Source organism: Staurois parvus, unplaced genomic scaffold, assembly GCF_062004578.1.
Source record: "Staurois parvus isolate SC_StPar_1 unplaced genomic scaffold, SC_StPar_1.0 ptg000686l, whole genome shotgun sequence".
Classification (NCBI taxonomy): domain Eukaryota; kingdom Metazoa; phylum Chordata; class Amphibia; order Anura; family Ranidae; genus Staurois; species Staurois parvus.
This window is the reverse complement of record NW_028318482.1, coordinates 274215-418393: the sequence shown is the minus strand read 5'-3', so window position 1 is coordinate 418393 and position 144179 is coordinate 274215. Positions and strand designations below refer to the sequence as shown.

General features: G+C 42.9%; 2 protein-coding genes across 2 annotated transcripts; both read right to left on the bottom strand.

The window, feature by feature from the left end:
• Positions 1-64155: 64155 nt before the first annotated feature.
• LOC149447427 (taste receptor type 1 member 3-like) lies at positions 64156-104479 on the bottom strand (the record flags this gene model as incomplete). The annotated part of the gene is made up of 6 exons (XM_089652532.1): positions 64156-65130; positions 70774-70894; positions 89329-89517; positions 92604-93410; positions 95262-95562; positions 104229-104479. Coding segments are annotated over 6 exons (2586 nt in total), but the record flags the coding sequence as incomplete, so codon positions are not given.
• A 3459-nt stretch (positions 104480-107938) lies between these two features.
• Positions 107939-137365, bottom strand: LOC149447426 (taste receptor type 1 member 3-like). Its single transcript, XM_089652531.1, has 6 exons — positions 137181-137365; positions 125647-125947; positions 118878-119645; positions 116616-116813; positions 109184-109304; positions 107939-108993 (listed from the first exon to the last, which is right to left on the bottom strand). The coding sequence occupies exons 1-6, from the start codon at positions 137363-137365 to the stop codon at positions 108095-108097; spliced, it is 2472 nt and encodes an 823-aa protein (XP_089508657.1). The 3' UTR covers positions 107939-108094.
• Between the last annotated feature and the right edge of the window lie 6814 nt (positions 137366-144179).

Genomic DNA, 144179 nt, shown 5'->3' with positions numbered 1-144179 from the left:
TACTGAGAGCTTGATCCAGCTGCTCCCTCACAGTCCAGCGCTCCAGTGAGTACATGGGGGCAGGGCAGACAGTGGTGACTGACAGTCACCGCTCTCTGCTCACAGCGGCAGTGAAAACTCAGCGATCAGTGGTCATGTGATCGCTGAGGTCTCACACTTAGCAGGGGACAGATGCAGCATTCACCTAGGTAAGTATAATTTGGGAAAAAAAAAACAAAAACTCTCTTTTAAGGATGGCAGCTCCAGAGAAAGCTCCTTCAAGACCAAGTTGGCAACAGCAGTTCATATAGTCTGTTCTGACAGATAAAGGATGGAGAAGGGGAGGAGGGTTTCTGGCAAAAAATAGAATCGGAAGAGAAGAAGAAACCCCCCATTAGGTATGAGTGAAGTTGAATTTCTTTTATTTTACTGAATTTGTTATATAAAGGTAACATTAAATTTCACTCAGGGAGCTCATTAAAGCGTAAGGTTAGGTAAAATTTTGTTTAAAAAAAAAGAGATGTTGTACATGTATTTGAATTGTCCTATGCTTGTTTCTTGGCTTTGGAAATTCAATAAAATGTTTGAACAAGAAAAATGAGATGTTACTTACATTTATTATAAAGTGTTCCTTGTTGGCTGATGCTGGCTGAAATCCAAAGTTCTCCACTCCCCCTACTCCATACGCTGCCGCGGTAATCTACAGGTGCTACGGCGGTTAATATGAGGACTGGACTGTCACAAGCACTCAATAGTGCCGACTGTGCCTGCATTTCTGACCCCCTCCTCCATTCATACAAGCTGTGCTATAGCTTTCATCAACAAAAAGCAATATACGAATTTAGGAGGTGGACCTTTCAGTCATCTGCCCATCCTTCATTTCTAAAGTGCTTTTCATTCATGGAAGCTATAGTACAGTTTCTATGAATGGAGGAGAGCGGCTGAAAGGAGGGCATAGTAAGCACTCTTGATGAGTGCCTGTCAAAGGTCCAGAGCTGATATTAACCCCTGCAGCACCAGAAGATGGGGGTGTTGGAGGACTACAGATTTCAAATATGACATCCAGCAGCTGCGCAAGGGACACTTCACATTAAACATCCCTTGTGCTGATTAAAACAAAATACCTAAACTTAAGCATTAAGTGGAATTTGCTAAAAAAATCCATTATTTACATACACTGCTCAAAAAAATAAAGAAACATTTTGAAAATACATCAGATCTCAATGGGGAGCGTGGGGGCCATTCAATGGTATCAACTCCTTCATCCTCCAGGAACTGCCTGCATACTCTCGCCACATGAGGCTGGGCATTGTCGTGCACCTAGAGGAACCCAGGACCCACTGCACCAGCCTGGGGGTCTGACAATGGGTCCAAGAATTTCATCCCGATACTTAATGGCAGTCAGGGTGCCATTATCCATTCTCTATGCTTGCTATACAACCATACATGCAAACCTATCAAATATAATAAAGAAGGGCCAGATAAAGGCAAGCAAAGGGCCACATCCGACCCCCAGGCTGCCGTTTGGAGACCACTGTTCTATATTTTAAAAGTATATGGGTAAATTCTGCATCCAAATGGTGCATGATGATGGACTGATATGTTACTGCCTACAATAAAATAATACAAAGAAAAAAGAATTGCCCACCTACGTATAACCATAAGCTCAAGGTAGTAGAGAGCCAAGTGAAGTTTATATCAGTTTAAAGTGGAACTAATGTCAAAACATTTTTTTTAAATAGAGTAAGGAAGGATTCTACCTGTGTCAGGTTTTTTTGCCATCTGTGTCCCATTGGGGAGATTTCAATTCCCTTCCTACCCCATAGCCATGACAAGAAGTGAGAGGAAACCTCTCCAAAGTGGGGGAAATCACTGATAGTCACAATAAAAATGATATTTCATCTTTTTGTAGCACCCTCTAGTCAGGTGCTAGGATTTGTATAGTTAGAATAGTATAGCTGTGTTCCTCTGCTTACTGGAGAGGCTGTCAGGTAAATTCAGTGTGGTATTCTGCCTAACAGAGTGATGTGATTGTTTAGTCAGGTCTGCTCATGATGCTTTGGTGTTGTTTGAGTTTGTCTGAGTTCCACCTGCTTTCAGGAAGCTATGAGAGCCTTCCAGAACATAGGTAGGGGCTAGGCAAATGAACAGCATGAATATGGATACAGCCCCAGCCAATTGCAGGGGAGGGTGACCCCAATGCATGCTGGGAGTGGTATTTATGTTCTGGGAGTACATGGACTCTGGGTCTTTCCCTGGAGTGGATTGTACTAGGCCAGGATGGAGGCAGGCTGCCTCGCCTGACACTTGCTGCCATGCGGCCTCAGGTGGATCGACCTGAAGGCCTGAAGTTAGAGAGAGTGACCCTGGTCCTACAGTACGCTGACTGAGGAGAGCTGTCTGCCAAATATCTGTCTATTATCACCAGAGAGAGAGTCACTTGGAAGATTGGAAGGAGACAACCATTCTGTCCTTGGACTTGTGAGTACAGACACAGAGATCTTGGGGACTCTGTGTGCTTTGCTACCCCTCTGGTGCTTGATAGTCAGTGTGGGTCTGAGAAGAGGGAACACTGGCTAGTGTTCTGAAGAGCTTGTCCAACAGGTGCTACTGCAAAGGACTTTGCTCATTTCTATCACTCCTAGACTGCTGCAGTCTATGGTAATAGGCCTGTACCTGAGGATCTTAGTCCTGCAACTACTACTACTGCAAAACGGACTTAGCTCACTCCTGAAACTATTTGTTGCTACACTTTAAAGAGAAGTCTGCTATCTGCTTTTAGTCAGGACTTCAGTAGTGCTCAACTAAGAGATCAGCTAGATGTCCTCAGTGTGAATAGTTCTAAGTTTGGAGTATCCTACTGTGTCCCCTATCCCCAGTTCTACAATAAAACAAAAAAAAACAAGCATCCCCTAGACTGGTCATTGAAGACATCGAGCGAAAGTGTGTGTATTTGGCTGAAGAAATACATTGTGCTTGGTTGCGGGGCGAAGTAAGGGGAAACCGGAGGAAAAAGTGGCCCTTATGAGGGTAGCGCTACTTTTTATTTCTGCTCCAACAAATATTTAAACCAACAAATTCCTGGCTCTTTTACTATCAGAATCTAAATTAAGTTAGAAGAGCTTTAGATTGCAAGGTTATATGCACATGGAATTTCCTGTTTATTGTGAGTGGTTGAAGTCAGTCTAGAGACTGTAATCAGCTACATGTATGAATGTGGAAATGCTTTACGGAAGTACATTGTGTGTTGTGCCTGATAAGTTATGTCTATAACACAGTCACAGCGCATACTGTGTTGCCACTCAAAAGCAATAAACACAAATACATTTAAATACTATTTGCATGATAGAACTATTATTTTGTTTTTTGTCTGAAGCTGTTTCAAAAGCCTTAAAAAGTAACTCCGACGACTTTAAACATAATCAAGATTGATTATCTCTGAAAACTGGCCTCTCATCAATAGAGATCTCAAGAGATAAAAGACAGATTCAGGCGGTATAACTGAGACAGAAATGATAGGAAATCCAAAATTTTACAATTGTCAACAAAACAAGTGGTGGGGTCACCTGTTCCAGTGACAACTGTTTAGGAGGCGAATTCCCCACACTTTGTAGAGATTTCCTCTCACTTCCTGTTGCATCTTTGAGATAGGATGTGAAATGAAATCTCCCCAATGGAATACGGAGAGCAAAAATTAAAAAGTCAAGGATTTTAACCTTGTGACTAGATGCTCACCTCTCCACTGTCTTTCAAAAACTGAATAATTGGTTTTCCTCCCTGCCTACTGAGCCCACTTTTAGCACAATGTCACCACTGGAGCAGAACTGTTGGAATACAATATTTTTGTATTTTGTGCAACAACTAACTCAGTATTCAGTAGAGATATATTCCTCAACCAGTAGATAGTAGTGTTTATAAGTTTGCAGCTCCATCTATGATATACTCAATCTCTTTTCTCTAAATAAAGTTTCCCATTTTCCTTGTTGCAGTGAAGCAGTAAAGCACAAGTGGACTGTGCTCTGTTTGTTCTGTAGAATTATATACGGAATTTCTAACAGGTTATGGGACTAGTCATAGCAGGCTACAGAAAATAAGTGCAAGATACAGAAACAGAAGTAAGACTGCAACAGAAAAAATAAATGGTAAGTAAAACAGCTGCAGAAAGTCTTTCATTTGCAAATCTGACAAACCAAAACTACCAGTCCTGGAAATTCAAGATAAAAATGCTGCTAATAAGAGAAGGTATGTGGAAATGTATAAATGAAGTCAGGCCAGAACACTTCAGATGAGTGGATAGAGAAAGATCAGAAAGTTCAGAGCTAAATCTCTCTTAGCATAGAAGATGATGACATCATACATATATGTAAGTGTGAAACTGCTAAAGAAATGTAGGAAGGATTACCAAAAATGCATGAAAGAGTTATTCTCAACAATCAACTGTATTTGACTAGAAGGCTAAATCAAACCAAGCTAATTAAAGGCCAAGATATGCAGGATTACACAATGCGCACCTTGAAAATGGTTGGAAGTCTGAGAGGTATAGGAGAAGAAACAAAAGATTTTCATGTAGCAGAACTATTACTTAGTGATTTACCGGAAAGCTATGAAATGCTTGTCACAGCACTTGATGCACATCCAGATGATGAACTGACATTGGAAAATGTTGAGGTCAGCTTGTCAAGCTTGTGGATGAATATAAGCTTAAAAGAGAAAGCATTAACAGTGACGGTGCTTCTGTCTCACTATTGTATGTATCAGTACATGTATCAGTATATGTGACAAATGACAGAAATTTCTTTATTCACCTTGACCAGAATACAACAGAAAAAATCATCACAAGTAATGGGCAAATAATGGAATCAGAAGGAATAGGAGACAGTTTTCTTTACTGTCCTATTTCCCAGGGTGTCATCAGGAAGATACCTGTGAGAAATGTCCTGTATGTTCCTGCTCTTGAAACTAATCTTTCGTCAGTGAAGAAGCTCACAAAACAAGGCAATGCAGTGACCTTCCAAGGTGACAGTTGTGCCATCACAAAAGGGGATATCTAACTTGCAACGGCTAAAATTACAGATGCACTGTATCAGCTGAACTGCAATGAGGTGGTTAATATTGCCAATGAAATGTGCTGGCGTGGACCCTTTGGTTCTTGAGTAATTTTTACAATAAAGCATTGTTTCCAAAATACCAGGGGCATGAGATATTCTGCTGAGAGCAAGATAAAAACTTGTTTATGGAAATTGAACGTGTTTATGACATCTAGTATGTCACATTAGAAGCTAACAACCTTTTTAACCACTCGCCTACAGGGCACTTTTACCCCCTTCCTGTCCAGGCCAATTTTCAGCTTTCAGCGCTGTCACACTTTGAATGACAATTGTGCGGTCATACAACATGACATTTTTATAATTTTTTTGAGACAGATAGGGCTTTCTTTTGGTGGTATTTAACCACCTCTGGGTTTTTTATTTTTTGCTAAACAAACCAAAAACCACTGAAAAGTTAGGAAAAAAAAAGTTTTTTTTTTAGTTTTTGTTACAAAATTTTGTAAATAAGTGATTTTTCTTCTTCACTGATGTGCGCTAATGAGGCTGCAGTGATGGGCACTGATAGGCTGCACTGATGGACACTGATAGGTGGCACTGCTGGGCACTGATGAGGAGGCACTGGTAGGTGGCACTGATGGGCATTGACAGGCATCACTGATGGGCACTGAAAGGCAGCACTCATATATGGCACTGATAGGTGGCACTGATAGGCAGCACTGATTGGCAGCACTGATAGGTGGCACTGATTGGCATTGATAGGTGGCAATGACTGCCACTGATAGGTGACACTGAAAGGCAGCTCAGATGGGCACTGATATGTGGCATTGATGGGCACTGGTAGGCACTGATATGTGGCATTAATGTGGCACTGATGGGCACTGGCAAATGGCACTGATGGACACTGACAAGTGGCACTTCTGGGGCTACACTGATCATCAGTGCCCTGATGATCAGTGTAGATGCCCCCTCTGAGGAATGCCGATTACCGGCTCTCCTCTCCTCTCGAGCTGTCAGCATGACAGCTCGTGAGGAGAGAAATGCCAATAACCGGCATTTCCCTATTTACATGCGATCAGCTGTGATTGGACACAGCTGATCACATGACTGAGCCGACATCTTCGGCTCTTTCCATTGATCAGTGATCCGCTGTGTCTGAGGGACACAGCGCACCGCCGATCACTGTGCTGTGCACTCCCGGAGCCGCGTATGCACGGTTAGAATGAGAGGACGTCATATGACATCCAGAACGAGAGAACTGCCTTGCGCCCTTCATTACCTTGTATGGCGGGTGGGAGGCGGTTAAAGATGTCTACTTGCTTGAGAAATTAGAAATCCTTAAGTTTGGGGTAGATGAGTAGAAGTTTAGTGTAGACAAGAAGCAAAAGTGTGACTTTTCAGATAACGAATACGGTGGTTGAACGTAACTCTGTTATCCTCGCGGAACCTTTCTGCTAGCTCCTCGCTCACTATTGGACAGCTTCCAGAAAGTTGGTTTAAAAGGCGGAGGTCCAGGCAAGAGCAGGAGGAAAAGCCCCACGTAGTGGCCAGAGGACACTCTCACGCTGGAATTTTTGCCAAGGCTATATGGGCTCATCAACTGGTCATGCCTACGGCTTCCCCCTGACCTCCTGGGCAGTATGGTTCCGATGGGATTCCTTCCAGCTTCTAACATAGCTTTGGCAATATATTAATTCTATGCTGTGACGCTGTAAAATGGTGTGTCTATTTCATGCTGTAATGCTCACATTATTATTGGTGTGTGTTATTATGCAGATTGTGGTGACTAAAAGATATATCCTCCTGTGTGTCGTGTGATAATAAAAGTGGAGGTTTTAACAGTGCAAAAATATTGCAGCAGGATTCTGTTATTTCTTGGAGTGCCGGGTGAATGCTATGATGTGCCAGGACAGGTATTCATTTGGTAGATGGTTTTTCACATGCGTAGAATATGTAATGGTTCAAATGCTGGTTAAAAGGTACCTGCATGACTACATGTTGATTGTGTGCGTGTATATGACTTGCTTTTAGTTATTGCACCCAGCATTTTTATTACAACACATGACACAGATGACTTGGGCAGAAATGACCTGACATAATAAAGATATCAACTAAGAATAACTATGCAAGTGGAATAAAAAGTAGTCCATGGATCAAAAAATGAAATGCACCAGCTGTATAAAAGTTAAAATGACCAGAAAAGTCTTTCCAAAGCAGAGTAACAACATCGCTGAAAAAACATCTGGACTTAATTCATTTAGATCTTTGCAGCCCAATGGAAAAAATAACTCCAGGAAAGAAGAGGCATTTTCTCACTTTTATAGATGATTACTCCAGGTATACCACACTATATGTTATACAACAAAAGTGAAGTACCAGAGAAACTTGAACAGTATTTGGCTCAAGTAAGAAACACATTTAGCAAAATGTCAAGCGTATTCTGCACAGACAATGGAACTGAATATGCAGATGATAATAAACAGGCAATTCTCAGAAAGCATTGCATAATATTTCAATCTACTGTGCCATACAACCCAAAATGGGGCTGCCAAAAGAATGAACTGTACTCTATGTGAGAGAGGAAGAACCATGTTGTTTGATGCAGATATGCCAACCACATACAAGGGAGAGGCAATTATGATAGCATGCTATCTCCAAAATCGACTACCAGGAAAATCAACTGAGAAAACTCCATACAAACTGTGGAATAGAAAAGCTCTGAATCTGAACCATCTTAACATTTTTAGAAGTAAAGTCTATGTGCACATCCCAAAAGAAAAACATACAAAATTGGATGCTCTTGCAGAGGAAGGTGTACTTTTGGGGTACAGTGAATCTTAAAAGGGATACAGAACTCTACACCAAGACATAAATAAGGTAAACATCAGTATATGAGTAATTGTTGATCAAACTCCAGTGTGTTCAAAATGTCATGAACTAACACAAATGCTTCAAAATGAGGGAAATTCCACATCGATGTCACATGAAGATAAGCAACAAAGTGACACAGAAATAGAAATTAATGCAGAATATAGAAATGCCGTAAAAAAAGAAACCAGACCACAAGAGGCTTCAATCAGGAAATCTACCAGAAGAAATAGAGGCATCCCTGACAAACATCTGTCCTATGTTGCTTGCATAGTATTAAAACCAGAGTCAGATCCATAGGATGAGATGCAAAGACTTCCAATCCATAAGAAACAAAAGTGGGTCAGAGCTTCTAGAAATGGGACTAATATAAGGAGAAGTTGTTGAGAGGGGGTGTTGGAATACAGTGTTCATGTATTTTGTGCGACAACTACATCAGTACATCAGTATTCAGTAGAGATATATTCTTCATGCAGTAGATGGCAGTGTTTATAAAGTTTGTAGCTGCATCTATGGTATACTCAATGTCTTTTCTCTGAATAAAGTTTCCTGCTTCCCTTGTTGCAGTGAAGCAGAAAAGCACATGTGGACTGTGCACTGTTTGTTCTGTAGGGCTACAGTATATATAGAATTCTAACAAAAACTATACACCACCACCACATACAAGGGAAAGAACTGTTCCTACATGTGCACTGGAACCAGAGCCATATTAGACACTACAGGGGTTGATTACTAAAGGCAAACAGGCTGTTTACTTTGCAAGGGAATTTCCTCATAGCTTAGTGAATGTGGTGGAAATTCAATCATGTGCAAGGAAAATAAAAAATATATATTTTAGCTTGCACATGATTGGGTGACGGAAGTCACCAGAGTGTCACCTCATTCTCTAAATGATAACATTCCCTTGCAAAGTGAAAACTCCTTTACAAAGTGAACAGCCTATTTGCCTTTAGTAAATCAACATCCAAGCCTATATACAATAGGATGCTCTAAGAACAAATGAATGATGCCCTTTCACACAGCAGCTCCTGGTATTAAAAAATGTTGGGTCACATAGACAATTTTTGTTACAGTGACCATGCTACTGCCAATGTCATCCATCAATAACTGCTAGCTGCATGTAGTAGTGATCAATTGCAAAAATTTGGAGCATTGTCCAGTCATTAGCATTGAATCCCTACTACATGCTACACTCCATTTTTCCTATGTATCAATCAATAAATGCTAGCAGCTTACCATTGGGTGATTACAGGGGATTAAACCAAATGATCACCTGTGTGCATGCTCCCTCCTTCTAGAAGGCACCATAGGAGGCAGCGGCAGCCTGCTTTATATGTAGAGCTGCTTTTCTTCTGTATTGACCACTAAAGAGAGAAGGGAGAAATGGCGTGACGCTTCCCAAATTATGAAAAGTTTTCAGACTCCTCAACATCCTTGGCATCACCTTCACCCTACAGTTCCCTTGCTGAAATTAGTCACAAATATACATGATTGTGATCTATACATGATGTGATCATATGTATGATGTGATCAGAAGAGGGAAAAAATATAAGGAAAACAATAATGAAAACTTGTCAAAGTTGAATCCTAGGCTAAGTTTAGATGTGCGGCTAAAATGTTGTAGCTTTAAAAATCATTCTGCATTTGGATCACTTATCAGAGGAGTTTACCAAGCAGTGAGGAGGCGATAGGATGCCAATTCACTGGAATGGGTTGCGTTCATATTGCTGAAAGTGTCAGGGGGGAATAATAATTCCTGCAGGTGCAAAGCCTCTCAACCGTGGCACATGAACATCTCTATGTAGCAGAAATATATATCTGTCCCCTGCGCTCAAGAGTGGTGTACAAAGATGCAACTGTGACACATCCTCCATATATCAAATATCAGCACTGGCTGTCAGGAAAGGCCTGACCATAGTGCAGGCGAAGATCCGCGGCGCAAGAATGTGCGCAGAGTTCTTACGAGCCGGGCAGATGTGCAGGTGCTTGGGCATAGGCGCGCACATGTGTGCATGCGCATGCGCACTCGTGCATCCAGGCGCGCCTGTCACTAATGCTAGTGCCAAAAGGGCTATTTAGACTGGCTGCAGTAAATGTCTCATTGCTGTTTGGTCTTATCCCTACTTGTGTTCCCTGATTCCTGTGATTGACTCCTGATACCGAACCAGCTTGTCCCTGATCTCCGCTTGTCTGCTTCCTGCCCTGACCTCTGGCTTGTCTTGGACCCTTCTGTCTCTGCTCCTGTCTGATTGATCTTCCGCTGGTGACCTGGCCTGTGACCCAACTACTCTTCCTCCTGCTGCTTAAGCCTGATCTGCCTGACCAATACCAAACCCGGCTCGTCTGACCCTGCCTCTTCAAAACGCACCTTTCAGTGATCCATCCAGCACGGCTGCATCGGGATCCTGCTCTCTGCCTCCAGCCTGCCCTGCAGCTCACCTGCTTGCCAGCTACTACATGACTGATCACAGGCACTCATATCCCACTATGCCCCTGTGGCCGCTGTCTCACCATCATCGGTCCTTGAGCTGGAGTTGTACAGGACGCCTGCCTCTTCACATCAGGCTCACTATCTAGGTACGTGACAATGGCCTTGCTGCCCTCTAAGGGTTGGAGGAAACCCGCAGAAACCAACTGCAAAAAGAAAGGAAAACAGGGAGTGCACCAGCCTTGTGCATTATCTAGGGTGGTAGCTTTATTGATCCAAAAGAAAATATACTCACAAACATTGTAGAAACAAAAGCGTGTCAAATGCAAAGCGACCAGTACACAGGATCTGCTCCCAGATTCATGAGGACCCTCTTAGAACTGACACGTTTCGAGGAGCGGTCTCCTCTTCCTCAGAGCCGGCTTTGACACGCTATGTTTCTACAATGTGTGTGAGTATATTTTGTTTTGGATCAATAAAGCTATCACCTGGATAATGCACAAGGCTGGTGCACCCCCTGTTTTCCTTTGTTTTTACATAAACACCTCGCTCTGCTGCCTTTGCAGCTTAAAGGGGGTGGTTGGGGAAGGTAAAAATGTGGCTCAGCCAACCTTGTCACTGGCACAACATGACTAATCCACCTTGTTATGACATAAGAATGGTCCAAGCCCATAGGAACTATTGTATTGTCCTGTTTCACCAAAAGGATTCCTACTTCCTCCATTAGTTTTCAGTCCCTCCACAGTGATACCCAATTCTTCCATTAATTCTTAATTTGACTTCAAAAGCAATTAGTTTCCAATCTCCTGTTACCCTATCTCAGGTCATCCACCGCTGTAGGCACATATTTGTTGTGTTTGAGATCATTATGTTTTGATACATGGCTGGATTGAATTTGTATTTGGACTGTGAATCACAGACACTGTTCCATGTAGAAGAATGAAGGGTATAATAAAAAGCATACTTTTTGCAGTGACTGTTCAGCCTGCAATCAGACAATAGAAGGCGTAAAGCTATTACTCATGAATTTGGCTCAATTTGCCTGCATCAGCCATCTGTCTGCATTAAGAGGTTTTTTGCACTTATTTTTGTCAATAGAATGGCATAATGGAACAAATATATTATTTTCATGGTAAATGTAATAGAAGATGATTGCTGTTTTTAGAGATACTTAGCCATTGAAAGCTGGGACATGCTGTAATTATAGGCATAGCCACTAGGTGGTGGTAAAGGAAATGTCTTGCACTCTTCCATGTCAAAATGCTGCAAGTTTTTATCCTGAAAACTGGGGCCATTAATATATGTAGGGCAAAAATATACAAAGCTGCTTGATTTTACTAAATCAAATAGACTGTTGACTCTGCAAGGGAATTTTCACTTTGCATACCCAGAATTCATCTTTTAGAGCTGGTTCATATCAGTGGCTGCGGTAGTTTTCAGCCACTGGTGTGCAGCAGGGTGGAAGCAGTGCGATGCGCCGATTGCGGTGTTTTGTGCTGTTTCCTTTTTTTTAAAGAACTTTATTGAAATAGTGACTTTTTATTATGTTCATTATCTAATTATGTTTTATTGGCCACAGTGTGGTGCAAGGTGGTGGATTGCGTCACAGTGTACTGCACTGAAAAATGTTTTTAGAAAGTGTGTATGTATGTGTGTGTGGGGGTGGGTGGTGGGTGTAGGATTTCTGCCTATCATTAACTAGCCTTAAGAATGCCCCCCTTTTGCTACCTATGCTTACTAACCTGTGCAAAAAAGATGTACTGATATACCTGATGTGTTACTAAACCCACAACAGTAAAATCCATCTGCATATGCAGTAAAGCATGCTTGTTATACTCCCTGTGGAACCTAAGGGGTTAATCCTCTGCATTGTGTAAAAAGGCCATTTGATCCTTTCTTCTCTGTTCCTCCTCTTTTTCAAGTCACCTCCTCTTATTTCCTGATAAGACAGATTGAACTGTGGGCATTTTGCACATGCTCAGTTTGGTGTGTATTACTAGAGACTTTTTTTCCCATGGGAGAGTGCATGTGATTAGCACAGGGCCAATCAGCATTGGTCAGACAGAAGTCAGGGGTTTTGCATCCTCCTAGAGCAGAAATAAAATTCCTCCTACAAGTTTTAGCTAGTGCAGGCTGCACACTAATAGAAGTCACAAGACTGCTCTAACTGCTGATGAGAAAAGGTATTTAGCAGTTTATATTTACTAAAATAATTGCATTTCCATGTTCTGTGTACTGTGGGAGACCAGATATAGTGAATGCAGGGTCCTGGGTTTAGTAACATTTTAACTATTTTCAGCCTACTCCGGTCCAGTCACGTGATCCAGCTCCCCAGTTGGAAGCTGCTGCAGGGGAAAGGAGGGAGCTGCGGACATGGAAGCCTATGGGGGATGTCACCACCCCTGGAATTCCCATCGGTTGATGAGCGGTTTTTCCTCTCTCCTGCAAACGCTGATGACTGACACAGGGGTCGTGTTACCATACCAGAGCGGTCTGAAAATAGGTAAGTATATACATTTTTTACAAAGCTTAGTCAGTATAGGTAGCAAGAGGGGCAGGGGACCAATGCCCGGAGCTATATGCCTGAGCCCCATGCACCTGGGATAAATGCCCAGTGGGCATGGGGCCTAACAGAGGAAGTGGTGTTACCATCCTGACTATGCTGCCAAGCAGAGAAAGATAAATTACACAACTGACTGGACAGAATTACAAATTCTTTGAAAGATAAGAAGGTTCACATACTGTATGTGCATATCAACTGTTTACTTAACTGTTTGCATTGAACAGTTTTGCCCATAGATTTAAAAAGACCAAAAAGTCAACAGATTATTGACTGGATCCTTCTTCTAACCTTCAAACAGACAACCTACATATATTAAAGTGATATTAATCAGCAAGAAGACTCAAGGTGTGCAAGGGTGCACAGAATACCGTGAGCTCAGCATTTCTTTGAAAGAAAATGGAATCTGCTGATTCCAGAGTCACAAGTAATTAATCTTAGGGGACAAGCTGTCTTTACTGAAAACCAAAAATGATGAATCCTCCCTCGCACGATTGCTTTATCTTTCCAGCAAACAAGAAGTCTATAGAAGAAGAGCAAAATGAAAACAATGCTGAAAATATACAATGCAGTATATATATGAAAAGAATTCTCATTAATAAGGATTATTTCAGACTCTTTTTTTCAGCTAATTAAAATAACAAACGAAATACAGTATGTTTATTTAAAGCGCTGTTAACCACTTGCCCTCCAGAGGATTTACCCCCATTCCTGACCAGGCCATTTTTTGCTTTACAGCACTGCGTTACTTTAACTGACAATTGTGCGGTCATGCAATGCTGCACCCAAATGAAATTTATGTCCTTTTTTCCCATGAGTAGGGCTTTCTTTCGATGGTATTTGATCGCCCATGCATTTTAAATTGTTTGCACTATACAAAAAAAAGGCGGACAATTTTACGGAAAAAAAAAATATTTTTGATGTTTTGCTATTACACATGTCTGTGACGGGCGCGGCGTCAGACCCCAGCCCTTCTCACCAAATTCGTGACCGAAGGACTAGCCAATCTAAAACCGCGATGTCACATGCTTAACAATGCCACACCCAGCTGCACCCTACACACCGATGTTCCAGTTAATTGGACAACGATCGACGTACCGGCAGCCTGAATGCGATTGTTACTGGTTCAGGTTAATTACGCAATTAACCCTTCACACTGCCACCACTTCCTTTTTATACAGAGAAAGAGGAAACTCAGCAATACACTAGGATGATTGGCTAACCGTCAGTATCCCACTATCTCTACAGACCGGTTATACAGAGGGTTAAATACTCATAGTAGCGTTCTTCAGCGGCAGGGACTCGTAAGTTACATTCAGGAGCTATAGAAACAGTTCAACACTTTTAGAAAGTAAGATTTATTACTAAAAGGTCAAAAGGGTGCAGTAGAAATATTTACAGAAAAAAGATGTAACCAATATATATATAAATATACAGAGCACAACAGCACAGCAAACAGATAACAGAAAGAAGTTTAGGTAAATAAGTACTTGCCAAATAAATGCCTGGAGTTAAGCAGTGTTGAGTCTGATGAGCTACAAAAGGGATTTCTGGTCTTGCATAGGGTTTTGTTGTTGCCGCGAGATTCTCCTTTGCTTTCTGTCCGATAGATGTTGTATCGAGACGGTCCTCACTTGTCTGACTCCTCACAAAAACTAACTGCTTCTTTTTCCTACACAAAATCTCTTCCCACGATGGACAAGCCAAGCCTTATTTGGCAAAGAATTGTTAGGCAGGGACTCAGCATCATACGCTGGTTGCATTCCTGAGGGAGGGGGAATGAGAAGATACATGAAGCCTTCTTAGGACAGGGAGATCCTGTGCCTGGTTCTTATATGCACGATCCTACACCCCCCCTCCCAAGTGACTGCATATTAGTTTAAGAGAAATACCACAATGCAGAAACCTGGAGCAAAATGGAGAGCTGTGCCTCTCCCTGTGGGCATGATTGTGAAAATGTCCAGTAAAAAAAATTATAAAAAATCAAATTTAGTCCAAAATGTATTCTGCAACATGTCTTTGCTAGAAAAAAAAATCCCAATATGTGTAAATTAATTGGTTTATGTGAAAGTTATAGTGTTTACAAATGGCGGTATATGTACTGGGATTTTTTTATTTTTTATTTTTACTAGTATGGTGGCAATCAGCGACTTATAGCGGGACTGCGAGACTGCGGCTGGCATTCTGACACTGGGGGGAACTGACTTGGTGTCACTGACACAATAATGATCAGTGCTAAAAAAAAGCACTGATACTGTACTAACGGCACCGGGCAGGAAGGGGTTAACATGAGGGGCGATCAAATGGTTAACTGTGTGCTGTTTTACTAAGTGCTGTGTCTGTGTGCTTCACTGTAAGCACACTGCTTTGCATGGCTGTGCTCTGCATGCAAAGCAGTGTGCACAAGCTTACAGGGAGGAGAATTGTTTTGTTTACTAACATTTCTCCTCCTGTCAGAGATGCTTGGCAATCATCGGGCGCCGGCGAGTAATCACCAGCCGCGAATGGCTGGGTAGGGCATGCGCGCGCATCACATGCGCCCCCTACCCGGAGATGCAAAATCACGTATATTTACGGGATTTTGTGCACCAGTGTTGCCCTGTAGCAGTATTTCTGAAGCTGGAAATCATGGAAGTAGACACCGCTACTACAGTGATCTCCACATGTTTCTGGAACCCATGCTGAGCATCTGCTTCGCTACCTACTGAACAGTGGAAAATGCTCACTCTGCATGGGTACCATTCAGAGAACACTTAACATTTTCTCAATGAATGCAAAGGTTTTTCTGAATGGTCAAAGTGTAAAGGTGGGGTTGGTTGGGGATGTCACACTCTCCACCTCGTCCAATCAAAGAATGCTTTGCATCAATTGAAAAAATGCAAAGCGTTCTCTGAATGGCATCCTTGCCGAGGTCAATAAAGCTGCCCTGTCGGGTTGAAGAGGCTGTAGCACCCAAGGTGGAGAGCCAGAGGAATAATATCTTGCTGGAAGAGGATCGGCATTCGCCCTCAGAGGGTCCTGGCGCTCCCTAGGATAGAGTAAAAGTCTGGGTGAGTCTGGAACCCTGTTGCTAATATACCTAAACCTAACCCTCTCTCCCTGTGAGTCGGAGCAATAAATCTGAGAAATGGACTAAAGTGACTGTCGCCCTTCTTTGTTGTATCTATCTTTACTGCAGCCATGGATCAGGCTTGGTGTAATGTTAGACATTTCCCTGCACTGGAGGTAAGTTATCTCCTGCCCTGGCCAAGAGGGGTGCTACACATAACAAACATACAGATACAAATTCGACTGCAAAATTGGAAATACACTTTTTATTTTTACATTTTGGATAGAGTATGGGAGCGTTATAATCAGTGGTGAAGCTAGACATTAGCAAAGACTCAATTCGGCGCTCCCCCACCCCCGGAGAGGATGGTGCTAATAGGGCCAAGGCTTATTTCAGTAGGGCAGTGGACAGTGTCAGTAGTTTTTTATTTTTATTATTTTATTTCATTATATTTTACAATTTTATTTTTTTGGCAATAACCTGTCAGTTTGTTTTTGTCATCTGTGTCTCATTGAGAAGATTTCTCTTTAATTCCTGTCCCATAGCCAAATCCCTCCAAAGTGAGGAAATCCTTGGTTTCCACCAGGGTTATCAGAACTAGTGTCCCCAGTGAAAGATTTTCCCTTTAACCACTTCCCAACCTTCCTATTAGAGATGAGCGAATCGAACTTGGCGAAGTGGAATTCGTTTCGAAGATTAGGAAAAATTCTCCAAAAATGGCGGCGACATGTGTGGCGACGGAGCGGGGATCTCTGGGAAGGCACGCTGACAAGGCGCGCTGACCCATAATGCATTCATTCATGACATGTGATCGCATTAGCCAATCAGCAGCCAGCCAGCACTGTGTAATGGTCGAGCTATAAATTGCGGCCATCTTAGAATTCTCCATTAGCCTCCGGTCATTCAAGAGAGACAGACCTCTCTGTATTAGGGACAGAGTTAGGGCCAAAGAGACTTTAGGGCCATAGAATCATTACTTAGGGACACAGAATTGTTACTCAGGGACACAGAATTGTTACTCAGGGACACAGAACTGTTACTCAGGGACACAGAATTGTTACTCAGGGACACAGAACTGTTACTCAGGGACACAGAATTGTTACTCAGGGACAGACACAGAATTGTTACTGAGGGACACAGAATTGTTACTGAGGGACAGACACAGAATTGTTACTCAGGGACACAGAATTGTTACTCAGGGACACAGAATTGTTACTGAGGGACACAGAATTGTTACTCAGGGACACAGAATTGTTACTCAGGGACAGACACAGAATTGTTACTCAGGGACACAGAATTGTTACTCAGGGACACAGAATTGTTACTCAGGGACAGACACAGAATTGTTACTCAGGGACACAGAATTGTTACTCAGGGACACAGAATTGTTACTGAGGGACACAGAATCGTTACTCAGGGACACAGAATTGTTACTCAGGGACACAGAATTGTTACTGAGGGACACAGAATTGTTACTCAGGGACACAGAATTATTACTCAGGGACACAGAACTGTTACTCAGGGACACAGAATTGTTACTCAGGAACAGACACAGAATTGTTACTGACGGACACAGAATTGTTACTGAGGGACACAGAATTGTTACTGAGGGACACAGAATTGTTACTCAGGGACAGACACAGAATTGTTACTGAGGGACACAGAATTGTTACTGAGGGACACAGAATTGTTACTCAGGGACAGACACAGAATTGTTACTCAGGGACACAGAATTGTTACTCAGGGACACAGAATTGTTACTCAGGGACAGACACAGAATTGTTACTCAGGGACACAGAATTGTTACTGAGGGACACAGAATCGTTACTGAGGGACACAGAATCGTTACTCAGGGACACAGAATCGTTGAATTCTCTTTAGTATGTCAGACAACACGCAGAGGAGTGGCAGAGGAGGCAATGTTTCAGGAGCGAGCAGACGTGGCAGCAGAGGAAGGGGTCGAGGCAGCACTAGTCGCAGCCAGAGGCCAGTGCTCCCAGTGTCATCCAGCGGTCGTGTCTCCACCGACAACCCTGCCGTCATCGATTGGTTGGCTCGGTCGTCTTCCTCTTCCCAGGTCACCTCTGACACCTACAGCCAACGGTCGGTGGGTACGTCAGACACAACCGTTAGTTGGCATGGCCCGGCAGCAAGCCCACTGAAATCACGTGTCCTCTACCTGCCCCTGTCCTTTGGTGTTCCCTCACCAAGCGAAGTATCGCATGCTGTGGGCTCAGCCCCACTGTACAGTGAGGAAGAGCTAACAGAGGGCGGTCAGGAACGGGGGGAGACATCCGCCTCTTCAGCAGCCAGGCGAAGAAGTACTGGCGAGGAGAGTGGCTCGGTAGCCGGTCTAGAGACAGGTCTGTCTCCTGACCCACACGCAGCCGAGGGGGCTAGTAGTGAGGCGGAGACCCTAATTGATGATGATGAGGCTGATCGCACTTGGCAGCCTCGTCGTCATCAGGCTATTGCTTCCGCATCATCAGGAGAAGAGGGTGCCAGCTTGGCAGCGAGCAAAACAGTCGGTGGGTTGCCCAGGAGGCAGCAGGGTCGCAGCAGTGTCAGTGGAGGCAAACAGCCACGGAGTAGAACACCAGCTCCACTGCAGCCTACCACCACGGCCAGTAGTGGTGCCGGTGTGCACGGAGGAAGTAGCAGTCAGCCAGTGAGGAGTAGCGGGGGCAAAGTTTCCTACTCGGCGGTGTGGCAATTTTTCGTCAAGCCGCCCGAGGAAGTAAACGTAGCCGTATGTCGACTATGTGGCCAGAAAGTCAAGCGTGGCCAGGGGGCCCATGTTGGGACTACAGCGTTGCGTCAGCATATGCAGCGTCGCCATTCGGTGGCCTGGGAAAACCGTGATAAAGATACGGCGGTTCTGCCTGCCCCAGCCCCCGCTCCATCACCCGCTCCGTTACTTGCTCCGTCACCCGACGTCAATCGCCCTCTATCAGCCAGTCAAGGCTCCAACACCTCTGCTGAGGGGAGTTGTCGCTCGTTGGCATCTTCCGCTCGTTCAGATGCTCCTTCTCCTGCTACTCCTCTTCACGGATTCCGTCAGCAGTCTTTCTTGGAATCCGTTTCCAAGAGACAACAGTTTGCGAGCACGCACCCGACGGTGCAGAAGCTGAACGTCCTCCTGTCCAAGTTGCTGGTGCTGCAGTCCCTCCCTTTCCAAGTGGTGGACTCAGCACCTTTCCGAGAAATGATGGCTTGTGCCGCGCCGCGGTGGAGAGTGCCAAGCCGGCATTTCTTCGCCAAAAAGGCAGTGCCAGCCCTGCATTCACATGTAGAAGAGATGGTGGGCCAGTCTTTGAGCATGTCGGTCTCTGCCAAAGTGCACGGCAGCGCCGACGTGTGGAGCTGTAACTACGGTCAGGGACAGTACATGTCATTTACGGCCCACTGGGTGAACGTGGTGCCGGCACAGCCGCACCAGCAACTTGGACAGGTCACGCCGCTTTTGCCTCCACGTTTGCACGTCCTTGGTCCAGCAAAGATGTCCGCCTCTACCACCTCTTCTTCCGCCGTGTCCTCAGCCGCCACCCCCGTGCCAAGTCCCATTACCCGACCGGCATATCACATGTGCAGGGCGCAACGGTGTCACGCTGTGCTGCACCTGGTATGCCTTGGCGAACGTAGTCACACAGGGGAGGAACTTCTGAGTGTAATGAACAGAGAAATCGACAGATGGCTGTCTCCGCGCAAACTGAAAATCGGAACCATGTTGACCGACAACGGAAAGAACATGGTGTCTGCTCTGCGTCAAGGAAGGTTGTGCCATGCGCCATGCATGGCTCACATGTTCAGTCTGGTTGTCAAGCGGTTCCTAAAATCCACCATCCCACTGCAAGACATCCTTAAAATGTCACGTAAACTTTGCATGCATTTCAGCCATTCCTACACCGCAAAGCACACCCTCCTTGAGCTGCAGCGGCAGAACGGAATTCCACAGCATCGCCTGATCTGCGACGTTGCAACAAGGTGGAATTCAACCCTACATATGCTAGACCGCCTTTACGAACAGCGAAAGGCCATCACCGATTTCCTGATGTTACAAGCGGATAAAGGTACTCCCCTGTGTAACTTAGATGTCAGCCATTGGCAGCTCATGCGTGACACCTGCCGCTTGCTCAGGCCCTTTGAGGAGGCCACGCTATTCGTGAGTCGGCAGGACTATGGGATGAACGACGTCATTCCTCTGTTGCACGTCCTGGAACAAATGCTGTTAACAATGGCTGGTCAGGGTGCGGTAGACGTGGCGCACAGATCTCAACGCCACATGACCCCTGTGGGGGCAGGACAGGAAGAAGAGGAGGAGGTAGAGGAGGACATTGGTGCTCAGGAATTATTGAGTGAAATGGGTGGTTTTTCCACTCAGCGGACAGGAGTGGAGGAGCAGGAGCATCTGGTAGAGGAGGAGGAGGAGGAGACAGAGGACCCAGACGCACCGTGGCAGTATGCTGTGGAGATGGAGGCAGGGAGTCCCTCGCATTCCTTGGCACAAATGGCCCATAGCATGCTCGGTTGCTTGCGTAGCGACAGCCAAATAATAACCATCAGACAGAGGGATGACTTTTGGCTGTCCACCTTGTTGGACCCTCGCTACCGTTCAAAAATGGTGGCCTTTTTCACACCTGCTGAGAGGGAGGCCAAAATAACGTACTATAAAAACCACCTATGTAGTCAGTTGGTCTCTGCCTTTCTGCGCCAACGTCCATCCTCAGACACTGTGGGCCCTGTGCGCTCGCGTTCCGCTGCCATGGCAGCAGGGGAGGGGTGGGGTGGTAGGAGCAGTGGCAGCTCCACCAGCAGCGGCTGCCTCAGTCTGCAGTCGATGATGAGTAGCTTTCTTCACCAGCGCAGTGAGGAAACTACTAACCAGCCGCAGCAGCAGCATCAGGTGGACCTGGAGCAGGACCTCAAACAACAGGCTTGGGCCTACTTGGACAGCACCCTGCCAACCGAGGTAGACAATCCCCTTGACTACTGGGCAACGAAACTTGACCTTTGGCCCCAACTAGCTGAATTTGCCCTTGAAAGGCTGTCATGCCCGGCCAGTAGCGTGGCATCGGAGCGCGTGTTTAGTGCGGCAGGAGGTATTGTAACTCCGCGGAGGACACGACTGTCCACCCAAAGTGTGGAGAGACTCACGTTTGTGAAAATGAATCAGGCGTGGAGTAGTCTGGATTTCAAACCACCAGTTCCTGACACAACTGACTAAATCCGCCATGAATCATGCCCCAAACATGTTATTATTTTTAACATAGGCCTCTGTATGGCCTTCAATTTAAGCTGCTTACGCTTCGCCACTCTGCCATGGGCCCCTGTACCGCCTCCTCTTGCTGCTGCCAGGTCCAGAGTGTGTCATGGGTCCCTGTACGGCCTCCCATTGCTGCTGTCTCCATCGCCACACTCTGCCATGTGCCACTTTCAGGTCTCCTCACACTGCTGGTGGGTTCCATTTTGTCATAGGGTGCTGGCAGATTACGGGCCTCCCATTGCTGCTGCCAGGCCCGTAATCTGCCATGGGCCCCTGTACCGCCTCCTCATGCTGCTGCCAGGTCCAGAGTGTCTCATGGGTCCCTGTACGGCCTCCCATTGCTGCTGTCTCCATCGCCACACTCTGCCATGTGCCACTTTCAGGTCTCCTCACACTGCTGGTGGGTTCCATTTTGTCATAGGGTGCTGGCAGATTACGGGCCTCCCATTGCTGCTGCCAGGCCCGTAATCTGCCATGGGCCCCCGTACCGACTCCTCATGCTGCTGCCAGGCCCGTAATCTGTCATGGGCCCCTGTACCGCCTCCTCATGCTGCTGCCAGGTCCAGAGTGTCTCATGGGTCCCTGTACGGCCTCCCATTGCTGCTGTCTCCATCGCCACACTCTGCCATGTGCCACTTTCAGGTCTCCTCACACTGCTGGTGGGTTCCATTTTGTCATAGGGTGCTGGCAGATTACGGGCCTCCCATTGCTGCTTCCAGGCCCGTAATCTGCCATGGGCCCCCGTACCGACTCCTCATGCTGCTGCCAGGCCCGTAATCTGTCATGGGCCCCTGTGCCGCCTCCTCATGCTGCTGCCAGGTCCAGAGTGTCTCATGGGTCCCTGTACGGCCTCCCATTGCTGCTGTCTCCATCGCCACACTCTGCCATGTGCCACTTTCAGGTCTCCTCACACTGCTGGTGGGTTCCATTTTGTCATAGGGTGCTGGCAGATTACAGGCCTCCCATTGCTGCTGCCAGGCCCGTAATCTGCCATGGGCCCCTGTACCGCCTCCTCATGCTGCTGCCAGGTCCAGAGTGTGTCATGGGTCCCTGTACGGCCTCCCATTGCTGCTGTCTCCATCGCCACACTCTGCCATGTGCCACTTTCAGGTCTCCTCACACTGCTGGTGGGTTCCATTTTGTCATAGGGTGCTGGCAGATTACGGGCCTCCCATTGCTGCTGCCAGGCCCGTAATCTGCCATGGGCCCCTGTACCGCCTCCTCATGCTGCTGCCAGGCCCATAATCTGTCATGGGCCCCTGTACCGCCTCCTCATGCTGCTGCCAGGTCCAGAGTGTCTCATGGGTCCCTGTACTGCCTCCCATTGCTGCTGTCTCCATCGCCACACTCTGCCATGTGCCACTTTCAGGTCTCCTCACACTGCTGGTGGGTTCCATTTTGTCATAGGGTGCTGGCAGATTACGGGCCTCCCATTGCTGCTGCCAGGCCCGTAATCTGCCATGGGCCCCCGTACCGACTCCTCATGCTGCTGCCAGGTCCAGAGTGTCTCATGGGTCCCTGTACGGCCTCCCATTGCTGCTGTCTCCATCGCCACACTCTGCCATGTGCCACTTTCAGGTCTCCTCACACTGCTGGTGGGTTCCATTTTGTCATAGGGTGCTGGCAGATTACGGGCCTCCCATTGCTGCTGCCAGGCCCGTAATCTGCCATGGGCCCCCGTACCGACTCCTCATGCTGCTGCCAGGCCCGTAATCTGTCATGGGCCCCTGTACCGCCTCCTCATGCTGCTGCCAGGTCCAGAGTGTCTCATGGGTCCCTGTACGGCCTCCCATTGCTGCTGTCTCCATCGCCACACTCTGCTATGTGCCACTTTCAGGTCTCCTCACACTGCTGGTGGGTTCCATTTTGTCATAGGGTGCTGGCAGATTACGGGCCTCCCATTGCTGCTGCCAGGCCCGTAATCTGCCATGGGCCCCTGTACCGCCTCCTCATGCTGCTGCCAGGTCCAGAGTGTCTCATGGGTCCCTGTACGGCCTCCCATTGCTGCTGTCTCCATCGCCACACTCTGCCATGTGCCACTTTCAGGTCTCCTCACACTGCTCGTGGGTTCCATTTTGTCATAGGGTGCTGTATGGCCTCCCATTGCTGCTGCCAGGCCCGTAATCTGCCATGGGCCCCTGTACCGACTCCTCATGCTGCTGCCAGGCCCGTAATCTGTCATGGGCCCCTGTACCGCCTCCTCATGCTGCTGCCAGGTCCAGAGTGTCTCATGGGTCCCTGTACGGCCTCCCATTGCTGCTGTCTCCATCGCCACACTCTGCCATGTGCCACTTTCAGGTCTCCTCACACTGCTGGTGGGTTCCATTTTGTCATAGGGTGCTGTATGGCCTCCCATTGCTGCTGCCTCCACCGCCACACTGTGGCTCCACACTCTGGTTTTGGCCCCGTGACTGCCCAAATGAGTGAAGTGTGCGGTGATTCTAAGATCGACGGCACTCATCTGCATGTCATACTGACTGACAGTATTATTTCTCTTCCCCAGCAGACTCCAAGGGCATTTAAATTAAAGGTACAGTGTTCTGCACTAATATAAAGGCTCTCTGAAGCCTAGAAACACCCTTTTTATACGTTAAATTCGCAGCGAATATATTCGCCTGGAATCGAATTTATTCCTCGAATTCGCCGAATTAGCCAAATCGAATTTTTGAATACTTCGCTCATCTCTACTTCCTATAGCAAAACTACTGCTACAGGGCGGCATGGCTGCATGAAATCACGTATATATATGTGATTTTGCATTTTCTGGTAGGGGGTGTGCACGCACGTAGCCCTACTCATGCTGCCGGTGGCAGCTACAGCTGTCAATCACCAGGTCCCAGCCAGGGATTCCCTGCTGGCACCCAACGATGCCGACCAGGGGCAGACTGACCATTTGAGCACTCGGGCACTGCCCAAGGGCCCGAGGTAAGTAGGGGGCCCCATGAGATGCTCCTGGTACCTTTCATTGGCTTTTTCATAGGCTTTTTTGGGTGTGGACGAGGACATGGGGGCCCCATGATCCCTTATTGCCCGGGGGCCCCATGAATTGTCAGTCCGCTCCTGTGGCCGACTATCAGTGACAAGGGAGAGACCTGTAGGTAAACAACACAGGTCTCTCTCTTGCCAGCAGTAACATACTGCTGTGTATTTCTCTGCACAACAGAGAAATACACAGCAGTACGTTTCCATAGTAAAACACACAGCACACTTAGTAAAACAGCACACAGTTAACCCTTTGATCGCCCCAGATGTTAACCCCTTCCTGACCAGTGTCATTAGTACAATGTCAGTGCTTTTTATTAGCACTGATCACTGTATTAGTGTCACTGGGATGTCAGTGACAGTTAGTCAGTTCCCCTCGCAGTGTCAGAATGCTGCTATAATTTGCTGTTCACCGCCATTACTAGTATGAAAAAAAAATATCAAGTATCTATGATGCCATGTGTAGAAGCTATAACTTTTACGTATACCAATTAATTTACATGTACTGGTTTGTTTTTTTTAGCAAAGACATGTAGCAGAATACATTTTGTTTTAAATTTATGCAGAAATTGGATTTTAATTTTTTTTTACTGGATATGTTTAAAATTAAAAAATATTGGGTTTTTTTTTTCAAAATTGTCGGCCTTTTTTTGTTTATAGTGCAAAAAATAAAAAACAGAGGTGATCAAATACCACTGAAAGAAAGCTCTATTTATGGAAAAAAAAGGAAATAAGTTCAATTTGGTTGCAGCGTTGCATGACCGCGCAATTGTCAGTTAAAGTAACGCAGCATCATAGTGCAAAAAATGGCCTGGTCAGGAAGGGGGGTAAATTCTCTGGAGGGCAAGTAGTTAATCTTGTTTTGTGTACAACCCGAAATTAGAAATGTATTTTTATTTCAAAGATAATGGTAAACAGGACAAACAGAGAAGGTGAATCTCCCTAACAGGGACACAGATGACAATAAAAACCTGTTAGGTGATCCAATCCCTCTCCACTCTATCCAAACCTTAAAAAAAGTTTGCCTTTCATTGTACTTTACAGTCCAGGTATCCTTCCACTTCCTCGCATATAGAGCTGTTGATGGTTCAGTTACAGCTCTCAGCTCTCGACTTTATGCTGAGGGCTGGGTATAGTCTTAGGCTGGCCTTACACTATACAATTTTCTGTCCAATTTCTGCCTAATTTCATTAGATTTATTTTAAACTATGGCTGGCCATACACTATACAATTTTCTTACAATTTTCTGTCCAATTTCTGCCCAATTTCCTTCAGATTTACCCTCAACTATGTAGTACAAGGGCCTGCCTATTTGGATACAACTGAAAGTGTTGTTTGGGTTTGACTTCTTATTAAATGTTGTTTGGCAAATCTCAAGCCAGAACTTGGCAGAAAAAAAGCCTCTAATGTTGCATATTTTGGGTGTTTATGCACGTATTTGTACATGTGATGTTTATGCGCGTATTTTTACATGTGATGTTTATGCGCGTATTTGTACATGTGATGTTTATGCGCGTATTTGTACATGTGCTGTTTATGCGCGTATTTGTACATGTGCTGTTTATGCGCGTATTTGTACATGTGATGTTTACGCGCGTATTTGTACATGTGATGTTTACGCGCGTATTTGTACATGTGCTGTTTACGCGCGTATTTGTACATGTGATGTTTACGCGCGTATTTGTACATGTGCTGTTTACGCGCGTATTTGTACATGTGCTGTTTACGCGCGTATTTGTACATGTGCTGTTTACGCGCGTATTTGTACATGTGCTGTTTATGCGCGTATTTGTACATGTGATGTTTATGCGCGTATTTGTACATGTGATGTTTATGCGTGTATTTAACATTGTGCTGTTTATGCGCGTATTTGTACATGTGCTGTTTATGCGCGTATTTGTACATGTGATGTTTATGCGCGTATTTGTACATGTGCTGTTTATGCGCGTATTTGTACATGTGATGTTTATGCGCGTATTTGTACATGTGATGTTTATGCGTATATAAGTGTAAACTCATTCTAATGGCTAGAATATTAAAGGATAAATTCACCTTTATTAACATGTTACTAAAGTACCTGCCCGCAGCTCGACCCGATCCCCCATTGTGACAGCAGATGGGGGATTCTCTTCCCATATCCCTTTGTCACAATTTAAGCAGATGGCTTATAGCTCTCGATGGTGAGTGCTCTCATAGTTCATTGATTCTTCTGGGGCTTAAGTAACTGTCAGCCCACATCGGAGGTACGGGCAGACAGTATACTGAGAGTCTGAAGGAACCTGACAAGGTGCAATGCTTTGCAGGGTCCTAAGCAAAAAAACAATAGATTCACATTTTTTTAAGCAAAAAAAGTGCATTTATTTATTTATTTATTTTATGAACCAAGCCTATAATTTATTCTAGCCATTAGAACAAATTTACTTGCTTGTGTGCATTTCTGCATGTACACACGTAAATTATGTTTATATGTGCCTCTCCAAATGTACCTTTGGGGCAATTCTTCAAGGCCCCTGAATACTGCGCACAAATACACATATAAACGCCTGCATGTGCATGGCCACATTAAATAACATGCAGCTGCATTAATGGGCATAAAAAATGCCAGACACCCCTAGAAGCGGCATTTTGTTATGTCCATGTGCATGAGGCCTAACTGGTTGCTGAGACAAATGGTGACAGGTATTTTTACAATCTGGAACTGAATGCTGAAAATATTAACTTTAGCATATACTCTAGTGTTGACTCACAGTCACTGCAGTGTGGAGGATCTGATAGACCCCTCAAGCACTACTGCTACCCTTTTTAGATTTTCTGATTTGTAGCATTTTCCCCCAAAAGAGCAGCTGCTTTCTCAAGTCCCCCATTCCCAGAGGGCATGACTCTAAAAGTGTAAGCAGCCTGCCCCTGCACTGTGTCTCATGCACAAACACTGTTCATCTAACCATTTCAATACTCAGCACTTTCACCCCCTTCCTGCCCAGGCCAATTTTCAGCTTTCAGTGCTGACGCACTTTGAATGGGAAATGCGCAGTCATGCAACACTGTACCCATAATAAAATGTTAAAAAAAAATTCACACAAATAGAACTTTTTTTGGTGGTATTTATTAACCCCTGGGGTTTTTTTTTTTGCAAAATAAACAAAAAAAAGACCAAAATTTTGGGGAAAAACACGTTTTCCTTCGTTTTTGTTATACAATTTTGCAAAAAAAAAATCATTTTCTTCATAGATTTAGGTTAAACTGTATTCTGCTACATTTATTTAGTGAAAATAACCCTAATCAGTGGTTATTGTTTAGTCTGTAGGAAAGTTATAGGGACACAAACTATGGTGTATATATATATATATATATACAGTATATATACAGTTGCAAGAAAAAGTATGTGAACCCTCTGGGATTACGTGGAGTTTTGCATGAATTGGGCATAAAATGTGCTCTGAACGTCATCTAAGTCACAACAATAGAAGAACACAGTCTGCTGAACATAATACTACACAAACATTAGATGTTGCCATGGTTTAATTGCACATAACATGTAAACATTCACCGTGCAGGGAGGAAAAAGTATGTGAACCTTTGGACTTAATAACTGATTGACCCTCCTTTGGCAGCAATAACCTCAACCAAACATTTCCTGTAGTTGCAGATCAGACCTGCACAACGATCTGGAGTAATTTTGGACCACTCCTCTTCACAAAACTGTTTCAGTGTAGCAATATTCTTGGAATGTCTGGTGTGAATCGCTCTCTTAAGGTCATGCCACAGCATTTCAATTGGGTTGAGGTCAGGACTCTGACTGGGCCACTCCAGAAGGCTTATTCTGTGCTGTTGCAGCCATTGTTTTGTTGCATTACTTGTATGCTTTGGGTCATTGTCCTGTTGCATCACCCATCCTCTGCGGAGCTTCAGTTGGGGGACAGATGGTCGTACATTTTCCTGCAAAATGTCTTGATAAACTCTGGAATTCATTTTCCCATCAATGACAACAATCCGTCCAGGCCCTGAGGCAACAAAGCAGCCCCAAACCATGATGCTCCCTCCGCCATGTTTTACAGTGGGGATGAGGTTTTGATGTTGGTGTGCTGTGCTGTGTGTTCTTCCCAAACAACTCAATCTTGGTTTCATCTGTCCACAGTATATTTATATAAAAATTTATATTTAACATCCAGGTGCTCTTTTGCAAACTTCAAACGTGCTGCAATATTCTTTTTGGACAGCAATGGCTTCCTCCGTGGTGTCCTCCCATGTACTCCATTCTTGTTTAATGTTTTACTTATTGTAGATGTGTCAACAAAAATGTTAGCATGTGCCAGAGATTTCTGTAGGTCTTTAGCTGACACTCTGGGATTCTTCTTTACCTCATGCAGCATTCTGCACTGTGCTCTTACAGTCATTTTTACAGGACGACCACGCCTAGGGAGAGTAGCAACAGTGCTAAACTTTCTCCATTTGTAGACAGTCTGTCTTACCGTGGACACATGAACATCAAGGCTTTTGGAGATACTTTTGTAACCCTTTCCAGCTTCACGCAAGTCAACAATTCTTGATCGTAGGTCTTCTGAGAGCTCTTTTCTGCGAGGCAGGGTTCACATCAGACAGTGCTTCTTGAAACCAGTAAACCCAAAACAGGTGTGTGTTTTTTAAGGGCAGGACAGCTGTCAGCAACACATCCAATATCATCACAGTGATTGGAGTCAAGGTTGGCTCACTCCTGGCTCCAATTAGCTCTGGAAGAAGTCATTAAGCTAGGGCCTCACATACTTTTTCCTCCCTGCACTGTGAATGTTTACATGTTATGTGCAATTAAACCATGGCAACATCTAATGTTTGTGTAGTATTATGTTCAGCAGACTGTGTTCTTCTATTGTTGTGACTTAGATGACGTTCAGAGCACATTTTATGCCCAATTCATGCAAAACTCCACGTAATCCCAGAGGGTTCACATACTTTTTCTTGCAACTGTATACCATTATACCATTATATAATAGTGTTACCATTATATCAGGATTTTTTTGTTGTTGTTGCTACACATTATGATTACTCATACCAGTGAATTTCACTGTTTTAAGCAACCATTTTTACAGAATGAAATTGACATAATTCAGCATTTACTATTGTGGTTAGCTGTGATTGGCCACAGCTAATCACATGGTACAGATGGGCTGTGATTGGCCCTATCTCCCACAACGTCCTCACCACATTTGCCTTGAGTCCAGGAACAGTCCTTCCTTTTTCTTTCCACAGAGCCCAGGTAATGCTGGGATGTATAGTTCCATTGCCAACTTAATATACAGGCTCAGCTTGTCCAGTGACCACATCTCCCACAAGTCACAGTGTCTCCCAGCAGACTCTTGTTATCCCAGGAAGCACAGCATTCCCTATCCCCTTCCTCTGTGTTTTCTTTCAGCAATACACAAGCAGTCTCTCCCAAAATGGCCACCCTCTGGGTTGAAGACACTCCAAAACCTAGCATTGTTCATGGTTGTCCCCAAAATGGTCACAGCAGTTCAGGAATGCCGGCAATTATAATAAACCTCCTTGTGTCACAAGTAAGGAACAAAGCTTTCACACAGGAAAGAACTCTTGGAACCACTGCACACCTGGCTACAGATTCATTTATTCCTGGGGTTACATCTAGGCACCTAACCCATGGGTCTGTAAAGCTGAAAATACCCCATAGACCACAATACTTACCTCTTGCAAGGCACTGACCCCCAATGCAAATCAAACCATGGTTACCATGTCCCCCCTCCAGGCAAGTGCCCTGAACCTGACCTATATACTATATCTATAGCACAGAAGCAGATAAAGAATTGCAATCATTTTTGCAATATATTTCACACGTACATCATGGACCCAGGAAAGTTTTTTTTTTTTTCAAGAGGTGATTGTAGCCGTATTAGTGCATTTGCAACAGAAACAATTGAGTACAATTTCACACAACCAGACCACACCATGGAAGACCTCAATATCTTAGTAAGAACATTTGCAAACTATCCAGGAAAGGAAAACTTTTGAACTAAGAATATGAAAAAAAAGATAACGGCCTTAATTTGGACATGGGATTCCTCACTCATTATCCAACAGTTTTACGAGAACTGCTTGGACCTTGAAGAAGGGGACATACCCCGAAAGCTTGTCCTGAAAATTGTATGTTAGTGAAATTAAAAAAGTATCACGGACAGTACTCAATTTTTTTTCAAGAAAACAGGACCTTTCAAAGTACCGGAATTTGGCTTGTGATGAGCATGTTCCCATAAGATTTGAAACCAGCTCTCCTGCAGTATTTTCTACCAACGCAGTGGAAACTTCCTGTGAACTGATTATAACTATAAGTCATGTTGACGTGTTTGATCTGACTTTCAAAAAACAGATTAGGAGGCTGTAGAAGTCTCCTGTGACTTATGCTAGCCACTAATAGGACACCATGGGATCTGCTTCAGTCAAACACAGACAAGCAACAAGCAAACTCATTTACAAAAAGCAGAGCAAAACTGGGGCAACGTAGAGCCATTGCCCATAGAAACCCGATTCCCTCTTTGTTTTTGAACTGAGCCTAATTGGTTGCTATGAGTATAGTGAGTTCCTAAAGGAAACTCCTAATTTGTCAATTTTCAGGTTAACTTCGGTTTTGGGTAAACAATAAATATAAGCTTTACTTATCTGTGAAGCATTCAGGCGTCCAGCAGACGCAGTCAAAGTGTTAGATTTTTGTATGAATATATAAAAAAATCATTAATCAGAGCATTCAATCATGCCATCACTCTAATTCTAATTTTTACTAATTTAATTTAACCCTTTTCATCACCACCTGCTGGCTCTTTGAGAGGTTTTAAATGCTGGGAGGAGGCCATTCCAATCATGTGATGCTGTCACAGTGGTCACATAAACAGGAAGCTCCTGATTGAACTGTGAGTGCACAGGGAACACACTCTCAGCACAAGAAAATGTTTACATAGAGACACATATATGCAGCCTCTTAAAGCCGAGGAGGACCATATCAAAAGTTAGAATTTTACGTGTTCAAAAACAAGAAAATTTTTACATCCTTGCCTTGACATTACAATTAAAAACTATCTTTGATTTGTTTCTATCAACCATTAGAAAACTGACCGAATGTTATTAAAACTTACATTTTTTAACACAATTCTATGTATGGCTATGTAGCTCTTGGTTAAATCCACAAGTGCATTTTATATCACTACTATTCCTTTATGCTGGCTTGCAAATTTTATAAATGCAATGATGTGGGTAGCACAGTGTCTAAATGGTTAGCACTTCCACCTGGCAGTACTAGGGTCATTGGTTCAAATCCCAGCCACAGCACCACCTGCCTGGAGTTTGCATTTTCTTCCTGTGCCTGCGTGGGTTTCCTTCCACACACCAAAGACATGCTGGTAGGTGAATTGGCTCCTGTCTAAATTGGCCCTAGTATGTGTATGTATGAATCTGAGTTAGTGACCTTAGATTATATGCCCCTTGAGGGTTGGGGACTGGTGTGAATGTACAATATATATGTAAAGAGCTGCGTAAATTGACAGCGCTATATAAGTACCTGAAATAAATAAATAAAAGCTGAAGAGGTTTAGCATTGTAAAACACTTTTTGATATGCAAATCATATTTATTTTATACAGGTATAAACATCAGACCAAAATGAGGGACAAATGAAGAGGAATAAGGGACAGGAGAACTTTGTTCCAAAAGAGAGTCGGTCCTCCAAATCAGACACAGTTGGGAGCTAAGCTTTTGGTAGTTAAATAGTATATTTTTTAATAGTGTCTATGTAATAGACCAGGGAAAGGGAAAACTGAGGAAGAATAAGGGACAGAGGTATTGGTTCTGAAAAGGGGACAGTTCCTTCAAATGTGGGACAGTTGAGCACTATGCCTTTTATTATCCTACAACTGGAGTGCTTTGATTGATTCACAGGTAATTGCTGCTGTCTGCTGTCTCAACTCTATCTGAAACTGTCTCACTGCTTTGCAATGACTCTCTGCAAAACTTAGGATAATTAGTTTATATCTTTTTTGTCTGATTGTGGTGATTAATTCTCACCTCCTTTTTGCCTCTCTGTGATCAAAGAATCAATCATTTTTATGACTTCTCTCCCCTGTCCTGACCTGACCTGGCCACTTCTGTCTACAACAGTTCGCTTTCATCCCCACTGGACTCACTTGCTCCTCTAACTACACGAAGTATCAGGCACCGACCATTACAACCTTGGCAGACTGACGACACCAGAAAACGTAAAAGACATAGCCGTGTGCTGCAGCGATTGTGGTGTAAAACCAAATACTAGCAAGCATTCACCCTATATAAATCTGCTTTCTTAAAATACAATTCCTCCCTTTATGCTGCCAAACAAGCCTACTTTGTCACTCTTATTAATATCTTGTCATCCAGTCCCCGTTGTCTCTTCTCTAGTTTTAACTCTCTACGTTCTCCACTACCACCTCCACCCAGTAACTCCTTGCTTACGAGATTAACAATAATTTCAAAAAAAAGATTGATGCAATTCATAGGGGCATTGCCAATGCACAGACATCCATCCCACTTAGCATACCTTATACTAAACCTCCCTCAACACTTTCCTCTTTTGACCTTGCTACTACCGAAGAAGTCACTAAAGTTTTCTCAGAAGCCCATATCGTTACTTGCCCCCTGGATCCTGTTCGCTCACAACTACTACGGTCACCCTCTTCTTCCATCCTATGCTCCCTCACTCAAATCTTCAATCTCTCTCTCTCTACTGGCACCTTCCTCTCCCCTCTAAAGCACACACAGATCATTCCCATACTTAAAAAAACCCTCACTGGACCACTCCAACCTGAACAACTTAAGACCCATCTCCCTGCTCCCATTTACCTCTAAACTCTTAGATTGCCTAGTCTACAATCGCCTGATCTCCTATTTCACTGACAACAACCTTCTTGACCCTTTACAGTCTGGCTTTTGCTCACTACACTCCACTGAAACTGCCCTACTAAAACTCACTAATGGTTTACTAACTGCTAAAACCAATGGCCACTACTCTGTACTTTTAATACTTGACCTCTCTGCTGCTTTTGATACTGTTGACCATCCCCTCCTCCTCAAAAAACTCCACTCTCTTGGCATCCGAGAATCTGCTCTCTCCTGGTTCTCCTCCTACCTATCGCAGTGCTCCTTCAGTGTTACCTATAACTCCTATAACTCTCCATCAAGATCAATAACACTACCATCAGTTCCTCCCCTCATGCCAGGGTACTAGGTGTAATCCTAGACTCCCATCTGTCCTTTCAGCCCCAAATCCAATCGCTGTCCAAATCTTGTACACTTCACCTCCGCAACATCTCCAAGATACACCTGTTTTTAACCATCAAAATCACTAAGCAACCTATTCACTGCCTTGGTATCTCTCTCCTTGACTATTATAACTCTCTCATTGGCCTACCGAATTGCAAGCTATCCCCTCTTCAGTCTATCATGAACGCTGCTGCCAGACTCATCCCCCTTATCAATTGTTCCATGTCTGCCATCCCTCTCTGCCAATCCCTCCACTGGCTTCCCATTGCCCAACAAATAAAATTCAAAACATTAACAATAACATATAAAGCCATTTGTAACTCTGCCCCCAATTACATCACCAATCTTGTCTCCAAATATCACTCAAACCGTCCTCTCCGCTCCTCCCACGACCTCCTGCTCTCTAGCTCCCTTGTCTCCTCCTCCAATGCTCGTCTCCAGGACTTCGCAAGAGCCTCCCCATCCTCTAGAACTCTCTACCCCAATCTATCCAACTATTGCTCACTCTGCGCACTTTTAGGCAATCTCTGAAAACCTATCTCTTCAAGCAAGCCTATCCTGCCTTCAGCTAATAACCGAATTTTCTCTTTCTCCTATCAGTTTGTCCCCCACAGTTATTATTTTCTGTACCACCAGCTTCTCCCTCTTAGATTATAAACTCCAAGAAGCAGGGCCCTCCTATCCCTCTTGTATTGAACTGTATCGTTGCTGTATTGTCTCCCTTTATATTGTAAAGTGCTGAGCAAACTGTTGGCGCTATATTAATCCTGTATAATAATAATTTAAAAAAAATAAAGGAAGAATTTTCTTCAAGAAATGTTTTTTATTGCTCTGGTTTTTAGTAAATTGGCCCTACTGGGCATAACTTATCAGGACTGGAGAAAATGTAATTGAAATGTATTGCCCTTAGCAACCAATTAATTGCCAGCTGCCATATGCCTTTTCATTGTACATGGGATATTAGACATACTAGGACATAAAATAGTAAGCAGGATTTTGTAGTCTGCATTTTCTACAACACACTGCATTGCAGCTCAGAGATATTAAAGTAGTATTAAACCCAAAAGCAAGCATTGGATATAATGCAGTTTACCAATTTTTAGATGTGACGGCTGCATCAGTTTTCTTTTTTAGTCTTTATTTGATTTTCTTCTGGGGATCCTGCCTGTAATTCTCTTGCTTTTCAACAGAACAAGCTGTCCTGCAGATGTAGCAGTCAGAGGGTTGAGACAAACCATCTAACCTCCCTAGCGGTCTGATTATGTCTGTATTTCTGTGCTGAAAGCGGTACATTTTTTTGCATGGAAATATGTTTTTTTTTAATTGTAGGCCTGTAATTTTTATGAATAACTCACTGAAACCTGTCCGAACGAGAGTCTAGTAAACATCCCGGGTATGTTAAAATTTGAAACACGAAATCATAAATTATAATTTAATAAATAATCATAAAAAATAATAATATAATAATAATAAATTTAATTCAATAATATAATCAAACCAAAAACACTGAAATTTGAAATATAGCCCCAAGTTTGCACATCACTGAGCAAAGTCGCAAAATCGTTTTCAGTGTCTGATGACGAATTTCCCCACGAATCACTATCACTCAATTCTGCAAGTGGTTCTGATTTGCTATCGCTGTTCTCTAGCCGGTCTAAAACCGCTTTTGACCTAAAGGGACGCTTTTTGGATGCCATGGATGTTTCTCAGTTTCCAGGCAATAAGAACAGTAAAAATGCAGGCAGGGCACAGGACAAAGCAGTAGGGACAAAATGTATGTGAAATGGTTTGATACAGTAATGTTTTACTATGTGATTTTAGTGTATTTAGTGAATGTCACTTTATGTCATTTTCAAATTTCCCGCCAGTTCCTTCCCCGTACATCCCGGCGCTCGCAGGGGACGGAACCCAGATGACAGATGCCGGCATCCGCCGGAGTAAATTACAGGGGACACTGAAAGAGGGACATTGCGGGAGCGCAGGGCAAGGTAAATGAAGAACAGATGCTGGAGCAGCGCCGCATGGTAAGCCCGAGTGTAGCTCGGGGTTACCGCTTTTGGTACTGAAACCTTACCCCGAGCTGCACTCAGGAATACCGTCAGGGAGGCTACCAAGGGTGCTTACAATGACCACCTTTTATTAATTTATGTAAAACCTTTAAATTTGTCAGTGTATCTAAATCTGCTGGTACATCCAACACTACCCTCCCTCAAGACTGACAATGCTGCTGTCCAAGGGTGCCTCTGTCCTTCATCCAGAGTGCAGGCACTCAAATACAGTGGATGTGTTACTGATCAGATCACCAGGTGAAAATAAATCAAAAAAGCTTAAAAAAGAAAAGTTCTAGCCTAGCGGAAGGCCTGAAGGCAGCCCTCTACCTAACTCAACTACACCCCCTGAGCCAGTTAAGGGGAAAAGAGCACTCTGGTGGGAGTGATTAGCTCCTTACCAGGGACTGTTTCATTTTAAAGTGGCAGGCACTAGATCCCCTTGCCCAGGGATTCCTTCAGGCAGCTGCATAGGAAGAGGATTATCAGGGGTCTGGGGTGGTACACCAGAAGAGGCTGGAGAGCTCTCCAAGAATAGTTTCTGCTGTGTAAAGACTTGAACATAGTTGCTAAGGAGTTTGTCTTCAGTTCACTGTTCCTTTCCCATACACCCCTTACACCATCCAAGTTCAATACCCCTAATAAAACTAAAAAACTGTTTACTGTCTCCAGAATGCAAGTCAGCACAAATGTGTGTTGCCTGGCTATGCAAAATTATAGGGGTTCCAAAGCTTCTGCAACTCCTAAGGGGGTAGTGCTACACCAATCTGAAATTTCATTTTAAACTATGGCAATATATCCCAGGTGTGTCAAGTGAGTGCAGCACTACCCCCTTAGGAGTTGCTGAAATTTTGGGTTCCCCTATACTCCTGCACAGCCAGGCAACACACATTTTCACACACTTGCATCCAGGAGTCGGTAATCAGTCCTTGAGCTTGTTTTTTTATGTTTTATTAGTAGATTGTAACTTAGATGGGGTAAAGGGTGCATGGGATTCCCAATGTGATCAAGAAACAGAGGACAATGTCCTGGAACTATTTACAAGTCTTTACAGCAAAACAGTCTCTTTAGGAAAGCTAGCCAGCGTCTCTTGTAGTACCACCCCAGACCCCAGATAACTCCTCTTCTTTACTCAGCTGTCTGGAGGAATCCCTGAACAGGAGATCCAGTGTCCGCCTCAAATTTAGTGAAACAGTCCTGGGTGGCAGGCTAATCCAGCTTACTACTAGAGTGCCTCCTTCTCTATTCTGACCTAGAGGGTGCAGGTCTACTCACTCAGTCCTTCTCCTGTGCAGCTGGTGGCTGCTACCAGGATTTCTAGGTGGTCCTGCTGTGGGGGCTGGTGAAGGTCTGAGCTTTCATCTTTGAAAGCTCCACAGCTTGTAGGTGAGCCCCTCCCCATGGCTAGGATCTCTCAACATTGCAGATCAGCCACTCCTCATATCACACCTAGATAGCCTAGATAGGATGGATAGCCTCAATGAGGGGGATTTTAGTATGTCAAGTTTGTGAGCAGGATGTAAAAAGGGCTTTTCCCTCTTCAGAGAAAGTAAACATAGTCCAGTGAATACAGGTTTTTGAATAGGCCTCATGTCTGTTTTGGCTGATAATATTAGGTCTTCCATCTTGTTCACTTCTTCTACTTTTGAAAGCCAAAGTGTGATAGGAGGGGAGTGTGGATCTCTCTATAGTAAGGCACTGCATGATTTGACAGCATTAAACAAGTAGTGCAAGATCGATTTGCTGTATGTTTTTTTTTAAATATCTGAGATGTTTAGAAAGAAGAGAGCCGGGTCGTCAACAAGGAAATAATCAGTAAACTTCTGAGAGATACCTCTTTCCAGAAGAATTCCAATTTTGGACATGTCCAAAAGATGTGTAGTAAAGGCCCCCTTCTGTCCTGGCATCTCCAGCACTTGTCTGAGATTGCGGGAAGATACTTATGAGGTACCAATGGTGTGCGTAACCATCTAGTAAGGAGTTTGATATTAATTTCCTGAATCCATGTACAGATGGATGATTTTAGAGCAAAACGTATAATCTGTCTTTGTTGGGCTGAAGAGAAGGATCTATTTAACGTCAGTTCCCATTTCCATAGGAAGGGGGAATGTAGCCCTCTGGTGGAATGATCAGCTGAGAGTACATCTGAGAGAGCGAATGAGGCAGGGGACCATCTCCCTAGCAGAGTGGTTCAAAGGAAGTCAAATGATGTTGAAAACTGTCAGGGGGTGGGGAGTGTTCAAGAAGTGTCGTAGCTGCAAGGCACTCCAAAAGTCCAGGCGTAAGTATCCTGTTGGTGAAGTGAGTGTCAAAATAGGGTAAAGGGGGGAGTAAGTAGATGATAGGGGAGTGGTAGAGCATATCCGGGAGCAGATGTTCAATGTGGGTCCCAAAGTTGGATGCTTTTTAAGAGTGGAAGGGAGGTCCTTAAAACTCCAGGCCGTGTAGCGTAAGAGGATGTTACTTTGGGATTGTTCAATCCACAGCCATAGTTTGATTTCAGTATGTCTGCACCAACCTATAAGTCTTCCCAAGTGCGCTGCCTGGTAATATTTCTGTATGTCAGGGACCGCGATATCACCATGGCGTTTAAGCAGCATAAGTAAACGCCCTTGTAGTCTGGGTCTCTTGTGGGCCCATATAAAGTCAATTTGCAGGACATTTGCTTGCTTAAAGAATTCCAAGGGTATGTGGATTGGCAAGGCTTAAAAAAAATGTGAGAATTTGGTTTAAATGGACATTTTGATGATATTACACCTGCCGAGCCAAGAGGAAAGGCCCTGATACAATTTGGAGAGCAAAGTGCGTACTTTGCTAAGCAGGGGCACAAAGTTAAGTGTATAAGTTTGGCTCAATCGTGGTGGGGATATAAGTGCCTAAATATTTAAGGGCTGAAGTGGTCCATTTGAAATTGAAGTTGGTTCTCAGGGTACCTGTTTGGCATAAGGTCTTGGAAACACCCATCGCTTCTGAGTTGGATATTTATTTTCAGGTTGGAAAAGGAGCCGTATATATCAAGTACTTTAAGAAGGTTTGGTATATCCACCGGCAGAGCGATGAGAAAAAAAAAAAGGGAGTGGGGGAGAGGGAGGTGAGAGAAGGGGGGGGGGTAGAAGATAGGGTTAAAGAGAGGGGGTAGTAGAGAAAGTGGGTCCTAGAACTTGGGAAAAGATCCAAGGAGGGGAAAAGAGGAGAGAGATCTCTAATGAGATAGTAGTGGGTGGGGCAGGAACATCCTGCAACTTCCACAAATAGCTGGAGAAGAGTTAAAGAAAGGCACTCACGTACACAACCTACCACCTAGGTGAGCACAGGCCTAAGTGGGGAAGTGGCTTAGTGTGGCTGGAAGGGTACAGCGTCCCTCCCTCCAACAATCTGTAAAACTGTTTGTTGACAACAACCTGTACAAAAAGAAATCATTAGTGAATGGTAATTAATGTATATAAAATAGCAAAGCAAAACCAGGTGCAGATTATCAGAAGGCATTCGGGAGTACTAAGCCAGTCACGTTTTGCATTGACCTGAAAGTGTGCAGTTTTTCCAATGCAGACCCACCACAAGAGGCAGGAAGGAGGGGGAAAACACAGCCGGCATTGCCTTCCAGCTCTCTTCTTGCCATTCCCAGCACTGGGCTGAAAAGTGATAGTGATGTCGCTGTCTTTACTCCTGTCAGCCTTCTAACAGAAGGAAGGTGTCCCCATCCCAACAGTAAACAATTGCGCCCAGGGCAGCAATCCCTCCCGCCCACTCCTTGCTCTGATAGGGAGCATCAACTTTACTGATCACAGAGCTATAATCCTGGTGAGGATGAGTTGGATGATGGCAGAAAGACCACTGTTTCCACTCAAACTGCAGGGATACTTATCTACAGTATGCTGGCAGGTAACATGTTTTTTCTAAAAAAATCAAAAACGAAAAAAAAAAAACTGTAAGATTTTACACATTTTATTGATGCACCTGGAATGTGTTTGGCTGATTTGAACTGAAGGTTCAGTTGGGCTTTAAGGAGCTTATAAAAATCAGAGTAAACCTTTCTGGCCATATTTTATTAGTCTAAGCCAGCCTTAACCACAGTTCTGTGGAACCAGAGGTTGCTAGAGGTTCATTGAGAAAACAGTAAATTCGGATTATCAGATAAGTAACCTAAAACACCAATAATATTTTTATATATCTGTAGGGGAAGGGGGGCATTCTCCCCACTAATCACCAACATTAGTATTTTTGCTGCTGACTACTAGTTTTTGGCCCTGACAACCAATGTAAGAGGCAATTTCTCAATTGAGGAAAAATTACAATTCTCTCTGTCTACAGTTCTTTTCTGGCCATTATTATTGTCATTTCTTGAATTCTTTAATCATTACAGTAAATTATTTTGTTTTCTAGAGTAGGTGTCGAATGCTCTAAGTATATCACATTTTCTATTCTTTCATTTATTGTGTCTCAGCTCACTGTCCAGACTAATGTACGGTGAGGTGTAGATTTCATTAGTTATTGGCAATGGTCCTCGGCGACATCAAAGCCATTTCAAGAGTTCCTGCTTGTTAAAGTGAAAGTCTGGACTAGAACTAACTAAGCTTAAAACTGCTCCCACCCACCTTCTAACACCTACTACAGTCAGGTCCATAAATATTAGGACATCGACACAATTCTAACATTTTTGGCTCTATACACCACCATAATGGATTTGAAATGAAACGAACAAGATGTGCTTTAACTGCAGACTGTCAGCTTTAATTTGAGGGTATGTACATCCAAATCAGATGAACGGTGTAGGAATTACAACAGTTTGCATATGTGCCTCCCACTTGTTAAGGAACCAAAAGTAATGGGACAGAATAATCATAAATCAAACTTTCACTTTTTAATACTTGGGTGCAAATCCTTTGCAGTCAATTACAGCCTGAAGTCTGGAACGCATAGACATCACCAGACGCTGGGTTTCATCCCTGGTGGTGCTCTGCCAGGCCTCTACTGCAACTGTCTTCAGTTCCTGCTTGTTCTTGGGGCATTTTCCCTTCAGTTTTGTCTTCACCGAGTGAAATGCATGATTCAGGTCAGGTGATTGACTTGGCCATTGCATAACATTCCACTTCTTTCCCTTAAAAACTCTTTGGTTGCTTTTGCAGTATGCTTTGGGTCATTGTCCATCTGCACTGTGAAGCGGCGTCCAATGAGTTCTGAAGCATTTGGCTGAATATGAGCAGATAATATTGCCCGAAACACTCCAGAATTCATCCTGCTGCTTTTGTCAGCAGTCACATCATCAATAAATACAAGAGAACCAGTTCCATTGTCAGCCATACATGCCCACGCCGTGACACTACCACCACCATGCTTCACTGATGAGGTGGTATGCTTAGGATCATGAGCAGTTCCTTTCCTTCTCCATACTCTTCTCTTCCCATCACTCTGGTACAAGTTGATCTTGGTCTCATCTGTCCATAGGATGTTGATCCTGAACTGTGAAGGCTTTTTTAGATGTCGTTTGGCAAACTCTAATCTGGCCTTCCTGTTTTTGAGGCGCAACAATGGTTTCCATCTTGTGGTGAACCCTCTGTATTCACTCTGGTGAAGTCTTCTCTTGATTGTTGACTTTGAAACACATACACCTACCTCCTGGAGAGTGCTCTTGATCTGGCCAACTGTTGTGAAGGGTGTTTTCTTCACCAGGGAAAGAATTCTTCGGTCATCCACCACAGTTGTTTTCCGTGGTCTTCTGGGTCTTTTGGTGTTGCTGAGCTCACCGTTGCGTTCCTTCTTTTTAAGAATGTTCCAAACAGTTGTTTTGGCCACGCCTAATGTTTTTGCTATTTCTCTGATGGGTTTGTTTTGTTTTTTCAGCCTAATGATGGCTTGCTTCACTGATAGTGACAGCTCTTTGGATCTCATCTTGAGAGTTGACAGCAACAGATTCCAAATGCAAATAGCACACTTGAAATGAACTCTGGACCTTTTATCTGCTCATTGTAATTGGGATAATGAGGGAATAACACACTCCTGGCTATGGAACAGCTGAGAAGCCAATTGTCCCATTACTTTTGGTCCCTTAACAAGTGGGAGGCACATATGCAAACTGTTGTAATTCCTACACAGTTCACCTGATTTGGATGTAAATACCCTTAAATTAAAGCTGACAGTCTGCAGTTAAAGCACATCTTGTTCGTTTCATTTCAAATTCATGTGGTGGTGTAAAGAGCCAAAAATGTTAGAATTGTGTCGATGTCCCAATATTTATGGACCTGACTGTATATACTAACTACCCTTTAGAAAGAAGAAGATGCTTACTTACCTATTCTTAGAATGGTCCCGTTTGGTCATGTGATCGGCTCCCAGTGGCCAGCTTCAGGGCATAGGATGGACCGTCAACAATGGATTCTCCATAGTAAGCCTATGAGTGACATCACCGCAAAGCATTCCAAATGTTGTAAGTGCACTCTCCTCTCCCTTGAAGCCAGCCTGTGGGGAGATCATGTGAGCGGACTGAAGCCCTTTGAGAAAAGGCAAGTATATGTGTCTTCCTTTTGCAGGGCAGTTAGTATGAGAGCTAAAAGGTGGGTGAAAGCTGTTTTAAGCTTAGTTAGTCCTATCCCTGACTTCCACTTTTGAGAGGTTCAGGAAGGTTTGTTTAAATCCACTTGGCAAGTCTTTCAGGACTAAAAATTAAGACAAATCTGTAACCCTTGCCATGTGGGTTCAGCTACCCTAGCTCAGCAATAAAGTGTCTCTCAAAATGATTGTGTTACAGTATAGAAACTAAGAAATGATCCTGACAAATGTTCTAAATTATTTGTCATTTTCTGTCATCAGAACTCTCCTGAATTCCACATGCATGTGTCAGGAATATAAATGTGATTGATCCCAGGTGTTAGTCCTTAGAAAGAAAAAAGGTTTTGAAATTCTCTATGGTCTTGGGATTAGTCCAGAAGCCAGCTCTCAAGAAATAGTTATCTAGTTGCTAAGCATCCAATGCTCGGGTTAAATGGGCTGCAAATGGGATTTATCAGCACAGTTGTTGCTCCTGTGTAGAAAATGACAAGTCACAAGAGCAGCTTGACAATAGACTCTGATATTGGATATTGGACAAGACCTTTTTATAAAAATCACAGGTATGTTCTCTTCTATGGCCTAGCTTCTCTATGAATATTGCTGCAAAGTATTACATTTTTCAGGCAAGCAAGGTATGCCAGTTTGTTTTAAGCTGTCATTATATTTTTGAAATTTAGTGCTAAAGAGTGTTGAAGAAAATTTTTTTTTTGTTTTGGTTTAATATATTCCTCTTAGCATTGTAGACTGAAAGACCTGACCAACCAAGACTGGTAGATCCTTGCAGGTAGATTTACTCACCAGTTTCTTTCATCTGTTGGAGACCCCAGTTTTGAGAAATCTTTACCCAACCTATGTTCTTCCCTGATCATCGAATTATAATAGAAGCAGGCTTCTTACCTAACACCATAAAAAAAAAAGCAAATGCACTGAAATGACATAAAATGGAAGCAGGTATGGAACACCAGAGTAGAAGAGATCTTGTTATTGAAATCTCTGAACTGTACTTAGCATGTAAGCCTCACATTAAAGTAGATGTAAATCCTAACCGAATTACATTTAGTTTGGCAAAGCACTGTGTATTGTACAAAATTCTGTTTTTATAAATACTTTTTTCCTTTTTTTTTTCATTATTTGCTGCATTTCAGTGCTGTTTGATCTCTTGTCATTTCTTAATGAAGGGGGTTTCTTAATGATGAAAACAGTGGGCCACGCCAGTGTAATGTGTCTTGATTTGGCTCCATGAAAAGCCCATGTGAAAAAGTGACAATTTGGGAAAACCAAGACAGGGCATTCCCACATGGAAGAAAAATATATTTGAAATATATATTTGAAATATTCTTCCCAAATATATTGACATATATTTGAAATACTACAATTTTGGCCATATTCAAAATATTTAAATATATATATATATATATATATATATATATGTAAAATATTTTCAAAATATATTCTTCATTTTTTTTCAACATATAAAAAAGTCATTTTGACATATATTTTTACATATATTTGTAAATGTACTTTTAAAGACATACAGTATATTTGAAAATGTATTTTTAAAAATATTTTTCATATATTTTGTGATATATAAAAAAACATTTTTTAAAATATATTGAATACGGCCAATTGTAGTATTTCAAATATTTGTTAATATATTTGAAAGAATATTTTAAAAATATATTTCAAATATATTTTTCTTCCATGTGGGTTATCACCCCATAACAGAAAGTGACTGAGCAAAGACCTTCATGTTAGGACCACTAAGTATTATTTAAATTAATTCTGTATATTTGAAAATGTTGAAAACATGTTTTTGAATACCATTGACAAGTAGAAGCTTGTATGAGACTTTATTAAGTGAGTTTGATTACACTTTAATTCTAATACAGCTGAAAAATACAGTTGTGACAAATTAGGGTAATAGCACACTTGCGATAATGCCACTGGCGAGTTCTGGAAGGCATGTCATGTAGGATATAAGAATGTGAAACACTTGCGTGCTTGCATGTGTCGCTCCCAGGCTGGCTGGATGAGCAAGGAGCCACTCTCTCACCGGAAACTTTCTGTTTTGAGGCCTTTTTTGGCAGAGTGTGAGATGCCTCACTGCCAAAGCAGGTAAGGGTGTGACATATACAAAGAAGGTGAGTGCTCCCCTGAATATTCTAATGTTCCTAATAATGACAACTTCTTGCCAGCAACAGGATCACAAGTGTGACATTTGCCTTAATCAGCTGGAAAATTATTCATTGGATTTTGTGCATTTTGACTGTAAAATTCCAATCTCTATGGAAGGCAATATAGTACAATCATGCAATTATATTGTGTGTGTGGGGAGGGGGGGTTGTTTTATAAACAATGATCATTAGTTTGTATCATTTTAATGCTATGTTTGGCAGTATCTAACAATCAAAATCTTTATATAATGTATCTATTTTTTTTCTTTATCAGACTACAACCCATATTTAAGTCTATGTTAACTTCCTCCTCTTGGGTTCTTCAGAAAACAGCTAATTGAAATGGACAATATACCAATAGATATCGCTTTTTACCTGGTCTTGGTAGTTTTTGGAATTCTGGGAAACTCATTGGTTCTTCTGACAGTAATAAGCAATGCTGTTGAAAACAAGAATATGCCATCTTCCGATATGATACTTATGAACCTCACTGTCATTCACCTTTTATTATCTGTTTTACGGAATGTCCTGGTTGTTACATTCCAGACGGGAATAGATCTTCTCTTCTCTACTTCTTTGTGCCGTGTCTTCATGTTCATCTGGACCCTCTTGAGGTCCATGAGTGTCTGGAGCACATTCTCCGTGAGTGTCTTCCATTATATCAGCATCAGGAACCATCGTTTGAAACTAAGAGTCACCTCTTTCATCACCCCCATTAAAGCTTTAGCTTCACTTTGGACATTTAACAGCTTGTATTATATACCAGCTTTGATATATACTTCCCGTGCGGAATCTAACACCACATTTTCAATACAGCTGGTAAGCTCCAGTACCAGACCTGTGTTGGGCTGTGTATGGAACTTCCCAAGCCTTAATGCAAGCCTTTTCTTCGTCACGACATCGCTGATTATTCATGAAATCCTACCTGCTATACTTATGGTGGCCACCAATCTAAGTACTCTGCACACTTTGCAGCAGCATTCAAGGGCCATAGCTGCACAAAAAACCATCAATCGCGTTGCTTCTGAGAAGAAAGCAGCCTTGGTGATCACCACTTTAGTTTTTTTATTTGTCATCTGTTGGGGAACCAATGTGGTGGCTGTTAACTTCTACAACTTTACCAAAGGGGCATCTGCTTCTGCCTTCCTGTTGCCCATGGCTAACTTTAGTGCTTACACTTTCATGGGCTTCAGCCCTCTGGTGTTGTTGATTGGACATAGCAAGCTGCGTAGAAAACTGATTAGCCTGATATGTAAACAGTTTAAACATCAAGTTAATCCACTTAGCTCTTCTCTTAAGTTTACTACCAATGTGACTACTGTCAAGTAGTCTTCTAGACAGATTAGTCCAGTGTTTCTCAAACTTTTCAACACAATGGAACCCTTGAAATAACTTTCTGGTCTCAGGGAGCCCCTGCTAACAATTACTATATCTACAACTCATGATACATTAATGTGATGGTCAGTGGGAAGAATGCTTCTTACATTTGTGGCCTTGGAATGAATAACCCCCTTAGAGATAGTTAAAAGATCATTGGTATCAGTGGGAACTTATCTGAGAGGCAGAAATTTCTCATTGCTCAAGGAACCCCTAGCAACCTCTAGAGCAGCGGTTCTCAACCTGGGGGTCGCGACCCCTTTGGGGGTCGAATGACCATTTCCCAAGGGTCGCCTAAGACCATCGGAAAACACATATTTCCGATGGTCTTAGGAACCGAGACACCGCTGCTGTCGCAGGCGATCTGTGGGCGGGATGATATGCTGCCCCTGTAACCTGGCCACACCTCCGGGATCACTCAACAGCTCCGCCTCCTCGCCGCTGATTGGCTACCGGAACTGTAGCTTAGGAGAGGCACACAGGCGGCCAATCACCGGCGAGGAGGTGGAGCTTGGAGAGGAGGAGCCGAGCGGCAAAGCGCGGAGATCAAAGAAGATCGAGGGAGCTGCAGGAGCGAGTGAAGAGAGAGGCCAGAGAAGGAAGACAGCTGACAGGTAAGTGCAAATTTTGCTGCTGCAGCCAGGTATGCAGGCTGTAGATGGGAGAGGGAGAGAGCGAGCCCAGGCTGGAGCAGGAGTCAGCAAGGTAAGTATCATTGGTGTCAGTGGAAGGGATAGTGCCCCATCATTTGTGTCACTAATACCAACGATGGGGCACTATTCCTCCCCCCACTGACACCAACGATGAGGCACTATTCCTCCCCCCACTGACACCAACGATGGGGTACTATTACTCCCCCTACTGACACCAACGATGGGGCACTATTCCTCCCCCCACTGACACCAACGATGGGGCACTATTCCTCCCCCCACTGACACCAACGATGGGGCACTATTCCTCCCCCCACTGACACCAAGAATGGGGCACTATTCCTCCCCCCACCGACACCAACGATGGGACACTATTTCCCCCCCCCACTGACACCAATGATGGGTCACTATTCCCCCCCCCCCCACTGACACCAATGATGGGTCACTATTCCCCCCCTGACCCCAATGATGGGGCACTATTCCCCCTTCCACCACACTGACACCAATGATGGGGCACTATTCCTCCCACTGACACCAATGATGGGGCACTTTTCCTCCCACTGACACCAATGATGGGGCACTATTCCTCCCACTGACACCAATGATGGGGCACTATTCCTCCTACTGATACCAATGATGGGGCACTATTCCTCCCACTGACACCAATGATGGGGCACTATTCCTCCCACTGACACCAATGATGAGGCACTATTCCTCCCAATGACACCCACAATGGGGCACTATTCCTCCCACTGACACCCACAATGGGGCACTATTCCTCCCACTGACACCCACAATGGGGCACTATTCCTCCCACTGATACCAATGATGGGGCACTATTCCTCCCACTGATACCAATGATGGGGCACTATTCCTCCCACTGACACCAATGATGGGGCACTATTCCTCCCACTAATGCCAATGATGGGACACTATTCATCCCACTGACACCAATGATGGGACACTATTCCTCCCACTGATACCAATGATGGGGCCCTATTCCTCCCCCCACCGACACCAACGATGGGACACTATTTCCCCCCCCCCACTGACACCAATGATGGGTCACTATTCCCCCCCCCCACACTGACACCAATGATGGGTCACTATTCCCCCCCCTGACCCCAATGATGGGGCACTATTCCCCCCTCCACCACACTGACACCAATGATGGGGCACTATTCCTCCCACTGACTCCAATGATGGGGCACTATTCCTCCCACTGACTCCAATGATGGGGCACTATTCCTCCCACTGACACCAATGATGGGGCACTATTCCTCCCACTGACACCAATGATGGGGCACTATTCCTTCCACTGACACCAATGATGGGGCACTATTCCTCCCACTGATACCAATGATGGGACACTATTCCTCCCACTGATGCCAATGATGGGGCACTATTCCTCCCACTGACACCAATGATGGGACACTATTCCTCCCACTAATGCCAATGATGGGGCACTATTCCCCCAACTGACACCAATGATGGGGCACTATTCCTCCCACTGACACCAATGATGGGGCACTATTCCTCCCACTGACACCAATGATGGGGCACTATTCCTCCCACTGACACCAATGATGAGGCACTATTCCTCCCAATGACACCCACAATGGGGCACTATTCCTCCCACTGACACCCACAATGGGGCACTATTCCTCCCACTGACACCCACAATGGGGCACTATTCCTGCCACTGATACCAATGATGGGGCACTATTCCTCCCACTGATACCAATGATGGGGCACTATTCCTCCCACTGACACCAATGATGGGGCACTATTCCTCCCACTAATGCCAATGATGGGACACTATTCATCCCACTGACACCAATGATGGAGCACTATTCCTCCCACTGACACCAATGATGGGGCACTATTCCTCCCACTGACACCAATGATGGGGCACTATTCCTCCCAATGACACCCACAATGGGGCACTATTCCTCCCACTGACACCCACAATGGGGCACTATTCCTCCCACTGACACCCACAATGGGGCACTATTCCTCCCACTGACACCCACAATGGGGCACTATTCATCCCACTGACACCAATGATGGGGCACTATTCCTCCCACTGACACCAATGATGGGGCACTATTCCTCCCACTGACACCAATGATGGGGCACTATTCCTCCCACTGACACCAATGATGGGGCACTATTCCTCCCACTGACACCAATGATGGGGCACTATTCCTCCCACTGATACCAATGATGGGGCATTATTCCTCCCACTGACACCAATGATCGGGCACTATTCCTCCCACTGACACCAATGATCGGGCACTATTCCTCCCACTGACACCAATGATGAGGCACTATTCCTCCCAACGACACCCACAATGGGGCACTATTCCTCCCACTGACACCCACAATGGGGCACTATTCCTCCCACTGACACCCACAATGGGGCACTATTCCTCCCACTGACACCCACGATGGGGCACTATTCCTCCCACTGACACCCACGATGGGGCACTATTCCTCCCACTGACACCCACGATGGGGCACTATTCCTCCCACTGACACCCACGATGGGGCACTATTCCTCCCACTGACACCCACGATGGGGCACTATTCCTCCCACTGACACCCACGATGGGGCAGTATTCCTCCCACTGACACCCACGGTGGGGCACTATTCCTCCCACTGACACCAATGATTGGGCACTATTCCTCCCACTGACGCCAATGATTGGGCACTATTCCTCCCACTGACGCCAATGATTGTACATTATTCCTCCCACTGATACCAATGATTGTACACTATTCCTCCCACTGACACCAATGATCGTGCACTATTCCTCCCACTGACACCAATGATGAGGCACTATTCCTCCCAATGACACCCACAATGGGGCACTATTCCTCCCAATGACACCCACAATGGGGCACTATTCCTCCCACTGACACCCACAATGGGGCACTATTCCTCCCACTGACACCCACAATGGGGCACTATTCCTCCCACTGACACCCACGATGGGGCACTATTCCTCCCACTGACACCCACCATGGGGCAGTATTCCTCCCACTGACACCCACGGTGGGGCACTATTCCTCCCACTGACACCAATGATTGGGCACTATTCCTCTCACTGACGCCAATGATTGGGCACTATTCCTCCCACTGACGCCAATGATTGTACACTATTCCTCCCACTGACGCCAATGATTGGGCACTATTCCTCTCACTGATGCCAATGATTGTACACTATTCCTCCCACTGATGTCAATGATGGGGCACTATTCCCCCCACTGACACCAATGATGGGGCACTATTCCTCCCACTGACACCAATGATGGGGCACTATTCCTCCCACTGACACCAATGATGGGGCACTATTCCTCCCACTGACACCAATGATGGGGCACTATTCCCCCCACTGACACCAATGATGGGGCACTATTCCTCCCACTGACACCAATGATGGGGCACTATTCCTCCCACTGACACCAATAATGGGGCACTATTCCTCCCACTGACACCAATGATGGGGCACTATTCCTCCCACTGACACCAATGATGGGGCACTATTCATTCCACTGACACCAATGATGGGGCACTATTCCTCCCACTGACACCAATGATGGGGCACTATTCCTTCCACTGACACCTATGATGGGGCACTATTCCTCCCACTGATACCAATGATGGGACACTATTCCTCCCACTGATGCCAATGATGGGGCACTATTCCTCCCACTGACACCAATGATGGGACACTATTCCTCCCACTAATGCCAATGATGGGGCACTATTCCCCCCACTGACACCAATGATGGGGCACTATTCCTCCCACTGACACCAATGATGGGGCACTATTCCTCCCACTGACACCAATGATGGGGCACTATTCCTCCCACTGACACCAATGATGGGGCACTATTCCTCCCACTGACACCAATGATGGGGCACTATTCCTCCCACTGACACCAGTGATGGGGCATTATTCCTCCCATTGATACCAATGATGGGGCACTATTCCTCCCACTGATACCAATGATGGGGCACTATTCCTCCCACTAATGCCAATGATGGGACACTATTCATCCCACTGACACCAATGATGGGACACTATTCATCCCACTGACATCAGTGATGGGGCGCTAGTCCTCCCACTGCAAAATTACAGTTATGAAGTAGCAACGAAAATAATTTTATGGTTGGGGGTCACCACAACATGAGGAACTGTATTAAGGGGTCGCGGCATTAGAAAGGTTGAGAACCACTGCTCTAGAGGAACTCTAGGGTTCCATTGAACCTTGGTTGAGAAACCCTGGATTAGTCTAATCATATTTATGAATGGACAATGACTAACACAGTGTAAATTATATTTGATGAATTATTTAACATGTATTTATGTACATTCTTTTTTGAGGCATGTTGTGTAGAGAACATTTCAGGAACATTTTAACTTTTCTCAGAGTAAAAGATGAATCACATACCTTCTGTGCGAAATCACAAAACAATAGTGCAGCGCTAAAATAAATTAAAACGTATGTGCAATACAACAGCGCAATGCAAATATATCAAACTCTTATGTGTCATCACAAACTGAAAAAAATAAAGGAATCCAAGTGTGAAGCCAAAAACTGTGAATTCACTGGTCCTTTGATTATGAGGGAAATGACAGATGTGGATGTCAAACGCCACCAAAACTTCTTAATAATGAACCACACAGCACCTCAATGTACAACACAGGGAGGCTTACCAGAATCATTTGACCCTCAATTAAGAGTGGTCAACCATCACTTGTGTATCAATCCAAGATATCCAGCTTTCCTCAAAAGACATGTCAAACGATGGTACTGCTACGTTATATCAGATCACTGTGCATATATACTCAGTTGGACATATTATCATAAAAAATAAAAAGATAGGCTCTCTATAGTGTAATCCTGATTAACTACTTGCCTACCAGGCACTTATACCCCCGTATTTACCAGGCCAATTTTCAGCTTTCAGCGCTGCCGCACTTTGACAATTGCGCGGTCATGCAACATTGTACCCATATGAAATTTTGATCATTTTTTTCTCACAAATAGAGCTTTCTTTTGGTGGTATCTAATCGCCACTGGGCGCTTTACTTTTTGCGCTATAAATAAAAAAAGTGCAAAAAATATGAAAAAAAAAAAAAAGTTTCTTTGTTTCTATTATAAAATTTTTCAAACAGGTATTTTTTCTCCTTCACTGATGTGCGTTGATGAGGCAGCACTGATGGGCACTGATAGGCGGCACTGATAGGCAGCACTAAAGGGCACTGATAGGCAGTACTAATGAGGTGGCACGGATAGGCGGCACTGATAGACAGCACTAATGAGGTGTCACGGATAGGCGGCACTAATATGCAGCACTGATAGGCGGCACTGATAGGTGACACTGATGATGGGTACTGATAGACGGCACTGACTGGCATCACTGCTGGGCACTGACTGGTGGCACTGACTGGCACAACCCCTGGACACTGACTGGTGGCACTGACTGGCAGCACTGCTGGGCTGCACTGGTGGGCGGCACTGGTGGGCGGCACTGGTGGGTGGGCACAGGTGGGTGGCACTGGTGGGCACAGGTGGGTGGGCACAGGTGGGTGGCACTGCTGGGCACAGGTAGATGGCACTTCTGGGCACAGGTGTGTGACACTGCAGAGTGGCACAGGTGGGTGCACTGCTGGGCACAGGTGGGTGCACTGCTGGGCACAGGTGGGTGATCTGCTGGGCACAGGTGGGCGGAGCTAGTGGGCGCACTGCTGGGCACAGGTGGGCGGAACTTGCGGGTGGCACTGCTGGGCACCGATCATCAGGGCACTGATCATCAGTGCCCTGATGATCGGTGCCGATCCCCGCTCTGACAACTGCCGGTTCTCGGCAGTACTTTCCTCACGATCTGACAGCGTGAGGAAAGTGCAGCCGAGAACCGGCACTTGCATTTCCCTCTGATCAGCGTGTCATTGGACACCGCTGATCACGTGGTAAAAGGCCGCTGTGATTGGCCTTTTACCACATCACGTGATCAGCTGTGTCCGTAGGACACACCGATCATGGAGATCGCCGGGTGCGCGCCCCCTGGGGCGCGCAGGAGAGCGCGTTCTGGGAGGACGTCATATGACGTCCACTCAGAACTGGCCGGCCGCAGTGCAGCTGTCATTCGGCTATCTGCGGTCGGCAACTAGTTAAAACACCAATTTAATGTGGTAAATGCACTTACCATGAAAAGATGACAATCAGGAACTTCATATCATATAAACAACTCATTCCAAAATCCAAGATAGCTGCAGCGGGATCATATATGCGTAGTGGCATGTGTTCCATCTCTGCCCTACTAGTTTTGTCTAAGATGATGTCATCAGGAGCTCCTGTCATTTCTCTTATAATCGAAGAACCACTGAATTGACAGTTTTTGGCTTCACACTTGGATTCCTTTGTTTTTTCAATTTGTGGTGACACATAGGAGTTTGATATATTTGCATTGCACTATGGTATTGCACATAGATTTACATTTATTTTAGTGCTGCACTATTGTTTTGTGATGTTTATTATACTATGTATTATGGTATCTTGCTAGCTGCTATTTTTTTTTACATCCAGCGGAATCCTAGCGTGTTTTTTTTTCGTTCTCACTTATGTGAGAAATGTTTGCTCTCAATGTTGGGAGGTAAAAATGTAGGTCATACCTTTTTTTGGCTAACTGAATATAAATTAATGTGCAAGCTTTCTTAAACACTTCACTTTATTCCCTTTTTCAAGGTATGCTTGGAAACCATGCCTGAATAGACAACTAACTGTTTTCAAAAGATTCCACCTCAAAATATATTTACTGTAGCTACATGAAATTTATCATCTACATTTTTGCTTTCCTACTACTGTCTAAGGTTAACATTTTACTGCTCTAAGTGTCTCCTCCTTCTGCCTTCTGTGTTTAAATGTCATAGCAAGAGCAACTGCAATAAACTACATGCAAGCAATTTGGGCCAAGCACAAGTCTATAGTACATGCTGGGTAAATTCCATAATTTATTGGTTCTTGGAAGCATACTTAGCAGGTTGCGTGCCAGCCACTAGATATGCTGCTGACTAGATTGTGTCACCTTGATGCAGACACGTGAAACATTGCATATATAGGTAACTGCACAGTGGATAAATGGTTAGCACTTCTGCCTGGCAGCACTAGGGTCATTGGGTTGAATCCTGACCACGGCACCACCTGCCTGGAGTTTGGATGTTGTGCCTATGTGGATTTCCTCTGGGTACTCTGGTTTTCTCCCATACACCAAAGACATGCTGGTACATTAATTGGCTCCTGGCTAAATTGGCTCTAATATGTGTGTGTATGAATGTAAGTTAGGAACCTTAGATTGTACACCCCTTGAGGGTTAGGGACTGATGTGAATGTACAATATACAGTATACATGTAAAGCGCTGTGTAAATTGACGGTGCTAAGTACGTAAGTACCTGTACTAAATATACAGTTGCATCACAAAGTGGATAGTTAGATTCAACCCAGTTCTGGTTTGCTGTGCTGGAATAGACAGTTCTCATGCTGACTATTCATATCAGCTTTATATTAGTTTATTTTTATATTCAGTCTTAGATATAGAATATTTTCTATAGTCATATATAATTGCAATTTTTGTCCAGTTAAATTCAAAGATGACTAAAATTAAATTTATAATCACTTCCTATTAAATGTCCTTGTGATCTTTTTTTATGCTCATAAAATATTGAATTGTAAAAAGGTTTGGCTTTGCCAAGCATGCCAGAACCACACAGAAAATGATCAAAACCTCCTCACCCTGTCCGATTTTTTCCTCTTTGCTCCGATCTTAAAAACAATTTTTTTAAAGAGAGTAACTAAAAAATATCCATACATGATTACATTTTTGTGGACACTATCAGACTAAAACATTCATGGGTACCTTCAGTATTGTCACAGAAGGCCAAAAGGTGTTTATGTAATTTATTCGGGTTGTCTGTGGTGTCTATGTACATCTAGGCTTAATGTAAAGAAGTTTTTTTTAGAGCTAATTAGTGCTAACAGGTAAAGCTATTTGAAATGCTGTCTTATGCTAAGAAACAATTTGTGCCAGAAAGCCTTGTTTTTTTTAATACGTTTAGGTATAACCCTAGTTATTTTGTATCTTTAGTTTTGGAGAGGCATGTAATTATTGCTGTCTTTTTTCCCATCAATACTTTTTAACAATATCAGCCCTTACATGGTCATGTGATGTGCTGTCTGGGGAGATTTAATCATCTGGTCATGTTTGTATAGACTTTTGGGTACTCAAATTTCAACCCATAAGTGTCTTTCAGCTACAACCCCAATTCCAAAAAAGTTTGGACGCTGTGGAAAAACGACATAAAAATAGAATGCAATGATTTGCAAATCGCATAAACCCATATTTTATTCACAATAGAAAATAGAACACATATCAAATGTTTAAACTGTGAAAATTTACCATGAAAGAAGAAAATATGGTAAATGGCAGCAACATGTCCTAAAAAAAGTTGTGACAGGGCAACAAAAAGCTGTCAAAGCAAGTGGCGCTAACAAGGACAAGCTGGAATAATATTTTGCAACTAATTAGGTTAATTGGCAGAAGGTTAGTAACACGATTTGGTATAAAAAGAGCATCATAGAGAGTCAGAGTGTTTCAGAAGATAAGATGGGCAGAGGTTCACCAACCTGTGAAAAGCTAAAAATTGCTGAACAATTTCAGAATAATGCACCTCAACGTTAAGTTGCAAAGACTTTAAATGAATTCCATCTTCAGTACATAATATTATCAAAAGATTCAGAGAATCTGGAGAAATCCATGTGCAAGGGACAAGGCCGAAACACAATGGGGTTGATTTACTAAAACTGTTGAGTGCAAAATGCAGCTGTGCATGCTATCCAATCAGCTTCCAACTTCAGCTTGTTCAGTTAAGCTTTGACAAAAAAAATCTGAAAGTTTATTGGTTTCTGTTCAGAGTTGCACCAGATTTTGCTTTCTCAAGTTTTGTTAAATCAACACTAAGTATTGGATACTCGTGATCTTAGGGCTCTCAGACGGCACTGCAATAAAAACAGGCAAGATTCGGTGATAGATATCACTGCATGGGCTCAGGAATACTTCCAAAAATCACTGTCTGTGAACACAGTTTGCTCTGCCATCCAAAGATACAAGGTAAAGCTCTATCATGCATAGAAGAAGCTATCTCTGAATATGATCCAGAAATGCCGCCATCTTTTCTGGGCCAAAGCTCATTTAACCACGTCCCGTCTGGCCATTGTATATAATAGGCCAGACGGTGGATGTGCAGGGGCAGGTGGCCTTTTATAAATGGCCTCCCCGCCCCCTGCTTGTGCGTGCTCCCTGGGAGCGTGCAGCACTGCAATCCAGTGCCTGCTGTGTCCTCCAGACACAGTGGAACACTGATCGTCGTACAGGACCTCTATGCGAGGTCCCGATCATGTGATCACTGGTTGGCCAATCAGTGATCACATGCAGAGTAGTAAGCAAGATGTCACTTCTGACATCATTGCTTACTACGTGTGAAATCTGTGAATGATCACAGAGGTCACATGGTACTAGGCTATTCACAACAGCCTTGTACCATGTGACAAGCTGTGACCAATCACTGCTCACACAGTATTTCTCAATGGCTGCAAGAATGCAGCCAGTGAGAAGGAGAAATTATTGCTTATACAGCCTTTATGGGTGTAAAAGCAATCAGTGTAAAAAAAAAAAAAATCTTCATCACCCCTCACCATGGTGACACTGTACTGCTAGAGTGACAGTATGTAAAAAAAAAAACAAATAATAATATAAAAAAATAAAATAAAAATGTTGTTGACTTTCATTTATATAGCCAAAAAATAAAAAAAATCCCAGTGGTTAATAAGTACCACCAAAATAAAGCTTTATCTGTCTAAAAAAAAAAATGCTAAAAAATTCATATGGTACAGTGTTGCATGACCGCGCAATTGTTATTCAAAGTGTGATAGTGCTGAAAGCTGAAAATTGGTCTGGACGGGAATTGGGGTAAAAGTGTCCGGACATGAAGTGGTTAAAATGGGGTTTTTTTTCGCAAAGTGGACAACTATTCTATGGTCAACAAATTGAAATTTGACATTCTTTCTGACAACCATAGGCTCCGCGTCCTCCAGACTAAAGAAGAGAAGGACCTTCCAGCTTGTTATCAGTGCCCAGTTCAGAAGCCTGCATCTCTAATGGTATGGGGATGCATTGATTTATCTGGAAAGGCACCATCAATGTTGAAAGGTATATGTCTTTCTCAGGGATGGCCTTGCATATTTCAGCAGGACAATCCTAAACCACATACTGCATCTACGACAACAGCATGGCTTCGTATTAGAAGAGTCCAAGTACTTAACTGTTTTCTATTTTCTATTGTGAATAAAATATGGGTTATGAGATTTGCCTGCAGTCCACCAATGAAGGTTATTTGGTGCATCCTGAAATGAAAAATATGACAAAGAAGACCCAGGACTGTTGAGCAGTTAGAATCCTATATTAGGCAAGAATGGGATAACATTCCTCTCCCAAAACTCCAGCAAATGGTCTCCATAGTTTCCAGATGTTTACTGAGTGTTGTTAAAAGACATCATGCTAACAAAGGCCCTTTTCCAACTTTTTTGAGATGTGTTGCTGCCATCAATTTCAAAATTATCTTATTTTTTTCTTAGAATGGTACATTTTCTCAGTTTAAAAATGTATGTTTTCTATTATCTATTGTGAATAAAATATGGGTTATGAGATTTGCAGATCACTGCATTCTGTTTTTAAGTGGATTTCACACACAGTCCCAACTTATTTGGAATTGGGGTTGTGATACGACCCTTGGGTATAATTGTTCGGGAGAATAAACTATAAGCGCCTCAAGGAAAAGACTTAATGTGATGGGGCAAGATCAGTGATATGTAGCTAGAATTTACACATGTATTAAGTATTATTCATTTATTAATTATAATAATTTATTATATACAGAATATTCTGCATCCTGTATCAAATATATTTTTCATGACCGCCAGTGCTATCTAAAGTAAAATATTACAGTATTTTTTTTTGTTTACAAATGGTTTTATTGTACGGAAGTAGACTGTAAAACAGTAAATTTACAAATGATACATACAGCAGAAACAAGGCACGTTTGAAAAGTACAATACAGAAAAATATATTAACGTAAAAAAGAAAAGAAATAGAAAAGAGTAGGTTGCAAGTACATGAAATACACTAATGATAAGGTAGATTGAATGATATATCTGTCAACAGCATACGCCAGTCAATTTTCAGTGGGGATGTTGTTTATTATGCAATAAATATCTATAATCCCTCCATGACTCCCATTTTTGATCAAATAAGTGCATCTTATCCAGTAGGGTATAATGAATACGTTCCATGAGCATTACAGCATCTATTCTGTGTAAAATGGAGGCCAAGGGTACAGAATTGGACCTCCAATGTAAGGCAATAGACCATAAAGTGGCAATACATATAGTATGTATTAATCTCATAGTGGCATCAGAGACCCCCAGGATATGAGCCCCCAATAGACAGGTCTGTAAGGATAATCGTACCGGGGTACCCACCAGTGAGGTAGCCACCTCAGATATCTTGCACCAAATCATAGATATGGTCGGGCAATCCCAAAATATATGGACCAGAGTGCCTGTGAGGCCACAGCTCCGGAAACATAAAGGGGACGTTTGTGGGAACAATATATGTAGTCTTGATGGGGTATAATACCATCTGGTTAAAACCTTGAGGGCGGTCTCACGAACAGAAAGAGATGGAGAACTCTTACATATGTTATCCACCATGGAATCCCAATCCTCATCTGAAAAAGTGATACCACTATCCTTCTCCCATTTTTGTCTATATGGGGGGGTGTATGAAAAAGGCAGATCAAAAATTGGTGGTAAAGATCAGATATAAGACCCCTACCCCTAGGAGAGTCTTGGCTGATACGTTCGAAAAAGGAAATCGGAGAAGATGGTACAAGGCCAAAGTGTGAACCAAAAAAAATGTCTAATCTGTCGGTAACGATGGTACTCTCGAAGAGGGACATCAAAAAGCACTTGCAGCATATCAAAGGTAATATAAGATCCTCCTCTTTGAAAATCAGATAATCTGATAAAAGAGCGATCATACCACCAACAAAACGTTTGAGGGGAAGAAAACGCTGCAATAAAAGTAGGATCACCAAAATGTGAAACACCTGGGGGAATAGAAGAGACCAGATTCAATTTAAATTTGTATTTTGACCAAAGTGTCAGTGAGTGGTTCACTATGGAGTTATGAAAGGTAAGCGATCGAGGGGAAATTTTGGACCACAAAATACCCGGTAAATAGAATGGGCGTATAGACTGAGATTTAAACTTGATCCATGGGATCTGAGAGTTAATAGTTGCCCATTGTGATAGTTGTGCAAAACGAGCCGATAGGTAATATAGCCAAAAATTGGGAAGACCAAGGCCTCCCGTCCGTTGCGAGCGGTACAAAACAGATGAAGCAAAACGTGGATGCTTATTACCCCAAATAAAATTGTTAATAGTCTGCTGAAAGTGGTCCAAAAACGTTTTTGAGACTGGAATTGGAAGAGCTCTAAAAAGATAAAGCATTTTAGGCAAAATATTCATTTTAACCGCAGTGACTCTACCCAGGAAGGAAATAGGGTAACCATGCCAAATCTTCAATAGAGTAGAGAGACGTGATACACATGGTGGATAATTAGCTGCAAACATATCCGAATATCTGGGAGTGAGATTAATCCCCAGATAGGATATCCGATCCATAACCCAACGAAATGGAAAAGAACTATGGAGAGATGCACTCAGGGAATCAGGAACATTAACAGGCATAATCACTGATTTGGTAAAATTAACAGTAAGACCTGACGCTATAGCAAAATCGTTCAATATGGCATATAGAGTAGGCAATGAAATTAACGGGTTAGTAAGAAAGAGCATAACATCATCAGCATACATACTTATTTTAAAATGTGAAACTAATAATGGGTAGCCAGAAATATCCGGATGTGATCTGATCGCCACTGCCAAAGGTTCCAACACCAGCGCAAATAAAAGGGGTGAGAGAGGACAGCCCTGACGAGTACCTCCAATGTAAAAAATTCAGAGTTACAGCCAGGAAGCCTTATTCTCGTTTTACGGGAGTCGTATAGTGCGTGTATACCAGCTAAAAACTCGTCACTGAAACCCATTTTCTGCAGCAAGGAAAATAAATAGTGCCAAAGAACACTGTCAAAGGCCTTGTTTATGTCTAGACTCATCAACAGAACCTCTTTAGAATGTAAATTGGCATCTTGAATAACATTTAGTGTGAGGCGAATATTATCAGTAATGAATCTGTCAGGGATAAAACCCGATTGGTCTGGAGAGACCAAAGAGGAGATAATAGGGGCCAACCTGTCTGCCAAAATACGGCTAAATATTTTCAAATCGTTATTCATTACTGAGATTGGTCTATAGTTTTGTGGTAAACTGTGGTCTTTCTGTGGTTTGGGTATTAAAGACATATTAGCCAATAGCATCTCCTCAGGGAACTTACCCCCCTGTAAGACATCATTAAATAAAGTTATCAAATAAGGGGCCAACGTAGAGGCAAAATGTTTATAATAACTAGCAATGAATCCGTCAGGACCCGGTGCAGTACAGCTTTTTAGTGTGCTAATCGCACGGGTTATTTCCTCCAAAGTACAGGGGGCGTTAAGAGAGGTAAGCTGAGAAGGTGTAAGGACAGGGAGGGGTATAGAGTCCAGCCATGAGGCGGATGGCGGAACAGAATCCGACTGTGGAGGAGCTAATAGGTTAGAATAAAAGTTTTCAAAAATACCCAAAACTTCCTGAGGTAGAGATGAAATAGCGCCCAAATTAGTGCGTAACTTATAGACATGTGGGGGGCGCAGGGAGTGGTTCAATTTTCTTGCAAACATAGTGGACGCCCAATTGCTATGTAACAAGAACAAGGCCTTCGACCAGCGAAGAGCTTTTTCAGTCCTTTGGGAAAGCAGGGTATTCAGTTCTAAGCGCTTTTGGGACAATAACTGTTTGTTAAGAAGAGATGGATTAGCAATATGACTTCTATAATGTGCTTCTAATTCTCGGGTAAGAAGTAGAATTTGCTGCCATCGTTTTCTATTTTTGGAGGAAGCCATAGAGATAAGGCGGCCACGTAGGACCGCCTTATGGGCTACCCATAGTGTGGTTGAAGATATATCAGGAGTCGAGTTAGACTGAAAATATTCCTGGATAGATGTAACCACCTCTTGGCGAGAGTCAGGATCAGTAAGCATAGAGTCATTAAGTCTCCAAGAGAAGGGGTAGGTGCCAATCCTATAAACATGATGGATAATGCCATAATATTGTGATCCGACCAGGGACTCAAGTGAATACAAGCTTTCCTAGAATTAGCTAATAAAATAGGGGTACAATAGATATAGTCTAATCTAGCATAAGAGTCATGTGGGTGAGAATAAAATGAGTAATCCCTGGCTCCCGCATCGTGCGCCCTCCAAGCATCCACCAATTGGAGGGCATCTAGTTTTTTAATAAGGGATTTTGGGAAAGCCTGGGAGGAGTGTGAGAAGGAGCTTTGGTCCAAAAGAGGGTTTGCTACCAGGTTAAAATCACCACCCACCAATAGATGGGGGGACAAAAACCTTTCCAGAACATCAAAAAATTAAAAAAAAAGGAAGCTTGTGCCGAATTTGGTACATAGATATTAGCAATTGTAAGTTCTCGACCTGAAAGGGTGCCTTTAAGAATGATAAACCTACTGTCCAGATCACGATATACATGTTGAACCTCAAAAGGGAATGAATTATGTAGAAAGATGGCTATTCCTCTACTTTTAGAGGAATGTAAGGTCTAATAGCCTTGCCTATAGGATTTATGAAAATATAGCGGATGGTTTGCGGCTGCAAAATGTGTTTCCTGTAATAAAATAATTTTAGCCCCTAGTCGCTTATATTGAAGAAAGGCTGTTTTGCGCTTGTTTGGTGAGTTGAAACCCTGGACATTATGCGAAATACATTGAATTACCATAGTATTCAGAAGTTGTAAATATCCGCATAAAAATACACAAGGAAAAGACATCTCCTAGAATTGTCTGGCTAGATATAAGGACCCGCAAGTCCACATTAGACAGATTAACAGGCAGTAGTACCAGCCTGTTAGGAGACATCCAGATCCCAATATGGGGATCGTGACGTCCACAAACCGGCACAAAACCAACATCATGCACTAAAGCTTTGAAGAGAGAAAAGACAAAACACAATAGAAGTGAAGCTTCAATAGCTCCTACAATTAAAAGGATAGCTGAAAAACATGGATCAGGCAGGCAATTTGCCATACCTGAATTAACAAAAAATTCAAACATCAAAAGGGCTAAATGAGCCCAAACCCTGTCTCAGTAAAACATGGAAAACAGAGCTGCCACCCCACAATCAGGCGATGACACATCTGGCCATGTCAGGCGGCAGGGTGGGGTACCGTGTCCAAGAGTTTGGAAACCATAAATGAATGGGCGGTACTAAGAGGGTCCAAAGACCCTTGTTAAACCTTAACACATCCAGATATCAACGAGAGAGCATACATAATTCTCAAAAACACAGAAATATCATAGCAGTGACCACAAAAATGCACATCCTAAAGGTGTAAGAGATACAAGCGAGCAAAATTCCCATATCCCGGTTCTTGTGTCAGTCATAGTAAACTGTGAACCAGGATTAAGGACTATCAAAACCCTGGGTAATTAGCACAGTCTTGTCAACCCAGTTCTTGTCGGACTCTCCTTCTATCCCTCCGTGGAGATGGAGTATGCCAGATGGGAGAGACGCGAGGGGTAGAGGGTGGATGTTGAGGCGATGGGGCGTCCGCCAGGCCCAATTTGGCCAAGATTTCTCTACCCTCGGGAGGGGACGTGGCTATATATGTGCTCCCATTGTTAGGAACTATCAACTTAAAAGGAAAGCCCCATTTAGAGCGGATACGAGCTGAGAAAAGGGCAGTGGTAACTTCTTTCATTTTTCTGCGTTTCTCCAACGTTGCCGGAGAAACATCCGGAAAGATATGTAAAACTGAGCCTTCAAAGGAGATCATTGGGGTATTGCGAGCAGCTCGAAGTATGTCTTCTTTGGTCTGAAAATCCTTCATACATAGGACAATGTCCCTAGGCGGTTTATCATTAGGAGGTTTAGGGCGCAGGGCTCTATGGACACGGTCACAAGCAAAGGACCCAGGGTCACAATCTGGAAGGAGTGACTTGAATAACTTGGTTATGGTATGTGGAAGATCAAATACAGACTCCGGGATGCCCCTGACTCGCAGATTATTCCTACGGTTTCGATTATCAAGGTCCTCAACCTGCGCCTGCAATTGTTGAAAGGCTGTTTGTAGATAATCATGATCTCTGGAAAGTTCACCATAAGCCAGGCTAAGTTCATCATGTTTGGTTTCTAGGCGGTCGGTCCTGGAGCCCAATGTTGCTATTTCCTGAGAGAGGACATTAGTGCTTTTATGCAGTTCTGATTGGAATTTAGTGGCCAGCTTGGTGTACATAGTTTCCAAGCAAGATTCCAGGTCACCCTTTGTGAGTTGCTGTGAACATTCACTGACCAGGGCTAATGAAGGATCTGTGGTATCCCACGTGGGATCGGACAGGGATGCTTGTTCTGTGTTATCTGGGGACATGCTGCAAATCTCGTGTGTCTTAAGTAGTTATGTCGTAAGGGACTTTTGAGCTTTTCCCCTTTTTTTCTTGGTGGACGGCATACAGGGAGTCTCCTGGGGGTGATCAACTGAAAATTAGATAGCCAAAGGAGATAATAACCCCAGGGGACCTATAACGCCCGAAACAGATTTAGGGTTGTAGTTACAAAAATGCTGTCAGGCTTATCCACAAAAACCTTATATTGTAAAAATAATTAGCAAGCCGTGAGGACGTAGAGAGGACATAGGCCATGGTAAACACCATTAATGACTCCTAGGAGCAAGAGGATGGCTCCAACTCCCACTTTAGGGTCTGAGAGGGATGAGGGGCACGTATAGAACAGATAATTATAACAATCCCATGGCCCTCCAGGGCAGTATATAGGCCTCAGTAGGCCTCTGGGCCCAACAGAAGCCGCGATCACAGAGGAGGGGGGTTTCTGGAGCAGTGAGAGGGAGTCCCGTTTCCTGAGTCACCGAAGGGAGACAGGGTGATTAGTAGCTGCCAGCCCCCTGCCTCCAGTACTCACTGTAGCTTGGATGAGAGGAGGAGGAGGTCCAGACCGGATGGAGTAGGCCGCAGATACCCATCGCCACGGGGAGCGGCAATACACTGCGTCGCCCCTCTCCCTGACACAGGGGATGCAAAGGGAGCCTCTGATGCCCTCGGGTGATCCACCGCCGCCCGGATGGCAGTGGATACAGGTATGAGGCGCCGGAGTCCCGGATCATGCGGCCACGCCAGGCCGCGTATGTCCGCCGCTACAGAGGGCGGAGATACCATCCGGGGCCCCTCTCCCAGGTACAGGGGATGTCACCAGGGGTCTCCGTAGTCCGTAGCAGCACGGATGGCGGTGGATTGTGTGGGTCAGCGTCGGAGCTCCAGATTATCAAATATTACAGTATTTTTTAAGATGTTTCAAGTGTATAAAGAACCTCTAAATGGTAGCCCTTACTACTTCAAAAGTGACTTCATGCAGTCTCTGACATCAAAGTTGTTTATGATAACCACTTAACTTCCTACTAACCTTTACAATGTATTGTTTACTGGAGTACTGTCTGCATTTAAGCAAATTACTGAGTAACGGATCCTTAGCTGCTTATTTAGCTTAGCTGCTGGTGATTTACATATTCACTAAAATCAAAACATTGAATCTTAAATATATTTTATTATGTTAACACAAGTTTGCAAAAGTTAGCCAAATAAATGTGTCTATTCATTTGCCTTTTCACCTTGACTCTTTGGTATACAAGTGCTGAAGTAGTCACCATTGTTCATTTCCTTCTTAAAGAGTAGGATGTAGCATTTTGGGAAGAAAACAGCAGACAGAACCCCCAGACAGCTGCTCAGAATAAAAACCATCTGAATGAGAGATTTGTAGCCAACATTTGTGCTGACGTAAGTGGGTATAAAAATGATCCAGGCAAGAATCACAGTCAGCATGGCTATGGTGATATCTCTTGCCATGTGATATTGGTTGACGGGTGTTTCAGCCATAAAAGAACATATAAAGGATAACAAGACCAGGATCCCATTGTAGGCAAACATCAAACCAAACTGAAGCAGTGGTTCATATTCACAACTAACATAAATGGTCAGGGAACTCACATCATGTGATGCCAGCTTCACCGAGAGGGGCTGGGAGGACTTCACATACAAGGTACAGAACGCAAACTGACCCAAGAATGTAATTATTAGGATGCTCCATCTTCCCGGATAAAGTAACCAATGCAAACAGGATCCCATAGACAGGGAACTAAACTGAAGCTGCATGGATTTTATCAGTATTGGCCCTAGAAACATAGCGAAGCTCAAGGAAAGTATAGGCTGCTGTAGAAAACACATTGTGTCAGAAGGTTTTCCAATATAAAAGAAAATGGAGGCACACATACATACCAGACCCAGCAGAGTCATGAAGGTCTCAATTTTGCCAGAAGCAACAAGCAGGGGGGTGTGCCAATTTTGGAATAAGATCACAGCCACTGTGCCAATAATGACCATAATTAGTCCCATAAATATAAGAAGTGCAATAACATAATAGTTCCTCCATGTTAGAAAACTGAAGGCTGGATTTTGGCATGCTTTGCTTCCTGACTTGGACCACTGGCCAGAAGGACATGGGGTGCATTCTGTAAGAATTTAAAAAAGTAAACAGTTACATGTCAGAAAAGAACAATGGAGGTTTTCAATTAAAAACGTCCTACGTAGAGCACTTGAGACCCCTCTGTGCAGTATCAGGGTCTTTCATCTAACCGTCCTGGTAAGCAGCTGTGGGTCTCCCTCCTGATGTTGTTTACTATTGTCAGAGTACTGAAGTCTGACCATTCAGAAAAAAAGGCATAGACAAGAACCCTCTGGATCTGTAAGGGTCTATCACAATACCAGACGTAGATAGAAATGCGTGTGGGTGTGTGAAGCAGACTAACTGCATACTCTCACAACATGAGGCTGGGCATTGTTGTGCACCAGGAGGAACCCACTGCACCAGTGTAGGGTCTGACAATGGGTCCAAGGATTTCATCCCGATACCTAATGGCAGTCAGGGTGCCATTGTCTAGCCTGTAAAGGTCTATATGTCTCTCCATGGATATGCCTCCCCAGACCATCACTGACCCACCACCAAAACAGTCATGCTGAATGATGTTACAGGCAGCATAACATTCTCCACGGCTTCTCCAAACCCTTTCTGGTCTGTCACATGTACTCAGGGAGAACCTCCTCTCATCTCTGAAAAGCACAGGGCGCCAGTGGCGGACCTGCCAATTCTGGTGTTCAATGGCAAATGCCAACAGAGCTCTATGGTGCCGGACAGTGAGCACAGGGCCCACTAGAGGACATCAGGCCCTCAGGCCACCGTCATGAAATTTGTTTCTGATTGTTTGGTCAGAGACAACTACTACGGTCACCCTCTTCTTCCATCCTATGCTCCCTCACTCACATCTTCAATCTCTCCCTCTCTAACAGTGCCTTCCCCTCCCCTCTAAAGCATGCACAGATCACTCCCATACTTTAAAAGCCCTCCCTGGACCCCACCAACCTGAACAACTTCAGACCCATCTCCCTGCTCCTGTTTACCGCTAAACTCCTAGAACGCTTAGTCTACAATCGCCTGAGCTCCTACTTCACTAACAACAACTTTCTTGACCCTTTACAGTTTGGCTTTCGCTCACTACACTCCAATGAAACTGCCCTACTAAAACTCACTAATGATCTACTAACTGCTAAAACCAATGGCCACTACTTTTGATACTGCTGACCATCCCCTCCTCCTCTCTATTGGTCTCAGAGACTCTGCTCTCTCCTGGTTCTCCTCCTACCTATCACAGCGCTCCTTTAGCATTACCTATAACTCTGGCTCCTCCTCTCCACTCCCTCTTTCTGTAGGTTCTGTCCTTGGACCCCTACTCTTCTGCATCTACACCTCCTTCCCTGGTCCCTTGATAAACTCTCATGGCTTTAAGTACCATCTCTATGCTGATGACACACAAAGCTATCTTTCTACCCCTCACTTCACCCCTTCAGTCTCCTCTCGCCTTACTAACCTGCTAAGCGACATATCGGCAAGGATGTCACTCCACTTCCTCAAACTCAATCTTTCCAAAACTGAGCTCTTAGTATTCCCTCCAGCCCGTGCCCCCTCCCCTGACTTCTCCATCAAGACCAATAACACAGCCATCAGTTCCTCCTCTCATGCCAGGGTGCTAGGTGTACTCCTAGACTCCCATCTGTCCTGTCCTTTCAGCCCAAATCCAATCGCTGTCTAAATATTGTAGACTTCACCTCTGCAATATCTCCAAGATACGCCCGTTCATAACCTCGGAAACCACTAAGCAACTTATTCACTCCCTTGTTATGTCTTGCCTTGACTATTGTAACTCCCTCCTCATTGGCCTACCTCATTGCAGGCTATCCCCTCTTCAGTCTATCATGAATGCTGCTGCCAGACTCATCCACCTTACTAACCGTTCTGTATCTGCCTCCCCTCTCTGCCAATCCCTCCACTGGCTTCCCATTCCCCAACGGATAAAATTCAAAACATTAACAATAACATATAAAGCCATTTATTACTCTGCTCCAAATTACATCACTAATCTTGTCTCCAAATATCACCCAAACCGTACTCTCCACTCCTCGAATGACCTCCTGCTCTCTAGCTCCCTTGTCTCCTCCTCCCATGCTGGTCTCCAGGACTTCTCCAGAGCTTCCCCCATCCTTTGGAACTCTCTACCCCAATCAGACTGTCAGGGCTCCCGGGTATGACCAGAGGTGTGTGACTGACGCAGGGAAACGCAGACTTCAGATATGTTATAAACAATGTAATTTATTAACACTAACCATAGAAACATAAACGCAGTGCAATACTAAAACATAACACAGTGCAAACAAACCAACCAACCACCCACAGATAACAGTACATACAATGCAAGCGTCGTCAGGCAGGCCGGGTCAATATCAGTCGGGCAGGTAGGTATAGGGGGAGCAAGCGGAGAATGGTCAGGGTCACAGGCCAGGTTCAGCAGGTAGCGGGCAGCGTGGTACAGAGGGTCAGGCAGAGGAGAATGGTCAGACAAGCCAGGGATCAGAGCAGGGTCAGCAGAGAATCAGACAGGAACAGAGAGCAGGAACAGGATACAGGGCCCAAGAGAAACACAACACCAAGGCAGAGTCTGCAGGTCTGAATGTCCCTTAAATACATCAGTATAATTAGTTCCAGGTGTTTGACTGGCTGCAAGGTTGAGTCTCTGATTGCTGGGAGCACCCGCTGGCCAGCCCTGGTACTGCAGCTCACAAGGCAGGTGAGTCCCACTATTGCTGGCCAGTCCATTCCTGACACAGACTATCGCCTACTCTGCTCACTTTTAGGCAATCTCGGAAAACCTATCTCTTCAGGCAAGCCTATCCTGCCCTCAGCTAATAATGGAATTTTCTACTCCTCCTACCAGTCCATCCCCCACAGTTACTACCTTTTATACCACTAGCCTCTCCCTCTTAGATTGTAAGCTCCAAGGAGCAGGGCCCTCCTAACCCTCTTGTATTGAACTATATTGTTGCTGTATTGTCTCCCGTTATATTGTAAAGCACTGAGCAAACTGTTGGCGCTATATAAATCCTGTATAATAATACTAATAATAATTTACACCAGTGGCCCTCTCTCTGTCACAAAAAAATTATAAAAAGTTCATATGGGTACAGTGTTGCATGACCGCGCAATTGTCATTCAAAGTGCGACAGCGCTGAAAGCTGGAAATTGGCCTGGGCAGGAAGAGAGTATAAGTGCCCTGTAGGCTAGTGGTTAAAGGGGGCCCCCTCCATTGGAAGAAGCCTGCTGTGACAGATCAATAGGAACTGGGGTGGGGGTAATTGACCCATTAGTGACCTCTTTGTTGATTTTGTGCATACCCCTTGGGAAGACTTAACTTATTATCCTTGGTCTTTACTGTTACTTCACAGTAGCCACTTCCTGTTTGGCTAGAGCCTATACTGCAGAACCTTAACCCAATTGCTGCCCCCCCCCCACTTCAGTGTTCCAAGGAACCCTTATTTTCTAAGACTATTTGCAGAAATACCCCACATCACATTTTTCATTAAGCGTGCAAACAACTCCAAGGGCCCCAAAGTAGCCAGCAGAAGTCTAAATTTCAGGACTGTTCATAATTCACTGACTATCAAGCACAGTTCTCAGTATATCGACAACTCCCTTTTACAAAGGCCTAGGCTTAGCTCTTGCATTTCAAGAGCCCTGTAAGGATCTGTGTCATTACTTGGGTCATCTGCTGGTGGCACTTTTATTCCCTGAAGTCAAATGATGCAGTTCTGGTGGCCACTAGTGGGTGTCTTTAAGCAGCTGGGCTGTCCAAGTAATTAGGCTGCACCTGATGTGGACTGCTGGGAGGTATATAATCTTGCCATTGACTGAATTCAGTGCTTCAGTGTTCTTCCTGTAAGCCATGTCCCTGCCTGAGCCTGATCCCTGTTCCTGATCCTTGTTCCTGTACCTGGCCCTGAGACCTGTTCCTGTGACCTGCTCCCTGTATCCTGCTCCCTGCATCCTGCTCTCCCAGTACCTTGCTCCCTGCATCTTGCTCTCCCAGCTCTCTTGCTCCCTGCTCTTTTTGTGTCTTGTCTTAGTGCCAATCTTGCCCTTCTTTTGTGTCCTCCCTCCATTAGCATATAGTTAGGTTGTCGTTTAGGTTACTGCGCTTTCACATTTATTTTGGCACTTTCCATTGTTATGTTTTATTGATGTTATTGGTGTTTTAAGAGTAATATTTATGTTAATAAACTTCATTTTCCTTTGCTCAGCCTGCTCCTGATTTCTTAAGGTGCAGCCCACTGATCTGGTCTTCCTTGCTGGATACTTGTTTTGGTATCCCTGACAAGCCCATTGGCAACTTAGTCCCTAGCTGTGTGGGTACCTGTTTGGCTGCCTTTTTTGGCTCACATAGTGAGGAGAGCTACAGTTTATGCCGGTCTGATTTCAGTTTGCTGTGGTGTTTTAACATGAATCCTCAGCGTTTTGTTCATTATGCTACATTTTTCATTGTTATACCTTGATTACTTGACAATATACTCTGTTATTTGCTACAAGGTCTCGAGTCTCACTTCAGGGTGACCCTAAGGTATTAACAAAAATTACTAATTTATCTTTACTAAAGTGTATACCCAAAGTGTCAGTGGTGCTGAGGCACTTGCCAAGGTAAGAACAGAGGACCCAACATAACCAGCTGTTCCTGTAGGGTTGATGCTACATCTGTAAAAATATACTTTTTAAATGTTTATTTCATAGGTCCCTAGAAAACAATTCAGCTTTAAATATTGACTCAGAAAATAAAGTTTCCCATATCCTTAAAGATACACTGTCACTTTGCCCATTCAGGGGCCAGTTGACTGCTAGCCTCAGGGGAGGAGTTCACACACTTTTCTGTAACCAGAAGCATTTTGCAGTGATGGCCACAGAGGAAGGAGTGCTGCTGGAGACATGAATGTAAAGTGTAAATTATGCACATTGGTATGTACAGTATATGTCAGCTTGACTTGGGCCGTATTTGGCCAAAATGTATAAGCGGACTGTGTAATGTAAGCTGTTTTTAGATATAATAAACATTGGAACTCATTGTTGGACTTTGCATTATAGTAGTTTATCAGTGACGATAGACTGGAGCCTCTACCAAGCACCAGCGTTTACTTTTACCCATGACCTGCTCGGTTATAGTAGGTACATTATTCTATGCATGAGTGTACAGTGGTTAGAGGTAAGCTGTACATAGACACGATCACTTTGACCAGAATGGGAAAGGTGCCAATGTCTCTTTAAGATTGCTGTAGCTAGGCAAGAGCTTAAAGTGCATTTGAAGGCAAAACCAGGGTTAGAACTTTTGTCAAGTTTTTATTGCTGTTTGAGTCTCCATTGGGTATAGTCACCCCTCTGTTTGTACTGGTGACCAGGATCACCGAGAAAGTGAGGAGGAATCCTAAATGTTAGAGTTGTTCCCCAAACAAAAATTGAGGGGAAATCTCCTTATAGGGACTTTCACTTTGGGATCTTTCTACTAACTTCTGTTGCATATCTGGGACAGAAAGCGAACGGAAATTTCTCCAATGGTACACAGTCAGCAAAAAATAAATATATACTACAAATAAATAATCTAGCAGGGGTTTTAACCCTTCCCTACTCTATCCAAAACAAAAAAAAAGGTTTGGCTATACATACACTGTAATGTTCCAACTAGGTCAAAGTAAAAAAAACAAAACAGACTGGATAGAGTGACAACCTGTAGAGTTTGCAAAGGTTCCCTCAGGACAAGTAAGACATTCAAAGCAGCAGGACGTGAAGTGTTTGATCAATTTGACCTGGCCTTCTGAGCAATTCCGGGAACATGTAGACTCTGGGACCTGCAAAAAAAAAAAAAACAAGCAGTCAAAACATGTATTCTTATTACAAATATCTTGTTCTCCTATTGATATTAATTATTTAGATTATTTTGTGTTGCAAGTTTATTATAATGGTCTAAAAAAAAATCAGCCAGACCATGGAGGGATAGTTTAAAGGAGATTTACAACTCCTGAAAGAGACAGGAGGAATCAGGAAAAGGTTATAGTTAAGCTCTTCTGACCCCTGATAAAAAGCTTGAGCCTGGATCCAAAATATTTTTACTAAAGGATCTGTCCACTCAAAAAATTAGATTTAAGTTACAAGTGGAACATGGAGGGCTCAGTCATCCCTTGAATTCTTTTATGTTTTAGACACTCCAAAAGTGTGTTATAGTTTCAAACTCCATCCTCTGGAGAGTTTTGGGATCTCCTGCTTATTCTTCCTGATGCATTCTTCATGGTATAAAACAAAAAATGACTCCCTTTATAACAGCCACAACAGATATGCAGACACAGGAACACAAGTACAAAGCTCTCACTAAAATTCTTTAAGCAGGTTCACTTTAGGGGTTAAAGCGTATCTATGATGAAAATGTAAAATCATATATTTTACCACATTGTATTTCAATTACATCTACCCTATTCCTATTATTCTGAATGATCTTGACCAGGGGTGGACTGACCATTTGGAAACTCGGGCACTGCCCAAGGGCCCAGGGTCAGTAGGGGACCCCATGAGATGCCCCTGGTACCTTTCTCATAGGCTTTTTTGAGTTTGGGCAAGGACACAGGGGCCCCATGATCCCCTATTGCCCAGGGGCCCCATGAGTTGTCAGTTCTCCCCTGATCTTGACATTTGTTAAAGTGGAGTTCCACTGCCATATTTGGCACATTTTGGGGGGAGTGGATACCTGGTTTTGACTGGTATCCACTCCCACTTCCAGCTCAATTCGTTGCAGCAGAGTGAGCCAGAAGTTCGGCCCCCCCTCCTTCCTCCCATAGTCTTCTGGGACACTTCACAGGTTCTAGAAGACTGCCAGACCAATCAGAATGCGCAGTAACTATATTCTTTTAAAGTTTTTTTTTTTGCCATCTTTGTCTTTTTGGGAAGACTTCCCTTCTCTTCCTGTCCCATAGCCAAAACAAGAAGTGATAGAAAATACCTCCAAACTGAGGGAATCCCTTGTTGTCACCAGGGTCAGCAGAACTAATGTTCTCCTCCATTACTGTCCTGGAGACAACCCAAAAGTTGTGATTTTCATTTAATTTCAGTTTCTATGATAATGGTAAATATGACAAATAGAGAGGGTGAATTTCTCTGGCAGGGGCACAGAAAGCAATAAAAAGCTGTTCTAATCCTTTTCCATTGTATGTAAAACAAAAAAAAATATTTTTGGAGAGGGATTAAAAGAGTAGCCCTAAACCTAGCCTTCCACCTTTTAGATCACGTCTCTGAATTATTTTTTTATTTTACCTTGTTCTTACAGAGAGAAACAGCCTATATTACCCTCTGTAACATCACCAGGCTTTTAAAATTCTTGCAGTTCCTTTTGATGTAGGAGTGCCCCAGAACTACACTATATTGCCAAAAGTATTGGAATGCCGCTTTTACCCCACATGAACTTTAGTGGCATCACAGTCTTAGTATGTAGAGTTCAATATTGAGTTGACCCACCTTTTACAGATATAACAGCTTCAACTCTTCTGGTACGGCTGTCCACAAGGTTTAGGAGTGTGTCCATGAGAATGTTTGACCATTCTTCCAGAAGCACATTTGTGAAGTCAGGCACTGATGTTGGATGCAGTCTCCACTCTAATTCATCCCAAAGGTGTTCTGTCGGGTTGAGGTCAGGACTCTGTGCAGGCCAGTTGAGTTACCAGACTTGCTCATCCATGTCTTTATGGACCGTGCTTTGTGCACAGTCATGTTGGAACAATAAGGGGCCATCCTCAAACTGTTCCCACAAAGTTGGGAGCATGAAATTGAAATGTCTTGGTATACTGATACCCTAAGAGTTCCCTTCACCAGAACTAGGGGCCAAGCCCAACCCTTGAAAGCAACTCCACATCATAATCCCCCCTCCACCAAACTTTACACTTGGCACAATGCAGTCAGGCAAGTACCGTTCTCCTGGCAACCACCAAACCCAGACTTATCCATCGGATTGCCAGACAGAGAAGCATGATTTGTCACTCCAGAGAACAAGCCCTACCTTCTCTAGAGTCCAGTGGTAGCGTGCTTTACATCACTGCATCTGACATTTGCATTACACTTGGAGATGTAAGACTTGGATGCAGCTGCTTGGCCTTGGAAACCCATTCCTTGAAGTTCTTTACACACTGTTTTTGTGCTAATCTGAAGGCCACATGAAGTTTGGAGGTCTTTAGCTATTAACTCTGCAGACAGTTGGTAACTTCTGAGCACTGTGCGCTTCAGCATGCGCTGACCCTGCTCTGTCATTTTACGTGGCCTGCCACTTCATGGCTGAGTTTCTGTTGTTGTTCCCAGTTGCTTCCACTTTGTCATAATACCACTAACAGTTGACTATTTAGTGGCAAGGAAATTTCATGGATGGACTTATTGCACAGGTGGCAACCTATCACGGAATCACTCTTAAATTCACTGAGCTCCTGAGAGCGACCCATTCTTTCACAAATGTTTGTAGAAGCAGTCTGCATGCCTAGGTGCCTGATTTTATACACCTGTGGTCATAGAGGTGATTGGAACACCTGAATCCAATGATTTGGAGGGGTGCCCCAATACTTTTGGCAATATACTGTATCTCACAAGAACCCACTGCTTACTGTAAGATGTAAAACAGTCTTTTTCATTCTTTGAAAATCAAACATACAAAACAGATTTCTTCAGAAAATAAATGCAAGCAGTCCATAAATCTATGTTGTTCAAAACAACACAATGGCTCTCCCCCAGTATACCAGTCCCACACCAGGGTTTAGAGTTCCCGTCTGCTTCAGGATTTCGCAAAGGCCACAGGAGCTGTGAACTGTTCCACTCCAGCTCACCAAGAGGGGCTTACTCCTTTCTGCTCCTTTGTAGGCAGGTTAGCCCTTTTAGGACCAAGCTCCCTGTAATTAGGGTTGGATTCTCTTTCCCACCCAAAGTCTCTCCGAACCTCAGAATGAGGACTTACCAATCCTTAAAGAACTGCAAATCAGTCTTGTCCTCTACTAACCAGACTACCCCAGAACCCCTCACCCTACATGGGTGAGAACCCCTGAGTGCTTAAAAATGTCTCTTATCATCCTCCTTAAAGGAACCAAAGCCCAAATACCAGGGAAGCATACCTGCCTTCGGGACCCATCCATAGCATCCCGTACATCCTATATGTGAGAGCATCCTCTTGAGATTCAGGACAGCAGCATAGTTTGGCTAGGATATAAATACATTTATGCATTTGGAAAGGGACAGAGAGAGGTGGGTGATAGTTTTGCAGTCCAGTTAGTAGGGCTAACAACACTTTTTGGCATTTCAGTGCATCAAAGTCACTGTTTTGTCTGTCCAAACAGGAAGTTAGGAACTCACTGAGTATTTGGTGAGTCAACATGTATATGCAGAGGTATGGAAGAAACAGAGTTTTGCTGATTGGAGAGCTATAGATCTGACACAACCCCTGCTGAGTCAGAGCTAGAGCCTTCCAATCAGGAAGAAGCATGAGCTCTTCTCATTGGAGAGCCACACATCTTATACAACCCCTGCTGAGTCAGAGCTAGAGCCATCCAATCAAGAAGAAACATGAGCTTTTCTGATTGGAAAGCTATAGGTCCCTTACAATCCTGCTGAGCAGATCCAGAGCTCTCCAATCAGGAGGAAGAATGAGCTTTGCTGACTACAGAGCTATAGGTGTGACTCATATGGGCATGTCGAAGCTCTTCAAAGAGACCACCGTTTCCACACAGAAAGCAAAGATCTTGCTGGCAGAGGACAGGACATTTTTAACTCAGGCTGTTCCTGCTTTATAAGAAAAACAAGTTGTAAGACTTTGCATATCTTTTGTTTTGATGCACTGGACATGCATTTAGCTGATTTAATTGAATGTTCAGCTGAGCTTTAATGTAGGGGATAAAATACTGGCAAGCTACTCTTCCTACTGGTCCACAACCTTGTGCCTGGCACTGAAAATGAATACATGAGCAAACATTACCAGTGAACATTGTCTGGTATGCTGGTGGCAGCGTAAGCTAGACAAAAGGTCATCCAAACAAAGTCTGTAAATGGTCGACCAGTCAAAATAGAGTTCTCACTTTATTGCCTATGGCCTCCTCTCCACAAACATTCAAGTGCAGAAACTATTAAAGCAATGATAATTCCAAGAAACACATTTCTTCTCTGAAAAGCAAATTTTTTTTATTGTGTTTAGTCACAAATTCAGTAATGCAGAAAAACCTAGAATATTCATTTGGGGGATTTTTTGCATTAATATTTTAATAAGCAGAATATATATAGAACAATATGTGAGAGCGGGGAAATAATGGTGTGTTGGTGCGACTGTCATTTTCTGCCTTGTTATGTTTATTTTAGTTGCACTATTTTGCATTATTGATTCTCTCTGGCAATGATAGCACGCTTCACTAGTACAGTCATTTTACCTTGACACGCTGCAGGTTATCGACTTCAAGCTGTCCTGTTTTGTAGAAGGAAAAACACAGCACTAGCAATGAATTTATTCTGGAGCGTTACAGGGTCTGTCCACCGAAAAACTAATATGTGGAATATGATAGGTTGAAGCTCACCTTCAGCCAAAATGCAGTTTTTTTTGTTCTAGTGGAGAAGGGTTAAAAATTATATTAAACCCAAAAACAAAAATATATATATATTTTGCAGTTTACCATTCCTTAAATGTGGTGGCTGTATTGGTTTTCTTTTTTACAACCCCCAATTTCAAAAAGCTGGAACACTGCAAATCTCATAAATTTATTCACAAAAGAAAATAGAAAACATATCAAATGTTTAACCCCTTAGGGAAAATAAATGTTAATTCCTGAACAGTATTTTTGCAATTTTGAAATGTTTTAGTAAAACTGTACATACAGTATCATCACAACAACTGTGTATCCAGATGGATTATGCCTTTTTTTTTAGGACAAACTGGGCTTTCTTTTGGTGGTAAATTATAATGGATATTGAATTATATATAAACTTTTTTTATTGTCAAATTAGTAAATAAAAATATTTTTTTAATTTTAGCTGTGTATTTCTTTCTTCTCTTCTATCACCATAATTAACCACCAAAGAATAACCCAAAATAAATTCTCCTGCTCCTGGCACTCACAAGGAACCACATACAATATGTGTATATTAGTATATAATTTGCAGGGGCGGACTGACAACTCATGGGGCCCCCGGGCAATAGGGATCATGGGTCTTTGCCCAAACTCAAAAAAGCCTATGAAAAAGGTACCATGGGCATCTCATGGGGCCCCCTACTGACCCCGTGCCTTCAGGCAGTGCCCGCGTTTCCAAATGGTCAGTCCACCCCTGGTTGTTTGTACCCATAGTAGGGCCCAGAAACAATGGTGCATTTTCCTTTTTTTTAACCTACCTAAAGCACACTGCTACTGACATTAACCACTTACCCTCGGGAACATTTACCCCCCTTAATAACCAGGCCATTTTTTGCTATTCAGCACTGTGCTATTTCAACTGGTAATTGTGCAGTCATACAATGCTGTACCCAAACAAAATGTATGTCCTTTTTTCACACAAATAGAGCTTTGTTTTGGTGGCATTTGATTACCTTTGCGGCTTTTACTTTTTGCGCTATAAATAAAAAAAGACCAAAATCCTTTTTTTTAATCGATATTTTTCATTTTTGGTTATAAAAAATATCCAATAAACTCAAAATTAGTCATAAATTTAGGCCAAAATGTATTCTGCTACATATCTTTGGTAAAAAAAAATCTGAATACATGTACAGTATATTAATTGGTTTGTGTGAAAGTTATAGCGTCTACAAACTATGCTATATATATTGGAATTTACGCAGCTTTTACTTTCTGACTGCCTATCACATTTCTTGAAGTCCTGAAATACCAGGGCAGTACAAAGACCCTCCCAAATGACCACTTTTTGGAAAGTAGGCACCCCAAGGACTTTGCAGAGAGCCATGTTGAGCCCATGGAACATTTTATTTTTTGCCACACATGTTTTAAAAATGACAATTGTTTTTACACAAAGTTGTCACTTAAATGATATATTGCTCATGCATGCCATGGGTATATGTGGAATAACACCCCAAAACACATTCTGCTACTTCTTCCAAGTATGGGGATACCACATGTAAGAGACTTTTTGGCAGCCTAGCTACATACAGGGCCCCAAAATCCAATGACCACTTCCAGGATTTCAAAGGGCATATTTCCTCATATCAATTCCCCACTACCTATCACAGTTTTGGAGGCCCTACAATGCCAGGATAGTACAACCCCCCCCCATGGACCCTTTTTGGAAAGTAGACACCCCAAGGAATTTGTGAAGAGGCATGGTGAGTATTTTACAGATATATTTTTTGTCACAGGGTTTTGAAAAAGAAAAAAAGAAAAGAAAAAATATATTTTAGTTTTTTTCTTCGTATTCCAAAATCATGTGGCAACAAACGAGATCTGCAAAATACTCACAATGCCTCTTAACAAATACCTTGGGGCGTCTACTTTCCAAAAAGGGGTAATCTGGGGGGGGGGGGGTTCTACTATCCTGGAATTTCAGGGCTAACATTAGAAGCATATGCCACATACCACCCACTCTTTAAGACCAAGCCTTTTCTGACACTTTGTTCAGATGAAAAAAAATGTTTTTTTTTTAAGAAAATTACTATGAACCCCAAACATTATATATTTTTTAAAGCAGAGGCCCTAGAGAAGGAAGAGGTTGGTGTTGGTTGTTTTTTTATGTCACACAGTATTTGCACAGCGATTTTTTTAAAAGAAGATCTTTTGGGAAAAATACTCTTTTTAGAATTTTAATGCACAAAAACACAATATATTGCCCAATTGTTTGATAACATATAAAAGATGATGTTACACTGAGTAAATGGATACCAAACATGACATGCTTTAAAATTGTGCATGCCCGAGAAATGGCGACAAAGTCAATACATTTTTAATATTGATAGGCAACACTTTGAAAGCCTTTACAGGTCACCAATTTATATTTACACAGGAGTTCCAGTGCTAAAATTACTGCCCTCGATCTGACATTTGCGGTGATACCTCACATGCATGGTGCAATCTCTGTTCACATTCCGACATGGAACCAACGCTTGCATTCACCTTTGCAAAAGAGCATGGGAAGAGGGGAGGGACAGGGGTTATTTTTTATTTACACTGTCCACTGTCCCAGCAGAGAACATGGGGATATGTTGAATGCAATCTTTGGACCAATATGACCGCAATTCATTTTTTTTTGTAATGACCATTTGGGAGTTAGGCACAAAAAAGTTCTAAATTCAGACACTGATAGGTTTCCATGCGAATTGTCTGGCAAGAGCTGAATTTCGGTGGGCGGCGATGTATTGTTGTGTGTATAAATTGCTTTGGCCCACAGTCAAGTGGTACATATCTTATATGAAAAACAGCGGAGGGGCTAAGCGCTAGTGCTGGCAGTGAACGGGGCTGATCCTACTAACACTGCATTTTTGGGGACACTATACAAAGGAGGCACTAGTATAGTTGTGTTCATGATCATTATATTGATCCGTATAAACACTATACTAGTAATGGGTGTGATCGACCTATAGTATGAGTGCGATAGTGTGCAGGCAATCTAACGCTAGCTGACCCTGGCTGGGAGGGGCTGTAACTGACCCTGACACCAGGGGCGGACTGACCATTTGGAAACTGGGGCACTGCCCGAGGGCCCGGGGTCAGTAGGGTGCCCCATAAGATGCCCCTGGTACCTTTTTCATAGGCTTTTTTGAGTTTGGTGCAAGGACACAGGGGCCCCATGATCCCCTATTGCCCAGGGGCCCCATGATTTGTCAGTCCGCCCCTGCCTGACACTATTTGATGTCGCTAGCGGCAGGAATACAGTGATCAGTGAAAAATTCTATATACTGACACTGTACTAATGGCACTGGCTGGGTGATGGTGAACAAAGGGTTAATGTGGCTGTCAGGAATCAAGGAATGACCAGAAAGGTGCGGACTGACACAGGGAAACGCAGGTCTCAGGTATAATATAATACAGGTTATTAGCCACCCAGATATATATATATATATATATATATAAAACGCACAGTGAACAAACTAACCTTCCACTAATCTTAGGAGGTGCAGGAACACAGGCGTAGTCAGGGCTGGAGAGGTGGAATGGTCAGGCCGGCCGTAGGGTTCTGTAACGACTGCCTGGTGGTACCTCTAGCGGTCCTCAGGGCAGGATTCCCCAGGGCGCGGAGTCTAAGTCCCAGTCTGCTATTCACCAGGGCCCCTGATGGTGGGGATGGACTTGGAGCAGACAGGAACCAGGTCGCGGCCCCTGAGTACACCTGCTAGTGATAGAGGGATCCGCCAGAGGTATGTGCAGGTACGGCTGGATCCGTGCAGGATGGATGGATGGCAGAGTAGTTAGCGTGGTCAGACGGGCCAAGTCAGCAACGTGCGGGCAGCAAGGTATCAAAGGAGCAGGCAGAGAATGGTCAAGGTCACAAGCCGGGTTCAGTAACTCACGGACAGCGCAGTACAGAGGATCAGGCAGAAGAATAGTCAGGGATGAGCCAGTAGTCAGAACAGGAGACGGTCAACAGGAATCAGGATCAGACAGGGTCGGCAACACGGTATCTTCTCACAGGAACTAGGAACAGGATACAGGGGCACATGGGGGACATACACCAAGGCTCAGAGCACAGGCCTGGTCATGCCTTATATACACCTTTCTGTAATCAGCCCCAGGTTTGGCTGATTGTGAGCTTCTGGCTGCTAAGAGCACCCGCTGGTCAGCTCTGGTACTGCAGCCCACACGGCAGGAGAGTCCCACCACCAGTGCTGAGAGCACCCGCTGGTCAGCTCTGGTACTGCAGCCCACACGGCAGGAGAGTCCCACCACCAGTGCTGAGAGCACCCGCTGGTCAGCTCTGGTACTGCAGCCCACACGGCAGGAGAGTCCCACCACCAGTGCTGAGAGCACCCGCTGGTCAGCTCTGGTAGTGCAGCCCACACGGCAGGAGAGTCCCACCACCAGTGCTGAGAGCACCCGCTGGTCAGCTCTGGTACTGCAGCCTACACGGCAGGAGAGTCCCACCACCAGTGCTGAATCCATTCCTGACAGTGGCAATCAAAGGGATAAATGTGCTAATATAATGTGTGTGTAAAATGTAGTGCTTTTACTCTGTGCCGTGTTCTCTCTTCTCTCCCTGTATGCTGTTACACAGTTAATATTTATGTTAATGTACATGAGAATTCATATAGTTTATTTTTTGTACCATTTCCTATGGACATTTCTATAGTTAGTAATGCTGCCATCCAGTGGTCTTATTTGGTAATGCATTTGTTTTATGTTGCCTCCCTGAGATCTATGACACAATCCCTTTGTATATAAAGCTCCTCCCTTCTTCTTGAGTTCAGCACTTCCTGTGTCATGGAGACAGCTAACAGACCACATGTAACAGGGACACATGTATTCTGCATAGTACGCTACAGAAAGTATCATCTTTTGACCGCATAATACTAGAAACCATTCATTCTGCTGTATCCTGTTGTCACATGTACAGAATAAAGCAACTTCTGGATGAACACAGTGTTGGTGAGTTCAAGCTATCTGATAAGGATTGCCCACAGTGATTATATCTGCTTATACAGGCTAGGCAGAGAGGTCTCACAAGGGATAAATTGCTATCACAACAATCTGAGTCAGAATACCCTGCACCGACAGGGCTGAGATTACTATGCCATTGGAGTTTTATTTTTCTTTTCCATATGAATATTGAACTGTAGAGAGAAGTGGTCAAGTATTAGATGCCGGAGGCTGTGGTATGGTATATCTTAAAGCGAATTGTGCCAGTCATGAGGATGATTGGCATATTTATTTGGTGAGTTGCTTTCAAACACCCCGGTCACATCGGGTGCGACTTGGCATGCGATTTGCATGCCATGCAACTTGCACATCGTATGCCAAGTCACACCTCATTGTCTGCAATTGGAGTGGTCAAATTGGTGTAGTTCCAACTTGGTCGGAGCCGCACTGATTTCTAAAGTAGTACATGTACTACTTTTGGTGCGATTTTCATAGACATCTGCGTCAGATGTCTTGCAAATCGCACCTGAAATCGGCATGTCCCCCGACTTTGAAATTGTGCGACTTCACTGTAAGATTTCAAAGTCAGGCTTGATGTGACCGGGGGGTAAAGGGAGAGGCACTGCTTGAGCACAATTGGTGTGTGGTGGAGATTCCAGGAAGGACACAACACAGATTCAAAATTGTATATGAACACTTTATGGACATCTTTTGCACAATTCTTTGCATGGTCTGCATGTTAAATTAAAGACACTTTGTTTATTATAGTTTTGATATTTAAATGATTTTGAGATATCTGATGCTTCCATTGTGCTGCCAGTGAAGGTTAGATGCATTTGTAGTGGGTCACATGTAGTTCACATGTTTGAAGTTATTTTGATGCACTATGAGGTTAGCAGCATTGAATGCATTGAATGCGTGTTCATTATTTATTATTTAGAAGGACAACACTCTTAAAGCAGAGCTCCACCCAAATGGGGAAGTTCCGCTTTAAGCCTTTGTCTACCGCTTCCTATTAAGGATTGGCACTTTTGGGGAGTAGGTACCTGAATTTGACAGTACCCGCTCCCACTTCCCCTGTGATCACCTAGGCAATCGGAAGTGGAAGTTGTCCTCCCCCCCTCTCTCCCCGTACTCTTCTGGGACAGGTGACAGGTGCCAGAAGATTACAGGACCATTCACAAAGTGCAACGCTTCTCGCATATTTATTTATTTCAGGTACTTATATAGCGCTGTCAATTTACGCAGCACTTTACACATGTATATATTGAACATTCACATCAGTCCCTAACCCTCAAGGGGTGTACAATCTAAGGTCCCTAACTCACATTCATACATACACATACTAGGGCCAATTTAGACAGGATCCAATTAACCTACCAGCACATGCGCAGTGGTCATAGGCAAGCTGCAAGTTGTCACAGCTGGGTGCCCACACTGAAGATGCCGGCACCAGGGAGAGAAGACGGCCGGTGAAACCAGCAGTGGTGAGGACACCGCTGGACCGAGGGACAGGTAAGTGACTGTATTTCAAAAGTCAGCAGCTACAGTTTGTGTAGCTGCTGACTTTTGTTTTTTTTATTATTCAGCTGGAACTCCGCTTTAAGTTTTTGGTTGTAGCGCAGTGTGGTGGGTTGTTAATTAAATATTGTATTATGATACATAATTGTGATGTATGACTTGCCAGTTCCAATTACCTGTGTACTGTGTCAAATAAAATTAAGGGGGAAAAAAAATCAGACAAGTGTCCTCTTCAGAACCTAATTTATAACTTGAAACAAATGTGGTTTATCATTCATTTCAGTTCACTTTTTTATGTTGAGGGGCCCTCCAAAGTTTAAATCCAGCAGTGGAAGAGGCTGCACAGAAATATGGAGCGGTAAGAAAAATTTGTTGGGGGTGGCCATCAGGAGACAATGGAGGGGAATTTACTACAATTGGAGCAAAGGGAATTTGGAGCAGCTGTGCACAGCAAACAATCAACTTCTATCTTTCATTTTCAAAGCTTAAAGCACCTGGAAAAAAATAAAAGTCAGCAGCTACAAAAACTGTAGCTGCTGACTATTAAAATACAGACATTTACCTGTCCCTCAGTCCAGCGGTGTCCTCACCACCGCTGGCTTCACCGGCCATCTTTTCTCCCTGGCGCCAACATCTTTAGTGTGGGCACCTGGCTGTGACAGCTTGCGGCTTCACAGCCGTGTGCCCACTGTGCATGTGTGAGAAGCGCTGCGCTTTGTGAATGGCCCGTAGTCTTCTGGGACCTGTCACATGTCCCAGAAGACTACGGGGAGGGAGGGGGGGACAACTTCCACTTCCGATTGCCAAAGGCGATTGCAGCGGAAGTGGGAACGGGTAAATGTCAATTTCGGGTACCCACTCCCCTCTACTCCCCAAAGGTGCCAATCCTTAATGGGGAGCGAGGGACAAAGCATTAAAGCGGAACTTCCCCTTTTGGGTGGAGCTCTACTTTAACTGAACTACCTGGAGATAGAAACTGATTAGTTGTTATGCATGTCGCTGCTCCAGTTTTGCTAAATTCCATTCATAGTAATTTTCCCCTCATGTATCGCATTGTATTGTTATTGTACTGTCGCATGTTCTGTCCCCCATTGTAATGTACAGCGCTGAGCAAACTGTTGGCGCTATATAAATACTGTATAATAATATTAATAATTTTGTCCTAAATGGGCAAAGTGAAAGTGTCTTTTTATAGGGTTAGTCAGCCTAACCCTGTGCTCACACCTAAGTGTTTTCTGCAGCGTTCCATTTAACATGATTATCTATGAAACATGTTCACATCTCCGCGTTTTCACCCGGAGCAATTTTTTGAAAGGGTCAGGGACTTTTTTAAACGCAAAAAGTTGTGTTTTTGGTTCTATAGACTTCAATGGAAATGCTGCAGAGAAGCATGTAGTGTGTGTTTGATGCATTTTTTATGCATTTTGCATTTTAAATCTGCCTAGCAACAAGCAATAAAAAACGCTGCAAAAACACATGTGCAAAAACGCACCACAAAACTCACTGCAGAAATGGCTCAATGCAAACTGCATAGGTATAAACCTAGCCTTATACTGGTATTCAGATTTTTGGTAGATATTGGAGTTATTTTCCTTAATTTCTGTGTGGTCACTGAGACAGGAGGTGAGCAATATCTCCTCAACAAAGGCAAACAGAGTACTGGAACCTTTTATTAAAAAAGAGTGGGGGTGGTTGCAATGGTGTATTTAGGTTTTATGCTGCCCTAGGCAACACATAAATTGCTGCCCCCCTGAAAAATACCACCCTAGGCAAATGCCTTGTTTGCATTGTAGTAAATACGCCCCTGGGTGTTTGAGAACATCTTTCAAGTTTTTATTGCTGTCTCTGTTCTTGTTAGGGAGTGGTAATGGTGTGGTCACCAGCAAAGGAGGTGAGATAAAATAACCCCAACAGGGACACTGACAGCAATAAACACCTAACAACCTGTGTGTCTGTGCATGTGTATTTCTGTGTATGTACATGTATCTGTGTGTATGCGTGTCTGTACGTGCCTGTGTGGCAGCCCCCGTGTTTTTTAAGAGCAGCGCATTTTGTCTGCGGGTGGTTGTGGGTGCGGGAACAGCTGTGATTCCCACACTTGCAACCACCTGCAATAGTGTGAACCCAGCCTAATGGTTGAAAGTAAAAATATTTGTATCTAATCATAATATATCTGAAAGAAACAAACCAACACGTTTCAGGGGTTCTTAGACACTCCCTTTCATCAGGGCTCAATATTCTTGTGAACCCCCCTAACCAGGCCTAGACTGGCCATAGTCCACACCGGGCATTCGCCCAGCCGCCTCTCCTATCAATCTCTTGCATGCAGTCGGCTCCTGCATGCTCCACTCATGGCCGCCCCTCCTCCTTCATCTCCTCCAGCTGCCTCTCCTTCATCTCCTCCAGCAGCTTCTCCTTCATCTCCTCAAGTGGCCCCCCCCCTCATATCCTCCAGCGGCCCCCTCCTTCATCTCCTCCAGCGGCCCCCTCCTTCATCTCCTCCAGCGGCCCCCTTCCTAATCTCCTCCACCGGCCCCCTCTCTCATCTCCTCCAGTGGCCTCTTCTTCAGTGCCCCCCCCCCCCCATCTCATCTCACTTTCTTTCTTTTTTCTTTCTTTTTTATAGTTCTCTCTTTCTTTCTCTCTCTCGCTGTCTCCTGTTTCTCTCCTTTCTTTCTCTTTCTTTTTCTCTTTTTTTCTTTCCTCCTCTCTCTTTTTCTCCTTTCTTTCTTTCTCTTTCTCTCTTTCTTTCCCTCCTTCCCTCTTTCTATACGTCTTTCTTTCTTTCTTTCTTTCTCCTGTTTCTCTCCTTCATTTATTTCTTTCCTTCCTTGTATACATCGCTTTTTCTTTCTCTCTCTCTCTGTCTCTTGTTTCCCTCTTTCTTTCTTTCTTTCTTTCTTTCTTTCTTTCTCTTTCTCTCTCTCTCTCTCTTTCTTTCTCTCTCTCTCTCTCTCTCTCTTTCTTTCTCTCCTGTTTCTCTCCTTTCTTTTCTTTCCTTTCTTTCTCTCTCTTTCTTGCTGTCTTTCCTTTCTTTCTTCCTTCCTTCTATCTTTCCCTCTGTCTTTCTTGCCTACAAAAAAATGTAAAAAAATAATAAAATAAAACAATTGTGAAAAATTAAATAAAAATAAAAACCCACTGACACTAGTGGCATAATTACCAGGGTCGCAAATGTCGCTCTTGTAACTGGGCCCTGGCATTCCACCACTGGTCTCCGAGGAAAGGGTCCAAAGTGCTCGGGCCTATATTCTGTCCCAGTCCGGGCCTGCCCCTAACTGTGAGTGTTTATTCTAAAGTGAACCTACCCCTTAAAGGTTCTAACACTGCCTGTTCTACATAAAACGTAAGAAAATGCTTTTGCTTGGGCTGAACTTTTGAGGACAGCTTTACACCTTTTAAACAATAGCTGACCCCCAGCTGCATCCAACCTTTTGTCTTTTAGACGTTATTGAACCCTATGAACCCACAATGCATAGCAACAGTTTATTTCCTAAATGCAATAAAGGGAATATGAATAGGACATTTTACTATTCTATATTCTGATAAATGTTATACATGCGTTCTTGATGGACAGTTGACAGACATGTCCCCAGGTGGTCAGATAGACTATGCCTGCAAAGCTGAAATCTGCCTGATCAGTTAAATGTACCATTCATAGAAAATAAAGGATCCAGGTCAGATTTGTTCTAGTTTACTAGGTAATATATGAAGCCTTAGTGGAAATAATATTTATTAAAATACACCTGTCACTTAGAGACACTGTCAGCTCTCTAAATGTTTTGAGCCAGCAATAGAAGATAGCATATTTTCACCACTCCAGCAAACCTTGTGTACTACTTCTTCTCCATTGCAGCACTGCAACATCAGAAAGCCTCTTTGGTATTCTAAATTTCAAGGAGGGTTGGTTGCCTGTGTTCCCTACTGTGCACTGGTTTCTTCCTCCAACCCTCTATTTTGCCGCAGGACTCAAGCAGTGATGTAGGGGTAAAAGGAAGGGTGTTTTATTTATTTGGGATTCCTCCAATAAGGTTCTACTCTGGGAAATATAAAAAATGACCCCCGGAAGTTGGGCTGCATCCATGCTGCAAGGGTTAATTGCTTGTTAAGGTCTAGAGGACATAGCAAAGAAGATCTACTTTCCCAATGCTCCATTCCACCTCATTGATAGACCAGTCCTTGCACCATCTTTGCTCCCAGGCTCTGTTGGTCTAAGGTCCTAATGTCATCAAGAACAATGCAGAATCCATAGCTCGGCATTGGACTGGATGATACCAAAGGACAGTCCCCCATCAGAGCATGGTGGAGCAGAGGACCAGGTAAATTAAAGTGCTTCTCTCTGCTAAACTAAACAAGCAGTTAACACTTGCAGTGTGGGCACAGCCCCACTGTAAGGGATCCTTTTTGTAATTTCCTGGAGTAAAGTGTTGCTAAACTCACAACAGTAAAATCAGTCTGTATATGCAGTAAAGCATGCTTGTTATACTCACTGTGGAACCTAAGGGGTTAATCTTCTGCATTGTGTAAAAAAAGGATGTTTGATCCTGTCTTCTCTTATCATCCCCTTCTTTTGCTGTCCCCAAACCATCTGTCATAGTTAGAGCAGCAGTGGCAAGTCTGAACATGCTCTGCTTGTACACATATTGCTAGACAGTTTGTGTTTTTACTGGGAAGGTGCATGTGATCGGCACAGGGCCAATCTGCGTTGTTCAGGAGGGTCAAGGGTTATGCAGCCTCATAGGACAGTCAGAGGAGAATGAAAACTCCCCCTACAAGATTACCCAGTGCTTGGCCAGACCCTCATAGTCACAAGACTGCTATATACTGCTGATGAGAAAAGGTATTTAGAAGTTTATATTTATTAAAATAATTGCATTTCCATGTTCTTTGTACTGTGGGAGACCAAATACAATGAATGCAGGGCCCTGGGTTTAGTATAACTTTAAGGATTCTAAACAGTTGATAGCACTCAGAAATATTTACTTTTCTTTTTCTACAAAGTCATTGTTGGCATCCAATTAGAATATTTAATTGATTTGACTTTAGTAAAGAGAAAATTGATTGGTTACTTTGGGTTTCTATTATTTGCACGTCATTGCTTTTGACACTGCCTTGTTAAATAGCTCATAAGAGAATGAAAGTTCTTACGGTTCAATTGCAATTTATAAATGGAAAGATAAAAACGTAGGTTGCTAGTGCTAACATGGGCACTTTTGCTCCACAAGCCACAAGGGACCTTTCTGTCTCAGAATATTCTTTGCTCAAAAATGTCACAATTCTTGCCTTGTCATTGCTTGTCAAACCTTCTTTTCTTACCTGTTCAGCATCAACTTTTAACAGAATACCACCATCTAATGGAGTTAGCTGGAATTGTTTCGAAATAACTACAAGAATCTAAAATTTCACAATAGACACATTAGTGTTCATATGCCCAGTTCAACTCAGTAAAAAAAAAACACGCCTTACCCTTTTTTGGGAACACAATGATTGAGATGATTGAAGAACACTGTCTCTGACCCAGCATAGGGCATGTTGGACCTCTACAGAAAGCCGACTGCTTCCACAAAGAGAGTGAGTGTCCTTCTCTGCAACATGCTGGCAGGCGACAGGTTTTTCCACTCAGACTGTGGCTGATTGTAAAAAAAAATCCAAAACTCTAAGGTCGCTGCACACGGCATTGATGTATGAATGCTGGATCTTCTTGGCAGAAAATTCCCAGAAAATGCAGGCATGGTCCGTATAGTTTGTGCATTTACATGCATCCAGTATATGTTTACGTACGTAAAAATTCTTCTGTTTCCCACAATACTTAATAATAAATGTGATTTATGCATGTACACTATATTGCCAAAAGTATTGGGACACCCCTCCAAATCATTCGATTCAGGTGTTCCAATCACCTCCATGGCCACAGATGTATAAAATCAAGCACCTAGGTATACAGACTACTTCTACAAACATTTGTGAAAGAATGGTTCGCTCTCAGGAGCTCAGTGAATTCCAGCGTGGTACCATGATAGGTGGCCACCTGTGAAATTTCCTTGTTACCTAATATTCCACGGTCAACTGTTAGTGTTATTATTATAACAAAATGGAAGCAACTGGGAACAACAGCAACTCATACTAAGATTTGAAAACATAAACACTCTAAACACCAAGCACCAAGCGCTTGTATATTTGTGTAGCACCCTCTAGTGTGCTTCCAGTGTTAGTGTGATGAAATGTATTATGACATTACTCATGGTAACTGTGTGAGTCTGTAATTAGGTCGGGTTACTGCAGGTCAAGCTGGGTGACTTAGCAGGTTGGGACTCTATTGCCTTCTCCTCATTCTGGAGGCCCATGAAAGCTTCCAGAAGCCAGTGGGCAGAAGGGGTGGAGACCTGAATCTCCATATATATGGGAATCTGACCAATCCAAGGCTTGGATGCCCTGATAGTATGGTAAGGCTAAGCCATAAATATGAGAGAGCCATGCTAGCAAGGGAGTCAGGTGGAAGATGGAGTGCTGAGGAGGCTGTCGGTAACCTGGAAGGGGTCCCCTAGGTCTAGGGGAGGTTTTCGCTTCCAGCCTGGGCTCAAGAAAGATCCTTTCAGCATAACAGTATGAACAGGATCTTTGCCTGGGAGCAGGGGGAGAAAAGAGGACAGAGTGAGTACATCAGTTCACCCAGGGATTCATCAGGGGAGAAACTGCCATACATAGCAAGCTTTCAAAGGACGGTGTTGTGCCTGACCCTTTAGCCTTGTCCTGGGAGATCTTCAGAGCAGCCAGAGTCTGCAGGCTGTGCAGCTGGGAGCAGTTCTACAGGAGAGAGGAGATACTTCTGCATGTAGTTTACAACAATCTGTGCTAACTTTCAGAGAGGCCTGGAAGTCCCTAGCTTTTGCTACTGATCCATAAAGAATGATTGTATCCAGGGAGGAGAACAGTCCAGTATCTTTCTCTGTACATAGGAAGGAAGTTTTCCCTGTGCATTGCTTCGGTGAAGTTGGGCGTCCCATAATCCCTATTACCCTATCCAAGTTATTTACCCTAATAAAATAACAAAAACCAAGCTCTTGGACTGTTCACTGACTGTGGATGCAAGTGTGGAAAAATGTGTGTTGCCTGGCTGTGCAAAGCTAAGGGGGACCCAGAAACACAGCGGCCTTCAAGGGGGTAGCGCTACATATGCATAGGTACCTTACCTTCATACTGTCCCATACAATCTGAGATCTGTTGATGGTCAGCTTCTTCCAGAATGTTCCCACAGTTTTGAATGGTTTACTTGTATTATATGTCCATGTTAGTATATCATAGCCCATATTTATTCTCCCAGAAGCATCGAAAGTGATATTATCAAAAGTGAAGTTCTGACGATTCAGTTCTTTCAGAAGCTTTGAAGTGAACACACAAAATAAAAGATTATGTAGAAAATGGGCAGCTGGACCTCAAAGCAATTTTATAATGGAACTGCACTGCATCTGAGCAGCGCAAACCAAAAACACTATTTTGCTCATTATTAATATTCAAAGCAAACTCCCCCATACACCCATGTTTCTATGCTTTATTTTGCAGAGAAATCACTTTGAAAAACACTCCTCTAGCAATTCTGGCTGCGGTCATCCTAAGTAAGGGCAGATAAATTACTTCCTGGAATTGGGAATCCACTGCCCTTAGTTCAGGCATGCAGGCAGGAGGATGTGCTTAGCTAAGAAAGCCCCTCTTCCCATCCTGAAGATTCTTGTGATGTATGACATCATTTACGTAGGCATGGAAACCAGGAAGTAACTGAAGAAATGTAAAAAAAAAAGTTTAGGACAGGGGTGGGCAAACTTTTTGACTTGAGGGCCGCAATGGGTTCATATATTGGACCCGGGGGCTGGACCAAGAGTAGATGAATGATGTGTATGTGTCATCCATAGTAAGTATAGTAATATTCCCCCATAGTAAGCATAGTAATTAATCCCCCATATAGTAATTCATCCCCCATAGTAATTCATCCCCCATAGTAATTCATCCCCCATATAGTAATTCATCCCCCATAGTAATTCATCCCCCATAGTAATTCATCCCCCATATAGTAATTCATCCCCCATATAGTAATTCATCCCCCATATAGTAATTCATCCCCCATAGTAATTCATCCCCCCTATAGTAATTCATCCCCCATATAAATTCATCCCCCATATAGTAATTCATCCCCCCTATAGTAATTCATCCCCCATATAGTAATTCATCCCCCATATAGTAATTCATCCCCCATAGTAATTCATCCCCCCTATAGTAATTCATCCCCCATATAGTAATTCATCCCCCATATAGTAATTCATCCCCCCTATAGTAATTCATCCCCCATATAGTAATTCATCCCCCATAGTAATTCATCCCCCATAGTAATTCATCCCCCCTATAGTAATTCATCCCCCATATAGTAATTCATCCCCCATAGTAATTCATCACCCATATAGTAATTCATTCCCCATAGTAATTCATCCCCCCTATAGTAATTCATTCCCCATATTGTGTCAATTCACTTACCTTTGCTCCGCGCGTTCCTCTCGCCGTGTTCCCGCGCCGTTCCGGTCTTCAGGGCGGACTGTGAGAGGAGCCTAGCTCCCCTGCTGCCCCGCCTACACACATCCTGACAGGCAATGTTTGCCACGCTCCGCGGGCCGGATTAAAAGGTCCGCCGGGCCGTATACGGCCCGCGGGCCGTAGTTTGCCCATTGCTGGTTTAGGACATGTAAATATAATATTCTTTTCTATCTACTGTATTTAATAGTATTAGCAGCATAAGGATTAAAATAGCCAGTGTTGATTGAGAGAGTGACGTTCTGCTTTACAGATATGATAATGCATCCCTTACTCTTAGTTGTATTTGGATTAATTGCATTGACATATAGGGGTTGATTTACTAAAACTAGAGAGTGCAAACTCTGGTACAGCTGTGCATGGTAGCCAATCAGCTTCTAACTTCAGCTTGGTCCGTTAAGGTTTGACAAAAAAACCTGCTGATTGGTTGATTGGTTTCTAGGCAGAGCTGCGCCAGATTTTGCAGTCTCCGGTTTTAGTAAATCTCCCCATAAGTGACCTTACACATCAAGTAAATTTAATGCCCTTTAAAGAATATGTAAACCTAACATTTTATATTCCTGATGTGTGCCTGCTGTACCATGTACTTGTAATAAAAAGTATCATGTTCTCTTTGTATTGCTTCCTTTGTGTGATATTCCTGGTGTTCCTTCCAGTCTCCAGGGTTTCCTATTGCAAACTGTCCATGCTGGGCATGAGAGCACATTCACCTCAGCATGGTCAGTTTTCTGGCTTTGTTGGGAGAGGAGGTTATGTGATCACCTATAAAAAGGCATGGGTTCACGTATACCTTAAGGTCCCTAATAATAATGTGGAAAGAGAACTTTATTCATCCTACATCAAAATTAATATCTGTACATACTGACAATGCAGATTCTCTTCCACAAAGCTCCACCCCTTTCATTGGGCTGTTAGCCAAAGGTATGTGGTGCATTGTCTATTGGTGGGTGGGGCTTAATAAAAAAGGCCTTTCTCAAAGTTTCATGGGACTCTAGTATTCCTTCAGAGGTTGCTAAGGGTTCCTTGAAAAGTGGCAGATTGATATTCCATCTGAAGGTGTCTGCATAGTTCTGAGGCGATGTCATTTGGCAAAGGGGGTCATTTGGTGGGGGGGGGGGGCATGTGGGCATCCCTTCTGATCTCTCAGATTGGTAACCTTGACCACTGACCTCAGCAATCTTTTTGACTGTCAGTAAGAGTGGCATTATTCCCACTGACTACCAATCTAAGGGTCAATCTTTATACTGACCACCAGTAAGTAACCTTCCTATTGACCACCATTGTTACAGCAGACTCTTCCCATTATCCCCAGTTTAAAAGGAGATTCTTCCCACTTATCCTCAATGTAATAGGGTACATTTCCCCCTGACCACCAATGTAAAAGGACATTCTTTCCACTAATCATCAATGTAAGCGGCACTCTTCCCTCACTAACCACCACTGCAAAGGGCAGTTTTCCTCCCAATGACCACTAAAGTAGGGGGCAGCTTTCCACTAACTGCCAGTGAATAGGGGAACTTTTCATTGATTACCATTGTAAAGGAGCACTTTTGCACTGACCACCAATATGAGAGAGTATTACACTGACCACCAACCTAAGAGGGCACATCTCCAATGACCGCCAATGAGGACATTTTTCACTGTCTGTTCTCCACTTATCAATTACACTAGGTATGCCACATTTTATTCATCAATAATTTATTTATTTAATCATGTTTGTTATATCTACAGGTTACTGATCACACTATTGTACCTTAAGATGTAGATATAATTTAGACATGAAAATTATTTAAAGGGTTTCTCCAGGATAAAACGTTTGAGATAGGCTGGTTTAGGATGCTTATACAGATATAATATACAGTATATTTTCAATCAATTCACTACTTACCTGCCAAGGAAGTATATCATGCATATCTTTGCACTGACCATCTAGGCCATGCACAGTATTATGAATAGCTTGGCCAATGCAGTGGACTGCAATATACACTTTATACGCCAAGTCATGTACTACAGGGTCCTGTAGTATTGTTATATTGTCAGGTGTTAGTAAGCTGCAAGAGTCACATTGTTCCAGAAGGTCTTTAGTCTGCAAAACATACTGCTGGCTGATATTTGGATATGTGCTACCATTGAAAAGAAGCTGACTTTCGTGTTGAATCAGGTGTAAAATATGCTGTACGTAGTCTTTAAACCCAGGCAATGATTTACTTGTTGCAGAAAAGCCAATGACTGTACCAATGGACTGCATACCTGGCATCTGCTGGACAGATGTAGACTGGGACCAGGCTGTTGTGGCAATCCAGACCATTTTTAACCGGGAATCTATAACAGCTTTAAAGAAGAGTTTTGCATCCTTTACGGTGGAGAATACAATGGTGACATTAACTCCTGTGTTCTGAAGTTGAAGAATCAGGTTCTGCAGAGATGTGTTGAAATTTGGGTTGGTTGTATCTTCCGGTATGTAAGCTTGGTAGGCAATGCAAATGCCAGCTTGGGCAGCCTCAGCACTGAACAGGAAGAGTCCTTCCTCACCGTATTCATTTTTGCTAGCCACTGTGCCCACCCAATTCCATTTAAACTCTTTTAGAAGGTTTACAATTCCCTGAGTCAGAGGTAAATAACCAGGAATGGTGCGAATAAATGATGTATAGATGGCCTTGTCATTGAACTTTTCACTTGAATCCTGATAGCTTATCTGAAATACAAAAGGATAAATACAATTAGTTGACTGATATATGCTCATACAACCATGCTAAGCTTTATTCACTCTTCTATGCATAAGATGAACAGCAAATTCAGTCTGCCAATGGCTTCAGCCTGACCTGCTCCCCCACAGTGTGCTCTGTGTTCCTACTGATGTCTCACCTACCTGCCTGAGAACTACCCACCTGATCCCTCCTGAAGTAGTTACTAATGAACTGGTCTATGCACCTGTGCTCCTTTGAGCTTTGAGCTCCCTGCCATCACCTTCTTGGACCATAGCTGCAAAGAAAAACCCTTTTGTCACTTCGGCCTCCAACCAGATTGAGTACGGAAGTGTCATTCATCACTGGCTGCCTCAGTGCTTTCAACACCAGTATATGAGAGCCCAAGTGACACTGCTTCCTGATGATTGCACGGCAGCAAGGATGCTTTTAGACACATTCTGATGGAAGAGGAATTACTAATTTCCTAGACTCCCATTACCAGTTGCAAGCCTCCAGAGAGGGAGCCTCCTGTTTATCCTGAGAGCTGCACTCATCCATCCCTTAAGGGGAACTCTGGACACCCCTGGATCATCATTTAAAATCCCAGGATCCATCCACCCTGAGAGGGAGTGAATTCCACACCAGACCTGACCCTGATTATCCTTTGAAGACACCAGGATATATTTTAGAACGCGCATTATAACTGCGCGTCCAGTGAGTGCGCATTCTTTCCTTTTATGAAAGCACAAGCACCGACTAGAGCAATCAGGATTATAACAGCACAAATTAGTCACCTATATGAACTATATTATTTATTACTACTATTAACTTTTAGCGCTGCACTTATTTATATTTAGTGTTTATTTAAGGTTTTATCTGGTTACCTTTGTGCACAGCGGCTGATATTTTATATTTGGACTTTAGTGCGCTCACATTTACCTACAATTAGCAAATTCAGTCCTCACAAACTATGGCCCCATAGGTTATGAAGAATCACAGCAGGAAATACTCCTAAACCATAATGAGAACCACATTTATTTATTTATTGCTGCTATCAGATGATTTAACATATGATATGAAGGAAATGAGATTCTAATTTGTTTTATGATCCTTCTTTTTGAGCATACAGTAAGCATGGTTTTGCAAATGCTAAATGTTGCTTACACAGTACACTAAAGGCTGGCAAGGTCCAGCACTAGCCTGTTCATCTGTACACATTTAGATGTGAAGTAAAATAGTCCATTACAAAGTCCTCCTGAACCTGTCATGGCCCCTTTCAATAGCAGAATAGCAGCAATACTAACCCTCTCCCCTAAACTGTCTTTCAATAAATCTGTGCTATTCAACAGCCACTGCCTGATTTTCAAATCAAAAGACTGCTGGCTTCACCCAACCCTTCCTCGCTGTCATGTTAGTCATGGCCACACCCCCTGTAGTCTTCTTTATTATAGTAGTGTTGTAACCATGCAATTGTTGAGTGTTGGCATTTCTGATAGCACTCACCACATCTAATCAACCCAACTATAGAGACAGATTGATGAAAACTAGTTCATGTCTAAGCACTTAGGAGTTAGCAATGCATGCAGGAATTTGAAGTCCCATATTCTACTCCATCCACAGGCTGGGAGAGTGCTTTTCTGGTGGCAGTCACAATGCCACCATTTTGTAGAAGACTTTTAGGTACTTCCTGGGGAACAAAGTAACAAATAAATGCAGGGAGTGGAAGGCAATGTGGATTCTGGATTTGGGATTTAGAAAACTGAACTGCATGCTTTTGATTACCACATATTTCACATCAAAACTCCCCTTTACACTTTCACTGTGTAAATCAAACATTATAAATGTAACACTAAGCTTACCTGGGGTAAATGGAAGAGGGCAAAAAGTCTTGCAGTTGCTGCCAGAATTTCTGTTGTTGATGGCCCAATCACAGCCTCCACTTGTTGTTCGAAATTCGTGTAATTACAGACTATGGGGATAGAACTATCTTCTCTCTCAGAAAGAAACCTTAGAGCTGCTTTTAGTGAGGCATCTGTATTACAGCAAGTATCATATATCTCATATCCAAGACTGGCATTGGGCAGAATGGTACTGCTGTTGTTAATTTCCTCCACCGTAAACTTCATTGCCAATAACCCAATAAACTCATGGACATTGAAGCTGTTGAAAGAAGGATTGACACAACACAGGTTGACTTTAACTGTGATAGGAAAAGGAACTGTGCCTTCAGTATAGGAAATGTTCATTACAGTAAGAGTGGGTAAGCTGTGCAAAATCCTATTATTATAGGATTTTGGTAATAGGTGGTAATAGTAAAATCAGTCATGGTATTGATGCAGAGACAGGATGTTATCCTTAAAACTGCTTTTTACTCACATACGGTTTTACAATTATTGATAACATGGCAGTATGTACGAAATTGATCTGCTGCTTCATGATTTATGATGAGGAAAACTCTTCAAATGATTTGCCCAAAGCTTGTGACCATCATTGATTCTCAGCAGAGCAGAAAAAGTCAGAAAAAATGCATATAGAAAAAAAAAACTCAATGGCACAAAAAAGAAAAATGATAAAGTCCCATGGTAAATACGTTCAATTGGGGAGAATCACTTGTATGATGGCTGCAGCTCTTCCAGCAGAGTATTGGACGATCTCTGTGCACTACCATAAACAAAAAAACAGAAGGCGCTACCATCTAGGTGTATCAGTTTATTAAAAACAGTTTAAAAAATGATAAAAATTCACTCACAACAGTGAAGGAAAGACAGGCTCATCATCACTCTTTAGTCACTAGCAGGACTCGATGGAAAGCGGCCAAATGCTGGCAGATGGAACCTGGAAGCAACTGTGTTATGCACAAGAAATCCAGCTAAGGAGGAATGCAAGGCCTGAACAGTGTCCACCAGTAAGAGCCGTAATTACGCTGGAACGCAAGCCAGCTGTGGAACCGGAATCAGAAGTGACGTCTGACGAGATGGCATCAGTCGGATGTGGGCAGTAACATGTTTCAGAGCTCTACAATTACCCCTCCCCCTTAATTTCTGTATTATACTGTATTTATGTCACATAGCCCTTCTGTTTCCCCATATGGTTTGACCAGGAAGCATTGTAGAGCTCTGAAACATGTTACCACCCACATCCTACTGACACCATTACGTCCGACATCACTTCCACTTCTAGTCCCGCTGCTGGCTTGCGTTCCAGCATAATTACAGGTCTTGCTGGTGGACACTGTTTAAAGCGATTCTAAAGGTTAAGGTTTTTTTTGAACAATAACAAACATTGAACTAAGCCCTAATTGTAAATCATCATCTTTGACAAAGAACAAATCTATACTAGACGAGGATGCACTTCCCTATGCACTATCTGGCCAACTGATGAATCTAAAATATATAACCTTTATTAAAATATATAAAAAATGTATGCTCAGCTGTAATTAATGCCTATTGGAGTGGAATGTACTGAGCACAACAATATGACTGGATACCATTGCAATTATTTACCTTATATCCAAATGGTTAATAACACCAAACCAAATCAAATACAATACTGTTTTAGATGAAGTGACGGCATAAAAAGAGACACTGTAGTTTGATCATAAACCTATCAGCTTGAATATTATCTCTATTAAGGAAATGGATATACCCCATGGACAAAACTAATTAGATAGTATAATCTATTTTACTACAGATATGTAATATGGGTACACTCATCCACTGGCTTAAATATCAGCCTCTCATGAACAAGCCCCATACATCACCATATCGAGACAAAAATACCTCACTGTCTTGAAGAATGCAAATGATGAACTGTAAAACGCAGTTTTTTACCCATGGGGTAACTCCATTTCCTTAATAGAGAGTATATATTCAAGATGATAGACTTATGATCAAACTACAGTGTCTCTTTTTATGCCATCACTTCAGCTAAAATGGTATGGTATTTGATTTGGTCTTGTGATATTAACCATTTGGATGTAAGGTAAATAATTGCAATGGTATCCAGTCATATTGTTGTGCGCAGTACATTCCACTCCAATAGGCATTAATTACAGCTGAGCATATATTTTTTATATATTTGAATAAAGGTTATATATTTTAGATTCATCAGCTGGCCAGATGGTAAGGAAACGCACCCTCATCTAGTATAGAATTTTTCAATAACAAACATGTCTATACTTAGCTGCTCTGTGCAGGGGTTTTGCACAGTGCAGCCTGGATCCTCCTCTTCTCAGGTCCCCCCGCCGGCGCTCCTGGCTCCTCCTTTCTATCGGGTATCAGCATAGCAAGCAGCTTGCTATGGGGGCACTCTAACAGGCTGTTCCCATGCTGCTGCTCCATGTGTCCATTCACACACACAGCCATGTCTTGCCCCCCCCCTCTTCATTGGCTGACTGGCTGTGAGGAAGCAGAGACCCAGAACAGTGGAGGCTGTTGTGCACATCGATGGATCGCGATGGGGCTCAGGTAAGTATTGAGAGGGCTGGGGGCACACAGAAGGTTTTTTTACCTTCATGCATAGAATGAATGAAGGTACCACTTCAGGCCTTGCATCCCTCCTCAGCTGGATGTCTCCTGCATAACACAGTTGCTTCCTGGTTCCATCTGCCAGCATTTGGCCGTTTTCCATTGAGTCCTGCGTTTTGACTAAAGACTGATGATGAGCTTTTCTTTCTTCTACTCTTGTGAGTGCATTTGTTACCATTTTTTAAACTGATTTTAATAAATTGATACACCTATATGGTGGAGCCTTCTGTTTTTTTTGTTTAGAAAAAAGTACATATGCATCTTTAGCTTATCTCAGTCTACTGTGTGTGAGCCATGCTAAAAGCAACCGTGGAAAACTAACAAATAAATTATGCAAGCGCTGCCTACTCAGAGTGAATAAATACACGTGAAAAACAAATATAAACACAATACCAATAAGTCCATAGCCACGAGTTTCCTTATGCAAAAGATGGTGCAGTCTCTTATCTGTGCCGTCTATTTCTCCTAAATGATAAGTTCACCTTTCAACAAAAAATAATAAATGCACATTTTTTTGCAGGGAAAAAAATGTGCATTTATTGTTTTTTGTTGTAGGAGCCTGTAAAACATTGCACCAGCAATCAGCAGATCTCTGGTGCCATGCAGGACTCCTGCAGACATGTCAGTGTTTCTGCTTGTTTGTACCTCATACGGGCAACCCAATACTTACTGACAGGAAGAATCAATGAACTACCACAGCGCTCACAGCACCGTGGTAGTTCATTGAGAACTACAAGCCAACAGCTGCTAAGGCTGTCGGGACTTGTAGTTTCTCATTCACAGAACCTTGTAAACGAGTGATACGGCAGGGCATGCGGAGCCGCGCACAGCCACGTTTTTTTTTAAACTTTGACAGCAGGGGGAGAAGATCCCCCGCTAGCTGTCAAAAGAGGGGATCGGGGGTGGAGGGGAGACCAGTCATTTCATGCGTTTTACCACTCCCATTGGGCATTGTCAGAGGATATCTACATAAGCGATTATGACTCATATATTGCATATTTAAGAGTCCACAGCAGTCAGTGAGTGAGTGGGATCACTGGTGGGGAGCACAGCACTCAAGCACTTTATTTGAGAGATCATGCATGCCACAGATAAAAGACTGCACTATCTTTTACATGAGCAAACACGAGGATATGGACTAATGGATATTGTGTTTATATAAGTTTTTCCCTTGTCTTTTATTCACTTGCCTATTTTATTTGTTAGTTCTTAAGTGTCTAGAACCCTATGAGGAGCGGCAGCCAGTCGCAGTTATTATTTATTCATAATAGCACATATTTTACATTTTCTATATATTTATTTGGTTGTAACACAAGATTTTGATACACATATAAATCCAAGCGCGAGTACAAAGCACTAATTTAACCATGGAAAACTAACAGTTCTGGGTGAAATTGGCTTTTAGATGACAAAGAGATCTTCCTTTACCCTAGGTTCACACCTAAACATTTCCTGAACCTTTTTGCAGAAACGCAAACAGTCCATTTAACATGATTTCCTATGGGACATGTTCACATCGCCACGTTTTCACCCGGTGCGTTTTTTGGAGAGGGTCAGGGACTTTTTTTAACTTAAAAAGTTGCGTTTTTGGTTTTATAGACTTCAATGGAAACACTGCAGAAAAGCATGTATTGCGTTTTTGCTGCATTTTTGCCACATTTTTGATGCACGTTGCATTTTAAATCTGCCTAGCAAGAAGAAACATTTTTAAAAATGAACACCCCCCCCCCATTCCCACAAAACGCATCAAAAACGCAAAACACAATGCAGAAACGGCTCTAATGCAACCTGCATAGTTCTGAACCTAGCCTAAAGTCTCATACACACAGGAATAAAAAACTTTTACTGTTTGCCTTTAAACTGGTGTTTAAATCAGTATTATAAAAAGCAGCATTTAGAGTCATGAAAAATGGGCAAAGCTGCGTCTGGAGAGGAGCCTATGCGCATAATATATGTGAATGCACATAAACACGTATCAACACTTGCTTATATTCATAAAGTTATTCTAGTGGCTAGAATGCATAAACATTTTAGCCAAAAGAGTGAGTTAATGCTCAAATGCTTCTAAAATATATGCCTGCTTCTAAATACTATACACACATAAACACGAGAGAAACAATACGAGATTAGAGGCATTTTTTCTGCCAACTTCTGACAGCATATTAAGTGCATAAATTAATATGCACAGAGGCATGAGGCCTAAAGAGTATCTCCGCTGTTTATGAGAAAAAAAACATTCCCCTCTGCGTGATCAATGTACATTGCAAGGTATTTAACAAACTTTGTTGCTGAGTCCTACCTGTTGTTGATGTGCAGGGTGAATCTGAATGGGAGTGAATTTTCATTATCAATCAGCTGATATACTTGCAGGGTTCTAATAAGGAAAATTGCAGGGTCTGCATCCCTTTAAACTCAGTTAGCTCTTTGGAAATATCTCACTAAAAATTAATGCTTGTTGCAGAGGATGCCTAAAATCTGACTTGTATCGTAGTGCAGAATTCTGGGAAAATCAGTGAGTCAATAACACAAGCAAGAAATTACATTTCTGGAGGGCTCTTTGCACACCAACTGTGTACAGAACACCTCCAGGTTGCCATAGTGCATTGAATTTTACAGAAAATTACAGTGCTGCAGATTGAAAAGGAAAGGTAATTTCTGAAATCATTCAATTATAATATGGCTTGTGTAGCAGTTGTACAGTACATGCTATATTATTTTTTTATTTTCTATTTTTTTCCCACAAAAGTTGAATTACTCTTTTTCATTTTTCCAGTTTTGGGGTGAATGTCAACTGTCTGTGACAAGACCCCCCTGCCTCACAGATATTTCCCTTTATCACTATCTCAGAAATCTCACTCCTCCCTCTATTGCAGGCAACACCAAAATACAGAGGGTCAGCTAATGTCAGAGCCTAAAGGCAGCGGTGATGTCACCACCACCACCATTATGTGACAGTATTCCGGGCTCTTGATTGGCCACTAAACCCTAGCCCTGTCACATGGGAGAAAGTCACATGTGCATCCTAACCCAAAAGCACTGAATATTTTGTGCTGGCTGAGCTAGAGGCAGGAAAGGCAGAGGAGAGGGAGGGGGGGGTATTCACAGACACTGTGACTTTGGCAATGTCTCTTTATGTCGCTTTAAAGCTGAACTCCAGGAATGAGATAAAATCTACCCTTGCAATGGGACCCCTCCAGTACAGCAAGGATTAAATGTTTGTTTAGTCTAGGGATGCAGGGACAAGGTGTTAGGGTTACTTACCTTTTCCCTGACTCCGGCAGGGTCCCTCATTACATACAACTGGCCCCCCACAATGTCCTTTCTAAGGTGCTTCAGGCTGCTTCAGGTTTCAGTCACAAGCTCACCTCCTCACATACGATGCAGGGTTAAAATCCCTGCACTGTGTGTGATGACACGAAGGGACAGCCCACAGTTCGAAGGTTGAGGACAACACTGGAGCCTACAAGAGTCAGGAATAAGGAAATAAGTAATGCAGCTTTTTCCTTTACCTGTAGACTAAACAAGTTTTTACCCTTGCAGTGCAAGGTGACCCACATTTGTACATTTTGTTTCATTGCCGGAGTTCGAATTCAAAGAGAATCTGATTGTAAGATGTCAGCTTAGTCAATAATCCGTACTGCCTTACTGAATAAATTTATTTTTTACTATTCACCATTAGCACCCTCTTAGTTTAACTAGGGGTAGCTAGACCCCAATGGCTAGTGAGGAGCTGATTAGCAGCTCAGGTGAGAAAGTCACTGGGTCAAATTCTGGTTAGGACTGAGAGATTCTGCAGGCCAGCCCTTCTGGAATTTCCCCCTGCTCTGAGGCTTTTGGAGGGGGACCTTGGAGGCAGTTAGTGGATCTTAAGAATGGCTGGCTACACATTTGAGGGATCCCCAACAGGAGACTTGCCAAGGGGCTGGGGCTCACTTAGTAGTGGAAGAGTCTTCTCAGCAGCAGGGGAGTCAGGTGGAAGGAGAGAGGAAGATGTGAGGTTGAGATGGAAAGCTGCCAGGAGGCCTAGTGGGATGGGTCCTCCCTGCGAGCCTGAAGCTGGAAAGGAGGAAAACTCAGGACTTACTGGCCCCCTGAGAGAGAACCACCTGTATGGCAGTGAAAGAAGCAGCCCAGCTGATAGGCCTGATAGCACAAGCCATTCCGCAAGCAGGACAGGAGAGGATCTATGTGAGTACCTACACCCCTTGGGCAGATAGGGGAATGAGCACTCTGGTGGGAAACCAGATTAACCCTCTGCTAGTGACCATACACCTTACATTAAGGAACAGGAGCCAGATCCCCTGCTAAGGAAGATAAGTCTCCAGATTGCTGGGTGAAGAGAAGTTCATCTAGAGTCTGGGATAGTACAACTGGCGCTGTTGGCTAGTTGTGTTAGAGAAAAGAAGCTGTGCATGGTTCAGGAAGTTGTCCTCAGATTTCAGTTCCATTGGGCATCCTATAAACCCCTTACCCTATCCAATTTCTAATTCCCTCAATAAAATAACAAAACAAATGCTCAAGGACTGAGTACTGTCTACGAATGGAAGCTTGCGTGGAAAATGCTAACTGACTGGCTGTGCAGGACTATAGGGGGACCGAAATTCATCAGCAACCCCTAAGGGGGTAGTGCTACACAGCTTTATTGGTGTAGTAGTGTCAACCTTCTATATCTGTGCTGAGTGGTGCCACCGAGGACAGGAAGTAAGGGGTGATCTCTCACTTGCGAACACAGACAACAGTAACAACATACAGACTTGCGAACACAGGCAACAATATAAACACAAGTTTTTCCTTCATTCTTGTTTCAGGGGCTGGTGAAATGAGGACAAATCTTCAGAATGAGAACACAAAAAGTAGCAACAACTTGGTCGAGGTGCAATTCTTCCCTGTTGTGTACAAAACTGAAAAGAACATTATGACTTGACTTTCATCATTACTGACTAACAAAGTGCAACTGCTAATGCCAAGTAGGTAGTGTATAGGATATAAATAGATGGGCTAAGCTACAAGAAACATGACCCTATGACATCCTCCTCACATGGTATAACAATTTAATACACATGATAAATACCCCAAAAAGCAGGCCCACTATTCGGAAGGAGCAAACTGGTAAATTTCCCCAAGCCCCCTGGTTTCTACAGTATTATCTTTTAGATGAAGCCATTACATTAGACTTTTAAAAAACAATGTTAATGCATCTACATTTTTGCCTTTTTCATGTGTTCTTGTTCTTTTCAATTGACTGGCCCACCACCATTATTACAATGGATTCCCCCTCCCTAAGGTTGTCTGTCACTGCTTCAAGTAGCAATGAAAGGATTAGGATGACTGTTGTTAAAGTGAACCTGTTTTTTGCCCATGCACGTTTCAGGAACATGTCACTCCCTCTCTCCTCCTCATGTAACAGCGTTCAAGTTCATCATTGGCTGCAACAATGTCACATGGGGGTGGGGATTGAGTCCCCTGCACTGTGTAAGCTCCCACTGGAGCTTCCACAGGGCTCCTTGTTTCTAGGGAAACTTTGAGCCACATGGGAGTGAAGGGAAGGTATGTATTCATGTCTCTGGGGGCTACATGGGCAAAGCACAGCTTTAATTTAAATTGCAAATCAACTGTATTCAGTTCATGCTTATACTGCCAAGATCCTTCTTCTACAATAGAACACATAATTCCAGTTTTAGTGAACTAGTAAAGGTTACCTTTATCCTGTAGCAGCACAATCTGGAAGCCCTTGCCTCAACATGAACATCCTGCTCTCTCTTTCACACCCATAGCTGGTGAGTGAGTGTGGTTCTGTTCTCATCATTGCCCAGTGAATATGGTGGATTTTGAGTGAAGACGTCTGACCCCTTCTGATCACAGTACCTTAATATTGAAGCACTTCACACTTGTATAAGGCGCTACCTTAGTAGGGGTACTTTCAAGCAAAACAGAAAAAGGGGTATGAAGGTAGGTCACTTTTTTCTGTACAAAATCTAATATGAGCAGGCCAAAATTAATTAATGGGGAGGGACAGTATTATTGGGCTTCTCAACCTTATTGGCTTTGGAACAACTGTACCCTAAATAGCCTTTGTGGATAGACCCTAATTCTACTGAATGCAAAAATCCAGAATGATAGGCACCATATCCTAAAACCCTTATACAGTACTATAATATTTAAAGCTTAGTAAAGTTGGATCCTAGTCATTTTGTCTGTATGCTCCAGACCCACTTGGGTTTTTAAAGCAGCACTGCATAAAAAAGATACAGGAAATTATTGTACTATATGTGCCCCTATCAAAGAAAATAAAAATCTTACTTTTTGCATTTAGCAGTTCCATTATTTCTCCAGTTGCCCGACATGTTGACTTCATTATGTACAGCAAACAGGCCGCCCAGTTTGAGATCCCCAGGTAAGTTGAAAAATGTTTGAAAGGTTGAAGCTCCCATCTTCAGTAAAGGACAAAATGGAAAACTGAGTAGTAATAGAATAGCTAGTACATTAAGGGTGGACATTTCCACATGGAATCCAGGAACGACCACTTGTTTGTGCCATTGGTATAGAAGAAAATGCACAAGGTTTGATTAAAGCGTACATGGAAATGAGCTGCTGTTTGCACTTATAAATTTGTGTATGGTGCTCTACTTTCCACCTGGTCATGTACAAATAGACACTGATTAAATATGTGACATGCTAATGATGAGCAAAGAGCCTAATTAAATGTGTATGAAAAGCCAAACCTTTGTTATTTTTCAGATAGAGCAAGAAAGGGTAGGAAATGGGAAAAAACACACTAATACCATGTCGGTCTTTACACAAACCAAGAGGAATACACCAAAAAATGATTAGTTAAACCCGCAAGCACTATTTTTTACCCCAACTATTCCTTTATACTGATTTTTTTCAAATAACAATAGAAATAATTTCAAGCAGCCCTTCTCAACCAGGGTTCCTTGGAAGCCTAGGGTCCTTCATGAGGTTGCTAGAGGTTGCTTGAGCAGTGAGCAATGGCAAATGGATTTTTTGCCTACTGACCACCAATATAAGGGGGCACCATAAATATAGGGGAACCATTTTAATGTCTGCATTTCTTTACTAGTATTTTTTTTTTATTTTAAGATTGTTATTAAAAATGTTGTACAGATCCGGAGGGTATAAAAATGCCCAGTGTGTCAAAATAGGTCATATTATATTAAAACGATATTAAATTCTAAAATTTTTTTGTAAAAAATAAAAAACATGTTATACTTACCTGCTCTGTGCAGTGGTTTTTCACATAGGAGCCCTGATCCTCCTCTTCTCAGGTTTCCCACCGGCTCTCCTGGCCCCTCCCACCTATGAAGTGCCCCCGCAGCAAGCATCTTCCTATAGGGGCACTCAAGCAGACTCAGGAGTAAGCCACTGCTCTGCGTGTCCGTTCACACGCAGAGCCGCAGCTCGGACCTGCCATCTCTTCATTGGCTCACTGGCTGTTATGGACAGCAGTACGAACCATTGTCTCAGTCAATGAGGAGGGAGAGTTCCTGGACAGCTGAGGCTCTCTTGCATATTGCTTAATTGGGATGGGGCTCAGGTGAGTATTGGGGGGGGCTGCTGCTCACAGAAGGTTTTTTGCCTTCATGCATAGAATGCATGAAGGTAACAAACCTTCTGCCTTCACAACCACTTTAATTATACTTATTTTAAATGGTCTAAAGCAGCAGTCACTAAATAGCAGACCACTGTCCTTGAATGGCCCGAGCAACGCTCCTGCCCAACCCATCAGCCCACCAGACTAGAATGACAGCTCTGTTGCTCAGCAGGGCTGTTGTCCAGGCAACTAATGACATCATGCATGCACACCGCCCCTTGCAGTTCATTGTCTCTCCCGGCTCCCGAGCCCTGCCCTCACGGTAGGGTGTGTTCCTTAGGGGGACCTTGATAGGCACATTTATATTAAGGGGCACTATGATGATGGGCACATTTAATGTTAAATAGTAATGCTGATGGGCACATTTTATGTTAAGGGGCACTCTGATGGGCATCTTTTATGTTAAGGGGCAGTCTGATGGGCATTTTTTATGTTAAGGGGCACTCTGATGGGCACGTTATGTTAAGGGACACTCTGATGGGCATCTTTTATGTTAAGGAGCACATATGGGCACATACTGTGAAAAGGGGCACTCTGATGGGCACATGTGATGGAAAGGGGCACTCTGATGGGGAAATATGATGGAAAGGGGTACTTTGAGTGTAAGGGGGCACTCTGACAACAATAGCTGATGTAAGGTGGCAATGTGATGGGGATACCTGATGTAAAGGGGCACTCTGATGGGGACAACTGATGTAAAGGAGCACTCTGATAGGCACACCTGGTGTGATGGGGATACATGATGTAAAGTTGCACTCTGATGGTGACACCTAATGTAAGGGGGCTCGCTGATGGGCACACCATATGTAAGGTGTCACCGTGATGGGGGAACCTTATATAATGGGGCACTCTAATGGGGATGTAAGGGGGCACACTGATGGGAGACACCAAATGTAAAGGGGCCTTCTGATGCAGAAACGTGATGTAAGGGGGCACTCTGATGAGAGTGCCTGATGTAAGGGGGCACTCTGATGGGAATGCCTGATGTAAGGGGGCACTCTGATGTGAATGCCTGATGTAAGGGGGCACTCTGATGGGAATGCCTGATGTATGGGGGCACTCTGATGGGAATACATTACTTAAGGGGGTGCTCTAATGGGAACACCTGATATAGGGGGTACTCTGATGGTGGCAACTGATTTATGGGGGAAGTCTGATAGTAGCACCCAATGTAATAAATTACTCTGGAGGGGGAACCTGGTGTAAGGGGGAACAATAATGGGGACATTTCTTTTTGGACCTTGGGCAGAAGAAGATTTTAGTGAGCGGACCTCCTTGAATTTTAATTCAATACCCCTGGTCTAATGTTTTGTGTTCATGCTAATGTACCACGAACTATGGATACTGTATAATTATTTTACCAAAGGTTTCCCAAGACCTGAAAAATATTTTGAAGGTTCATCTGAAGTAAGAAGATTGAGAAAGACTGATATAGATTGTTGTACAAAATATTTAGTACAGTAAAACACTTTGGTGGGTAAATTGTGCATGTTCTATAGAGGTCCATACATCAGAACACAAAGAGGAAATAGTGACAGAGATGTGGTTCCAAAAGAGGGACGATCCCTCTGGTAGTTCTATGGAGAGTTTGTACTCCATGCTTCAGGGTTCACTAGAGAATGTGCTATGTATGTGTGGGGCAACAATAGATTTGGGCAGTTCATGGGGGGAGGGGGAATGTTTTCTATTCCAAATGACCACCACTGCTCTATAGGGTAATTGAGAGACAGGCATGCTTTCTGAACCATCAGCCTCAGTTCATGAGGTAAGTATAAGAACACCTGCCAGTCTGGGGTCTTGGAGTGAGAAGTTTTGGTTCAGTCTGAAGTCTCTAGCAGAGGGAGAGCTCCTCTGGATGTGGATCATCTTTGGTAGCAAGCAGTGTTGTGAAAGCACCACCCAGCTAGTATCAGAAGATCAGAGTTAGCCTGTCTGATCCATATCTGGTCCTTTAGAGATCTTTCTAGGAACTCTTTCCCAGCTTGATGGGTGGATGGTGGGATCAACCTTTCAGATTCCTTCATCCCTTTTGGGAGGCCTGGGCTACACTTTTGTGGCTTTGCAGTCTAGTCATAAAGAGTTTGCAGTCAGAGACAGTTTGAAGTTTTAGTTCTGAATGGAGAAAAGACATTTCTGTACTGGCTTTCATGCTATTCAGGAACTTTTTTTGAGCCTGCACAGAACAGTTTTAAGTCTGTTCATCTAACACTTCCAGGAGTACCGTCAGTGGAGTTCAGTGGCACAGGCAGCAATACAGGACAGTATTTATGTCTTCTTTAGCAGGCTTCACTTGTGTTTCTTTTTTTTACACAGTGACAGGGTCACTTTAAGAGTATAAAAAGGTGAGCTGTATCAGTGCTTAAAAATATTTCTAAATTGAACGCATCAACACATGAGATACTGTAAGTATAATTTTTAATTTGTTTTAAGTACAAACCCAAATTTACACTGCAAAGTTATAGTAACTACAGCTGTAACCCAAGATACACCAACACCATATTTTATTTAGGTTGAAATTAATTTACAGCTCAAGAAAGCTACTTTGGTAGGCAACCTAATTATTATATACTTTAAAAAACTCCTCTGATGCCATCTGTGGATTAAACAAAAGAATATAGCATTTGGGAGCAAAATAACCCAACATTACACCAAATGAACTGATAAGAGTAACTGACATTTGCAATAAAGATTGACTACCAGCTGTAACTTCAGCATAAGCGGGAACAAAAATGATCCATATCAGCAAATAGGACAGTGTTGAGAATGTGATATCTCTAGCCAGGTTGTATTGGCCAGGTGGTGCCTGTGCTACACAGTTTAGCATGAAGGACATAAGAGCTAGTAATCCATTATAGCCAAACATCAAAAAGAAAGCAAGGATATTGGATATTTCACACTTTAGATATTTATAAAGGAAAGTGACCTCATTGCTCTCAGATGAATTGACCATGCTTAGAATAAGCCAGGTGCAGAACAAACCCTGAATAAGGATGCCAGACAGTAAAGAGACCCATGTCCCTGTGGTTTTCAACCACTGGATATGTTTTGTGGGAACCTCTTTAAAGTCTGTCACCAACATGACTTGAAAGGCCTTGATGGAGAATGTTGAGAGACAGCAAGTGAGGCTCATTGCCAGGAATGGCTGTTGTACTAGGCACACGAAATAAACTGGCTTCCCTATGAAAAGAACCATGCTGGATAATACAGCCACAAGAGAAGTAAGAGCAAAGAAGCACATGTATCCACCTGAGGCCTGAACAAGCGGAGAATGCCTATGTTTGAAGAATAGAATGAGGGTTCCCAGGACAAAACAGAGGAGGATAAAGGAAAACAACAGAAGACAAATTACAGCAGTGTCACTCCACTGTAGATACAGGTAGGTGGGGTAGCTGCAGCTGATGCTCCGTACACTGGACCACTGACCCACTGGACAAGATTGACACTGGAAGTCATCTGAAAAAAAAAAAAGTGATGCTTACAATTTTACTATTTTATAGTATTATTATCTGTACGCATTTTGTAATATACTGTATGAAAGATTGTATTCCTCCAAAACAAAGTGAAATAAAACACTTAAATAGTTTACTTACGTGTATACTCATAAGAAAAAATGTCTTGCGGATCTCTAATGCTTAATGCCTACCTCCAGAAGATTGAAATAGTCCCTCCTGACAATCAATACAGTCAAAGCAGCATGAATGTGTCCCTTTCACTCTCTTAATCTGACCAGGTAAGCAGTCACCAGAACATTGAGAAACTGGAACCTGAAAAAAGATTACAAATATTCAGAGCAATGAGACCTAATCATGTTTACTGAAAGATAATAGTACTTGTAAAACATATTAGCTTTAAATATACTGAGGGAAACTAAGGCCTTGTACACACGATGAGGATATCGGATGAATGATCGTCTGGTTTTTTTTTTGCATGCTAATCTCATATTGAAAGTTACAAAAATTATTGTAATATAAATGTATTGTATTGTGTTTGTATTTTATTTTTATTAACTGTACTGATTAAGCAAAAATTGTACAATTTGGTAATGTACGAAAACATTTTCAAGCTTGTCCCTTCGAATAGTTTCGAATGAAAGCTGTGTACTGACAATCAGATTATCATACGATCACTCCGAAAGCTGTATTTTTTATACTATTTTCTGATCGTGTGTACTATGCTTAAGACACTTCTATAATATAACATAGTTACATAGTCTGTTTGAAAAAAGACACAAGTCCATCTAGTTCAACCAATAAAAAGGAGAATATTTTTTTAAAAAAAGCAAAGCATGATCCAGGTTGCTCCAGCAGGGGAAAAAACGTCCTGATCCACCAAGAGGCAATTGGGTATTCCCTGGATCAATTTTACCTATAAATGTTAGTATTCAGTTATATTATGTGCATTTAGGAAAGAATCCAGGCCTTTTCTAAAGCAGTCTACTGAGCTGGCCAGAGCCAACTCTTGAGGAAGTCTTTTCTACATTTTCACAGCTGTTACTGTGAAAAAAACCTTTCCGATTTGGAGGTTAAATGTCTTATCTTCCAGACGTAGAGTGCCCCCTTGTCCTCTGTGATGACCTTAAAGTGAATAACTCTACACCAAGTTTGCTATGTGGACCACTTATGTATTTATATACAGTATGTAGATCATATTAAGGGCAGACTGACAACTCATGGGGCCCCGGGGCAATAGGAGATTATGGGGCCCCTGTCCACAGTCAAGCCACACCCTCACAAAGCCCCACCTACATATTGCACAGCCTGGCTGGTACAGATTAGAATAAAGCAGAGTGCACACACTGAGCTGCTGAGCTTGCGGTCACTGACCTGCTGCTTGGTCCATAGCGGACTTGGCTCTCTTCAGCATCGACCTGCAGTCCTCCACAGTGGGGATGTGGACTGTGGCCTCCCCAGGAGGAGAGGTGACCGGAGTGTCTGCTGCTGCCCTCATCCCCATGGTTGTACCATCACTATTTCATCCTGGCCAGCACGAGTCCCTCTGAGTCCTCCTCTCCCAGTGCTGCATCACCACTGGCAGGAATGTCATGATTCACTGCCTCCTCCTGCCTTAAACCACCTCTAAAGCTGTGGGCACTTCTCAGAACGGACTGAACTTGTCATGGGGCCTCCTACTGACTCCGGGCCCTCAGGCAGTGTCCATGTGCCTGAGTAGTCAGTCCGCCCCTGGGTCATATCCCCCCTAAATATCCTCTTCTTAAGAGAGAATAATTTAATTTCCTTCAATCTTCCCTCATAGCTCAGCTCCTCCATGCCTCTTATCAGTTTGGTGTCCCTTCTCTGTACTTTCTCCAGTTCCCCAATGTTCTTTTTGTGAATTGGTGCCCAAAACTGAACTGCATATTGCAGATGAGATATTACTAATGATTTGTACAGGGGTAAAATGATATCTCTCTCTAGAGTCTATACCTCTCTTGATACTGTCATAAGTTAGCTTGCAGCCTCTGGTGTATTTACACTTACCTCCATGCTGCTCCTGATTCCTTCACATGTGTGTTGTTCTGTGCTCACCTATGGGCGTCGTCTGCTATTCCCTGGGCTTTATTTCCTTTCCTTCCATCACTTCCTGTCCCACCTCCTTGTCTGCCTGTCTATTTAAGATGTGTTCAGACTGGGCCACATTGCCTGAGCAACGTTTGTTGTTGGAGCTCCCCTGTGGTCTACTGAGTATCCGTTATTATATCTGTGTACCAACCCCGGCTTCGTCCCTGACATCCCTCCTGTATTTTCTGCCCGTGTACGGACCCCGGCTTCGTTCCTGACATCACTAGTTTTCCACCTGTCCTGACCTCGGCTTTCCAACTGGATCTCCTGTGTCTACTCCTGGTGTACCCTGTTCCCTCTAGCTGTCTCCTTTACCTCAGCTGGGTGTACCTGGGGGCCGCGACCTGGTTCCAGCTTGCTCCAAGTCCATCCCCACCATCAGGGGCCCTGGTGAATAAGCAGGCTGGGGCTTAGATTCTGCGCCCTGGGGAACCCAAAGCTGTGGTTTTATAGAGCTCACTACCATAGACGTGACAGTTTGCTCAGGCCATGAGCTCTTCGGAGACCCTGCAGCCTGTCCTGGAACAACTTCAGACTTTGGCGCTGAAAGCTGAGGTCCAAAAGGCCTTCCAATAACAAATCATGCGCAGTCTGCAGGAACTCTCCTCCCGGTTGGAACAGCTACAGGTTGCGTCCACTTCCTCACCCTCTGCTCCGGTTCCCGCTGCTCCACCTTCCGCTGTTCCCCCAGTGGAACACGGTCCTTCGAGACTCCAGCTGCCTCTACCGCCTCACTTCTCTGGTGATCCTAAGGCCTGTAGAGGCTTCATCAATCAATGCTCGATTCATTTTGAATTAGCAGCCGATCATTTCCCTACCGATCGTTCCAAGGTGGCATACATGATCTCCCTCCTTTCAGGTGAAGCACTGGCTTGGGCCTCGCCACTGTGGGAGCGTCAAGACCACACTATCTCCAGGCTCCCAGCCTTCCTGCAAGCTTTCCGAAAAACGTTCGATGTGTCCGGCAGGACTTCACCTGCTGCGGGAGCTCTTCTTCGGCTTCGTCAAAGTAGCAGGACTGTTGGACAATATGCAGTGCTGTTTCGCACCTTAGCCTCGGAACTGGCATGGAATAATGAAGCCCTCTCTGAAACCTTTTGGCAGGGTCAAGCACACCGTATTAAGGATGAACTAGCTGGGAGAACCATACCCTCCTCCCTGGATGACTTGATTTCTCTTAGCATCCAGATCGATATCCGCTTCCAGGAGCAAGATCTGGAAAGGGCTCATCCATGTCGCCCTCCAGTGGGTTCTTTTGCTCCTGTTTTCCAGAAAGTCCCTGATCCACTTACCTCTGTAACAGTACCGACGTCTGAAGAGCCCATGCAGTTAGGCCAAACACACCTTACTCCACAAGAGCGATTGCGTTGCCTAAGATTCGGTCTATGCCTTTACTGTGGGGCTGAAGGTCATCTAATTAGGTCTTGTTCTGTCCGCCCACCTCGCACTGTACCCATGGCTGTGGCCACCACCTCTCCGATGCTCCCTCAACATTGCCAGACCTTACTAGATGTTTCTTGTAGTAAGGCTGCTCCCCTGCCTACTCCTATTACGGGCCCCCTTCCGGTGCTGTCTGCCTCTAGTTCTTTACCCTCTTTGCTGCCCAAATCTTCGGTCCCTTTACATATGTTACAGCTCGGAGCTCCTATATCGCGACCTTTCGGATGGGTGGAGGTTCCAACATCTGTGACCCCTGTACCATCTGAGTTCCCAGATTCATGTGCTCTGCATGTTGAGACCCCAAAACTCCCTTCAGCTGCTTTGGAGCCAGCTGTGGGTTCCACATTAGTAGCTACTGAACCCTCTGTTCCCTGCCCTGCCCCCCTACACCCTACCGTGCCTTCTGTCCCCTGTCCTGTCCCCATACAGCCTACAGTGCCCTCTGTTCCTTTTATTACCCCAGGTTCCTGTTCCGCAAAGCCTGTCTTGCCCACTATACAAATCAAAGCCTTCACGCCCACCCCTGTGCCCTCCCTGGCATCCTCCTCACCAGACCCTTCATCCTGGTTATTGGTGTCTGCTCCAATCCAGCTTCCTGTCGTATGTTCTCCTATTCTTACTCCTTCTGAGGCAAATGTTTCCAAGAGCTTACATCTGTCAGCTTCTAAGTACAAAGTAGCTACAGATTGTCGTTACCGGGTGAGTCCCAAGTATTTCACGGGTGACAAGGTTTGGCTCTCTACCAAGAGTATTCGTAAAAAGTGGGGAGACCTCATAAGAGGGGGGTACTGTCACAAGTTAGCTTTTAGCCTCTGGTGTGTTTACACTTACCTCCATGCTGCTCTTGATTCCTTCACATGTGTGTTATTCTGTGCTCACCTGGTTCCAGCTTGCTCCAAGTCCATCCCCACCATCAGGGGCCCTGGTGAACAAGCAGGCTGGGGCTTAGATTCCGCGCCCTGGGGAACCCCAAGCTGTGGTTTTATAGAGCTCACTACCATAGATGTGACAGATACAAGAAAGGATTTTGCTCGCTTTGGAAACCACAAAATCTCCATTATCTTCCCAACTAAAGAAGTTAAACTAACAGCTATATAGTTTCTTAGTAAAGACTTTGACCCCTTTTTAAATATAGGCACCACATTGGCCCTACGCCAATCCAGTGATACTATTCTTAGTTGTTAAAGCGTTCCTATAAATTAGAAACAATAGCTTTGAAATGACAGAGCTCAATTCTTTTAGGACCCGTGGGTGTATGCCATCTGGTCTTGGTGCTTTATTCACCTTTATTCTGTCTAAATATTTCTGGACCATATCGATTTTGAGCCATTGTGGATCATTATAAGCATGAGCTCCCCCATGCTCCTCTGAATACACAGAGCTGAAGTAGGTATTTATTAAATTTGCCTTCTCTTTGTCCCCAGTCGCCCACTCTAGATTATTTTGTAAAGGGCCTACATGCTCAGACCAGACCTTTTTACTATTAATACCGTATATTTGAAGAATTTGGGGGGTTTTTTTACTATCTTTTGCAATCTGTAGCTCGTTTTGAATTTTTGCGCCCCTGATTTCCTTTTTACATATTCTGTTATATTCCTTGTAACCAACGATAATATTGTCCCGTCATTTTTATATTTTTAAAAAGCTCTTTTCTTACTATTTATAGCTTTTTAACTTTGGCCATGAGCCACATAGACTTTATTCTTAGCTTTTTAAACTTATTGCCCAGGAGAATATGTTTTTATATTTGAAGTGAGTTCAAATACAGTCTTTTTGAAGAATTCCCATATCTGTTCTGTGTTCATCAATGCCATTATTCCCTCCCAATCTAAGGGTCCGTTTACACCAATGCGTTTTTTAGTGCTTTTTGCAGAAACACACTACAGTCCATTTAACATGGTTTCCTATGGAACATGTTCACATCTATGCTTTTTTGAGCTGCTGCATTTTTGGAAAGGGTCAGGGACTTTTTTAAAGGCAAAAAGCAGCGGTTTTGCTACAATAGAGTTGGTTTCTTCAGGGAGGACTGCAAGTTCCAGAAATCCCCCTACACATGGAAAGCTCCAGGACACAGGTTGTAGCAGCTTTGTGGAAATCAAGAGCAGAAGCACTCTCCCGTATTTAACTGGCTGGCTGTACCTTTCCTTCTCCTGCAGCAGACTGTGAGTTGTTGAACTACAAGACCCAGCAGCCCCAGGCATTCTGGCTGGCTCCTCTCGGCAGGAGATCTTCAGTGAAGACAGTAGAGCAAACAGGAAACTTGAAGGAGAGCTGAGCAGTGCCCATCCAGGTGGATGGTGAACTGGAGGATCTGGTTACATGATAGCTGTCAGCCTGTCCTCTCCCATATGGCTGGACTTGTCTGTGCAAAGCTCCCTCCTGATTTATATGCACAGGTAGGGGGCTGGAGCCCAGCAGCAGCCCACTAAGAGCTGATTCACTCATCAGTGCGGATTGAAGCTCAGATTTCACAGCTAATTGATACAGTAGTTGCTCAGTGGTTCACGTCAAGTTTGCAGCAGGTTCAGGTCGGGATTTTATCATGTTCACACATACGCGGCTTAGAAACGGTTTCCATAGAAGTCAATAGCTTGCAATCCGCACCTGAACCAAACAGCACTGCTCAGAAATTGTACAGGACTCTTTTTCAATCCGCACTAAATTTGCACTGAAACCGTACTGCCAGTGCCCCGGACATATGTGAACAGGCACCATAAGGAGCAATGTTATTTCACATGTTATGTGGATTGGATGCAGTTCAAACTGCATCCAATCCGCATATATGTGAACCAGCACTAAGTGAAAGGACCTGGAAATAAGTTAACCCTTTCCCTCCCTGCCAGGCAACAGCTAACTAGGACCTTCCAACCTGCTTACATGCTCTAAGTTCAGACCAAAATTTAGAACAAATAAGGCATCTGTTGCCATTTAGTTAAATGTTTTCACTGCTTTAAATTATAAATGCAAGAAAAACACACTTACAGTAAGAGGAACTGGAATTCAATGCTTATTCCAATGGTACAAGCACAAGGAAATCTTCAAATGAACTAACTGATAAGGCAGCTCTCAAACATACAGGTCTCACTCAACGCATACCCAGAAGCAACTCAAAATATGCAACTCAAAATATTCAAATAAACACCAAAACACAACATAAAAAAGCCCAAAGCACCTGTAATAGTTTTAATACCGTTACATGAAAACTTCTAATGTTTTTCCACGGCAACAAAAATCCCCCTTCATCAGGACTTAAAAGAATGGAATAAGGATTTGAATGGGCTCAAAGGAAACTACAATGTAATGAAACCTCCTTTGGGGTTGGAAAAAGCAGCAGGAGAATATAATTCCAATCCAAAAAGAAAATTTTCAGAAGGGTAGATCTTTATTGCTCTAAGTTTGCAATTTGGCAAATGCAGCTTTCCTTCAGATACTTTCAGCCTGCATTTGAGATTCGTTTCTAAACACTTATGAGATCATTCATAGTTCATTGACAGATGCATTTGACCTTCAATTGACCATTTTTCTGACCTAATCATAAACTGCATCAAGTTGCATTTGCATTACCATTGAACTGAATGGGGAGAGAAGTTCAGACATGAACAAAAGCCAGTCAAAATAGGTTCCCTAGTATTGTGATTCTTCTAAATCAAATAATCTTTAGCTGTGGGCTCAACAATACTCCCTATTTTGATGGACTTGGCTTTCTATCTCTGTACAGTAGCAAAGGTTACACTTGCGGTATATCAACCTCTAAACGCTTAGTTAACTTATCTTGGAAATGTTCCTGAGTAGATTACATGAAAATATCTATATAATTCCTCTTGGGCTTTTTTCATTTTTTTTAAACAAAATTTCTTATTTTAGGAAAAAGTCATATTGGGTTTTTAAAATTCTGGAGCTTTTGAATGTGCTTGCTTGAGAGGAAGTTTCTGTTCAGATTTTGAACCAGCGGTCCAGTGGCCTTTAGTTTCGGATTCAGAATAGAAATATAAAGAATTTCCTTGATTCACAAACAATCTATTAGCAGTAACAAACTAGAAATGGTTGCTATGTACTGAGAAATATATGTTTACTTACCAGGTTTTCCTTGGTTCTCCACTTAATTAGAGAAGCATTCAACTTCAGTTCATTGTTGTAAGATCCAATTATGCTGAAGCCCAACTCAGACAAGCTATGAGTAACAATATCATACCCTGTGTTAGGATTTCCATAACTGTCAAATCTGAATGATGTGTTAAAGATGGAAAAATTCACTTTCTTCACTTCTTCTAGCAACTACAGTATTTGAAAGAGAGATGGTTATAGACAATTAAAAAGTCCACTTTAAAGAGTAAACCCCTGCATTAGGGACAGCAATTCATGTGCCCCTACGTTTGGGTAGCTTGGGGTATAGTGCTTGTTGTGACTGCTTTTGGGGACTGGGGCCCCTCCCACCTCATTCCTGGCAAAGCTTACAATGGCCCCTGAAATGAATGGGGTCACCTCATTCCTGGACATATTCAAAGCTTACAATGACCCCTTAAATTAATGGGGTCACCTCATTCCTGGACATAAGCAAAGCTTACAATGACCCCTTAAATGAATGGGGGTCACAAGAGGCCTCCATAGACGTAGGAAGAACTGGCTCCAATTTAAAGCTTAGCATTAGGGACAGCAATTCATGTGCCCCTACGTTTGGATAGCTTGGGGTATAGTGCTTGTTGTGCCTGCTTTTGGGGACTGGGGCCCCTCCCACCTCATTCCTGGACATAAGCAAAGCTTACAATGGCCCCTGAAATGAATGGGGTCACCTAATTCCTGGACATAATCAAAGCTTACAATAACCCCTGAAATGAATTGGGTCACCTCATTCCTAGACATAAGCAAAGCTTACAATGACCCCTTAAATGAATGGGGACACAAGAGGCCTCCATAGACGTAGGAAGAACTGGCTCTAATTTAAAGCTTAGCTCGGACAGAGGAATAAAGATCAATATTTAATCCAGTTATGTACTAACAAAAAACAAATGATATATTTTAACTAGAGTTAGTATATTAGCTTCTTGTAATACACTGTGTAAGAAGACAGAGAGGGATGTGCACTCTTGTGATGCAGATAGAGCTCTACTGCATTGCACAGTGTAAGCAGTCTAATACTGGAAGCTTGATGACAGGAGAAGAGAGAAGAATGGACAGAGTGATGATATCATTAGCATGCTGACTTTTCTTCATTGTCCAATCAGCAGACTTTGGGTGGGTCACTGTCTAAAAGGAGAGCCTAAACTGCAAGACCAACTAAACAGAATCTTAGCAGGTATGACTGTTCACATTTATGAATTAGAGCTGAGTGTTTATTTGCCTGAGGTTTAGCTATAAGATGTAGGTGGCCCCTGGTCATAAACTTCATCTGTGGGCTCCCAACAACTTGGCATAACAGTGGTCAAATGCGTTCAAATCAACACCTATTGTGTTTTCTGAAAAAGAGGTGGACCATTCTTTTAAAAAAAAAGTATACTAATAACAGCAGATTTCACTGTGGCGATATTAAAGTGTTACTAAACCCAGGATTCTGCATCCATTATATCTGGTCTCCCACAGTACACAGAACATGGAAATACAATTATTTTAGTAAATATAAACTGCTAAATACCTTTTCTCATCCACAGTTAGAGCAGTCTTGTGCCTTCTATCAGTGTCCAGCTGAGCACTGGTTAAATCTTGTAGGAGGAGGTTTCATTCTCCTATAAGATGATGCAAAATCCTGACCTTTGTCTGGACAGTACTGATTGGCACTGTGCTGATAACATGCACTTTCCCAAGAAAAAAAAACCCCTCTCTTGCACTACACCATCAAACTGAGCATGTGCAAAATGCCTACGGTTTAGTCTGTCTTATCAGGAGATAAGAGGTGGATGCTTGAACAAAGGGAGGAACAAAGCAGTCAGGATCAAACGGCCTTTTTACACAATGCAGAGGATTAACCCCTTAGGCTCCACAGTGAGTATAACAAGCATGCTTTACTGCATATACAGACTGATTTTACTGTTGTAGGTTTAGTAACACTTTAAATATTTTAGAATTATGTAAGCATTAGGAAATGTTAAAGCTAATAACAATTTGGACCTTATTCCGAGTTTGTAAATGTGTTACTTTAAGTAGCCTTAGAAATTCAAAATTGAAATGAGTCTTCTAGATAAGAGATGCTCATATACTTGTATTATCTGCCAGTCAGATGATAGGTTCCCAGAACTGGTTGGCCAAGGATGAATGCCTGTGTTATCCATTATTTAAACAAGCTTGCTCAATTACCATTTGGAAAAGTGAAGCTGTATAATAATGTTAGTAAATTCTAGGCCTTACCTTCCAAGCATATAAGTTGGAACCCTGGTTGTCACACTTTATGAAGGTACAGTTAAGAAGACTGTGCAATGCATAAGCCACTGCGTACACAGCAGTGTATACACTATGTGCATACAAAGCAGTCAGCGGGCTTAATATACTGTTGATTATGTCTGGCTTGAGGTCAATGCTTTGGTAACCTTCACTGGTCCCCAAGGATGAGGACATGACTGCAGACTGTGATGGATATATATGTGAGATTGCGTTTTTTAAAAATTCCTCAAATCCAAAAACATAGCGGGCATTTGGAAAGAATCCTATTACTGGGCCAATGCGTTCAATGCCTGGCAAAGACAAAATAGTTTTTGAAAGCACCCAGGAGGCACTTCCTATCCATACTTTTGTCATGTTATGCATAATGACTTCTTTGAAAAGGGCTATGGACTGAGATAGAGAAGCAAAAACCAGCACCACATTGACATCAGCCTGAGCTATTTTGTCCAATATGTCCTCAATTATGATGCTTGTCTCAGAGCTTGAGATGATCGCTGGGATTAGACCTTCATAGGCCACACAGATGCCTTTACCCATGGCAGAAGAAGAGAATTGCTGTAGAGCCGACGTGCCATAGTCATCCTCACTAGCCACAACAGCTATCCAGTTCCACTTGAAGTGTGTCATCAAATCAACCATGCCATTAACTTGCTTACTGTCGCTTGGCACAGTTCGGAAGAAGGCAGGGTAGACAGTTTTATCACTAAATACATCAGAAGTCACAGAATAACTGATCTGAAAATTCAAAGAAAAGGGACAAGAAGATCATCTTTTTTTTTAAAGTGAATGTTTTCCAAAATGAAAGATAAATTAAAGTATTTTATGTAACTCATGATGATTTTTGCCTTATGGTATACTTGAAAGAATGGCAAATTTTATATGTGAAAATACTTCTGTAGCTCCTGACCAACGAAAATGTTTTAGCTTAGCAGAAAACATAGACATTGTCAATTTAAAGTGTATGTAAAAGAAACTTTTTTTTTTTTGATAAAGCGAGGAAATATTTTATTGTGGTTGGTGTCCCAGCTGGAGAGAATCACCCCTCTGTTTGTCCTGGTGTAGTATGTTATATTAACTCCCAAATAATAATAACTCCCCAGTCATTTTTATATATGAAATAATAACTCCCCAGTCATTTTTATATATGCAAGAATAACTCTCTGTATGTAATAATAACTCCCCTAGTTTTGAAGAAGCTAAATGACATAAAAGTTGAAAGAGCTGAAATTGATATGCCTTATCTGTTAATATATATGTAAGAGTGACATGCATCCATTTCCTAGATCTGCAAAGAAATTTAGAGGAAGAAAACGCAAACTGGTGAAGATAGATTTAGAGTTGTGAACATTACTAACATTTTAAATGTACATAACTATGTACATTACATGTATGTTGATATTTCTCAATTCTACGTGTAATTTTTGTTTACTTTAATAAAAAACTACAAAGTAAGAACTTTAAAAAAACATTGTTAGCCTCCTTTGTTTAATAATAAACATTTAATTCAAAAATTGAATTTATTTTAGATAACTTACGCCTTTTTCTGTTTGGGAGTTATTATTACATAGAGAGAGTTATTATTACATATATAAAAATGACTGGGGAGTTATTATTTCATATATAAAAATAACTGGAGAGTTATTATAATATATATAATAATGACTGGGGAGTTATTTTCCAGGAGAGTCATTATTCTACGGTACACCCGGTGACCACTGTAACAGAAAAAAGAAGGTAAGGGAAGATCCAAAGGTTTAGAGTGGTCATAATTGTTAGAGGTGGGGGAATATCTTCCCATAGGGAAAAATATCCTTTGATCGCTGTCTACGGTGAGAATTCCCCTCACTTTAGGGAGATTTGTTTTATTTCCTGTTGCTTCTCCAAAAAAAGGAAGAGAAGGGAAATCTACCCAATGGGAAACAGACAGCAAAAATAATCTGAGAGAGATTTTAACCCTTCCTGCTCTACCCAAACCAAAAAAAGAATTTTGACTAAACATATAATTTAAAAGAAATAAATAAAATGAAACAGTGCTTGTACTTTACATACTTAAAATAAACAGATATATAACAAAATTAATATCCATATACATCCTCAAAATGATTTGTGCTCAAATGTCCAGAACTCATGTTCTCCAAATTTGAAAAGTGCTTACTATATCCCACTGTGCTCTTTAAACAATGCACTCACCAGAACATATTGACCTCTTGTGAAAACTAGAAAGTCAAATTGAGCTTGTTGTCATTCAATACACCAATGTTGGAAGAGGATGGATGCTGATTAGACCTTAGGATGAATCAGGGCAGATACCATATGCACCGCTATTTACTGTGTGTTTTATATGGACACCACTTACAGAAAAATTCAGCTTCATTACAAAACGCAGTGAAAGCTTATCTCAGTCTGGGAGCTGCTTTAATGTTGGAATTTGCACATGACCGCAGTCCCAGCCTGTTCTCTGGCAAAGGTACCCCCCAGTGCATGGGCGCAGTAGGCCTCACCCACAGACAGATGATAACAGTCCTTTGATTCCTGGTTGGGTCTTATTGAGGTCACAATACACACCCAGTCCAAAATCTGTAGGAACACAGGTACCAAGTGCATAGTCATCTAGGGTATCCAGCAACACTCCCTGGCAGGCTGACCCTTCTCCTCCCAACCTCATCCATCTCTCTGTGACTGAGCTCCATACTTACTCTACAAATTCAAGGGCATAGATCAACAATCAGCAATAAAAAGAGAGAAGTCCATGTCTTTCCTTTTCGTTTGCTTTACTGGAGCATAATTGGGAACTCAACAGCCCATCAATTCTATGGCAATGACCATTGCAAAACAGCAGTATTCTCTTGTGTAACTGGGTATCATTTGATCAAGTCCTTAATATCCCTTATGTGTAGCCCACTTGTGGGGAAAGTTTCCACAGTGTTTCCCAACAGGAGAAAGTTGATACATTGAGCTTTTACAATTTGACACAGATGGTCTATTCCCACAGGGGCAAGAACAGGTACACTGCACTCCTTTGTTTGTAGTACACTCCTCACTACTCCAACCAGCTCTATATATACCTTACTTCAGAGGGAGAGGGAACTATTTCCCTAGCTGACACCTCTCTACATGCATTAATTGGTGCCTTTGACATCTGCCTGGAGTTCAGCTTTAGACATTCATTATAGCAGCTGATCTGCTCTGCCACTAGTGGCTAATCTACAAGTCTCTACATTTATGTATAGCAAGAAATATGTCATAGCAGCTATGTAAAATAATTATGTTAAAATTATTTTTACTATTTCCAGACTGCCCAGTGTAGATCTGCTGCTACTGGACAGCCCGGTAGCACTGGATCATGTACATGTACATGAGCTAGCATTTCTGGGTACAGGGCATACTGCTGCCCCTAGCTGTGCTGTTATTCGCTACAGCACAAGCCAATCAGCAGATCCTGGCCAATAATTTATGGCCAGGACCCACTGATCGGCTGAGCGAATGACAGAAGAGAGCCCTGTGTTGGTAAACAACACAGGGCTCTCTATAGAGTTCCGCAATGTGGTACACAGTTAATCCTTTGATTGCCCCTAGATATTAACCCCTTCCCAGTCATTGTCGCTAGTGATTTCAGTGTCAGTTAGTTCCCACCAAGCATCAGTGAGTATCAGATTGCCTGCTGCGCTTTCACAGTCCCTCTATAAGTCACTGATCACCACCATTACTAGTATAAAAAAAAATTCCATTATATAGACCATCATTTGTAGACACAATAACTTTCACACAAACCAATCAATACACACTTATTGTGTTTTTTTTTTACCAAAGACACATGGTAGAATACATTTTGGCCTACATTTATGAAGAAATTAGATTTTTTTTTTTAATTGGATATGTTTTATAGCAGAAAGTAAAAAATATTGGGGTTTTTTTTATATTTTCAGTCTTTTTTTGTTTATATAATAAAAAATAAAAACACAGCAGTGATCAAATACCACCAAAAAGCTCTATTTTTGTGAAAAAAGGAATATAAATTTCATTTGGCTACAGTGGTGCATGACCGCGCTATGACTCAGTTAAAGTAGCGCAGTGCAGAATAGCAAACAATGGCCTGGTCATGAAGGGGGTAAAGTCTTATGGAGCTTAAATTGTTAAGGGAAATCTTGCAGTAAAAGCCACTGTACTGTATCTAGAAGGGATCAATATTGTCAACCTAGGGTATCAAGTCTGAAGGACATAAGTATATAGGGACAGAGGGAGTAACTGTACGCGACTGTACAGACATTTCATTGTATAAAAAAACAAGTGTGATGTCTTTCATCTTTATCTTTCACATTTGTCTGGATTACTAACTTTTTATACTCTAATGTGCTAATAATACTTTTTCCTTGTTCCATATGATGAATAGTGTGGATAGTGTGATTAAATTTTAGGTCTTTATAATTTTGGGGGCTTTTCAATATTGGGCATGCCTTTTTTGTAAACATAAAACAATAGCTATGCCACTACCCTCAGAAATTACTGAGTGTAAGTTGATCATTAAATTTTTTTACTTATTTCTTTGTTTTAGCTGTGCTTTGGTAGAAGTCAGGCAAATTATAGATATATAAACAATAAAACAAAAAACACTTGCGCTGAATTCATGCATCAAATAAAATAAAAATAGAGTGTATAAATTCAATAACTCAAATGAAATTGTGAAAAAAGAGCACTGCTGCCACTTTAAATCAAATATACCATGCAACAATAGATGAACATATATAGTCCAGTGGCTCTGTCATCAAAAAATGATATAAAACAAAACAACAAAACATTCATGTGACATACATCAATCACTTAGTGCATAAAAATAAAGTCCATTGTGACACGTGAATATCTCTTTCAATGTGAAAATCTTCAAGTGTTCCCAAACCAGAAAACACCACGTGCCCTTTAACAAACACCTCCCCTTGTTGGTATGCACTCACCAATTTCACATGCCTTCCATTCTCATGGTTGGCATGTATCGCTTGTGTATCTCCAACAGGGGTATCTGCGTACAAACTTTCCACAAATCTCCTTTACTCCTCTCCACCAGATAATGGTCACCAAAAAATAAGAGATAATCTCCAATAGTACAGTAACCAATAACACCTTTAAATAAATATATAGATAGCCACTCACAAGATAAGCCAATAAAAAGCACTTGTAGTGGGATACATAAGCTGTGCTCTCACCACCGCCAGATCCCAAACAATGGTGCTCCCACATCACTTCTGGTTCAAAACATCACTTCCGGTCGCCGTACAGCCTCGTCCTATCGCAAAGTCATAGGGATTTCTACAACTAAGTCGCCATTGTTGGTTTTATTGGTTTATATTGTGAGTGGCTGTCTATATATTTAATAAAAGGTGTTATTGGTTACTGTACCATTGGAGTTTCTCTTATTTTTACATGACCATTATCTGGTGGAGAGGAGTAAAGGAGACCTGTGGAAAGTTTGTACGCAGATACCCCTGTTGGAGATACACAAGCAATACATGTCAACCATGAGAATGGAAGGCATGTGAATTTGGTGCGTGCATACCCACAAGGGGAGGCGTTTGTTAAAGGGCACGTGGTGTTTTCTAGTTTGGGAACACTTGAAGATTTTCACATTGAATGAGATATTCACTTGTCACAATGGACTTTATTCTTATGATTGATGTATGTCACATGAATATTTAGTTGTTTTGTATGATATTTTTTTTTATCACAGCGCCACTGGACTATTAATGTTCATTTATTTTTAAATTATAGATATATTATTTAAAGGAGAAGTACAGCTCTTTTGGCTGTACTTCTGTGGGTCACAGAAGTGCAGTTCATTCTGCACTCCTGTGACCCATTTTCAGCTGAGAGTGGGCTGAAGCCCACTGTCGGCTGGTGTCACTCAGCCGGTCCAGGCTGGGGAAAGATCCCGACTTCAAAGTTGAAATCCACCCCAGAGTCTGGAGCAGCAGCTGGCTCAGCCTCTCAGCGAAGAGTTGAGAGCCTGAGCCAGTCGCTCCCTCCCCCTCCACAGCCCAGTGCTCCATAGAGCACTAGGGGAGCTGAGCACAGAGCGGTGACTGTACGTCCCACTCTCTGCTCAGAGCGGAGAGGAGAACTTATCGGTGATCAGCGGTCATTGGTGATCAGCAGTCATGTAATCGCTGAGTTCTCATCCTTAAAGCTGGAGCGAAGCTGCATCCACCTAGGTAAGTATAAAAAGGGGAAAAAAAGCCCTGCTTCTCTTTTAAAGGCAAATATCACCTTATACCATCCACATTTGCAAACAACATAAACATTGCAAAAGAACAATTAATTAAGTTAAACCCTAGCAAGATGTATGTTTAATTACCCACCATGGACCCATTTATTTTTGCTATCTTCAGTCTTGGGAATAATCTGCTTGGCAATACACCAAAATCTACTGACCCCCTCTGTCATTTGTAATGTTTAAAATGTTATTGAATAAGGCTCCAATTTCAGATGTGACTTGAGTCGCACAGAAGCGCATTATAATGGAAATCACATTGTTTTCAATGGTGCCCATTCACATTAATGCAACTCAATGCCATGTCATGATTTTGGAAAAGGTTCCTCTACTTCTTTGGTGTGATTCCAGTGCAATTTTGGCCCCATAGAAAATGCAAACCTCATCTAAGTTGTACTACATAATCTCACTGAAAAGTGGATCAAAATCAGATTGCTGCAGCATGAACCTAGTCCTTCCAAAAAAATAAAGACATACTTGAGGCATAAGGAAAGCACTGAAGATCTTCATGGTGACAGTGGCCACCTCATTGGATGAAGGTCCAATCACAGAAATGACTCTCGTTTTGTAGTCTGTAAGATTGCACTGCATTTCCAAAATTTCTGTCCCATGTTTGGTTAAGAGAAGCAGGATGGGGTGAAGAGCAACCATTGTATTAAGACATGTATCATAGATCTCATAGCCCAGGGTCCATCCTGGAAGGAGGGTAGTGCTGTTGTTGATTTCTTCCAGTGTAAATTGCATTGCTAAAGCCTGAAGAAAACCTGTAGGGTTTAAGCTGAAGTATACAAGTCTTAGTAAATATAACTTGGCATACAATACAGGTTAATTTAATTTACTATCATAAAAAGTAGCAGCATATCTTATATTAGGCATTTATAAACGTTGGTTGACCTGCTATCAGCAATTTCAATCTTCTGTACTACAGCAGCACGGGAAGCCAGTCAGTTGTGCTGCAGTGTTCATGTTCTAACAAGAAGGATGCTGATAGAAGGAGAGATCAGAGTTAGCCCTGCCTCACACCAAATAAGGCTTTGAATTTGCACTACTTCAGCAAAAGTAGCGCAATTTGAAAGCCGCCAGTCAGTTCAATTTCATGTGCGGCTTGCTGACATCTGTGAAACTTCATGCACAGATGTCAATGCAAGTTGCATATGAAATCACCAAAAATAGTGCAGGAACCTTTTTCACAATTGGTGCAAGTCAGAGTTGCACCGATTTGAACGGTTCCATACACACAAATAAGATGCGACTTGTCATGCAATTTTGAACTGTCCAATTGCATGACAAATTTAATTGGTGTGAACAGGGGCTTACAGAGGGATGAGCTCATCGGTCTGCTGCTTCTCCATTCACTGTCCAGTCACAGGCTTGGGAGGACAAGACCTGTAGGTGCTACTTAACTATAGCAGAAAAGAAGTAGGTCTCCTGCCCTGCCACACAGGAATGTGCTGTGGCAGAGCTGTGTAAATCTCAAAGGGAGTAGTCAGAAATACAAATCCTTTTGCAAGTGAAACATCTCCCTTATACATATTTCATCTGTGTATTTAGCTGTTTCCCTGGAGTTCGGCTTTAAAGTAGAATTCCAGGCAAAACCTAGCTAGTCTTAAAAATACTCACTCCCACCTCTTAACACCTATAGTAAGTAACCTGTGTAAGAAAGATGTATATTTTCATCTATTTTCAGCCTGCTCTAGTCTGGTTGCATGATCCCGCTCCCCTGTGTCAGTCTGTGGTGGCTGCAGGGTAGAGGAGAGAGCGCCAACAACAAATGGGCCATAGAAGCCTATGGGTGACGTCACTATTCCCAGACATTCCCAGCTGGTATTGAGTCCTGTCTCCTCTCCCCTGCAGTCACCTCTGGCTTACACAGGAGATCACGTGACTGGACCAGAGCGAACTGAAAATAGGTAAGTACTGTATATACATCTTTCTTATACAGGTTAGTCAGCATACGTGTTAGGAGAGGGTATGCACCCTGAAAACCCATCTCTTCAGGGAAGCCTACCCCACCCTCACCTAACAGCCGATCTCCTCCACTCCTCCTACCACTCCATCCCCCACAGCCACTTCCTCCTGTACTACTTTCCCCTCCCTCCTAGATTGTAAGCTCGAAAGAGCAGGGCCCTCGAACCCCTCGTGTTTTGTTTTGTTACTGTATTGTCTCATGTACTGTCCCCCACTATAATGTACAGCGCTGAGCAAACCTTTCTGGCGCTATATAAATACTGTATAATAATAATAATTTTTGAGACTAGTTAGGCTTATCCTGGAATTCCAGTTTAAATATGAGCAATGTCCTCTAACAGAAGATCCTTCTTTTTTGCTAGAAGTTGAAGTCCGGTCATGTCTAGGTAAAAGGAGCAATTTATGTCAAGTATGTAGGGGTGGCAGGTGGTGATGGACATTTCCTACATGTTTTCCCATTAGCTCGTTGGGCATCTAATCTGGGTCACATAAGAGGACTGCCCCAGGGTAGGTTCTCCTGGGCTACGCTAGGCACCTGTAACAGGGTCACTTGCCTCATACATGGGGTACCTCTACTTGTGCTAATTCCATCAATGCATAGGGACATGGCTGAGGCCATGTCAGGGAATACTCAACCTTAAGGTGGACCTCCAACTTTAGAGATGGCCAATGAGATGGGGTGAGAAAGAGAGAGGGGTGTGAGAGGAGAGAGAGAGATGGGGTTAAAAGAGAAAGAGGGGTGAGAGAGAGATGGGGTAGGAGAGAGAGGGATTTGAGGGGGTTGAGAGAGAGGGGTGGTTGAGAGAGAGTTAGTGGGGGTAAGAGAGGGGGAATGAGAGAGAGGGGGTAAGAGAGAGGGGGTAAGAAAGAGAGTAGATAAGAGAGAGAGAGGGGTAAGAGAAAGAGAGGGTAAGATAGACAGAGAGCAGGGTAAGGGAGAGAGGGGGGGTAAAAGAGAGAGAGGGGGGATGAGAGAGAGGGGGGGAGTAAAAGAGAGAGGAGGTACAAGACAGAGGGGGTAAAAGAGAGAGGGGGTAAGAGAGAGAGAGGGGTAAGAGAGAGAAAGGCGGGTAAGAGAGAGAGGGGTGGTAAGAGAGAGAGAGAGAGGGGGGTACGAGAGTTAGACTTCTCTCACAATCTGTGAGCATTCTCTATAAATGCATACTGTTTAGCCTGAACATTCTTCTTTTACCTATATCCTTGCTACTCTCCTTTCAGATTTTCTTTCTTCACTTCACTTCTGCCATTTGCTTCACTGGCCATTATAGGGAGGCGCCTAGGGGACACTTCCCTTCCTCTATTTGTGACAGATGGGAAGAGATGATGTGGGTTCCGGAGATAGCAGCAGAGCAGTACCTTGATGCCAGGCTCTAGCGATGCTACTGGCGCCCCACCCCTCCACATTATGCTGTGTCTCGGCTCTGGGAGAAGTATAGTTAGTAGTATAACCATAATACCTAAACCTTGGGTGAGTGGATTGGCAAAAAAAATTACAGCCACAGAAACCCATTGGGTAGAACTTCAAATGGAAGAAACAAGTCTGAAACAGGGGCGGACTGACAACTCATGGGGCCCCCGGGCAATAGTGGATCATGGGGCCCCTGTGTCCTTGCCCAAACTCAAAAAAGCCTATGAAAAAGGTACCAAGTGCATCTCATGGGGCCCCCTACTGACCCCGGCCAGTTTCCAAATAGTCAGTCCGCCCCTGGTCTGAAAATAATAGTGGGGTATGCTATAGGCCCCCTAACTTGAAGGATGAGGAGGAATTGGCTCTCCTAACACAGATAGAAATAGCAGCGAGGTATGGCAATGTTATCATAATGGGGGACTTCAGCTATCCAGATACTGATTGGGCTAAAGGAACAGCTCACTCATTTAAGTCTCATAATTTCTTAAATGTCTTACGAGACAAATTCATGTGCCAATTGGTGGATGCCCCAACTAGAAAGAAAGCATTACTAGATCTATTAATTACAAGTAACACGATCTGGTTGCAGATGTGGAGATATAGGACAACTTGGGAACCAGCAATCACAGGATAATTACATTCAGCATAAATCATAGGAGAAGGAGGCACAAGGACACTAAATTTCAAAAGAGCCAACTTTTCTAAACTAAGCTCAGTACTACAAGATATTGACCAAATCCTAAAAGCATTGAACACTGAGGAAAAATGGGAATACTTTAGGAACATATTAAATAAAGGTATTAGTCAGTGCATTTCAATGAGCAATAAATATAAAAGAGTAAAGATTAAACATGGGTGGCTAAACCTTAAAGTAATACGATATATTAAAGAGAAAAAAATGGCCTTTAAAAAATATAAGTCCGAGGGGTCATTGCTGGCATTCCAACACTACAGGGAATGCAATAAGAAGTGTAAGAGCGCAATCAGTCTAAAATAGACTATGAGAGGCACATAGCGGAGGTGTCACGTACCTGATGGGAGACTGAATATACGAGGTCGGCCTCACTTGTGTCACTAGCCCTGACCCCACTGAGGTTGGAAAAGAGGGAGTCTAGGGACCTGGGGGACAAGAGAGCCAGTGGTTGTCACTTGCTGCTCTTGCAGGTGGTGACCTTGGTAGGCAGAGTATCCTCTGATTTGGGCACCGTAATAGCAGACAGAGCAGGTTCTGTGTAGTGCCCGATGTGCAGCAGAGCAAGGTAGGTAGCCAGGACACAGGACAGGAGCAGGGTCATAGGATAGCCGGGGTCATCAACAGTCGGGCAGCGCGGTACAGAATCAGAAGGAAAAGCCAAAGTCAGGAGCAGAGCCGAAGTCAGGAACCAGGAGCAGGAGAGTAATCGGAGTCGGGTCAGGAACAAGCCGGGTCAGCAACAAAGGAATCGTGCAGGAGTAAGCAGGACACAGGGGGGAGCTGAAGACCAATCAGCACTGAACCTGAGCATAGGCCCTCCTTAAATAGCCCGTCTGGCGCCAATCTTTGCCGTGCATGTGCACGTGTGCGTGCATGTGCGCGATCGCGCATTCCTGCGCACCTGCGCACAACCAGCAATTGTTCTTCAGGATCTCTTTCGCGCATGCGCGTTCCCGATAGCAAATCTTCTTGCCGGAAATCCCTTACAGGAGGAGAGTAAAGTGAGGTCAGAACATATTGGCTCCATAACAGATAACGAAGGGAAGATGGTTACAAATGACAATGAGAAGGCTACTGTACTAAATGCATTCTTCTCCTCAGTTTTTACAAAGGAAAAGGAGGGTTATAGTAACCATGACTGTATCATTAGGAATGCATCACATAATGTACCCTTGTGGCTAACAGAAGACAGTGTCTGAAAAAGACTTGAAAAGCTTAACACAAATAAATCACCACGACCAGATGGCTTACACCTGAGAGTCCTCAAAGAACTCAGTCAGGTTATAGTCAGACCACTATTTCTCATTTTTATGGACAGCATACTGACATGAATAGTATCAGCTGACTGGCAAAGGGCCAACGTGGTTCCATTATTTAAAGAGGGGCAGAGATATATTCCTGGAAACTACAGGCCAGTCAGTCTAACATCAATAGTATGTAAACTATTGGAGGGGATGATAAGGGATTATATCCAAACATTTTTTGATGGAAACAGTATCATTTCTATTAATCAGCATAGATTTACAAAATGCCAAACCAATCTATTAACATTCTACAAGGAAGTGAGCTGCCATCTAGATAAAGGAAGGCTGGTGGCCTCATCGATACAGTCCCCCATAAATGCTTAATTTACAAATTGAGGTCTGTAAGCATGGACCATAGGGTTTGTACATGGATAGAAAACTGGTCACAAGGGTGTGTTCAAAGGGTGATGATAAATAGTGTGTACTCAGACTGGTCTGGAGTGGTAAGTGGGGTACCACATGGCTCTGTCCTGGGACCAATTCTGTTTAAATATTCATAAATGATTTGCTGATGATACAAAAATAAGTACAGCAATAACATTACAGCAGGATATAGAAACTTTACAAGAAGACATCAATAAAACAAAGCTGTGGGTAGATACATGGCAAATGAAGTTTAATGCTGAAAAATGTAGAGTAATGCAGTTATGGGCTAAAAATATGAACGCAGGTTACTTGGGGGGGAAAACTTCTGGGGGAATCAAGGCTGGAAAATGATCTGGGGGTCCAAATAGATGACAGACTCAGCAGTGTCATGCAATGCCAAGCTGCAACAAACAAAGCTAGCAGAATATTAGCATGTATAAAAAAAAGGGTATTTACTCAACAGATAAGACTATAATTTTGCCACTTTATAAAACTCTGGTTCGGCCACATCTGGAGTATACTGGTCAGTTCTGGTCACCAGTCATCAGGAAGGATGTGCTGGAACTGGAGAGAGTCCAGAGAAGGGCAACAAAACTAATAAGGGGACTAAAAAGGGGACTGAATCTTAAACCTGATGGACTGCGCTCTACAAACCCCTATCAACTCCACCTGCATTCCACCAACCGGAAGCGACGTATCACAAAAGCTTCATCCTACGTGTTTCGTCAGCAATGTCTGATGTCAACAGGGGTCCTTCTTAGCGAACACAGATATGATTTTTTTTTATATGAACACACACACACAGGTTGAACTGGATGAACTGGTGTCTTTGTTCAGTCTTACCAACTATGTGTGGTGCAGGTTACGTGCTTACACTTCTTTAATAACTTCAGACCAGTCAACAGGGAAAGTTTCAATGATTTACTTACAAAAGTGCTAAAACATTACAGAGTCCAAGTACAAGTAACAGTTCATCCCTATGTCCCTAATCCCTAACTCCATCAGTGGCAAAGTCCATAGGTATTGGCAGAGTCCAGCAGCTGGTGTCTTCAGGAAGAACCAGAGGTCCCTTTTTTTATCCACAGAATCAGTGGGTCAGGCCCAAAAAGTTTTCCAAGCAAAAGACCCAGTAAACACTATTAACCTTAACTCTCCCATCCAGGGCAGCACCTAATTAAGCTAAATTCCACCCCACTTACAAGTAAGCCTAAAAAGAATTCCTTACTTTTAGTTTTGCGTTCCAAGTACTTGAATCGCTTACTTTAGTTCACATCAGAATGAACATATACTGTATATATCTGCTAAATTTATAAATGAATACGATAAGACATACACTGCTCAAAAAAAATTAAAGGAATACTTTGAAAACACAACAGATCTCAATGAGGAAAAATATCATGCTGGATATCTATTGTTGATATGTACAGGGTAATGTGTTAGGAACGTAAGGATGCCCCATTGTTTGATGGAAATGAAAATTATCAACCTACAGAGGACTTAATTCAAAGACACCCCGAACATTAAACTGAAAAAATTATGTAGCAGGCTAGTCCATTTTGCTGAAATTTCATTGCAGCAACTCAAAATGGTACTCAGTAGTTTGTATGGCCCGCACATGCTTGTATGCATGCCTGACAACGTTGGGGCATGCTCCTAATGAGACGACAGATGCTGTCCTGGGGTATTTCCTCCCAGATCTGAACCAGGGCATCAATGAACTCCTGGACAGTCTGAGGTGCAACCTGGTGGCGTCGGATGGACTGAAACATGATATCTCAGAGGTGTTCTATTGGATTTAGGTCAAGCGAGCATGGAAGCCATTCAATTGTATCAATTCCTTCATCCTTGAGGAACTGCCTGCATACTCTCACCACATGAGGCATTGTCGAGTACCTAGGACCCACTGCACCAACATAGGGACTGACAATGGGTCCAAAGATTTAATTCCCATTCTTCATGGTAGTCATGGAGCCATTGTCTAGCCTGTAGAAGTCTGGGCGTCCCTCCCATGGATATGCCTAACCAGACTATCTCTGACCCACCACCAAAACAGTCATGCTGAATGATGTTACAGGCAGTATAACATTCTCCATGGCTTCTCCAGACCCTTTCACATCTGTCACATGTGCTCAGGGTGAACCTGCTCTCATCTGTGAAAAGCACAGGGCACCAGTGACGGACCTGCCAATTCTGGTGTTCAATGAAAAATGCCAGTCGAGCTCTATGGTGCCAGGCAGTGAGCACAGGGCCCACTAGAGGATGTCAGGCCCTCAGGCCACCCTCATGAAGTCTGTTTCTGATTGTTTGGTCAGAGAAATTCACACCAGTGGCCCGCTGGAGGTCATTTTGTAGGGCTCTGGCAATGCTCATCCTATTCCTCTTTACACAAAGGAGTGGATACTGGTCCTGCTGATGGGTTAAGGACCTTCTATGGCCCTGTCCAGCTTTCCTAGACTAACTGCCTGTCTCCAGCAATCTCCTCCATGCTCTTACGACTGTGCTGGGAGACACAGCAAACCTGGCAATGGCACAGATTGATGTGCCATCCTGGAGGAGTTGGACTGCCTGTACAACCTCTGTAGGGTCTAGGTATCACCTCATGCTACCAGTAGTGACACTGACCCTATCCAAATGCAAAACTAGTCAGAAGAGATGAGTAGGGAAAAAATGTCAGTGGCCTCCACCTGTAAAACCATTCCTGTTGTGGGGTCGCCTCATTGTTGTCCATCTAGTGCACCAAAGCAGCTGAAACTGATTAACAACCCCCTTTGCTACTTAACTGACCAGATCAATATCCCAGGAGTTTAACTGACTTGGTGCTATACTCTTAATAAAAAATGTTAATATTTTTGAGCAGTGTAATTGCATATATGAAAACTAAATGCTTATACCAAGCACACACACACACACATATATACAGTGGGCATCGAACGTTTGGGCACCCCAGCTAAAAATTTGTATTAATGTGCATAAAGAAGCCAAGGAAAGATGGAAAAATCTCCAAAAGGCATCAAATTACAGATTAGACATTCTTATAATATGTCAACAAAAGTTAGATTTTATTTCTATCATTTACACTTTCAAAATAACAGAAAACAAAAAAATGGCGTCTGCAAAAGTTTGGGCACCCTGCAGAATTTATAGCATGCACTGCCCCCTTTGCAAAGCTGAGACCTGCCAGTGTCATGGATTGTTCTCAATCATCGTCTGGGAAGACCAGGTTATGTCAATCTCAAAGGTTTTAAATGCCCAGACTCATCTGACCTTGCCCCAACAATCAGCACCATGGGTTCTTTTAAGTAGTTGTCTAGAAAACTGAAACTGAAAATAGTTGAGGCTCACAAAGCTGGAGAAGGCTATAAGAAGATAGCAAAGCGTTTTCAGATGTCAATATCCTCTGTTCGGAATGTAATTAAGAAATGGCAGTCATCAGGAACAGTGGAAGTTAAAGCAAGATCTGGAAGACCAAGAAAAATATCAGACAGAACAGCTCGCAGGATTGTGAGAAAAACAATTCAAAACCCACGTTTGACTGCACGATCCCTCCAGAAAGATCTGGCAGACACTGGAGTTGTGGTACACTATTCCACCATAAAGAGATACTTGTACAAATATGGTCTTCATGGAAGAGTCATCAGAAGAAAACCTCTTCTACGTCCTCACCACAAGAATCATCGTTTGAACTTTGCAAATGAACATATAGACAAGCCTGATGCATTTTGGAAACAAGTTCTGTGGACCGATGAGGTTAAAATTGAACTTTTTGGCCGGAATGAGCAAAGGTACGTTTGGAGAAGAAGGGGCACAGAATTTAATGAAAAGAACCTCTGTCCAACAGTTAAGCATGGGGTTGGATCAATCATGCTTTGGGGTTGTGTTGCAGCCAGTGGCACAGGGAACATCTCACGAGTAGAAGGAAAAATGGATTCAATAAAATTTCAGCAAATTTTGGATGGTAACTTGATGCCATCTGTGAAAAAGCTGAAGTTAAAGAGAGGATGGCTTCTACAAATGGATAATGATCCTAAACACACCTCGAAATCCACGGGGGATTACATCAAGAGGCATAAACTGAAGGTTTTGCCATGGCCTTCACAATCTCCTGACCTCAACATAATTGAAAATCTATGGATAGACCTTAAAAGAGCAGTGCGTGACAGACAGCCCAGAAATCTCAAAGAACTGGAAGACTTTTGTAAGGAAGAATGGGCAAAGATACCTCAAACAAGAATTGAAAGACTCTTGGCTGGCTACAAAAAGCATTTACAAGCAGTGATACTTGCCAAAGGGGGCAGTACAAGATATTAACTCTGCAGGGTGCCCAAACTTTTGCAGACGCCATTTTTTTGTTTTCTGTTATCTTGAAAGTGTAAATGATGGAAATAAAATCTAACTTTTGTTGACCTATTATAAGAATGTCTAATCTGTAATTTGATGCCTTTTGGAGATTTTTCCATCTTTCCTTGGCTTCTTTATGCACATTAATACAAATTTTTAGCTGGGGTGCCCAAACGTTCGATCCCCACTGTATATATATATATATTGCTGTATGAAAACAGAAGATTTCTTGATAGATATCCCCTAAAGCAATGGTTCTCAACCTTTTTTTCTGTTGCGGCACCCTTCAAAAGTATTCAAAATCCCAAGGTACCCCAGTCAAAAGTGTAAATTTTACTTATCAATGGCAAATCTGAGCTTGGAACGATGCACACAATCCCCTTGATAAAATTTACTTCACATCAAAATCACCCTCAGAGGTTCCCCATAACATCCTCCCTATACACCACAGTCCCCATTAGATGTCAGAGTACCCTCATCACATCAGAATCCTCCCATCAGCATGTTTTTTCATCACATCGGAGTCCCCACATTTTTACATAATTAGTATGGTTGAAGAAAGACACCAGTCCATCTAGTTCAGTCTGTGCGGTATGTGTGTATGTCAATACCCTTTCCCATATCCCTGTATAGTGCATTCGTTAAGGTGCCCATGTAAACATTTATTGAAATTATTGACACTCCCCGCTAACAACACCAACTGTGGAAAGGAGTTCCATATCTTTACCACTCTAACAGTAAAGAACCTCTTACACAGTTTAAGATTAAAGTGCTTCTCTTCCAACTTCATTGAATTGCCACATGTCCTCTTAAGCGACCTGAGACTAAATAGTTTTCTCCTTTTGCTAGAATGACCATTGAGATATTTGTATATCGCTATTGTATCTCCTCTTAAGCGTCTCTTCTCTAGGGAGAATAAGTTTAATACTTGAAGTCTTTCCTCATAACTGAGGTCCTCCAGTCCCCTTATTAGCTTTGTTGCCCTTCTGTGGACTCTCTCCAGTTCCAGCACATCCCTCCTGAGGACTGGTGACCAGAATTGGGCAGCATGCTCAAGATGTGGCCAGACCAAAGTTTTGTAAACTGTTAAAATTATAGCTTTATCTCTTGAGTAGATACCATTTTAAATCCATGCTAGTATTCTACTAGCTTAGGAGCTTTTCTTGCTGCAGCTTGGCATTGCATGCTATTGCTGAGCATGTGATCTACTAGGACCCCCAGATCGTTTTCCATGCTGGATTCCCCCAAAGGTTCTCCACCTAGCAAGTAACTTGTGTTCATGTTTTTAGCCCCCAAGTGCATTACTTTACATTTTACAACATTAAATCTCATCACAAAGCCTCCCCCAATCACATGGTCCCCTCTTCACGTCGGAGCTCTACTCTATGCCTTCAGCAGCACGCCAGGGGCAGAAGGTGGAGTAGATCTAGAGGAACAAGACTTATGTCTTCTCCTGAATGCTAGGAAAGCCCTGAATGCCACTTGCCCTGGATCAGCATCATGAGTTGCCATAGTGCAGACAGGCACTACATAGCAATGAATGATGCCATGTGCACTGCCCTAGAGCATCACTGATTGTTATGGCACTGGTGGCCAGCCTGGCCCCATCATAGCAACTCATGATGCTGAGCCAGGGCAAACTGAGTCCCATGCTCGTAGCACCCCAGGGGAACCCAAATGGCATCCTAGTTGAGAAATACTGCTCTAAAGGAAACATGGAATGACTAAACTTAGAGGCTGACTCCTCCTGAATATAGCACTTGCCTGGATGTAATGACAATCAAATGACTTCTAAGTCAGTGTCATAAAAGTGTTGAAGCCATGGCCATCCAGGTAACTAGCCTTATCTGAAGGATATCCATATTTTGTCCAGTATAGGTTTCCTTAAATAAGCCACTTATACGTCTTCCCTTTATATGATTTCTGACCTTACCTTGAACACGTCAGTGGTTCTGGTTTCCAATAAATATCCAAGCCATTAGCAGTGAAATGGAAGGGGAACAGACCTCCAATCATGATATCTCCTGCCTTTCTGAAAACCTGATAGGCTACTGGCTCGTTGTCCCCCAGGATAGCTGCCACACTGAATGCCAGTGATAAGACTACATTAACTATCATAGCTGTGTCGCATACAAAGAATGGAGGCAATGGGAACGTGAACAGCTGTCAGCTATCGTCAGCACACTAGAATGAAAGTAGAATGAAAAAAAGATCTTCTGTTATCCCGGAAGACTTTAACCGTAAAATTTGAGTAACTGCAAACCCTTGTTTTACACTGGACAGACAGGATGTACAGTCAAATGGTGAGGTTTGTAGAAACATCATCAGCTGAAGAACAAAGGAAACATGATATACATTTGGCTGATAGAAAACCTTAAAAATAGTGTTTTCCCAATCGGAAACCCCACGTAAGTCTACGGGCAGGCAGATGTAAACAGTTGTGCATCCATTTATATCCAACTACCTCTAAGTCCATCCAGGTCCAAAACAAAAAAAAATGATCTGTGTGTTTTTCTGTTTTTTTTCTGACCTAAAGATGATGGATTGGAGGTAGTCTGCTGTAAGAGGGCTCAAGTCAGTTTCTTCCGTATACCCACAGATCTAACATGGGTCAAGAAAGCTCTGGTTTGTAAAAGCAGAAAAAAAGTAAACAACCTCAGATGTCACTAAAGTGTCATCCGATCCGTTCTGGTAGGATTCAGCATAATTCATGGATCCCCTGCTCATCAGACAGGATGGTGCCTGTTTGAAAGGTGCCTTGGGCTGATAACCAAACAGATGTGCTGAATTCAAAAGTGCTGACAGGGACAATGACAGGGACAATGCTGATAGCAGCAGAGACCAGAGTGAGCAAATAAATTACTTCATCTGCCTGCTGCTTCACATTCACTGTCCATTAAACAGTTTGGGGATGGGGAAATGACATGACTGTAATGCTAGACTGTAACAGAGAAAGAGATGTCATCCGCCTGGCTAAGCTGCGTGGCAAAGATGGTGGTAAATCTCAAGAATTAATGGATAGAAAAAGCTGCTGTCATAGTCTACATTCATGTGCATATTTAGATATGGAGTTCAATTGGAAGGACAACTGTGGTTTCTAAGTAGTAATTAAAACTGACATTTAAGAACACTACCCTTTTAGGAAGGTATGTAATGGCAATAAAACTTGGGCAACAAATTTAGTGCATGATAGGGAGTGCAGTTATAACTGTCAGTTTTGGTTCCCTGTCTTGACTGTAAGTTCTGTTCATGGTATTATTATTTATTTATGCTACTTATATAGCGCCGTCAATTTACACAGCGCTTTAGTATGGTATGTGTCAATCTATGGTATGTGTCTCCTCCTGTGGTCTCTGAACTCTTGTTTCCCTTCCTGCAGCAGACACTCAACTTGTCCAACTGACTCAAGCTTTTCTGAAGCCCTCTGCTCCCATGGTTCTCTGATGTACAATCACACCCACTCAACCTCATGCTGACTTCCTTAAAATTTCCTTGTTGCACTCTCCACCCCATAGATGCTGTACCTTTCCACCATTACCAGGTTGACTTTCCCTTGGCAGAGCAGCTGTATGTCCTGCAGCCGCAGCACACCAAAAGGTTTCCAAGTATATCTAGAAAACTAGTTTACGACAGGTGAACTAATAGTATCTACAGCAAGACATTGTTACTACATTGATTAATTGTTATCCATCTACTTCCAGTTAGAATCATGGATCTGTGTTTTCACGCCTATACACAAATAACAGTGCAATATGAAATTCAATGGTGGATGTATTGAGGCCAAATACAGCAACCAATTGAAGTTGCAACATTGTTCCTACCTTATTTATTAAGGGAATTGAAGTATGAAGTTGCAATTAAGGATTCTTTCATTATGATCTATCATGCCTGTCTTTGACTGGTATAAATGGACTCTCCAATGCGTCATGATTTATGAAGGAATAATATTCTTTCCATCCATTGCTTGGGAGCTTTTACTGTCGGCTTCCTTGTAAACAGTTATGCACTTAATGGATTACATGAATGACAGACATATTTGTATTTATATTTATAGCAAGAACTGTGTGAAATCTGATTTTTCCATATTATGCCTTGGCAAGATAGATGAATTGGATAATTAGGGAGTATTGAACATAGTTACCCTTTATCAATCATTTTTACATTACATTTATGGTCAGATTTACCAGGATGCATTTACATTTGTTCTGCTCATTAAGAGTGTTGTCATGTTTTAATATTTAGAGATGACTGGTTTGCATGCATATTTTAGAGGATTTCTCTTAGGGGGAGGAAGATATTTAAATGCTGTGCACTGATTCCACCGTGTTCTAGATATCTGTTCTTTTCCTTTTTCATTTTCATTTAAAGAAAACTAGAAACCTTTTTGAGACTGTATCTATGTAACATGCTGTTAAAGGGGTATTCAGACTCTTTCACACCAATATTTGTGAGCATGCAGTGTAATTAGTGCCTAAGTAACAAGTGATTAATTAAGCGCTATTATTATCCCTTGTTTCATTAGATTTAACAAAATACTGTAAATACTATTTCAAAATAATTGTTGCCCCAGTGTTTTGGCTACCTGTACATTTTGAAGGGAACTTAAATTAACAAATATACAGCTATCATTTATTTTATAGGTTACCCCTTACCAACAGTCCCCACCCTCCTTCAAAGTTTTATACTCACATGTCCGTGTTATTGTCAGCTGCACACTTTGCAGTCAGTATGGCCCCAGCCGGTCGCTCAGTTATTCTGTACTCCATTTTTAGGACCTATAGCAAGCCAACACAATGGGGTTGATTTACTAAAACTGGACAGTGCAAAATGTGGTGCAGCTGTGCATGGTAGCCAATTAGCTTCTAATTTCAGCTTGTTCAATTAAACTTTGACAAAAAATCCTGGAAGCTGATTGGTTTCTACGCAGAGCTGCACCAGCTTTGGCACTCTACAATTTTAGTAAATCAACCCCAATGTCAATCTGGCAAGAGCATAGGTAGGTAAATACAATAATGTAGGGGAATGCTGACTGCCATCGGGTAACCTAAAGATTAACTTTAAAATTTTAGTTTTTCTGAAAACTATGTCCTACCAAAAGTGCAAATATTTTGAACCCTGCCCTTGGTGTCAACAGCTTAAAAAACCCTATATATAACAGATGCAGGCCCACCTTGAAACCATACAGAGCTTATAACTGGCCTGTTTTCTGGGGAAGCACCTGATTAGCTGGTTGTGCTGTTGTGTTCAAGTGAAGAGAGAGCCATCAACTGGTATATTCTTAAAGTGGAAGTAAAGGAAAAACCTAACTCTACAGTTACTCTCAGACACATTCTAAGCCTAATCTATCTAGCCCTGTAAAGAAAAAAGCTCTATACTTACCTGTTCTGCAGCCACTCCAGTCCAGTCTCCAGCGGCACCCTCTGTGTGCTGGAAACAGCCAACAACGGCTGGGAAATGCCTGGGAAGTGACGTCTCCCATAGAATTACTATGGCGCTTCCATTGTCGGCTGCCTTTCCTGTACACACTGAAGCTGCTGCTAACAGCTCAGCATGGGACCGGACCAGAGTGGCTGCACAACAGGTAAGTATAGTAATTTCTTTCCTTACAGGGCTAGATAGATTAGGCTGAGAATGTGGCTGACAGTAGGTTTGGAGTTTATTGAGTTGGAATTGTTGGATGGTGAACTTCAAGCCGTATGAAGTATCGTATTGATTTTAAACTTCTTACAACTACTAATGTGATGTAGCTTATTACATGACAATATGGGATAAAGCTTTGTATGATTTTAGTACAATATTAAGTGTTTGAAGTCTGTTGAGTGTGAGATGGGGAAACAGCTCTCATTGTTTGAACACTGTTTGTGTGGAGTAAATTATTGTGTGGAGTAAATTAAATGTTTGGGACTGACATTCTGCGGTTTAACCACAAGATGCCACTGTTTTCCTAACACAGCCTCAGACTGCATAGATATTTCTATATTCATGAAGAGGTGGGGTTTTCCCACAGGGTTTAGAGAATAGGAAGGAGAGAGAGCAGCCATGTTTGGAGGATGGTGAATGCAGGAGCCGTGTGAGCAGAGAATCTGATGGCATCCAGGTGTGAGAGTATCCCTCAGTAACCATAGCTGCAGCTAAGTGAAGCTGATCATGTCTAAGACCCTGATCCTGTTCAGAGAAAGGAAGATTGCTGCCACGAATGCTGATGAGAGCAGAGGAACAAAGCAACATACACTGCAATACTGCATGCTTGTTGGAGAGACATTTGTTCTGTTCAGAGTCACCAGTGGATGCAAAGCAGATCCGGGTCGGTAAGATCGTGCACACACCTCATTTCAGTGTTGGCGCCTAGAGACTGAGACCAGACCTATGGTTAGTTAGTTAGGGTCTCTGTTTGTGTCAGGCCACAAGTGTTATTACTGATCATTGTAAGGACTCCATAACTTAAAGTGACATTTCACATTGGAGAGCTGATAACATCCCACAAACTCAAGCCAGACTGGCATTTTGCTCAGAAGGAATACTCAGGCACGTGGTACAGGACCAGTTATGGGAGGGGGAATACTGTAGATTTGTGTAAGATTGTAAGTTGTTGTGCTGCACCGCAGGCTAGCCCATACCGTACACCCATACACTAATTCCTGCTCTTTTAGGGTAATAACAGGTAAGGTGTGGCAGCTTAGTTGTGCCCGCCAGTAGGTAAATTATTACACCTTCTACCTTCATCCATCAGGAGGCGCCGTGCTGTGCAGCACAAGGGTCTCAGCCTTTGGGCTGGGTGTATGTAAATTTATTGTACGTTCTCAGCATTTGTGGTTGTGTTTATTTGCCACATCTAAGTACAATTCTGTTGTGGCAAAAGCTGGTGTTGGGGTTGCTTTCCTCATTCGTGACTTCACTGTATCCTGGGGAGCCCACCCTGGTACATGACTTACATGAGCACCCCAATATTCTTTCTGTACAATATTGGACATTCATTGTATGGGATGTGGTGGTAGCTGATCTCCAGCCCACCTGAAACAATACAGAAATTGGGTTTGGAGTTAGTTAGGATTTGTCTTTACTTCCACTTTAAGCAATTTAAATATACTGTATGTGAACCTGTACCTTATAAAACAACCCATTCAGCTGAAAATGTCATACGTTTGTGTATGTGTGTATATATATATATATATATATATATATATATATATGTATATTTTGTGTTGATTTGGGGGTTTAAAAACTCATTGGTTTCTCCATGCCAGAGATATATTTTTCTGCCCACTTTTATTTAAAACAATCAAAGGTTCACAAAAAAGGCTTCCCACGCAGGGGTTCTCGCCATCAAACAAACAGTATTCAGTGTCGTGGCTCTTTATGCAACTTTGCAGCACAGCTTAGCAGTCCTCCTGACCATCAAACACATCAAGTTCTTGTGTATTAACAACTGTACCTCAGCTCTGTGTCCTTTTTGCAGCATCCCAGCTGCTCTGTCCCTCATGGGCTATCTTCCATACTCAGGGGCTCGTGCCTCAAACTGTCCTGACCTGGATAGGTCAGTGCCACATGCTCCTCTCTCACTACTCCCTTTCAGTCACTGACCCCCTTGGGAAGGTGGGGCCTTGAGCTCTGATCCCAGCTTCATTATGAAGGAAGCACACACCTGGCTGATTAGTGTGCTTGTTTCCTCCAAAATCTGTCCTAAACTGCTTAATCACACAGTGGCATGGACTATATATATATATATATATATATATATATATATATATATATATATATATATACAGGCATACCTCGGTTTACGAATGTAATGCGTTCTTTGGGTCGTAAACCGAAACTCGGTTTCCCTTAGGAATGCATTGAAAACCAATTAATCTGTTCCAGAGGTCAGAAAAAAGTAAAAAAAAGTATTTTATCTGTTCAAAACTCTTTATAAAGTGCACTTTAAAGGCATGGGGCCGGCGCTATAAACCTCCCAGGTGCAATGCATCCTGGGGAAACTTACTTTGTATTGCAAAAAGAATTAGTAAACTAAGGCATTATTTTCACTGGATTTTCATTCGTAAACTTAAAATAACGTTAACCGAGGCGTTCAATAAACTGAGGTAAAACTGTATATATATATATAGATATATATAGATATATATATACACACATTACAAATACCGTCCTTCATTTTCTTGTTTTATAGGTGTAGCCCTGTTTTGGGGGGGTTATGTGAAATGGCCCACACCAAACAAGCTATGGCGCTAACCTGTATATGAGTAGGCAATCTTGAGCCTTCGCTATATGGAAGAGCGGGTTGTGATAATACAAATGGCAGTGCCTCCACCTAGAATAGGGATCCTGCAATTGAGGAGACTCACCCCTTTCTAGGAATGTAACAGGTAGACAACTTATAGTAACTATACATAGCAGTATTAATGCACCCAGCTTATATTTCTAACATGAAAACATATCACCACACCTATATGAGATTAATGCAAAGTTTATATAAAGCAGCCACATAAAACAGGATGCATAAGAATAACATTCAGGAATTACAATTTACCATAAATTGGGAGGTTGCAATTATACCCGGGTATATGTGCATGTAGTATACAGAATACCTCCAACCATGGGTTATAGCGCAGTCCGGTTGCAGGGGCCCCTGGAGAGGTGAGAGTCAATAAGATGCACACTTCCACTTCAGATGCTGCAATGGCGTCCAAGTAACACGTTCTATGCGGATGAATGCACTGCTTGTCTGACGATCAGCGATGCATCAACTAAAAGGATAAAATTCCCTATCTCGCCTTACTCTTAGTCCCTATCCCTAAACTGGGCTGTCACTGCAACCGGGCCTCTATCTGTCTAAGTGGCCGTCGGATGCCTAACCTACCTCTAGCCTAATCTATCCAACGCTCCTTATGCTAATCCTAGCTAAAGGGAGATCCATACCAATAAGGATGCT

What these genes read in the sequence shown, in the direction of transcription:
- LOC149447426 (XM_089652531.1), bottom strand. Translation starts at nt 137,365, where the DNA reads ATGATAGTTAATGTAGTCTTATCACTGGCATTCAGTGTGGCAGCTATC. An exon ending in GTGCTTTCCTTATGCCTCAA is followed by an intron (nt 119,646 to 125,646) that starts GTATGTCTTTAT and finishes TTGAATTTTCAG; the next exon opens with ATCAGTTATTCTGTGACTTC. An exon ending in ACTATTTCAATCTTCTGGAG is followed by an intron (nt 108,994 to 109,183) that starts GTAGGCATTAAG and finishes TTTTTTTTTCAG; the next exon opens with ATGACTTCCAGTGTCAATCT.